Here is a 132,341-nt window from a genome sequence, read left to right as displayed (position 1 = left end):
GTGCCTCCACCAAGATACAGCTTCCACCAAGATACAGCTTCCACCACTCTGGAACCAGGTATTATAGCTGAGAATTGCACCCAAGAACTAGACAACACTAGCTTAGGTGCAAACTGGAAATATTTATTGAAAACTCACCCAGAATATATACTACACAAAATCAGATAAGATCGTAATCACATTATCCTAAACAATGCAAACTTTGAACAGTAATATCACCAGTACATCGCAAGAAAAGCTAACAAACATCCATCAATGGTTCGGTAACTAGGTAAAGTTGACACAATACTAATCACATCTCCAAGAGGATTAGCAGACAGACAGAAACAATAGGTGACTCCATTAACAATAGGAATTCACATCTAGGATGCACACAATGGGGGAATTTAACAATGAGAGAAAGACACCTTAATAAACAGATTTACACTAAGCAGCAGGAGACACCAGCATCAGGTTGTTTGACCTGATTATAAACTTCTGCTGTATGTCAGTCTAGGAGGGAGTTGAAGCAGTCAAGACTGGCTTGGGCTGATGATTTCATACCCCAAAACACAGGGGCTCCAAATGTGTATCCAGGTCCTAGGTTCCCCTAGTCTGTGTGTTTGAGGGAGACATGGACCCTGTCATGGACCTGGCCTTGCAGTGCTAGAATGTTTCTACTTGAAATCCTAATTCGTGTATATCAGAAGATGGGACATTACTGACAGTTCATTGCAGGAGATACTGGACACATTACAAGTGGTATAGTTGTCCTGACTAGGTCAATAGACAATGACCCTTCAATGCTTAGCTCAGACTATTGAAATGCTAAGTGGAACCAGCTTGTGAAATACCTTTTATTGTGTTCTGCAGGTTAAGAGCGGGTGTCGGAGACAGTCCGTCTGGCTAGAATTGTGGATTGAAGGTTAATTGAATCTATTATGTATGTTTGAAGATGTATGTGTTTACGCTAAGGGACTTTGTATTGTTCTAAAGGTCAGAAGCCTCCTGTCAGCTGTATTGAATTAGCATTCTATTGTGTAAAGGAAGGTAACCTCTCAGAGGTAGTAATTAAGTAGACCGGGTTATTGTGTACATTGATTACCCCCTGGGGCTTCTGTCTCAATACCCAAGTCTTTCTATCCAAGCTATTGGACCAATCCCTGTTGACTATTTCAAGTCCTCATTTGCATGGTCAAGGAGGACCTGAGTGAAGACTGCATATACTTTACAATTGACCAATGGGAAAGCGGTTGTTGGGGGTGGGATGTTCCAAATTCTGTATAAAAGTGTGCTGTGTACTTGAAAATAAAGAGTCCTGTTTGAACTTACATACAGCCTGCCTGGTGTTTGTTCTTAATGGGTCCGAATGGCACATAGCTGTAATTCGGATCCCGGAACCTTGGATGACTGGACCATCAGACGTTGCAATCTGCAAGCTGACTCACTGGTAGCAGAGGAGTGTCGGGAGAGCAGAACCGGGCGAGCAAAGGATCTCGTCACAGACCCAAATCCAAAGCAAAACCATTCCAAAGGTCCCCCTGGCACACACCTCCCAAAGAATAGAGCCCCCTCAAAAGAGAGGGCCCATTCTCAGTAGGCAAAAGGCTACCCCGCAGTCCCCTCCAAAAGGCCCTGTCCCAGTTAGGTCTACCACAGTTATAAGTACAATTGTCTTTCAAAGGAAACCTGCTTTGAAATATTGAGGACACCGATCAACCAACCAAAACCTCCACCACATCCCCAAGTCCCGCTACAAATCGAAGGGAGAACGTAGATTTGCAGTTGAAGGACCACGGCTATGGAACGCTCCAACCACGGACATCCGCATGAAAGAAAACCATCGGGCCTTCAGAAAAAAACTTAAGACCCACCTCTTCTGAAGGATTAGGATGTCACTGGATGCAAGCGCCTTGAGGCGATTTAGTTTGCATTTGTAGCGCTATACAAGTTATTCACTCACTTCACTCACTCACTGGTGATCTTATGATAATGCTATCCATTTACCTGTGACGTCAGTGGTTTCTGCATCAATGAATTTGGACAAGTATGCTGAACAAGGTTTATAACAGGGGTCTCCAAACTTTTTACTTCGAGGGCCACATTCTATATTTTACACATATTCGCGGGCCGAAAAAATAATTTATAAATAAATCCACAGTAGAAGAAGAATAGAATTTGACTTACTGCTGACAGCAGGACTGGCTGGTGGCCCTGTATTCTTTGCTGGCACCTTAACGCTGGAGCATCATGCAGCGGGGCTAAACTTGCAGCGTGCACAAGGCTTTACACCCGTGTCCCCATCAGTCTCCCCATCCATCTGTGTCCCCATCCATCTGTGTCCCCATCCATCTGTGTCCCCATCCATCATCCATCAGTCTCCCCATCCATCTGTGTCCCCATCCATCTGTGTCCCCATCCATCTGTGTCCCCATCCATCTGTGTCCCCATCCATAATCCACATTTGTCCCCATCCATAATCCATCTGTGTCCCCATCCATAATCCATCTGTGTCCCCATCAGTCTCCCCATTCATCTGTTTCCCCATCCATCTGTGTCCCCATCCATCTGTGTCCCCATCAGTCTCCCCATTCATCTGTTTCCCCATCCATCTGTGTCCCCATCCATCATCCATCTGTGTCCCCATCCATCATCCATCTGTGTCCCCATCCATCTGTGTCCCCATCCATCTGTGTCCCCATCCATCATCCATCTGTGTCCCCATCCATCTGTGTCCCCATCCATAATCCATCTGTGTCCCCATCCATCTGTTTCCCCATCCATCTGTGTCCCCATCCATAATCCATCTGTGTCCCCATCCATCTGTGTCCCCATCAGTCTCCCCATCCATCTGTGTCCCCATCCATCATCCATCTGTGTCCCCATCCATCTGTGTCCCCATCAGTCTCCCCATTCATCTGTGTCCCCATCCATCTGTGTCCCCATCAGTCTCCCCATCCATCTGTTTCCCCATCCATCTGTGTCCCCATCCATAATCCATCTGTGTCCCCATCCATCTGTGTCCCCATCAGTCTCCCCATCCATCTGTGTCCCCATCCATCATCCATCTGTGTCCCCATCCATCTGTGTCCCCATCAGTCTCCCCATCCATCTGTGTCCCATCCATCTGTGTCCCCATCCATCTGTGTCCCCATCAATAATCCATCTGTGTCCCCATCCATCTGTGTCCCCATCCATAATCCATCTGTGTCCCCCATCCATCTGTGTCCCCATCCATCATCCATCTGTGTCCCCATCCATCTGTGTCCCCATCCATAATCCATCTGTGTCCCCATCCATCTGTTTCCCCATCCATCTGTGTCCCCATCCATAATCCATCTGTGTCCCCATCCATCTGTGTCCCCATCAGTCTCCCCATCCATCTGTGTCCCCATCCATCATCCATCTGTGTCCCCATCCATCTGTGTCCCCATCAGTCTCCCCATTCATCTGTGTCCCCATCCATCTGTGTCCCCATCAGTCTCCCCATCCATCTGTTTCCCCATCCATCTGTGTCCCCATCCATAATCCATCTGTGTCCCCATCCATCTGTGTCCCCATCAGTCTCCCCATCCATCTGTGTCCCCATCCATCATCCATCTGTGTCCCCATCCATCTGTGTCCCCATCAGTCTCCCCATCCATCTGTGTCCCCATCCATCTGTGTCCCCATCCATCTGTGTCCCCATCAATAATCCATCTGTGTCCCCATCCATCTGTGTCCCCATCCATAATCCATCTGTGTCCCCATCCATCTGTGTCCCCATCCATAATCCATCTGTGTCCCCATCCATCTGTGTCCCCATCCATCTGTGTCCCCATCAGTCTCCCCATCCATCTGTGTCCCCATCCATCATCCATCTGTGTCCCCATCAGTCTCCCCATCCATCTCTGTCCCCATCCATCTGTGTCCCCATCCATCATCCATCTGTGTCCCCATCCATCTGTGTCCCCATCCATCATCCATCTGTGTCCCCATCCATCATCCATCTGTGTCCCCATCCATCTGTGTCCCCATCAGTCTCCCCATCCATCTGTGTCCCCATCCATCATCCATCTGTGTCCCCATCCATCTGTGTCCCCATCCATAATCCATCTGTGTCCCCATCCATCTGTGTCCCCATCAATCTCCCCATTCATCTGTATCCCCATCAGTCTCCCCATTCATCTGTGTCCCCATCAGTCTCCCCATTCATCCATGTCCCCATCATCTGTGTCCCCATTCATTTGTGTCCCCATTCATCTGTGTCCCCATTCATCTGTGTCCCCATCCATCTGTGTCCCCATCCATCTGTGTCCCCATCCATCTGTGTCCCCATCCATCTGTGTCCCCATCCATCATCCATCTGTGTCCCCATCCATCTGTGTCCCCATCATCTGTGTCCCCATTCATCTGTCTCCCCATTAGACCCCACAGATATTTTTGTCCCCATCAGTGTCATCACCCCCCCCCCACATTTTTGTCCCCATCAGAGTCATCAGCCCCCCCCCCCCACACACACACACATTTGTGTCCCCATCAGTCTACAACCCCCCTCCCCCCCACGTGTGTCCCCATCAAAGTCATCAGCCCCCACATATTTGTGTCCCCATCAGAGCCATAAGAGTTATTAACCCCCTCACATTTGTGTCCCCATAAGAGTCAGCCCCCCCCCCCCCCCCCCAAATGGGTGTCCCGATGAGAGCCATTCAACCCACCTCCACACAAGTGTATCAGCCCCCCTCCTTGCATGTGTCCAGCGCGTCTCCATCACTGGCTTTGCAGACCTGTTGCACCTCCCGACTCCCGCCCCGCTGGTATTACACACTCGTTACTGGTTAACAGCGAGGCGGGAGGCGGGAGCAGGGAGGCGGCTACGGGTCTGCACTAAACACCTCATTGGCTGCTGGAATGCCGTGGTCCCAGCAGCCAACACAGTGAGACGCCGGAGGGGATTGCGGGACCTGCGCTGCTTATTGCCTGGGGCGAATATGCAGCGCAGGTTCCAGAACCAACAGGGGAGCTAAGAATTCAAGCTGCGGGCCGGAAGAAATGGCCTGGCGGGCCGGATGTGGCCCGCGGGCCGTAGTTTGGAGACCCCTGGTTTATAACTTCACTTGATGTATGTTTACTTTGGGTCAGGGCCTGTAAATCTCCCTTCACTAAACACAATATAAATTAGAGAGCTTACTGATTAAAACCCATCACATTTCACATCCTACCTGTCCAATGAAAAAGAGCAGAGGAACAAAAAACACCATCTATCATATGCCACTTACTGTCTCGATGGATTGACACAGACACACTGTTCTTCACAAAGAAGAGAGAATTGCTATGGATATTGACACTGGACCCATGATGTATCTCAGGCTGCTTGTCCTCCTCCATCATTGGCTCAGGCTCCTGAGACATATCTTCTGCAGGCTTTCTTCTAAAAGACATTAAGACAGGCATGTCCAAAGTCTGGCCCTGGGGCCAATTGAGGCCCCCGTTCCAGTTTAATGTGGCCCCCTGGTAATTTGGCTATATACTGTATTTAGGGACAGGGAGGGGGGGGGGGAAATGAGTGCTGTCAAATTACATACACGAGAATCTCCTGTTTACTCGGCGGCATCTGTAATAGGAAGTCCCGTCTCCTGGGCTGCCGTTGGATGACTCCTCTGTCCATCATAGGAGGCGGGACATTGTATTAAAAAGGCTGCTGTGTAAACAGGAGATTCTCTTGTATGTAATCTGTTGGTGCTCGTCCCGCCCCTCCTCCCCTCCGAGGCTGCAGATGGGCATCGATCAGGCTGCATTCATGGCAATGGAGAGGCTGCTTTCATGGCAATAGAGAGGCTGCATTCATGGCAATGGCGAGGCTGCAGATGGGCACTGATTAGGCTGCATTGATGGGCAATTACCCTTATTTTGCTTCACAGTTTTTTATTTACATTTTTTTCCTGAAACTTCCCTCCTAAAGTGAAGGTGCGTGTTATACGGCGATAAATACTGTATATCCAAATAATACACCCAAGCTCATCTCTTTACCACACACAGCCACAAAGGCAAGAGAATTATTGTTGGTGTTAGTGCTCGGGCAAACACACTTAGACCAAATTTCATTGGTTCAAAGAATGTCAGGCAAAATGGTCGGCCCTTACGCATGTTCACTAGAGATGTACAGAACTGTTCGCCGGCGAATAGTTCGCGGCAATTTTCGCTTGTTCGCCGCCGCGGGCGAACATATGCGATGTTTGATCCGCCTCCTATTAATTAATATTGAGCAAACTTTGACCCTCTACCTCACAGTCAGCAGACACATTCCAGCCAATCAGCAGCATACCCTCCCTCCCTGACCCTCCCACCTCTCGGGCAGCATCCATTTTAGATTAATTCTGAACTTGCATTCTTAGTGAGAGGAGGGAGAGTGTTGCTGCTGCAGATTTCATAGGGAAAGCGCTAGCTAGGGCATTGTACTCCAGTCCTGAAAGACTCATCTGATCTCTGCTGTTAGAATAGCACCCCAAACAGCCCTTGTTAGGGCTAATCAATCAGTCTGCTTTTTTTTCTCTTTAATCTGTGCTGCGTGGTTTACAGAGAGAGACAGAGAAAGTAATTTTTTGGCGTTAGAGCAGGCAGGCTAGTCAGTTAATGTTACAGTGTGTAGAGGATATATATACATCACGAGGAGTTGTACATATATTTATACACTGTATAGTTTAGTTAGATTAGAGGTGCAGGGTGCTGTGTAATATAAAGCAGTCCAGTGGTGCAGGGTGCTGTGTAAAGGGGCCCAGAGCTGTGGGGTTCTGTGTAATGTAAGGGGCCCAGTAGTGCAAGCTGCTGTGTAATATAAAGGGACCCAGTGGTGCAAGCTGCTGTGTAATATAAAGGGGTCCAGTGGTGCTGGGTGCTATGTAGAGGGGCCCAGGGCTGTGGGGTGCTGTGTAATGTAAGGGGACCAGTGGTGCAAGCTGCTGTGTAATATAAAGGGGACCAGTGGTGCTGGGTGCTATGTAGAGGGGCCCAGAGCTGTGGGGTGCTGTGTAATGTAAGGGGCCCAGGCTCACAGGGTAAACTTTGCCCACCTTCCTGCCAATGCCACATCTCATCTATATTGTGTTGGCACAGTTGATAAGATATAAAAACAAAATTCACTGCAATACTAAATAGTAGTCTTTTGTCTGCCAGGGTGTCTTTGCCTCACAGGGTAAACTCTGCCCACCTGCCTGCCAGTGCCACGTCTCATCTATATTGTGTTGGCACAGTTGATAAGATATAAAAACAAAATTCACTGCAATACTAAATAGTAGTCTTTTGTCGGCCAGGGTGTCTTTGCCTCACAGGGTAAACTCTGCCCACCTGCCTGCCAGTGCCACATCTCATCTATATTGTGTTGGCACAGTAGCTTGCACGCATAGTACAACTAAACTAATCTAAAAAAAATGACAGGCAGAGGCAGGCCACCCCGCAGGGGCCGTCGTGGTCGTGGTGCTGTGATTCCCTTTGGCCCTAGAATAATGCCCAGTGTTTAGAGACCACGTACCCTGAACTCGAAAAGTTCTGAGGACATAGTTGACTGGCTAACACAGGACACCCAATTTTCTACAGCTTCCGCTCGAAATCTTGACGCACCATCCTCCTCCCACTCAGCTTCAGGCACCTCTCAAGTTACCACTCGCCCGCCTGCCGCCACCACCAACACTAGCTTTACAGCTGCTTCACTTGATCTGTCAAAGTCGTTTTTTACACATCAGTTGGAAGAAATGAGTGATGCGCAACCATTATTGCCAGAGGATGTAGATAAAAGGGATATGACTTAGTCAGGCAGCATTACACACATGGACTGCTTCCTTTGCTGAGTTGTCAGATACAAGTGAAGCGGTTGATGATGATGATGTGTCCAGGGATGTCACGTGGGTGCCCGCTCAAAGAGAAGAAGAACAGGGGGGAAGTTCAGATGGGGAGACAGAGAGGAGGAGGAGATGAGTTGGAAGCAGGGGGAGGTCGTCGCAAGGAGCTAGTGGCACAGTCAAACAGCATGTATCGGCACCGGGGTCAGCCAGACAGCACGCCAATCAACGCATGCTGTTGCCACCACCAGAATGCCGTCATTGCAAAGCTCAGCAGTGTGGCATTTTTTTGGTGTGTCTGCCTCTGATAACAGTGATGCCATTTGCAACCTGTGCCAAAAGAAACTGAGTCGTGGGAAATCCAACACCCACCTAGGTACAACTGCTTTGCGAAGGCACATGATCGCACATCACAAACGCCTATGGGATCAACACATGATGACGAGTACAAGCAGCACACAAGCTCAAAGCCACCATCCTCCTCCTGGTGCAGCATCTTCAGTCACGTCAACCACTGTTGTCCTCCTTGCCCCCTCTCAACCATCCGCCACTCCTTCTCTCACCTTGAGCAGTTCCTGCTCATCTGCCCACAGTCAGGTGTCTGTCAAGGACATGTTTGAGCATAAGAAGCCAATGTCACAGAGTCACCCCCTTGCCCGGCGTCTGACAGCTGGCTTGTCGGAACTCTTAGCCCGCCAGCTTTTACCATACAAGTGGTGGAGTCTGAGGCCTTCAAAAAATTTGTAGCTATTGGGACACCGCAGTGGAAGGTACCCGGCCGAAATTTCTTTTCACAAAAGGCAATCCCCAACCTGTACTCTATTGTGCAAAAGGAAGTCATGGCATCCCTGGCACACAGTGTTGGGGAAAGGGTCCATCTAACCACTGATACCTGGTCTGCAAAGCACGGTCAGGGCAGGTATATCCCCTACACTGCGCATTGGGTAAACCTGCTGACGGCTGCCAAGCATGTAATGCGTGGCTCTGCAGAGGAGTTGGTGACACCGCCACGACTTGCAGACAGGTCTGCTGCCACCTCCTCTACTCCTCCTACTCCATCCTCTTCGATAACCTCCTCGGCTGAGTCCTCTTCTGCTGCTGCGTCTTGCTCCACATCAACTGCACCCCCCCCAGCTCCCCAGGGGCTATTCCACATCCCGGATACGACAGTGTCACGCCGTCTTGGGGTTGACTTGCCTGAAAGCAGACAGTCACACCGGACCAGCACTCCTGTCCGCCCTGAACGCACAGGTGAATCAGTGGCTGACTCCGCACCAACTGGAGATCGGCAAAGTGGTGTGTGACAACGGAAGCAATTTGTTGGCGGCATTGAATTTGGGCAAGTTGACACATGTCCCGCGCATGGCACATGTGATGAATCTGATTGTTCAACGCTTTGTGCATAAGTACCCAGACTTATAGGACGTCCTCAAGCAAGCCGGGAAGGTGTGTGGCCATTTCAGGCGTTCCTACACGGCCATGGCGCACTTTTCAGATATCCAGCGGCGAAAAAACATGCCAGTGAGGCGCTTGATTTGCGACAACGCGCCACGTTGGAATTCAACACTCCTAATGTTCGACCGCCTGCTCCAACAAGGAAAAGCCGTCAACGAGTATTTGTATGACCGGGGTGCTAGGACAGCCTCTGCGCAGCTGGGAATTTTTTTGCCACGTTACTGGACGCTCATGCGCAATGCCTGTAGGTTCATGCGTCCTTTTGAGGAGGTGACAAACCTAGTCAGTCGCACTGAAGGCAGCATCAGCGACATCATCCCATTTGTTTTCTTCCTGGAACGTGCCCTGCGAAGAGTGCTGGATCAGGCCGTAGATGAGCGTGAAGAGGAATAGTTGTGGTCACCATCACCACCAGAAACAGCCTTTTCAGCATCACTTGCTGGACCTGCAGAAACGCTGGAAGAGGAGTGTGAGGAAGAGGAGTCAGAGGAGGAATGTGGCTTTGAGGAGGAGGAAGACCAACCACAGCAGGCATCCCAGGGTGCTCGTGGTCACCTATCTGGTACCTGTGGTGTTGTACGTGGCTGGGAGGAAGAACAGACCTTCAGTGAGATCAGTGAGGACGAGGAACGGGACATGAGTAGCTCGGCATCCAACCTTGTGCAAATGGGGCCTTTCATGCTGTCGTGCCTGTTGAGGGACCCTCGTATAAAAAGGCTGAAGGAGAACGACCTGTACTGGGTGGCCACGCTATTAGACCCCCGGTATAAGCAGAAAGTGCCTGAAATGTTACCAAATTACCGGAAGTCGGAAAGGATGCAGCAGTTCCAAAATAAATTAAAAAGTATTCTTTACACAGCATACAAGGGTGATGTCACAGCACAACGGGAATCTAACAGTGGAAGAGGTGAAAATAATCCCCCTACCATGACCACGCCGGCAAGGACAGGACGCTTTACAGACGTGTTGTTGATGGAGGACATGCAGAGCTTTTTCAGTCCTACGCATCGCCACAGCCCTTCGGAGTCCACCCTCAGAACGAGTCGACCGACAGGTAGCAGACTACCTCGCCTTAACTGCAGATATCGACACTTTAAAGGAGCGATGAACCCCTTGACTACTGGGTGTGCAGGCTTGACCTGTGGCCTGAGCTATCCCAATTTGCGATAGAACTTCTGGCCTGCCCCGCTTCAAGTGTCCTTTCAGAAAGGACCTTCAGTGCAGCAGGAGGTATTGTCACTGATAAGAGAAGTCGCCTAGGTCAAAAAAGTCTAGATTGCCTCACCTTTATTAAGATGAATGAGGCATGGATCCCGAAGGGACTGATAGTGGGCGATACATTTGACTAAAGGCCTGATGAGATGAGCTTCCTTGGGCTACAAATGGTCCACACGCTGCTGTATTTTATCTCTGCATGCCGGATGACTTGCGTGACTTATCCGCCACCAACTAGGGTTCAAGCCACAATGTTTTAGTGCACTTTCTGCCTGGAAAACACATTTTTCTGGCCGCTGCTACAGTACTGTAGCAGCGGCTGCAACAATACCTACTTTTTCAGGCATGTGTACATGCCTAATTTTTATGGCCTCTGGTGCTGCACTGTGGCTGCAAAAACAAAACCAAAAAATAAGGCACATACATGTGTCAATTTCCCTTCGTGATCGTTACCTTGTTGTGGTGAAGGGGCTTGCGTATCACAATGAAGTGACCACCTCTATGAGTGTGTTGGCAATGGCAAAGTTGGCACACCCCAGATGCTAAGGTCGTTGCTTCATTGTTATAAGACCAAAAGCGATCGGCTGGATAATTTTGCATAGAAAAAAACATTAATTTTCTTTGATCATCTAAGGCAGGGGTCTCCAAACTTTTTACTTCGAGGGCCACATTCTATATTTTACACATATTCGCGGGCCGAAAAAATAATTTATAAATAAATCCACAGTAGAAGAAGAATAGAATTTGACTTACTGCTGACAGCAGGACTGGCTGGTGGCCCTGTATTCTTTGCTGGCACCTTAACGCTGGAGCATCATGCAGCGGGGCTAAACTTGCAGCGTGCACGAGGCTTTACACCCGTGTCCCCATCAGTCTCCCCATCCATCTGTGTCCCCATCCATCTGTGTCCCCATCCATCTGTGTCCCCATCCATCATCCATCAGTCTCCCCATCCATCTGTGTCCCCATCCATCTGTGTCCCCATCCATCTGTGTCCCCATCCATAATCCACATTTGTCCCCATCCATAATCCATCTGTGTCCCCATCCATAATCCATCTGTGTCCCCATCAGTCTCCCCATTCATCTGTTTCCCCATCCATCTGTGTCCCCATCCATCTGTGTCCCCATCAGTCTCCCCATTCATCTGTTTCCCCATCCATCTGTGTCCCCATCCATCATCCATCTGTGTCCCCATCCATCATCCATCTGTGTCCCCATCCATCTGTGTCCCCATCCATCTGTGTCCCCATCCATCATCCATCTGTGTCCCCATCCATCTGTGTCCCCATCCATAATCCATCTGTGTCCCCATCCATCTGTTTCCCCATCCATCTGTGTCCCCATCCATAATCCATCTGTGTCCCCATCAGTCTCCCCATCCATCTGTGTCCCCATCCATCATCCATCTGTGTCCCCATCCATCTGTGTCCCCATCAGTCTCCCCATTCATCTGTGTCCCCATCCATCTGTGTCCCCATCAGTCTCCCCATCCATCTGTTTCCCCATCCATCTGTGTCCCCATCCATAATCCATCTGTGTCCCCATCCATCTGTGTCCCCATCAGTCTCCCCATCCATCTGTGTCCCCATCCATCATCCATCTGTGTCCCCATCCATCTGTGTCCCCATCAGTCTCCCCATCCATCTGTGTCCCCATCCATCTGTGTCCCCATCCATCTGTGTCCCCATCAATAATCCATCTGTGTCCCCATCCATCTGTGTCCCCATCCATAATCCATCTGTGTCCCCATCCATCTGTGTCCCCATCCATCATCCATCTGTGTCCCCATCCATCTGTGTCCCCATCCATAATCCATCTGTGTCCCCATCCATCTGTTTCCCCATCCATCTGTGTCCCCATCCATAATCCATCTGTGTCCCCATCCATCTGTGTCCCCATCAGTCTCCCCATCCATCTGTGTCCCCATCCATCATCCATCTGTGTCCCCATCCATCTGTGTCCCCATCAGTCTCCCCATTCATCTGTGTCCCCATCCATCTGTGTCCCCATCAGTCTCCCCATCCATCTGTTTCCCCATCCATCTGTGTCCCCATCCATAATCCATCTGTGTCCCCATCCATCTGTGTCCCCATCAGTCTCCCCATCCATCTGTGTCCCCATCCATCATCCATCTGTGTCCCCATCCATCTGTGTCCCCATCAGTCTCCCCATCCATCTGTGTCCCCATCCATCTGTGTCCCCATCCATCTGTGTCCCCATCAATAATCCATCTGTGTCCCCATCCATCTGTGTCCCCATCCATAATCCATCTGTGTCCCCATCCATCTGTGTCCCCATCCATAATCCATCTGTGTCCCCATCCATCTGTGTCCCCATCCATCTGTGTCCCCATCAGTCTCCCCATCCATCTGTGTCCCCATCCATCATCCATCTGTGTCCCCATCAGTCTCCCCATCCATCTCTGTCCCCATCCATCTGTGTCCCCATCCATCATCCATCTGTGTCCCCATCCATCTGTGTCCCCATCCATCATCCATCTGTGTCCCCATCCATCATCCATCTGTGTCCCCATCCATCTGTGTCCCCATCAGTCTCCCCATCCATCTGTGTCCCCATCCATCATCCATCTGTGTCCCCATCCATCTGTGTCCCCATCCATAATCCATCTGTGTCCCCATCCATCTGTGTCCCCATCAATCTCCCCATTCATCTGTATCCCCATCAGTCTCCCCATTCATCTGTGTCCCCATCAGTCTCCCCATTCATCCATGTCCCCATCATCTGTGTCCCCATTCATTTGTGTCCCCATTCATCTGTGTCCCCATCCATCTGTGTCCCCATCCATCTGTGTCCCCATCCATCTGTGTCCCCATCCATCTGTGTCCCCATCCATCATCCATCTGTGTCCCCATCCATCTGTGTCCCCATCATCTGTGTCCCCATTCATCTGTCTCCCCATTAGACCCCACAGATATTTTTGTCCCCATCAGTGTCATCACCCCCCCCCACATTTTTGTCCCCATCAGAGTCATCAGCCCCCCCCCCCCCCCCCCCCCACACACACACACATTTGTGTCCCCATCAGTCTACAACCCCCCTCCCCCCCACGTGTGTCCCCATCAAAGTCATCAGCCCCCACATATTTGTGTCCCCATCAGAGCCATAAGAGTTATTAACCCCCTCACATTTGTGTCCCCATAAGAGTCAGCCCCCCCCCCCCCCCAAATGGGTGTCCCGATGAGAGCCATTCAACCCACCTCCACACAAGTGTATCAGCCCCCCTCCTTGCATGTGTCCAGCGCGTCTCCATCACTGGCTTTGCAGACCTGTTGCACCTCCCGACTCCCGCCCCGCTGGTATTACACACTCGTTACTGGTTAACAGCGAGGCGGGAGGCGGGAGCAGGGAGGCGGCTACGGGTCTGCACTAAACACCTCATTGGCTGCTGGAATGCCGTGGTCCCAGCAGCCAACACAGTGAGACGCCGGAGGGGATTGCGGGACCTGCGCTGCTTATTGCCTGGGGCGAATATGCAGCGCAGGTTCCAGAACCAACAGGGGAGCTAAGAATTCAAGCTGCGGGCCGGAAGAAATGGCCTGGCGGGCCGGATGTGGCCCGCGGGCCGTAGTTTGGAGACCCCTGATCTAAGGTGATCATTAAAGCCTACTAGGTCAACAATGGGCCCACACTGCAGAATCATTGTTTTCTGGGTCACTTAACTGTCACTGAACTACCTCAGCACGACCATAGGCTTTGAAAAAACCCCATTGCCTGCAATCTCCAAAACTTTAATTGACGTCAGGGCAAGGAACGGGACATGGCTAGCTTGGTATCCAACCTTGTGTAAAGGGGGAGTTTGCGGTTGTGCAAATGGACTGTTTGCAGGTATTTGCGGTGCGTTAAACGGAAAGTTTGGTCTGTCAGTTTGGTCTGTCACTGTGAACCCTAACCCTATTACAGACAGGGTTAGGGTTACAGATAGGGTTACAGACAGGGTTAGGGTTACAGATAGGGTTAGGGTTACAGTCTGTAACCCTAACCCTGTCTGTAACCCTATCTGTAACCCTAACCCTGTCTGTAACCCTAAACCTAACCCTATCTCTAACCCTAACCCTAACGCTTACACTACCTGATCGATACAACATCATACCTGATGTTTTAAAGCACGTTATTCCAAACAATTTATGAATGTTAGGTGATTTATGCCCTTTATGGATTAAAAACGGACTCTGCGACAACTACGTAATTTTCCATGGGAGTTTTGCCATGGATCCCCCTCCGGCATGCCACAGTCCGGGTGTTAGTCCCCTTGAAACAACTTTTCCATCACTATTGTGGCCAGAAAGAGTCCCTGTGGGTTTTAAAATTCGTCCTGCCCATTGAAGTCTATGCTCGCAACATCACTAATGTTCACTTCATCAAATCTGGCCCTCTTTGAAAAAAGTTTGGACACCCCTGCATTAAGAGCTCCTGATGTGCTGACTCCACCTCCTAAAACAAAAAGTATATTCTAGTGGACTGTCCAGCAAACTGAGGTGCCCTTGTCGACTCTGAACAGAAACTTTAAGAGCCAGTCATTGTTGGGCTTATGCATGAATCTGAATACTATGTATTAAATCATTACAACTGTACAGCTTACTTGTGCATGATGTTTCTTCCTTGATTTATTCTACTTACTTTGCTTATGCTTGAGTCTCAGAGGTCACCTGACAAATGTCCCCTGACTCTGAGATCACATACACAATGCTAAGAAAAATGTGCTTACCATACAATTGCTTGGTAACACAAATTGCTAATCAGCAAATCACATGGCAGCAACTCAATGCATTTAAGCACCTAGACATGGTGAAGACGACTTGCTGAAGTTCAAATCGAGCATCAGAAGGGGTTAGAAAGGGGATTAAAGTGACTTTTGTAGCACAACCCCCGTAGGAGCTGCTGGTTTATATTTGGGCCTTGCATGTTACCTCAATATTCGTTGTCTAGGGGAAGAAAGTCTGTAAAGAACTCCAATGTCCACACGAGCTGTAAAATCCTTAACTGTGAGGTTTTATTTTCCTCATAAATTGCAGGAAAGTAGAAGGATGAAGGAGGAAGGGGAAGGTTCAGGTGTACAGTACAGATCACTGGGGAAAAACGTCTAAATCCCAATTGTCATTCGCCACTTCCTCTCGAGTGGGTATTGCTCACCCGGATAGACCCCTCTCACCTGGCCTAGCAGCCGGAATGATGCACGAACAATGATCAGCAACAGTCTCTGCCACAGAATTTGACACCCGAACTTCCAGCCATACAGTTAAAGAGTCTTTAAGCCGACCCAGCAAAACTGTGGGGTAACTTGAGCTGTAGATCCCCCTTAATAGGGTCACCAGGAAAGGGAGTCACCGCTCCAGGTGGATCTTTAAAAGACGATTGGAGGAACCTCCCAGGGGTCCAAGGTGCTGGCAATGCACTAGGCAAACATGGAAAACATGGAAATCGATGGACAGCCGCACTCCGGATAAACTTGAGGAAGTTGTCTTTATTGGTAAAAGTAAGACATGTACATCCAAAGATAGTCACATAAGGGGACAGCCGACGCGTTTCGCACACGCGTTTCGCACACGCGTTTCGCACACGCGTTTCGGGAGCAATCTTTATCAAACTCTGTATGTAAGATGTACTTAGTAATAATGGTTTGGAGGTTGATGCTGCTATCCTACTACTGAAAAAATAATGAATAATCATATGATCCGAAGCCAATTTCCTAAAGCTGGCCCCACATTTCTCTGTGTGCAGAGAGAATTGTTACATTTGCTGTCATTGTAAGGGAGGACATTTTAGTTTTCCAGAGCTTTAGGCCCCTTTCACACGGACAGCTGTTCTGCTGCAGTTAAAAGCAGTTTATTTTCTGCTGAAATTCAAGACTCCAGGCACAGCGATCAGCTGCATTTGTACAGTGCGATTAGCTGCGGTTGTGTATGGTATGAATCTTGAGGGGGAACTCCACGCCAAATTTCAAATAAAAAAACGGCATGGGTTCCCCTTCCAAGAGCATACCAGGCCCTTGGGTCTGCTATGGATTTTAAGGGGAACGCACGCACACCGAAAAAACAGCATGGGGTCCCCCCAAAATCCATACCAGACCCTTATCCGAGCACACAGCCTGGCCGGTCAGGAAAGGGGGTGGGGACGAGCTAGCTCCCCCCTCCTTAACCGTACCAGGCCACATGCCCTCAACATGGGGTGTAGGTGCTTTGGGGCAGGGGGACGCCCTGCGGCCCCCCACCCCAAAGCAACCTGTCCCCATGTTGAGGACAGGGCCTCTTCCCGACAACCCTGGCCATTGGTTGTCGGGGTCTGCGGGCGGGAGCTTATCGGAATCCTTGAGCCCCCTTTAATAAGGTGGCCCCCAGATACCGGCCCCCCACCCTAGGTGAATGAATATGGGGTACATCATACCCCTACCCATTCACCTGGAGGAGAAAAAAAACACACTACACAGATTTTTAAAGTAATTTATTAGTCAGCTCCAGGGGTCTTCTTCCGACTTCCCCGCTCTTTGGGGAGGTGTTCTGCCGGGGCCCCCGCTTCTTCTTTAAGCTCTTTTACAAGCGGGGTCTTGTTTACTGTCTTCTCTGTTCTCTTCTGCCGGGGGAATTGGGGCCTTCACCGCTATCTTGTTCTGTTCTGCCGGGGGCCCCCGCTTTCCTCTTTAAAGCGGGAGTTCACCCATTTAAAAAAAAAATAAAAATCTCCCCTTAGCTTCCTGCTCGTTCGGTCTAGGGGAATCGGCTATTTATATTAAAATATGAGCTGTACTTACCGTTTTCGAGCTGCATCTTCTTTCGTCGCTTCCGGGTATGGGTCTTCGGGAGCGGGCGTTCCTTCTTGATTGACATTCTTCCGAGAGGCTTCCGACGGTCGCATCCATCGCTTCACTCGTAGCCGAAAGAAGCCAACGTCGGTGCGGCTCTATACTGCGCCTGCGCACCGACGTTCGGCTTCTTTCGGAAAATCGTGACGCGATGGATGCGACCGTCGGAAGCCTCTCGGAAACCTGTCAATCAAGAAGGAACGCCCATTCCCGAAGCCCATACCCGGAAGCGACGGAGAGGATGCGTCTCGTAAACGGGTAAGTACTGCACATATTTTAAAATAAATAGCCGATTCCCCTAGTAATAACGAGCAGGAATCTAAGGGGGAAAAGTGCCCTCTAAGGGTGAACCCCCGCTTTAAGCTCTTTTACAAGTGGGTCCCCGGTCTTCTGTCGTCTTCTCCCCTCTTCTCCTTTTTCCTTCTGCCAGGCTTCTCCGCTGTCTTCTTGCAGCTCTTTTACCAGCGGGGGCCCGGTCTTCTGTCGTCTTCTTCCCTCTTCTCTTCTTTGATGTTAAAACATTGCATCCTCATGCTGTAATGCCGGGTGCGCGGCTCGCACCGATTTATATAGGCCCCTTATGACGTCACAGTCCCATCATGCTCCAGTTGGTGAGGACATAAGAGGGCGGATATCACCTGGTGATAGTGTACTTGGATCTAAGCATGTGCGATTGTAAGGACACTTACTACCAAACCAAAGGACTGGTCAGACTACGTATACAGTAAGGCTCGATAGAGCAGAAGTTTATTTTGATTGTTTGATGGCAAGATGCCCTTTTTTTCTTCTGTTGGAAATATCCTGTGCATTATTCATGGTGTTTTCCTAAAGAGATTGTGAGTTGTCCCTGCCTTGAGTCTGATCCCCCTACGCTGTCCAATAACAGTCCTCCAAACACAGGAGAGGCACAGGACTTTTCCCACATCCAGAAGTGAGACCAAGCTTCCAGTGACAGTTGCAGGGATAAAATGTCAGTGGATCACTTTCGGTGGCCCCGTCGAAAGTCTTAACCGGTATTGAAGCTGAAACCGGTCAGGAGGGCAACAGTGTCGTTGAAAGCAAGCATCCAGCGACTTGGGACTGAAGGAAACAGGGCTGGCCGAAATGGGCACCGGCAGGGCCAAGAAGGGATCCACTAGCTCAGAGGGTGAACAGACCTCCGGATTAGGGCTGGAGGGCTCTGTTGGAGCTGAGTTCAAAAGTTCAGTGTCCCCCCACTCATCAGTCCCAGTGCATCCTGATCCACTGGGCGCAGACCCTTGAGACACTGGTGATTCAGCCAGTGTCAGGGATTCGGGCAGCTGAGAATGAATATGCAGTTGGTCTGCATGCCGTCTGCAAATGGAACCATCTTTCAGGCGGACCTTGTACATCTTGGGTCCCAAAGTCTCTGCAACGATAGCAGGAAGCCAACGAGTGTTAGAAGCCCCATAAGATCGGGCCCATACCTTTTGTTGGGCTGTGAATCGGGGGAGCTCATCGTGTTTGACCATCCTGTCTTGGGACTGGAGTACATGTTCCTGGATGGTTTGAGGGCAGAGCATGTCCAAAACAGTCCATGGAGTTCAGCTGGAGTTTTCCCGGTGGTTGCATGTGGTGTGTTTCTGTAAGCAGAAAGAAAGGGGTCCAGCTGCTGGGGTGACAGGGACTGTTGTTTACTTGCAGCCACTGTAGCTTTGAAATAGCGTTTAAAAGTCTGCACAAACCATTCTGATTGATCATTTGTAGCCGGGTGGTAAGGTGCAGTCAACTTGTGCTTGATGTTGTAAACAGTCAGAAAACGCTGAAACTCCTGACTGGTGAATTGTGCATCTTTGTCCGTGACGATTTCTCTAGGGTATACAAATGTAGCAGCGAGATGTAACAGTATGGAAACCGTTGCCTTAGTCGTTGGCTGAATAACAGGAATGACCTTAGTCCACTTTGAATGGGCATCCACTATGATCAAGAAGATGTGTCCTCTGATCGGGCCTACAAAGTCCAAGTGTAGGCAAAACCAAGGAACCGTGGGCCAATTCCAGGGCTGGAAGGAGGGTCTCTTGCAGTTTGTGCACTTCCAGCACAAGCATTCACATATGTCAGGAGTCTAGGTTTGGCCACCTCACATAGCCTCAGGCCTTTTGTTTCATATGGATGCCCCCGGGATGACCAGTATGTAGCAAGTTCAGAATTTGTCTCCGGAGGGTCTGTGGAATGATCGCAGGTCTCCCCATAAAACACAGTTGCCAGCCACAGTCAATTCCATACGCCTACGGAAATAAGGTTCATAATCCTGTGTGACGGTTGCAGGCCAACTGAACCATACCCAGGAGAGTATTGTTTTCAGAAAGGTATCCTTGGCTGTATGGGCTGCTATCTCCCCAGAAGACAAGAAGGCTAGGCTACTGTAACGACAACTCTTGACCGGTGGAGAAGAGTCCATTGACCTTACTGTCAGTCAGGACATTGTTTCCGCATTAGCATTGGCATCATGACCGCAATACTGGATTTTGTAGCTGTATGCTCCCAAGAATAGGTCATAGCTTTGGAGGCGGGCCGCAGTAGTCTGAGAGATGCCTTTGTCAGGGCTAAAGATCTGAAGGAGTGGTTTATGGTCCATCAGTATGGTGAATTCCCTACCATACAGGTAAAGATGAAACTTTTTAATTGCCCATATCAGCGCAAGAGACTCTTTGTCAATGTGTGAGTAATTGCTTTCTGCTTTTGTCAAAGACCTGGAGGCAAATGCCACTGGCTTTTCTGACCCATTCGATAAGATGTGAGATAGTACAGCCCCAGACCATAGGGTGAGGCATCACAAGCCAAGGTGCAGGCTTCTGAAGGTCATAGTGCACAAGCATGCGTGACGCCAACAGATTCCGCTTAGAAACGTCAAAAGCTCGTTGCCATGCAGCCGACCAGTCCCATCAGGAGTGTTTCTCCAAAAGCTTGTTCAACGGAAACAAGGTGTGTCCCAGATCTGGCAGGAATTTGTTGTAAGAGTTCAGCAAGCCAAGGTATGATCGCAGCTGTTGGACATTGGTTGGGGCTGGAGCTTTGTCAAAAGCATCAACCTTGGCTTCCATGATATGTATACCCTCTGCATCCACAAGGTGGCCACAAAGCTCCAATTTAGGCACCATGAATTGGCATTTTGCTAAGTTCATTTTCAGACCCTGCTCTTGGAGTCTCACCAACACAAACTCCACGTCCCGCTTGTGTTCCTGGTCCGTCTGTCCCATGATGAGCATGTCATCTAGCAGGCACTGCGTGAAAGGAATGTCTGCTAAAATCTCGTAAATTTTTCATTGCCAAATGGCTGGGGTAGAGGCTACCCCAAACACCATCCGATTGTACTCGTACAGTCCCTTGTGGGTGTTGATGGTCAGAAACTTTCGGGAAGAAGGATGGACCTCAAACTGTAAATATGCTTGTTTGAGATCAAGCTTTACCCCCTGCAAGAGAGGCAAACATTTCATCTACTCTAGGTAGGGGATACTGGTCTATTTCCAGTTGGGAGTTCAGTGCTATGCAGAAATCGCCACAAATGCGTTAGTCCCCAATAGCTTTCTTTACTGGTACAACTGTTGATGCCCACTCGCTGTGCTCTACCTTTTGAGATGAGTCAATGACACCTTGTTCCTCCAGCCAAATTAGTTTAGCTTCCACTCCTGCTTGGAGTGCGAAAGGTACTGTCCGAGCTTTGAAGAACTTAGTCAGCTTGATTCTCACACAGTCATGCTTTATTTTCCCCAACTGGTCATCAAAGATCTTTGGGAACCACTGGTTCAGGGACACCACCCATCCCTCATTATCGCCTACTGGAATTGTAACAGTGTTACAGTGATTTATGGCGATATCTGGCATACCAAAGTGAGCAATCCAGTCTCTCCCAAAGAGAGGGGGTCCCCCATTTTCTAGGATATATAATGGCAGTCTCTTTGCCTGACCCTTGTACATTACCTGTACTTTCGCATAACCCACTGGGTTATGATCTGCTTTGAGTATGTCTGCAGTTTGATTGGTGTTGGTTTCTTTCCCTCAACGGTTATCTCTACAGTCATTGCGGAGGGTGCTGAATGCATATAATGTATGTCTAATCTGTGGAGCACTTCCTCATCCTCTGACTCAAATGATATATAACTTCCCACCATATATGTCTTTGTCTTGGGGTTCAGAGGTTGTTTACCTCGCACCTTCTTGCTGCAGCACACTTGTTTAACCACTTGAGATCCGCGCTATAGACGAAATACGTCCGCAGCGCGGCTCTCAAGTGCCAAGTGGCCGTTTAAAAACGGCCTTTATGTGCATTACCCGCGCGCGCCACTGGGTGGCGCGCGGCGGGTAAAAACTGTCCCGACGCATCGCCGAAGACCCGATGCGTGTACCTGGCGGCCGCGATGTCCGCCGGGTACACGCGATCGTCGGTGACACGGCCGGTAACAGCAGGGACGTGGAGCTCTGTGTGTAAACACAGAGCTCCACGTGCTGTCAGAGGAGAGGAGACCGATCTGTGTCTCTTGTACATAGGGACACAGCATCGGTCCCCTCCCCCAGTCACCCCCCTCCCCCCACACAGTTATAACACACCCAGGCTACACAGTTAACCCCTTCCTCACCCCCTAGTGTTAACCCCTTCACTGCCAGTCACATTTATACAGTAATTCGTGCATTTTTATAGCACCGATCGCCGTATAAATGTGAATGGCGCCAAATTTGTGTCAAAAGTGTCCGATACGTCCGCCGCAATATCCCAGTCCCAATAAAAATCGCAGATCGCCGCCATTACTAGTAAAAAAAAAAAATAATAAAAAAAATCATAATTCTGTTCCCCATTTTGTAGGCGCTATAACTTTTGCGCAAACCAGTCGCTTATTGCGATTTTTTTTTTTTTTTTACAAAAATACGTCGAAAAATACGTATCGGCCTTAACTGAGAAAAAAAATAGTTTTTTTAAAAAAAATTGGGATATTTATTATAGCAACAAGTAAAAAAAAAATATATTTTTTTTAAATTGTTGCTCTTTTTTTGTTTATAGCGCAAAAAATAAAAACCGCAGCGGTGATCAAATACCACCAAAAGAAAGCTCTATTTGTGGGGAAAAAAGGACGCCAATTTTGTTTGGGAGCCACGTCGCACGACCGCGCAATTGTCAGTTAAAGCGACGCAGTGCCGGACGCTGAGATTTCGCCTGGGAACGAAGGGGGTTTATGTGCCCAGTAAGCAAGTGGTTAAGATGGCCTGTCTTCCAACAATTATGACAGGTCTGATCCATAAATCAGCAGGCTGTGTGGTCATGGTCTGTATTGCCACAATGGTAGCAAGCTGACTCCCGGCTTGGTGGGGGGGGGGGGGGGGTCTGTATTTCCAGTTTGTGGCAGTTGGTTTGACTGCTGTTCTGAAAACTTTCCGTTTCACCTCTTTTCTTCTGCCAGGGGGGTTTAATTGTTCTGCATTTTTCACAGCCATTTCCATCACTGAAGCTATCTCAATTGCCTTTGTAAGGGTAAGGTCTTTCTCTGTTAACAGTCTCTTTTGGCTAGACTCACAATTCAGTCCCATAACAAACTTATCTCTCAGTGCAGTAGGTAGGCACTCCCCAAAAGAACAGCTAGAGGCTAGTCTGCGAAGGGCAAGCACAGAAGCTTTAATTTCTTCTCCTGGCTGCTGCTGCCTCTGATAGAAACCAAAATCTTTCCGCAATCTCTAGTAGTTTAGGCTGGAAGTGAGTGTCTAACAGTGTCAGGAACAGGGCCGCCAGGGGGGTACAGGCAGTACACCTGTAAGCGGCCTGGAGGTCCCCAGGGGCCCGGATGGCAACCCCCTTAAAAAAACATTTTTATATATTTTTATTTTTATTTTTTAGGGGTCCGGAGTTCCCCAGGGGCCCGGATGGCAACCCCCCTTTTTTTTATTTATTTTTATTTTATTTTTTATTAAAGGGCCAATTTTTTTTTTTTTTTTTAGGGGTCCGGAGGTCCCCAGGGGCCCAGAGACCCCCAGGGCCCCGGATGACAACCCCCTTTTTTTTATAAAGAAAAAAAACTTTTTTATATATATATATATATAAAAGAAATTAAAAAATATATAATTTTTTTTTTTTTTTTTTTTTTTTATATATATATAAAATTAAAGGGCCCAGAGGTCCCCAGGGCCCCAGATGGCAACCCCCCTTTTTAAAAAAAATATATATATATTATTTTATTTCTTTTTTTTTTTTCTTTTTAGTTCTTTTTTTATATATATAATTTTTTTCATTAAAGGGCTCAGAGGTCCACATGGCCCCATGTGGCAAACCCCCTTTTTTTTATAAATGTTTGTTTATTTTTTATTTTTGTTTATATATTTTTTATTTTTTGAAAGGGCCCAGAGGTACCCAGGGCCCTGGATGGAAACTCCCCCTTTTTTTTTATTTTTTATAAATGTTTATTTTTTTTATATATTTGTTTTTATTTTTATTTGTTTTTATTTTCTTTCTATTAAAGGGCCCAGAGTTTTTTTTTTTATTAAAGGTCCCAGAGGTCCCGGATGGCAACCCCCCTTTTTTGTAATTTCTTTTTATAAAAACGAATAATAGAGTGTGTGTGTGTGTGTGTGTGTGTGTGTGTGTGTGTGTGTGTGTGTGGCCCAGAGGTCCCCAGGGCCCCAGATGGCAACCCCCCCTTTTAAAAAAAAAATATATAATATATATATATATATATATATAATTTTTTTTTTTTCTTTTTATTAAAGGGCCCAGAGGTCCCCAAGGCCCGGATGACTACCCCCCTTTTTTTATGTATATCCTTCTTTATTTCTTATTTTTTTTGTAAAGGCCCCCCCTCCCGCTTCTCAATTTCAGGCGGACCGTTTTCATCGGACATGTCTCCTGGGATATTTTGGTCTGATGTGTGTACACACCATCAGACCAAAATCCTGCGGACAGAGAACGCGGTGACGTGGCGGTGACGGTGACGCGGCGACTTGCGCAAACCAGGAAGTTCAATGCTTCCACGCATGCGCCAAATCAATTCGACGCATGCGCGGGATTTCGGTCCGCTGGTTAGACGTACTAACCATCGGACATGTCCGACGGACATGTTTCCAGCGGACAAGTTTCTAAGCGGGCTTAGAAACTTTTGTCCACTGGAAACCTGTCCGCTAGGCCGTACACACGGTCGGACATGTCCGCGGAAACTGGTCTGCGGACCAGTTTCAGCAGACATGTCTCCTCGTGTGTACGGGGCCTTAGAGTATCATATGTCTTAGCACCAACCACTGTCAGAAATACTGCTACTTGCCTGTTGTCTGGGATGGCATTTGCACTGAAATACTGTTCCAGTCTCTCAACCCAGGAACTCCAAGATGTCTGTTCCCCATAAAATTCACTTAAAGCGGAGGTTCACCCTAAAAACATGTATTTAACATTCCATTCAGCATAATTCCAACATTTACACTATGCCGTTTTTTTTTTTTTGCTGTACATACCGTCTAATTGTTATTTTACACCCGGCTTCCGGCTTCTCACTCCCGCGGGAGTAGGCGTTCCTATGCAGAGGCTAGATGATTGATGCCTTGTGAAAAACTTCCCCCGGCGCATAAGGCGCGTTACCAGTTTTCCAGTTTTTTTGTCAGGACAGGTACATCTTATTATGTTTCCTTACATGTGCTCTAAAATGGCTACTATACCCCTTGACCCTCAGCCCACCCACACACCTGTATGCACTCAGCTCCCTCATACCTGTATGCACTCAGCCCCCTTACACCTGTATGCACTCAACCCCCTCATGCTTGTACGCATTCAGCCCACCCACACACCTGTACGCACTGAGCTCCCTTATTCCTGTACACACTCAGTCCCCTCATACCTGTATGCACTCAGCCCCCTCATACCTGTATGCACTCAGCCCCCTCATACCTGTATGCACTCAGCCCCCTCATACCTGTATGCACTCAGCCCCCTCATACCTGTATGCACTCAGCCCCCTCATACCTGTATGCACTCAGCCCCCTCATACCTGTATGCACTCAGCCCCCTCATACCTGTATGCACTCAGCCCCCTCATACCTGTATGCACTCAGCCCCCTCATACCTGTATGCACTCAGCCCCCTCATACCTGTATGCACTCAGCCCCCTCATACCTGTATGCACTCAGCCCCCTCATACCTGTACGCACTCAGCCAATCCACACACCTGTATGTACTCAGCCCCCTCATACCTGTACGTACTCAGCCCCCTCACACCTGTACGTACTCAGCCCCCTCACACCTGTACGTACTCGGCCCCCTCACACTTGTACATACTCAGCCCCCTCACGCCTGTACGCACTCAGCCCACCCACACGCCTGTACGCACTCAGCCCCCTAATGCCTGTACAAACTCAGCCAACCCACACACCTGTACACACTGAGCCCACCCACACACCTGTATGCCCCCTCATACCTGTATGTACTCAGCCTCCTCATGCCTGTACGCACTCAGCCCACCCACAAACCTGTAGCAATTCAGCTTACCCTCATACCTGTACGCACTCAGCCCCCTCATACCTGTACACACTAGCAGAACATTTTCAGCCAACTTTCACCAAATCACATGGTTTTTCAGCTCTTTACCGCCACCCTTTGGGCAACTTCTGCTATTGTTGACTGATGTTTAGCATTGGTTCTGAGCATGCGTGTTTGTACGTTGGACTTTAGGCTGATGGACTTGTGTACACACGATTGTATTATCCTCCATCGGACATTTGTTGTCAAAGTTTGAGAGCATGCACAGCGAACATTTGAAAACGCAACAACAATTGTCCGATGGAGCATACAGAAGGTCAGATTGTCCGATAAAACAGGTCCGTCGGACCGTTGTCGAAAAGTCCAATCATGTGTACGGGCCTTAACTCTAGCACCTACCTAAGGTAATGGGTGCTACATGTGTATACCCAGCTTTAATCTAAAAAATTATAACTAATGCACCACATGTACCTAGTATACTGCAATATATTTTATTTTTGGGGGGCGGAGGGTTAGAAATTATTAGAGCTGTGGAAATGAACTATTAATTCATCGATTAATCTTTCATTTTTTTGATCGATCAAAATTATTTTGATTGGTACTCACCTCTCCGCCGGCTTCCGGGCCTTCAGGGAGTTCCGTCGGAGATCCGGTGATGTCACGGACACCGGCGGGGCTTGCCGTGTCCATCTGAAGGGCTCCTTTGCTGTGCCTTCATATCTGCATGCCGGCGGGACCTCACTATCTGCCACACGCAAGGGCTGTTACACTTCCCTCTATCAACCTGGGCTTGTACAACCATCCACTGGGTGTTGTGATAGTTCCCTTCATGGGACATCTACATGCCAACGGACTGATGATAACCCCTACTCATCAAGATTCAGCAGTGGTATTGTTGTACACATTTTTATACCAGTATCATACTTGGCTACATGTTTTTATGACTGCTTTTGCTACCGTTTGGTATTACTCGCACCATTTTTACAGTTTATGTAGCTACATTGATTTTATCTCCAGTGCAATATTTATTTTGTTACCTACTTGAAGACTATAAAAGTTTTAATGCTATTCCCATCGAGCGCTGCCTTTGTGTGTTTTTTGTATCCTGCTATCCATTTTCCAGTGGTTGGTAGCTGCACTGGGAATCAGCCTGCAAGGAGATCAGCTAAAAGTAGTTGGATCTGTATGTGTGTTATAATTAATCAAAATTAGTCGATTAATGATTTAAAAAAAAAAATTGATTAATCAAACACAACATTTTTTATCAGTAACAGCCCTAGAAATGGTATAAACTCTTTAACCACTTCAGCCCTGAAGATCTGGCTGCCAAATGACCGGGCCCCTTTTTTGCAATTCGGCATTGCATCAACTGCCTATTGCACGGTCGTGTGATGTGGCTCCTAATTTGGCTCCGAAATTGGCGTCCTTTTTTTACCACAAATAGAGCTTTCTTTTGGTGGTAATTGATCACCTCTGCGGTTTTTATGATTGATTTGCACAAAAGTTATAGCGTCTACAAAAGAGGGAATTGTTTTATGGCATTTTTATTAATAATTTTATTTTACTAGTAATGGTGGCGATCAGCAACATTTTAATCATGACTGCAACATTATGGCAGACACATCGGGCACTTTTGACGCTATTTTGGGACCATTAACATTTATACAGCGATCAGTGCTTTAAAAATGCACTGATAACAGTATAAATGTGACTAGCAGGGAAGGGGTTAACCACTAGGGGGCTAGGAAGGGGTTAAGTGTGTTGTAGGGAGTGATTCTAACTGTGTGGGGTTGGGGCTTACTGTGACATGAAACTGATCACTGCTCCCAATGAGGGGGAGCATTCGATCAGTGTCCTGTCACTAGGCAGAACAGGGAGATGCCTTGTTTACAATGGCCTCTCCCCGTTCTGCCGCTCTGTGACACGGGACACCGGCGGACATCAAGTCTGCGGGTCCCGCGGGCACGGTCATGGGGCTTGCGGCAGGGTGCGAAGATCAAATAAATATGTACGTCACTTTGCACAGCCGTGCCATTCTGCCGATGTATATGTACATGGCGTGGCCGGCAAGCGGTTAAAGCAAGCTTTGTCTAATTGTCTTCTATTATGTGTATATTCTCATTAAATACATGTTCGTTATGTTTAGCATAGTGGCGGTAAATGCTATTTTACATCATTGGAATGCTGGAGTATCATCTTGCTTCGGAATCCATAGCGGTTGGGTGGGCTGTTGTCTTGGCAGTTTAATCACTGTATTCAGGTTAAACAGAACACTGGCCCAGATTCAAAGAGCAATTGCACCTGCTTAACCATAGTTACGCAGCGCAATTGCTTACTTGCCCCGGTGTAACGACTTCTCCTGATTCAGAGAGCTTGTTACGCCGACTGCAGCCTAAGATATGCGTGGCATAAGGCTCTTATGCCCTCATATCTTAGGCTGCATTCTTACGCAGGCCGCTAGGTGGCGTTCCCGTTGTGGTCAGCGTATAGTATGCAAATTGCATACTAACGCCGATTCACAACCCTACGCGAGCCCTGCGTACGCAGTTTACGTCGTTTGCGTACGTCGGGTTTCGCTTAAGGCTGCACATGCTAAAAGCAGGGGCAGCCAATGCTAAGGATACCCGTCGTTCCCGCGTCGCGAGGTTTAAATTTTACGTCGTTTGCGTAAGTGAATCGTGAATGGCGCTGGACGCCATTCACGTTCACTTTGAAGCAAATGACGTCCTTGCGACGTCATTTACCGCAATGCACGTCGGGAAAGTTTCCCGACGGAGCATGCGCTCTACGCTCGGTGCGGGAACGCGCCTAATTTAAATGATTCCCGCCCCTACGGGATCATTTACATTAGGCGCCCTTACGCAGGGCATTTTTGAGGAGCGCCCACGCAAATTACGTGGCTACTGCTTCATGAATAAAGTGTAGCGCAAATAATTTGCGTAGGCGCAGGGTAAAAAGGGTACACTGCGCCTCCGTAAGGAGCGCGCAGCTGTACCTGAATCTACCCCACTGTTTAAAGAGGAACTGCAGTCTGCTCACATAATTTGTAATAAAACATCTTTTGCCATTCTGAAGCTTCCCTCCAACCACTTTGCATATTATTTTATATATACTGTGATTCTGTACTTGCCAAATATGCTGCAGAAATCTCCCTCCACTGAGTCCGGATGCAGCCATTTTAAATGTGGGCAGCTGAAGCTGCTGCCTGTTCACAAACTGGATTCACACAGAGGTGCACCTCCAGCTATGTAGAGGTACACCTCCAGCTATGTAGCCCTGCAGCTCTCATTGGCCCTCCTGTGACTCATCCCCCCTCCCTTCCTGGCAAACTCTCACGAGAGTGAGAGAGAGAGAGCTGTGCATGATGTCATAAGCCTAGGCTTTTTACCAGACAGACAGGAAGTGGACTGTTTAAGGTACTTACTGACAGGAAAAAAATGTATTACTATCCAAAGTTAAAACAACAAGGACAGAAGATTTAATAGATGAAAGGTTGAAAAAATGACTGAAGGCCTGCTTTAATATAAACCATATACTGTATCTTTATTACCATTATATACTGTACACTTATTGACATGAGAAAATACATTTAACGGATAACAGCTTTAATGGTTGTTACACAAGATGCAAAGGCTCAGTAGTATGATGAATCTCAACTGATGAGATCTTCTGGTGTTACAAGATAATAGACGACTGTTTAACATTTCTTGCAGCAGTTTTTACCTCTAAAAATGTATCTCTAGGCGAAACCATCTGTTTTGCTTTAGAAAGAGTGCAGAAGGGTTAGACCCTCTGTCAAGTTGTCATTGCCCATTTGGAAGACCCACCCTTTTATTTGTATCAGTGACCACTGTCACTATAGAAGAAAGTGAGGGGACATCCAACATTTTGTGATGGGAAGAGAAGCTTCACTGCATGTATAAATTACATCAAGGGTTATTGAGCTTTTTAAACAACAGTGGGGTAGATTCAGGTAGTGCCGCGCACTTTTTACGGAGGCGCTGCGTTAAGTTTTTATGCTACGCCTCCGTAAATTACTTGCGCTACGCTTGATTCAGGAAGCAGTAGCTCCGTAATTTGCGGAGGCGCTCCATAAAAATGGCCGGCGTAAGCGCGCGTAATTTAAATGATCCCGTAGGGGGCGTGGATCATTTAAATTTGGCGTGTTCCCGCGCCGAACGTAGTGCGCATGCTCCGTCGGGAAACTTTCCCGACGTGCATTGCGGCAAATGACGTCGCAAGGACGTCATTTGCTTCAAAGTGAACGTAAATGGCGTCCAGCGCCATTCACGATTCACTTACGCAAACAAGTAAAATTGAAAATTTGCGACGCGGGAACGACGGGTGTACTTAGCATTGGCTGCCCCTGCTAATAGCAGGAGCAGCCTTACGCAGAACCCGACGAACGCAAATGACGAAAAATGCGTATGCAGGGCTCGCGTAGGGTTGTGAATCGGCGTTGGTATGCCATTTGCATACTATACGCTGACCACTACGGGAATGCCACCTAACGGCCATCGTAAGAATGCAGCCTACGATACGACGGCATAAGAGCCTTATGCCAGTCATATCTTAGGCTGCAGTCGGCGTATCGAGCTCTCTGAATCAGGAGCAGTCGATACGCCGGCGCAACTAAGCAATTGCGCTGCGTAACTATGGTTACGCAGACGCAATTGCTTTCTGAATCTACCCCAGTGTGTTTCATAAAAGCAGAAAAGGAGAGCAGGCACAGCAACATGTAAAGAATTACTTAAAGAGGAGTTCCACCCAAATTTGGAACTTCCTCTTAACCCACTCCTCTCCCCCTTACATGCCACATTTGGCATGTAATTTTTTTGGGGGGGGAGTGGGGGCTTCAGCACGAGTGGGACTTCCTGTCCCACTTCCTCCTTCCTGTAGGCGACTAAGCTTAATCGCCTTCAGGAAGTGGCTGCTGTAGGCGATCGCCTAGGACACGTCACAGGTCCTAGGCGATCTCCTGGCCAATTACACGGCGCGGCGCCGGGGCCGCGCCGCTCGCGCATGCGCAGTGCCGCTTGCGCATGCGCAGTGGGTGCCCGGCCGTGAAGCCGAAAGCTGTCACGGCCGGGTGCCCACACTGAAGATGAAGACGCCGGCCGGGGAGGGGGGGAGAGGAGCGGAGCCCCGGCCGGCGCGTCGCTGGAGCAGCTAAGTGCCTGTTTATTAAAAGCCAGCAGCTACACTTTTTGTTGCTGCTGACTTTTAATAAACATACAAATGGCTGGAACTCCCCTTTAAAGCTCCACCTGCTAGCTGAAAAACATCAAAATATTCACATATTTTATATTTATCTAAATGTAAAAAATGAATTTTTTTGTAAACATTAAAAATAAAATCAATTCCTAAATAAAATAAAAAAGTGTGTGTTAACCCCTTCCTGCCACATGGCCCTTTAAGAACTTCTAAATGCCGGGAGTTGTATGCTGGCATTCGGGTTATGTGACCTCTGTAATTGGCTGCACCAGGAGCTTTCCGGTTCCCTCCGGTAACTGTGCTTGGCTCTCAGCACAGAAATGTTTACATTTGAGGCGCATATAAGCGGCCTCTCGGTGTTAAAGCTCAACGGCCGAGAGGCCACATACATGCGCACGGCTGGCAGGAAGAGGTTTAACCACTATCAATCTCCCACAACTTTTTGCTTTTGTTGTCTATACTTATGTATTATACGTCTTTTCTTCAGAACAGATGTGGCTTTAATTGATGTGTAGTATTAAATTGAACCTGATCTGGAATAAAAATATTTCTAAGATAGATACAGTGCTGAACGGTAGATTTCAGATTGTCCCCTATGTTCCAGTGGAACCTAGGGTGACCACATTTCCAAACTGCCATTCAGGGACCCCCCCCCCCCCCCCATTTTTTTTGCAGATTTTGGGGGCAGGGGCGTATGAAATCAGCGGCCCATGCGCAAGATCAAAAGTGGGCCCTAGGCATCAAGAAGAACAACTGAGTGGTCAGGGGGGGGGCACAGAGTAGTCAGAGGGGCAGTGGGATGGACAGGGGGACCGTGGGATGGACAGGGGGACCGTGGGATGGATAGAGGCATACCTCCCAACTTTCTGAGATGGGAATGAGGGACACCTATTAGCAAAAATATGTAGGAGAATTATAAACAAAAATAAAAATGGTTAAACCCACAGGTGCTTTTTTACCACTACTATTCTTTTATATTGGCTCCTTGAGGGACAAACAAAGAGGAAAGAGGGACAGAGGGACAATGCCCTAAATGAGGGACAGTTCCTTCAAATCAGGAACAGTACAGGAGGGGGGGACTGAAGAACAGCACAGGTGGGACCAGAGAACAGTACAGGAGGGGGGGACTGAAGAACAGCACAGGTGGGACCAGAGGACAGCACAGGAGGGGGGGGGGGGACTGAAGAACAGCACAGGTGGGACCAGAGGACAGCACAGGAGGGGGGGGGCTGAAGAACAGCACAGGTGGGACCAGAGGACAGCACAGGAGGGGGGGGGCTGAAGAACAGCACAGGTGGGACCAGAGGACAGCAGGGGGTTGGAGAATGGGGGGTGAGGTGGGAGAGAGCAGAGAAGTTACTGGGGAAGATCAGCCAGGAGAGTGTTGAGGGACCTGTGGGCAGCAGAAGGAAACTGGATAAGAGGGGTGGCATATAGAGAAACTGATGCCCCCCCCCCATGTTCTTCTTGCAGCCACTGAATGCCCGCTTTTCCTCCTTTACCTCCTGCAGGCATTCAGTGGCTGCAAGAAGAACATGGAGGGCATCAGTTCCTCTATATGCCACCCCTCCTATCCAGGTTTAGAGGGAAGCTGCACGGACCATCCTGGAGTATGAGGCTGGGTTGCAATGGCGCCCCCTGTAGTTACACCGCTGCAGCGGAGTAACTAAAACATTTCTGGCAGTTTGAAGGAGCAATGAATGGAATGCTGGCAGGACTCTGAGGTTGTAATAGTCGCTGATGAGCCACTCCTGAGAGGATTGCTTGGTATACAGAGGGGGGTAACAAGACTAGAAGGTGAAAAGGTGGCAGAACATGAAAGGCTGAGGGTGAAGGAGGAGGGGGGGGCTGCTGCAGGGAGAGGCAAACAAGTAGTGGGAGAGAAGAGACATTGAGCAGCCGGACAGGACTGGGTGTGAGGAGTTATCATGTGTGCAGGAAACATCTTCAGCTCTGAGGAGTTCATGCTGGGACCTGTAGTTCTTCACTTTTGGGGGGGGGGGGGGGGAGTCACATCCCCAAAAGTGAAGGATTACAAGTCCCAGCATGAACCCTGCCCTGATATCTAAGGAAGTTTCCTCCTTCCATCCAGGGTGTCATGTGTCAGTGTCTCTCCTGCCGACCCTTATCTGGAGCAAGCCTCTGAGTGTACTGTGCAGAGTGCAGACACACACTCCAGTGTCTTACTGAACTCTGACTGCTGAGGGAGAGCCGACAGGATTATAACACGGATGGATCTGCTGGTCAGTGCTTTGCAATGTTACTTGCCTTAGTTTGTACCATCTCTCATCTGTACACTGCAGTCTGTCTCACAGTCCGATGTTTCTTCTGACTGCCGGCTGGACTCCAGAACATACACGAGGAGGTGGGTGGAGCTGAACAGAAGGCGCGGAGGAGGAAGTTAAACTCTCCTCCGCTGTGATAGGTCTCTCCCTCTCTCCTGCTCTGACGTCACTGGTTGCTACACGCCAAGCGGGAGGCAGGAGGTAGCAACCAGTTTGGGCACTGAGCCAGCGGTGGAAATAAAGTAAAAAGGGGTCTCACTCTCTGTCAGCTAGGGGTCCACCACAGGCTGAGACAGAGAGGATGTATGCAAAGGCTATTTTAGGGGGCATTAGATCGGCCCAGGCCAATTCCGGGACTCTGTATTGTCCCGTAATGAGTGTGTCCGGGACACGGGACACAAGTATTAATTAAGGGACAGTCCCGGGCAATCCGGGACACGTGGTCACCCTAGTGGAACCCCTCCCTCTCCCAATATTAAGGCCAATCTGATTTTTTTTTACTGTTAAGGATGAACTACGACCTTACCTTCAGCTTTGCATAGTTGTACAGGCACCTCCCCTGAACTGAAATTGCTTATTTGATTTCGCTGCACAGTGTGAGCTTATCACAAGGGGGAGTCTTGCTAGTGACACAAGGATTGACTTTAAAGCTGATCTCCACTATATTTTGTAATGTTTGTCTCAACTATGCCGGTTCAAATAAACTATTACATTCAGTACTAGATTATCCTGCTGTTTGCACTATATAAACTAGGGTTGTCCCGATACCACTTTTTTAGGACCGAGTACAAGTACCGATACTTTTTTTTTATGTACTCGCCGATACCGAATACCGATACTTTTTTTTAAATGTGTCCCCAAATGCAGCCATGTCCCCCCTCAAATGCAGCCATGTCCCCCCACAATTGCAGCCATGTCCCCCCCCCCACATATATGCAGCCATGTCCCCCCACATATATGCAGCCATGTCCCCCATACCTAATGATGATCCCGCCGCCGCGTTAATCTCCGTGCGGCGAACATTACAGGCAGCTTTCATTTGAATAGCTGTTTTCCCTGCCACGCCGTGGGGGAGTGTCTATACACGGCACGGCAGGCAAAACAGCTATTCAAACTAAAGGTGCCTGTAATGTTCGCCGCACAGTGATTAACGCGGCAGCTGCGGATTTGCGATATACGGCGGCGGCGACGGCATGGGGGGGCAAGTATTCTATTTAGGCATCGGGGGTATTTGCGGGAGTACAAGTACTCCCGCAAATACTCGGTATCGGTCCCGATACCGATACTGGTATCGGTATCGGGACAACCCTAATATAAACTGTATGTAGCATCAGCTATACACAGTGCTGTGTGCGGGCAGCTGGATGGGAACCAAAATCGAGTTGGACTGAACATTACTCAGTCATTCATAGGGCGCTTTGTATTAATACAAAGCATCCTCTGAATAGCTGAGTTGGAGATCATGAGGCAATTCGCTCACCTCTCTGCTTCAACCAATCAGAGGAAGCCTTGTAATTATTCATAGAATACAAAGCCACTTGTGAATGAGTGCTGTTCAGTATAACTTGATTTTTTTAAAATGCTGGCAGAACATAGTACTGTATACTGTTTGTAGCTGATGCTACATGCAGTTTTTATAGCACACACAGCAGGCACAAATTGCTTTCTCCAAATGAACTATTTAAACTTCACTAAAACATGAAGATCAGCTTTAACATTGGCCTTTAGCTTCACCATCAACTATGTAGTGGAAGAGCCTTCCTGATTTGATACTAATTAAAGTGGTTGTAAAGTCAGATTTTTTTGTTATCTTAATGCATTCTGTGCATTAAGATAAAACACCTTCTGTGTGTAGCAGCTCCCCTCAGCCCCCCTAATACTTACCTGAGCCCATCTCGATCCAGCGATGTTGAAGGAGAGTGTCAGCTGCCTGGGACTCCCCCTCCTCATTGGCTGAGGCTGCAGCATGGTGCAATTAGCTCTCAGTGAGCCAATGAGGAGAGGGGGCGGGGCCGAACCACAGCAGCCTGAGAAGAGGAGGATCTGGGCTGCTCTGTGCAAACTGACTGCACAGAGCAGGTAAGTTTAACATGCTTGTTATTTTTAAAGAAAAAAACTGACTTAAGTATCACTTTAAATGCATTGCTTAAATTTGTCCTCATATTACATAGTTTTGGTAATTCTAAGGGATCCTTCACACTGTCTGCCATTTTACACTGTTTACTTTGTTCTTTTACTTTATTTGAAGTGCACAAAGTGACACTTCATTCATGTGGTCGCACAGCAGTGTGATGCTTTATGCCGCTGTGTGGGTGACATGTTGTGCCTACCTGTGCACTGCAGTAAAATGCTACATGTCTGCCGGGCTGTGTTGCAGTACAAACAGGGCACCTAGAAAACAATTGTTTTCAACATGCTCTAGCAATGACTTGAATTTATCCAGTGCAGAAACAATGCCAGTCACTGTACTATGTGTGAAGGAGCCATAAAGTCAATGGCAAAGAGATTATACAATCATATTATTTAGTGTATGAGCAGCTAAAAGGGGTTGTAAACCCTTGTTTAAAAATAAATAAATAACAAACCTATCATACCTACCTCCACTGTGCAGTTCGTTTGCACAGACTGGCCCCAATCTTCGTCTTCTGGGGTCCCCCAACGGTGCTTGCGGCTCCTCCCCGCACTGCGAAATCAGAGGAGAAGCGCTCTCTCTGGGGGTTACCGTGGCGCGCTCCCGAGTCCAGCATTTGCATCCATAGACACAGAATGCTGGACTCGGCCCTGCCCCCCGGCGCCCGGGTCATTGAAATTGATTGACAGCAGCGAGAGCCTATGGCTACGCTGCTATCAATCTATCCAATCAAGAGCTGAGACAATGGGCGTTTGAATTACGGGGCTCAGGTAAATAAAACAGGGGGGCTGGCCAGTGACAGGAGTTTTTCACCTTTAATGCATAGGATGCCTTTAAGGTGAAAAAACACAAGGGTTTACAACCCCTTTAAGACATAAAGTGCTACTAACCCAGGACCCCGCATTCACTATATCTGGTCTCCCACAGTACACAGAACGTGGAAATGCAATTATTTTAGTAAAAAATATACTGCTAAATACCTTTTTTCATCGGCAGTATATAACAGTTTTGTGATTTCTATCGGTTTCTGGTGAAGCTTGTAGAAGGAGCTGATTGGCCCTGTGATGATCAAATGCACTCTCCCAAAAAAAAAATCATTCTAGCAATACACACCAAACTAAGCATGTGCAGCCTGACTCCAAAGACTCTGTCTTATCCGGACTTGTCCAAGGGGACAGTGCAGGGAGGGGAGGATCTGCGCATACAGTATCAAACAGCCTTTTAACACAATGCAGAGGATTAACCCCTTTAACCCCTCACCTCCACAGTGAGCATAACAAGCATGCTTTACTGCATATACAGACTGATTAGTAACACTTTAATCCGGGTACACACTAACAGCTATTTTTTGTGCAACCCGCTGACAGCTCCAGTCAAAGACACTGTACTAACCATGCAAGGTTAGCTCAGCGATCTCCGTCTCTGAGCTGTTGTTTTCTGACAGGGGAAGGAACCCCTCCCTGCCAGAACACTCCGATCAGCGCTCTCTGCCATTGGCTGAGAGCGCTGATTGGGATTTGGTCGACTGCTGGTTTTCCAGCATGCATGTTCGACAGAAGCTGGCCAAACAGCTAGCTTCTGTTGAACAGATCAACACACAGGCAGAATGTCAGCAGTTTTTTCTTAAACCGGCAAAAGTCTACAGGGCTTAACACAGGTGCCTGCAAACAACACAAAAGCTTGAATTTCAGCACTTAACTTAAAAAAAACTTTTAAGCTTAGTCATGTTCACTTTAAGTTCTGATCAAGTTGGTTTGTGCAGACAGGGACTTGAATTTGCAAAGATTCAGAATGACCATATGCATGCGTCTGCCCAAGGAATAAGTGCATCCAACACATTAATTGGGAGCAGGGGTTGATGGGAGAATTGGTGCTTTATTATTGATTTATTATGACCATTACAGCTCTGTAGCAGGATCCCAATGCCACATTGTGACAAGCAAATTTAATTATACCTCCATTTTAAATTGGGCCCTGAAAGTCATATAACATCTGGAAACCAAAAGTATATAGTACATTTACACAGTGCTTTACATGTTGTACATTCACATCAGTCCTGGCCCTCAAGGAGCTTACAATCAAAAGGCCCGTACACATGATACGAAAATCAGATGAAAAAATTTGTATGACGAGCTGTTTGGCGATTTTTGGATCGTTAGTACGGTGCTTTCAACAGCCGATTTAGCTTTTTCATCAGACAAAAGCCTGGATGTGCAGACTATAACATTTTTGTCAGATGTGAACTCAGCGTCTGATTTTTGTTTTTATTAGTACGGTTTTCGTACGAAAAAAAACATAAGAGCAAGACTACGCATGCTCAAACGAAAAAATACATACAAAACTATTCAACACATTACATTACTTCTGAAGTTGTATTCTGTCGTGCGAGAATTTTCGTATGGTGAGTAACCTCTTCACTTTTGACATGAGACGAATGCCCTGTACACACGATCGGTTCGTCTAATGAAAATGAACCGATGGATTTTTTCATCAGATATCCGATGAAGCTGACTTTCATCAGTCTTGCCTACACACCATCGGTTAAAAATCCGATCGTGTCCAACGCAGTGACGTAAAACACAATGACGTGCAGAGAAAAATGAAGTTTAATGCTTCCGAGCATGCGTCGACTTGATTCTGAGCATGCATGGATTTTTGAGCGATGGATTTCCCCACAGACGATCGTTTTTCTATCGTTTTTTTAACCATACGAAAATTTTAAAACCGGTTCTATTTTTTTCACCGATGGGAAAAAAACTGATGGGGCCCACACACGATCGGTTCGTCCGATGAAAATGGTCCCGTTCTCATAAGACGAACCGATCGTGTGTACAGGGCATAACATGCCACAAAAAATGGAAATTTGGTCATCTGAAAATCTAAGCGTGTGTACGAGGCTCAGGCTGGGTTCATACTGATGGTACACGACAGTCATACAACTTTCATCCTACTTTGCTCTGCGACATCAGTCCTACATTGGTCCGACATCCATCCGACTTGAATGAACAGGATACTACTTTGATCCAACTTTATGATAGTCTGACTTGTCCTTTGACCAATCAAAACTATCCCGGTGTGAGATAAATTCCTTTAACTGCTGCTGTAATCACATGTCGGATGTCAAAAGTCGGATGGTAAGGCCAAGGATCCTACTTTGATCCGACTTCAATGATATTCAATGGGCTGAAGTAGGACCAAAGTTGGACCAAAGTAGTACAGGGAGCATTTTCAAAGTCGGACCGACTTGTGTCAGACCAGTTAAGACGGATCTCATAGGCAAACATTGATTTTAACACGTCATGCGACATGAGCTCCCAATGTCGGAGTGTTTGTCGTACCAGTATGAACTCAGCCTAGGCCCAATTTAGACAGGAGCCAATTAACCTGCCAGCATGTCTTCGAAGGGAGGAAATCAGAGCACCTTGGGAAAATCCACAAAAGCACAGGCAGAACACGCAAGACAGGATTGATAACCACAAAGCCGCTATGCTGCAGTTGTCTTTGTTCCTAAGGCTGGGTTCACACTGGTACGACAAACAAGATACTGCTTGGATCCAACTTTGTGATAGTCTGACTTGTCCTTTGACCAATCAAAACAATCCCAGTGTGAGATAAATTCCTTTTACTGCTGCTGTAATCACATGTCGGATGTCAAAAGTCGGATTGTAAGGACAAGGCTCCTTCTTTGATCCGACTTCAATGATATTCAATGGGCTGAAGTTGGATCAAAGTCGGAATAAAGTGACAAGATCCTGCATCGAGGAGTGTTGGTCTCAATAGCTCCAGCGCAGAGACTGTCCCACCTGTTCTTATTGCACAGGGTGTACTATACTCCCCAAAAAATGTTCAAATTAGGGTGGAGGCAAAACAATGAATGCCCAAGATGTGGAGCTAAAGGAGATTTCCTACATATGGTTTGGAGGTGCCCAAAGCTCTACAGCTATTGGGTGGAGATAACTGAGAGGATTAATAGGGTTTTCGGGTCTTCCTTCGACCCAGTGGCGTTGACCTGTCTGCTAGGATGCATGGAGGACAATCAAGTTCCACCTGGCAATTTGGAAGCAATATTAAGATGCCTTTTCCAGGCACGCAAGATAATAGCTCAAAATTGGCAAGCACATGTCCCCCCGTCAGTAGAAAATTGGGTAGCGACCATTAATATAACTATCTCCAGCGAGAGAGTGACCTTTACCAGACAAGGGAACCATGGGAAATTTGTGAGACTCTGGGGACCTTGGATGAGGGATGTGGGAGATCCCTCATGAAGGGACATAGCGGCGAAGATGCCCTGGCTCACTGAGACGTCACCTCCTCTGGCAACAAGGGATATCTATAGTTTAACTGCCCAACCGTCTCCATAACGGTGACCCCTGGGGGAGGGGCCTAGATAGAAGGCGCGTTAGCTAGATTTTTTTCGCCAATGGAGGTAATGAGGTTAGCAGACTGACCCGCCCATCTCCTAAGCAAGGAAAAGATGAGGGTGGCACGCTACCTGGGATTGGGGGAGGGAGGGGGAGGAAGACACAAGGGAATAGACACAGGGGGGGAAGAGTAAAAGGAAGTTGGCTCTCTTTTATTTTACTTTCTTTTGTTTTCTTTTTTTTTGCTTTTCTTTTCCTCTTCTTCCTTTTTTTTCTTTTGTGGGTTAACCGCAATTGTATACTCTCTCAGCATGGCACAAGGTCGTTGTTTGATATAACATTGTTACTTTGTAATCATGAACCTGAACCGAACTTGTTAATCACTGAATCAAAAAAAAAATGAATGATAAAAAAAGTCGGAATAAAGTAGTACAGGGAGCATTTTCAAAGTCGGACCGACTTGTGTCGGACCAGTTAAGACGGCTCTCATAGGGAAACATTGATTTTCAAGCGACATGAGCTCCCAATGTCGGAGCGTTTGTCGGACCAGTGTGAACCCAGCCTCAAAGATGGTCAAACCATAATTAAAGTCACATAAAATAAAAATATTGTGACCAGTAAGAGGAAGAGTTTTTGATTTTTTTTTCTCATTTTTTACAATTTTTTTCCTCCTATAGATGCTGCTGTGTATGCACCTCCTCATGATTTGAATTCGAATTTCCCCTCATTTACCAATCTCTGGAGCAACTGTATTTTCACAATCTCTAGAACAAAACACTAAGGTTTATGGCCACAGTGAGCACCATTCCATCAAAGCATAGATTTTATACCCAAGTTAATGTTGCAAATGCTCAATTCTTGCATAGATAACATTTATTTCATAATATTCATTAATGTGCCATGTGCAAATCAACTCTTTAAATTTAAAATGCTGGCTCTGGGTTTTAAAATGTGCAAAATACACCTTGTATAATTCTGCAGTGCACAGAAATCTCCTATGTACTGGTATTTGGTAACATTCCTGGAATGACCTCCAGACATTCCTTAATAAAAGTTATTCACTTAGACCATGAGAATTGGAGGCTTAAAGTGTAACTGTACATTACACTAGGTATTGATCTACTAATGACAAATCAGGCTGTTCCCTTTGCAAGGGAATTTACTTTTAGCTTTGTGAATAAGGTGAAGCTCTGCTGACTTTCATAATCAAATCATATACAAGGTGTGTATATACACAATTATATGTATATTGTACATGATTATTTATCTACATTTTCCTTGCACGTGATTGGTTATTTTTTGCAAATTGAAATTTCACCATAATCATTATGTTAATTATTTTAAATTCATTATAAAGTGAACATTCCTTTTGCCTTTAGCAAATCAAACCCCATATTGTATGGTACATCTTTTTTAGGCTGGGTTCCCATCTATGCGAATTGGATGCGGGTTAACCTCAGCTCACTGCACAGACACGCTGTGCATTTTTGGCTCCGTTTCAGGGCTGAATTCAGGCAAACTGTCCCTGACCCGGAGAATGAAGACGCACAGCGTTCCTTTGCGATCCGCACCCAGTTACAGTGTGAACCGAGCCTTAGTCCTTCCTAAAAAACAGAAATCACACTCAAAAAGCCAACTAGCTGCTTGTCAAAATCCGTATCTGCACATGCACAGTACACTCTCCTTTTAAACTTTTAAAGAGTTTGTATGCCACTGGATGCATCATGTACACACTCTACATAGGACTGAATAGAGAGCACACTACACATGTGAAGGTCTAGGTAAAGAATTCTAACAAACGTTGTGGTTTATCTAGCTGGATTGGGGACAGATGAATATACTTTTATTCTACAAACCCTGTATAGGTTCTCCTGCCCCTGTATTTATTACCCAAAGAAAAACCCTAGATGCAGTGCTTTATACTGACTGATTCCCCATTCATCTTTATAGCGCTTGTAGTTCCAGGAGGAAAAATTAATATCCAGTGATTTTCTGTGTTGCATAAAGTGGGTTTGTACTGCATCTGAAATATGTCTTTTGGTATAACAATTTGGACGGGGTAGGGGCGACCCGTACAGGAGTTTTGGCATTAGAGTACAATTGTATTCAAACTAGCATATAAATATTAAGGGTGAGGTTAGAGAAAATAGACACTGCACTTGGTTTTTCCAATGATAAATACAGTAGAACCTCGGATTATGAGCATAATTTGTTCCAGGAGAATGCTCGTAATCCAAAGTACTCTTATATCAAAGCGAGTTTTCCCATTGAAGTCAATGGAAACAAAAATTATTTGTTCCGCATTGACGTTAATGAGATGCGATACCGCATCCGACCAGAGGTAGGGGGGGGCGCCGGAGAGCCTCAAATGTCCGGAAAAGCCGGAGGACACGTTAGCTGACCTCGGAAATGTTGGAAAGGCGCCACTGTTCGGCTCTGGCGCCCCCGCACATCAGGCCAAATGCAGTACTGCAGGCCCTATTAGGTTGACAAACGCAAACTGAGTCAGAATTTAAAAAAAGTTACTCGCAAATCAAATTGCTCTCAAACCAAGTTACTCTTAAACCGAGGTTCCACTGTAGTGCATTTTGGAAATAATATGTTAAAGGCAACTCTACACTTGAATGCCAACATACTGTTTGCTATTCACCGTTCTTTTTTACGGGTAGAGAACATTCAGATTGTACATTGCAATTTTGTTGCAGTTTAAGTGGTGAGAGGCAGCAGCAGTGGGTTGATCTATGTGTGAAAAGTGTACACAGCAAATTACATGAGACTTCTGTTTAACCACAGGGATTAATACAATTGTGTTGTGTATTGGCAACAAATTATTCCAGGAAGTATGTGCTGAACTTGGATGATAAATGAACAAAGATTGCATAAGCCTTCTGATAAAAAAGGAAAATAAAAAACTTTGATAATAACAATTACTAGACATGTGCGGTTCGTTTAGTTACAAATTGAAATTCAGATGATTTTTTTTTTATTTGGAGACTCGGATGTATGTAAATAACAATAGTAACAAACTTCTACGAATGCAAAATTAAAACAAATTCTTCTAGTTTTGAAAATGTATTTGAAAATGTATTTGAAAATGTATTTGAAATGGAAACATATTGCAATAAATACAGTAATGTATAAAAGTAAAAAAAATGCTTTATAGAATATAATAGAATAGAATAAAACAGAATAGAAAATATAATAAAAAAGAATAGACTATAGAAGGAAAAAATTGAATAAAATGGAATATAATATTTTCTATTCTGTTTTATTCTATTCTTTTCTATTATATTATTTTCTATGCTATTCCTTTATTTTGTATTCTATTCAGTTTTTTTTCTATTATGTTTTATTCTATACCTTTGTTTCCGTCTCTATGCTATTTTATTTTATTTGATTATATTCTGTTGTTCTGTGCTATTCTATTTTATTCTATTCTATTATTTTGTATTATGTTCTGTAAAACAGCCTAAGTAGGAATCATCATCTTATTTTACTTTTATACCTTACTGAATTTGCAATATGTTTCAATTTTCAAATTCAATTTGAAAAGAACGAATATACAAAACAAATTCCGAATACCAATCATTCTAATATAACAAATATGACGAAACTAAATTATTAACTTAATGAACAAATCCAAAACAAAACACATGTTTCTGTTGTGCACATATCTAATAATTACCTGTAAGGAGTTCAGCTACACACTGCTGAATATAACTGCAGTTAAAGCATAACTAAAAGCAAAACTTTTTTTTTTTTACTTTTGGATAGAGTGGAGGTAGATTAGAACACTTGTCCGTTTTTTATTGCTGTTTTTGCCTCCGTTAAGGAAAGTCACCCTCTCTTTTTGTCCTGTTTATCATTATCATTGAAACTGAAAGTAAAAGAAAATCCCAAACATTGAGTTTTCCCCAGAAAAGTAATGGAAAGGAAATCTTCCAACGGGGATACTAGTTTTGGTGACCTGTGGGTCCCCAAGAAATCCCTTCAACGTGCAGGGATTTCCTCTCACTTCCTGTTTGGCTATGGGACAGGAAGTGAAGGGAAATCTCGGCAATGAGACACAGATGGAGAAAAAAAATCTGACAGGGATTATAGGTATCCAAAATGCGCTATCCAAAATGAAAAAAAAGTTTTGCCTATAGTTCTACTTTCAAAGATTAGTCCACCTGAAAGTATTTTAAATACAGGTAAAGTCTGGTGGGCAGAGTGAACCAACAGCTTCGTATATGTCTTGGATTTTCAAACAGAGAGATCTCCCTGCCATAGTTTCTCACTTTGTACATGCCCATCTGAGAGTTTTGGGTGTTCCTAGCTTTGCATGTTTAAGCATTACCCATAATAATAAATAAATAAATAATCCAGCAGGAAGCTTTGAAACCTCTTGTACTGTAATGGGTAAAATAGGTGTGCAGACCTTAGAACTCAGGCTCAAGCCCTGTACACGCATGCCAGAATCTTCCTCAAAAAACGTTGGTTTTCCTGACGAGATTCTTAGCAAGAATCAAAAGAACCACGGTTCTTTTCAATGGCAAGAACGTGGTGACATCATTGCATACGACGAGCATGCTCTCTTCACATTTGATGCCGTTGCTGCCATCTTGCTGCACCCTACCTATGCCTAGGAAGCTACCACTGGTTTCCACGGCGACAGGTAAGTATACACACTCTCGGGTTTCTCGGCAGGAAAACACTGCCGAGAATCACGACGAGAAAATAGAGAGCAGGTTCTCTATTTTTCTCGTTGAGATTTTAGGCAGTTTTCTTGGCGAGAAACCTGAAAACCTCGTACACACGCTTGGTATACTTGGCAAGAAAGCTCTGCCAGCAGTGTTCTTGCCGAGTAAACCGTACACGTGTACAAGGCTAAAGAGATAGAAACTGTCAGGTGGTTTCGCTTTCCAGCATCTGACAAAGGCTCGATTGACCCTTTAAATCACTTAAGGACCACCTAACGCCGATATACGTCGTCAGAATGGCACGGCTGGGCACAGGCACGTACCTGTACATCGCCTTTAAGAGCCCAGCTGTGGGTCACGCGCACACCGCAGGCGGCGCGTTAGCGACCCGGTCCGAAGCACCATGACTGCGCCCACAGCACCCGCGGACCCGACCGCCGCCAGTGTCCCGCGATCGGTCACAGGAGCTGAAAAACGGGGAGAGGTGTGTGTAAACACACCTTCCACGTTGTTCTCTGTGGCAGTGACACTGATCGTCTGTTCCCTGTTATATCAGTGACATCACACCTACAGCCACGCCACCCTACAGTAAGAATCACTCCCTTAGGTCACACTTAACCCCTTAGCGCCCCCTAGTGGTTAACCCCTTCACTGCCATTGACATTTTCACAGTATCAGTGCATTTTTATAGCACTTTTCGCTGTGAAAATGGCAATGGTTCCAAAAATGAGTCAAAAGTGTGCGATGTGTCCGCCATAACATCGCAGTCACGAACAAAATCGCTGATCGCCGCCATTACTAGTAAAAAAATAATTATTAAAACAAAATGCCAAAAAAACATCACCTATTTTGTAAACGCTATAACTTTTGCGCAAACCAATCAAACGCTTATTGCAATTTGTTTTACCAAAAATAAGTAGAAGAATACGTATCGGCCTAAATTGAGAAAAAATAATGTTTTTTTTATATATTTGTTGGGGATATTTATTATAGCAAAAACTTAAAAATATAGAATTTTTTTCAAAATTGTCGCTCTAATTTTGTTTATAGCGCAAAAAATGAAAACTGCAGAGGTGATTAAATACCACCAAAAGAAAGTTCTATTTGTGGGTAAAAAAAAGGACGCCAATTTTGTTTGAGAGCCACGTCGCACGACCGCGCAATTGTCAGTTAAAGCGACGCAGTGCCGAATCGCAAAAAGGGGCAAGGTCCTTAACCTGCATAATGGTCCGGGTCTTAAGTGGTTAATGGTATGGTAGTGTTCATCAACTAATATGGTAAGGTGGGACTTAATCAGTATGGGAGTTGGAGTTTGACACCCTTCCAAAATACAATCACAGGCACAAAGAAACAAGGGCAAAAACGATCTTCCCCATCAACCTACTTTGCAGCATATAATCATTCTGCAGCACTAGAATACTCTTTAAAGTCAGAGGTTGGTATAGGGAATACTAGCTTCATGCGAAGAGTGTAAGCTGGTTGAGGCATTTGTTTCAAAATGGTTCCACTCTTTGAATGCTGCTTCTCACTTACATCCTTGTTCACTTTTGTCAGAATGGACAAAATATCTTCACCTCTGTAAAAAAAAAAAAAAAAGGGTTCGGAGATTATCGTCTAATTGTTAGGACATAAAAATATCAATATTGTTCTATAATAAAGAATGAACTAATTACTAACCCCAACATATACTAATGCAGATCTTACACCAGCCATCCTAGCCGGGGTAAATTTGTCAGACAGGTATGGTGAAAGAAGCTATTTCTGTTTTTTTTTTTTAAGATAATTTGGTTGCATTGATTTACAGGTTTTCTTTATAAAGGCCCGTACACACGATCGGATATTCCGACAACAATTGTGTGATGGAAGAGTTTTGTCAGATATTCCTACCATCTGTATGCTCCATCGAACAATTTTTGGAATTTCCAACAACTAATGTTGGATGGCCATGCTCTCAAATTGTCTGACAACAAATGTGTTCTGTTGGATTATCCGATCGTGTGTACACAAGTCCGTCGGACTAAAATCCAAAAACACGCATGCTCCGAACCAATGCTAACCATTAGACAACATTAGCAGAAGTTGCCCAAAGGGTGGCGCTAAAGAGCTGAACGTTTTTTGTATGTTGGCTAAAAAAGTTCTGCCATCAGTATGCAAAACAAGTTCACGGCCAATGCCCTTCGGACAAAAATCCACAGATTTGTGGAAATCCAGTCGTGTGTATGAGGCTTTAGGTACTGCAGAGTAGCAGTGGTGGGTTAGTGGATGTCGGCAGCATATTTCCTGATACCATCAAATGCCGGGACTAGAACCCATATGATACACAGGTGGAACTCGGAAAATTTGAATATCGTGCAAAAATTCATTTATTTCACTAATGCAACTTAAAAGGTGAAACTAATATATGAGATAAACTTATTATATGCAAAGCAAGATAGTTCAAGCCGTGATTTGTCATAATTGTGATAATTATGATTTACAGCTCATGAAAACCCCAAATCCACAATCTCAGAAAATTTGAATATTACATGCAACCAATAAAACAAGGATTGTACATAGAACAATATCAGACCTCTGAAAAGTAGAAGCATACATATGTACCCAGTACTTGGTTTAGGCCCCTTTTGCAGCAATTACTGCCTCAATGCGGCGTGGCATGGAAGCCATCAGCCTGTGGCACTGCTGAGGTGTTATGGAAGACCAAGATGCTTCAATAGCGCCCTTCAGCTCTTCTGCATTGTTCGGTCTCATGTCTCTCATCTTTCTCTTGGCAATGCCCCATAGATTCTCTATGGGGTTCAGGTCAGGCGAGTTTGCTGGCCAATGAAGCACAGTATTCCCACAGTCATTGAACCAGATTTTGGTGCTTTTGGCAGTGTGGGCAGATGCCAAGTCCTGCTGGAAAATGAAGTCAGCATCCCCATAGAGCTCTTCTGCGGAGGGAAGCATAAGGTGCTCCAAAATCTCCTGGTAGACGGCTGCATTGATCCTGGACTTAATGAAGCACAGTGGACCAACACCAGCAGATGACATGGCTTCCGAAAATCAACACAGACTGTGGAAACTTCACACTGGACTTCAAGCATCTTGCAGTGTGTGCCTCTCCATTCTTCCTCCATACTCCGGCTCCTTGGTTTCCAAATAAGATGCAAAATTTGCTCTCATCAGAAAAGAAGACTTTGGACCGCTGAGCAATAGACCAGGTCTGTTTTCCTTTAGCCCAGGTAAGACGCTTCTGACATTGTTTGTTGTTCAGGAGAGGCTTGACAAGAGGAATACGACATTTGAAGCCCATGTCCAGGATCGGTCTGTGTTGTGTGGTGACTCTTGATGCACTGACTCCAGCCTCAGTCCACTCCTTGTGAAAGTCCCCAACACTTTTGAATGGACTATTCCTGACAATCCTCTCCAGGCTGCGGTCATCCCTGCTGCTTGTGCACCTTTATCTTCCACACTTTTCCCTTCCACATAACTCTCTAATAATGTGCTTTGATACAGCACTTTGAGAACATCCAACTTATTTTGCAATTAACTTTGAGGCTTTCCCTCCTTATGGAGGGCATCAATGATGGTTTTCTGCACAACTGTCAGGTCAGCAGTCTTTCCCATGATTGTGATTCCTACTGAACCAGACTGAGAGACCATTTAAAAGGCCCAGGAACCCTTTGCAGGTGTTATGGCTTAATTAGCTGATTAGAGTGGGACACGTTGAGCCTAGAATATTGCACCTTTTCACAATATTCAAATTTTCTGAGATTGTAGATTTTGGTTTTTCATGATCTGTAAGCCATAATCATCACAATTATTACAAATCACGGCTTTAACTATCTCATATATTAGTTTCACCTTTTAAGTTGCAATAGTGAAATAAATGAACTTTTTCACGATATTCAAATTTTTCGAGTTTCACCTGTATGTCTGTGGGATTGGTGTTTTGTTCTTTTAAAAAAAAAAAAAGTAGTAAAAAATAACAAATGGAACCCTGTGAACAAAAAATGTTTCTTGCTTACAGCTTTTGGGGTGCCATTAACACTGAATGGCACAGCAAAGCATGACAAACAGATTTTATGTGCTTCATGTACGCACACAAAATTGTGTGATTTTGTGCTAGTTGTCTTGTTACACTGGTGTGAATGGAGCCTGATTCTATCTAAACTGAAACAGTTACAATACATTTCTGTATTGTAATAGGCTGGAAAATTAGTCCACATCATTCCTACACAACTGCATGACAATATTGTGTGACATCTGTTTATTCTCAATACAATCTAGAAATCACACCCCTAGTGTAAGATCTGACTGTACGTTGTAACCTTCAGTGTGTAATGTTCACACTATGTGAAATGGAGAGCCTTCAATGCAGTGCGTTTTTACAGGCAATGTTGTGTTCACAAATGCACCAAAGGAAACAATAGGAAGCCACAATTTGAAGACGAAATACTGCAGATACTATTTGCTTTGCTCCACTATGCCCTGCATAATGTTTTTTTTTTTTTCTGAATTCTCTAAAGTTTGGTACAAATGGGCTGAAAATCCTGCTGAACTGGCTGACTTTTGGTCCATGTGTGCAGCTGTCTATTAAACAGAAGCTGGTCTAACAGCTGGCTTCTATTGAAAAAGCATGCTGGAAAACCAACATTGATCAGCCCTCTCAGCCAATTCCTGCAAACAATGCTCAGGGGGCCTGTCCAAAGGGTTGTGATAAATAACATGTACTCGGAATGGTCTAGAGTGGTTGGTGGGGTACCCCAAGGCTCTGTCCTGGGAGCAATTCTGTTTAATTTATTTATTATGTAGAGCAGGTTCTGCAAACTGTGGCCCGGGCCAGATGTGGCCTTTTGCTTGCCTTTAGCCAGCCCTTGGGGCAATTTTACATCCACAATTAGGGCACTATTCCTTCCCCTGACACCAATGATGGAGCACTATTCCTTTCACTGATGCCAATGATGGAGCACTGTTTACTCCCACTGACGCTGGGGAATTCTCTACTCCCAGTGGCCACAGTGCAGTGCGGCCCCCCTGAAGTCTGAAGGACAGTAAACTGGCCCTTTGTTTAGAAAGTTTGGAGACCCCTGATATAAAGGATGGGATAATTGGCTTGATCTCAGTGTTTCATGTCACAAAAATATGCAATAACACATCAGGATATAGAAACTTTACAAGAGGACCTGAATAAATTAAATTACTGGAATGGGCTACTGTATGGCAAATGAAGTTTAACACTTGTAAATGTAAGCTAATGCACTTGGGGCGGGGAAATATAAACGCAATTACTCTAGGACAGGGTTGTTAATTTCAATTTCATTTTGGGCCGCATTAGCATTATGATTGCCCTCAAAAGGGCCAGTTGTATCTTTAAGAATAGATGTCCAGCGCATCCCCTTCCCTTTACATTCGATGTTAAGAGCCACCCCACCATCAGAAGTTGAGTCCTCCACTCTCGCTTACATCACAATGCACCCCCCTTTCCTTATGCTGCTGCTGGGAAGAAGATGGATGCATTGCTTGAAAGCAGAACGTAGGGGTCTGGAGTAGGACCAGTGGAGGGCTGGAGCTCTCCTGCAGCTGCAGGAGACTTGTGAGAGCCACATGAAATGGCCTGGAGGCCATGTCACTGCCGACAGTGACATGTCACATTAAAGATTAAAGTTGAGAAGCGGGGGGAGGGGGTGTTCTGCTTTTCGGAAATGACGTCTTACATTGAAGTGAGAAGCACTCTAGAAGTACCTCTTCTCCCATGCAGCCAGCGAGTTGAGAAGCGGGGTAAGGGGCTGAAAATGACTTCTCACCAGGCGGGGCCTCTAGTAATTTGGGGGGCCCTCTGCAGCTTTGCGGACCCTAAGCGGCTTGCATAGTGAGCCTATAGGGCGGATCGGCCCTGGAAAGGATGTGCTGGAATTTGAGAGGGTCCAGAGAAGGGCAACCAAATTAATATGGGGACTGGAGGATCTCAATTATGAGGAACGACTACAAGCGCTAAATGTGTTTTCCCTGGAGAAGAGACACTTGAAAGGAGATTTAATAGTGATATACAAATATCTCAATGGTGATCCCAGCGCAAGTATAAAATGTTTAAGTCTCAGGGAGTGTAAGAGGACACAGGGCCACAACTTTATGCTGTGTAGGGGGTTTTTCTCTGTCAGGGCGGTGGGATGTGGAATTCTCTTCCACAATCGGTGGTGTCGTCAGGAAGTATGGCTAGTTTTAAAAGATTCTTGGACGTACATCTTATCGAAAACAATATAGAGGGATATGGTAAACATACCTACATGGGTTGAACTGGATGGACTGTTGTCTTTATTCAACCTTACCAACTATGTAACTATGTATTCTGGAGGGAGTGGGAGGAGGGAAGTCCCCCTAAATACAATGTCTCAGCAGGAGAGATTCTTGCATAAACATCATTTTTGTTGGTCAGTTTTTTTTGTTTAACCTGGTGGTACCCAGTTTAACAGGAATTAGTGAATCCAGCAAATAAAAAGATAAAACAGTGCAGCTGAATTAAATGTTTTACAGCATGTTTTGAATAATTCAACATAAAGAAGAAGTGTGGTCAGCACTGATGTGTTTATATTCATTGCTATTTATATTAAAGACACTTACTTTGGAACCATTTTGATCAGGTTTGAACACAAGGCTTGGATGTACCATGTCCCCGTTTCAATGTGACGGTATGAAAAGCAGCCGTCAACAGTTGACATTCCAATCAAGACATCTGCATCATTCGGGATGGTTTTAATGGATGAAACAGCATCTTCTTCAATTAAATGTGCACCTTGTGTATTTTTGCCTTGGCACGCTTGTATGAAAAATAACTTTGGTTTTTCAGCTAAGGTTTTACAGTTTTGGGGGGAAAATTTAGATACTATGACGTTTATTTTTACAACTTCATTGTCAGTGCCAAGGATGGCTTGTGATTGCCCATGGGTCAAGATACAGCAAACAAAGCAATCTCGGTGAGTGTGGTCCTTAATCTGAACGTTGTTCATGATTTTAACGATATCTTGCGCTTTTTGATTATTGTGCACCTCCACCTCAAATCCAAGCCAGGAGAATACACGATTCAAATACTCTAGAGGATTGGAAACATTTTAAAAACTTTGTTAAATACAAGAAAAATTAAAAAGTATGCTTATAAAATGGCCATAGACTATAATTTAACTTAACTACAGTATATGTCAGTTGAATGGCTCATTCCCAAGGGTTCACTTACTTTTCCCTCCAGCCATAGGCATGCGCACAGGGTGTGCCAGGTGTGCCTGGGCACACCCTAATCACCCCTTGTGGTGCTGATTCCCCCTGCAGTGCTGCCAGTTTCCCTCCTCTCCTCTTAGGATCAGGGGGAAGGGGCTGGTAAATATTTAACCACTTGAAGACTAAGGCCCTGATTCACGTAGATCGGCGTATCTTTATGCCGGCGTAGCGCATCTCATATGCGCTACACCGACGTAACTGTGAGAGACAAGTGCAGTATTCACAAAGCACTCGCTCCCAAAGTAGGAAGGTAGTGGGCGTGTTGCATTTAAATTAACCGTGACCCCATGTAAATGAAGGGCCGAACGAACGGCGCATGCGCACGCATGCTCAGAATCATGTCGCATATACGCCCTAAGATACGATGGCTCAATGACTTCGACGTGAACGTAACCTACGCCCAGCCCCATTCACGAACGACTTACGCAAACGACGTAAAATCCGACGGCTGTTCCCTGGTCCATACCCTAACATGACTTACCCCTGCTTTATGAGGCTTAACTTTATGCCGGACGTACGCCTTATGTAAACGGCGTAGATTACAGCGACGGGCGCAAGTACGTTCGTGAATCGGCATATCTCGGTCATTTGCATATTCGACGCGTAAATCAATGGAAGCGCCCCTTGCGGCCAGAGTAAATATGCGCCCAAGATACCACGGCGTAGGAGACTTACGTCGGTCGTATCAAGCCAAAATTCAGGCGTATCTTGTTTCCTGAATAAGGCGCATAGATACGACGGCGCATCCGTGGACTTGCGCGCGTATCAGAAGATACATCGGCGTAAGTCCTTTCTGAATCCGGGCCTAAGCCTTTTTCTGACACTTGTTGCTTACAGGTTAAAATCAGTATTTTTTGCTAGAAAATTACTTGCAACCCCCAAACATTATATAATATATATATATATATATATATATATATATATATATATATATATATATATATATATATATATATATATGAAAAAAGGTGTATAATAAGGCCTGCAATACACCTACTCAGCGCCAAATCAATCCTACAGCTCTCTTAGCAATGTACACCAGGGCGCCCTCTGTTGAAGTCGGAAGTGACGAAACGCACCAGTGCGTGACCCACACGACATCCCAGAAGTGACATTTGCGCTCTACAATCTACCGTTCGTGACTGCAGTGTCTGCAAGGAGACACACTCTTCCTCCTGGATGGCTGATCGCGGTGATAGCGTCCTCTTTCAAGCTTGTTGATATATGTTTTATGTACGTAGCTAGTATTAAGGGGTCTTCTGATGTATGGAGAATTTGGTCATAATAAACAGGATTGTGCAACCATTCTTGTATTTTATGACTTGTGTTGGAGCCCCTGTACCAGTGGATCTTTATTGATGGTGAGGACCCAGGGCAAATTGGCTGATAAACACCTAAGTTAAAGGCTTCTCTCACTAGAGGCTCTGGTGAGTTTGACCCCCTGGGGGAGTGTGCATCACGAGGTGGAATAGGGATATTGTTCTCTGGTGGAAGGTGCACGCTAGGACAACCGATAACTGACACTTATGACGCTTTTTGAACTGCTCCACACTATCATCTACTACTCATAAGACTTTTAACTGTGGTGCTGCCCATGTGTTTATCTTTTAATTTTCAGAACTGTTTTAGTATCTTAATGATCCAGGGATTGGACTGTTTTATTCATATACTACTGTGTGTATATATATATATATATATATATATATATATATATTTAGCAGAGACCCTAGAGAAAAAAATGGCAGTTGTTGCAGTATTTTATGTCACACTGAAATTTCCGCAGCGGTCTTTCAAATGCAATTCTTTTGCAAAAAATACAATTGAAAAAAATTAAAAAGTAAATTTTTGCACAATTTTTTTGTATAATGTGAAAGATGATGTTATGCAGAGTAAATAGATACCTAACATGTCATGCTTTAAAATTGCACACACAAATGGCGACAAACTAGGGTACTTAAAAATCTCCATAGGCGACGCTTTAAAAATGTTTAGCGGTTACCAGTTTAGAGTTACAGAGAAGGTCTAGTGCTAGAATTATTGCTCTCTCTGTAATGATTGCGGGGATACCTCACATGTGTGGTTTGAACACTGTTTAAATTTGTGGGCGCAACTTATGTATGCGTTCGCTTCTGCGCGCGAGCATGGAGGGATGGGGCGCTTTAATTTTCTTCTTCTTTTTTTACACTATCTTTTAAAAGAATGTATTGCAGGCATCCCCCTGGTACAACCACTTGGCGCAAAATCATGTACAGGTACGTGATTTTGCGCCAAGTGGTTAATTAACCTGCCCCTGTCTTTTCTGAATGAACACAGCGAGTGATCTGTACCGATCGCTCCTGTCTTAACGCACAGATGTCTCTCAAATCGCCAGCGAAGTCAGACTGAAATTCCGGATTGAAATTGTGAGAGTTTAGCTGAACTTGCATGATTTCAAACCCGCATTCAGTGTGAACCTAGGCTTAAACCTGGAAGCGGATTGGTTTTTATGCACAGTTGTACCAGATTCTTCTGTGTGCACCGGTTTTAGTTCATCCCCCCCAAAGAGTTATATGATTACTCTATGTTGACTTTGCAGATTATATCTGCAAGCTCATAAGACACCCCAAATCATGTCAAATATATAAAACTGTAGATTCTTGCTTTTCATTGGCCAACACAATACAACTTTGTAATAACATATTTTAATTGTGGGCTTCTAAAATAAAAATCTTACCAGCATCTTTTTCAGTTCCTATCCTTGGGTCACTCTTAAGGAAGTCTGAATTATTTATTATCACACAATAGCCTCTGCATTTCTGATTCATTGGATATACCTTTAAGATAAAATCCCATTAGAGTTGTAAAAGGGTTCATAGAAAGCATGTATATACACCTCTTCATGTAGCATAAACAAATGTGACAACAGTTACTTAGGACATTGGAACTAGTGTAACCCACTTTTGTTTGTTCATTAGCCCATAGACTTTTCTATGGTATTATTTTAACACTTTCTGTAGATTTTGCCACTTTTTCACAGTCATGCCACAGGTGACATAGCAAAATAAGCAATTTTATCTAACAATTTTTTTTAACCACTTCCAGACCGACCGCCTTTGTTATACGTTGGTAATTTGAAGAGGAATACCGTTGTTATAGAAGCAGCTAGCTACCATAACCCCGGAATCCTCTTCTTCAGCAGGCGGTCCACTTTCACATAAAAGTGGTCTCTGCGGCGGATTCGCCGCAAGATCACTTTTATCGGCGGTGGGAGACAGGCCCCCCTCACGCCATGCTCCGGTGTCCTCCTCCGCTTACCGGAGCCGTCGGTATCGGCAGAGGCGATCGGGTCATCTCCCTGGCTAAGTATGGAGGGGGGTGAGGGGAAGATGGCCCCCACTCGTCTCCATACCATTGCAGGGCGGAAGCACTTAAAGAGACTTTTTTCTTTCAAATGACATTTACTGTATTTTTTGCCGTATAACACTCACTTTTGTACACTGAAAATAGAGGGTAAACTGTGGCTGCGTGTTATACGCAGGGGGCTGTGGAAAGATTTTTTCCTGAAACTTCCCTCTTAAAGCTTAAAGCTTCAGTGCTTAGTCATAGCTAGTACTAGCTATGACTAAGCACTGAAGCTACAGTGCGAAACGTTAGCTTTTGTTCCAATTTTTTTGCTGTGGCATGTTTATTTTGTGATTGATTTTAATTAAAAGAACATTTTTGGAGTGCAGCTGTCCAAGTTTCCTTCGTATTTTTGCATCGCTATTGCATTGCCGGCACCCATGGTTTGGTTTCAGTGAGGAGGTTCTTTGAAGACTACTGAGCGGTTATTTACTCTCTCTACATTGATCTCCATAGGTGACGTTAAAACATGCAACATGTAGAATTTTTTGGAGTTACAGAGGAGGTCTAGGGCTAGAATTTTTGCTCTCACACTTGCAGCAAAACCTCACATGTGTGGTTTGAACAACGTTTTCATATGCAGGGCGCTGCTCACGTATGCATTCGCTTCTGCATGAGCTCGGCTTAGCTTTTGTTCCAATTTTTTTGCTGTGGCATGTTTATTTTGTGATTGATTTTAATTAAAAGTACATTTTTGGAGTGCGGCTGTCCAAGTTTCCTTCGTATTTTTGTATGGAGATCAAGGGTAAACGTTTGTCGCCATTCCACTAACGGCGCAATTTTGAAGTGTGACATGTTGGGTATCAATTTACTCGGCGTAACATTATCTTTCACAGTATAAAAAAAATTGGGCCAGCTTTACTGTTGTCTTATTTTTTTAATTAAAAAAAGTGTGCTTGTTAGACCGCTACACAAATACAGTGTGACAGATGTGTGTGTGTGTGTGTGTATGTATATGTATACAGTGCCTTGCAAAAGTATTCGCCCCCTTGAACTTTGCAACCTTTTGCCACATTTCAGGCTTCAAACATAAAGATATAAAACTGTAATTTTTTTTGAAGAATCAACAAGTGGGACACAATCATGAAGTGGAACGAAATTTATTGGATATTTCAAACTTTAAAAAACTGAAAAATTGGGCGTGCAAAATTATTCAGCCCCTTTACTTTCAGTGCAGCAAACTCTCTCCAGAAGTTCAGTGAGGATCTCTGAATGATCCAATGTTGACCTAAATGACTAATGATGATAAATATAGAATCCACCTGTGTTTAATCAAGTCTCTGTATAAATGCACCTGCACTGTGATAGTCTCAGAGGTCCGTTTAAAGCGCAGAGAGCATCATGAAGAACAAGGAACACACCAGGCAGGTCCGAGATACTGTTGTGGAGAAGTTTAAAGCCGGATTTGGTTACAAAAAGATTTCCCAAGCTTTAAACATCCCAAGGAGCACTGTGCAAGCGATAATATTGAAATGGAAGGAGTATCAGACCACTGCAAATCTATGAAGACCTGGCCGTCCCTCTAAACTTTCATCTCATACAAGGAGAAGACTGATCAGAGATGCATCCAAGAGGCCCATGATCACTCTGGATGAACTGCAGAGATCTACAGCTGAGGTGGGAGACTCTGTCCATAGGACAACAATCAGTCGTATACTGCACAAATCTGGCCTTTATGAAAGAGTGGCAAGAAGAAAGCCATTTCTTAAAGATATCCATAAAAAGTGTCGTTTAAAGTTTGCCACAAGCCACCTGGGAGACACACCAAACATGTGGAAGAAGGTGCTCTGAAATCAAAATCAAACTTTTTGGCAACAATGCAAAACTTTATGTTTGGCGTAAAAGCAACACAGCTCATCACCCTGAACACACCATCCCCACTGTGAAACATGGTGGTGGCAGCATCATGGTTTGGGCCTTCTTTTCTTCAGCAGGGACAGGGAAGATGGTTAAAATTGATGGGAAGATGGATGGAGCCAAATACAGGAAGAAAACCTTATGGAGTCTGCAAAAGACCTGAGACTGGGACGGAGATTTGTCTTCCAACAAGGCAATGATCCAAAACATAAAGCAAAATCTACAATGGAATGGTTCACAAATAAACATATCCAGGTGTTAGAATGGCCAAGTCAAAGTCCAGACCTGAATCCAATCGAGAATCTGTGGAAAGAACTGAAAACTGCTGTTCACAAACGCTCTCCATCCAACCTCACTGAGCTCGAGCTGTTTTGAAAGGAGGAATGGGCAAAAATGTCAGTCTCTCGATGTGCAAACCTGATAGAGACATACCCCAAGCGACTTACAGCTGTAATCGCAGCAAAAGGTGGCGCTAAAAAGTATTAACTTAAGGGGGCTGAATAGTTTTGCACGCCCAATTTTTCAGTTTTTTATTTGTTAAAAAAGTTTGAAATATCCAATAAATTTCGTTCAACTTCATGATTGTGTCCCACTTGTTGATTCTTCAAAAAAATTACAGTTTTATATCTTTATGTTTGAAGCCTGAAATGTGGCAAAAGGTCGCAAAGGTCAAGGGGGCCGAATACTTTCGCAAGGCACTGTGTGTGTATATATATATTTTTTTATTGTTAGTCTTTTTTTTTTTGTATATGGCGCAAAAAATAAAAAACCCCAAAGGTGATCAAATACCACCAAAAGAAAGCTCTATTTGTGGAGAAAAAAGGACATACATTTTATTTGGGTTTAGCAGCATTGCACGATTACGCAGTTGTCAGTTAAAGTAACGCAGTGCCGTATTACCGTATGACTGTGACAAAGCCCTGGATAGGGCGAAACGCGTAGTCTGGGACTGTTTTAAAACCCCTCGTTTATTTTGGAAGACCTAAGTCAGTAATATCAAGAAAAGATTTTCATTTATAATCGCCATTTACAACTTAATTTTTTTCCTCAATGCAATTCGCACTTTGTCCACTGGAGGGCGCCTAACATTCGGCTGAACTTTTCTCTGCTGCTTGTCAGCACGTTCCAACAGGAAGAACGTCTCTCCGTGGCTGTCATCTCTGTGCTGCGCTCCTAGCAGCTGCAAACACTGAGGCTGGAGCACGTTTGGACACATACAGGAGAGTGTCCAGGAGCCCAGATGCCAGATATTAACTAGGAAGTGACATCAAACGCCATAGTGACGTCCTGGGTAATGTACTCCAATCACAATCAGCACGGTTGTTTTCTATGAATGCAGCTGGAAACAAAATTGCAAAATTTTAACCCTTAAAGCCCTGAAAGATTGTGTGTGTTTTCATGCAGGCACTGGGAACATTTTTTTGCGTTTTGTGCTGTATACATTTGTTTATCTTTTCTACATAAAGAACTGGTTCTTCCGAACAAACTGAGATCTACTGAATGTTATTCCTCACAAACATTATGTGGAATTAGAGTGGTAAACCTTTATGAGCGCAGAATTCCTTTTTGTTGTAACTGTATTACAAAAGGTGGCCTGGTCATGAAGGGGGGATAATCTTCCAGAGGGCAAGTGGTTAAAGGCTGCTTTAAAAATCAACATGTGAAAGAGTATGAAAGAGCCCTTCGTGTAAATGAAATCAAGCAAAATATTATACCAAGTCCTGGAGGTGCAGCAAGCAGGGCAGATACAAAACAGCCCATCATTTTGGTGAGAATTTGTTGCCAGCCTTGGATTTCACAGGTCCTCAAGGGAAATAGGATGCCATTTTGGAGGGTGGCAAACCTCAAAACTTCAGTAAGATGATTTTGCTATTGAAGAACCAGTGAGAAGTCAGCAATAAACCAACCCATCAGATAACATTAATTGAATATCAATTTTGTGTGGGCTGACACCTTACAACTTGATACTGTAATAGCAAGTATTGTCTTTAACTAACCTCAGATTTTGTTTGGCCTTGAAGACTTAGAGCAGCAATGTCATTTTCAGTTTCAACATCTGCAAGATAAACAGGTATTAAAGTGGTTGCAAACAAAAAAATCCCTGCAATACAAAGGCATTCACCCCCTTCCTGCCCAGACCAATTTTTAGTTTTCAGCGCTGTTGCACTTTGAATGACAATTGTGTGGTCATGCAACACTGTACCCAAACTAAATCTTTGGGTTTTTTCCCCCCCACAAATAGAGCTTTCGTTTGATGGTATTTGATCATCTCTGCGGTTTTTATTTTTTGCGCTATAAACAAAAGAGCGATTTAAAAAAAAACAGTTTTTTACTTTTTTATTTAATAAATATCACATTTTTTCCCCTCAGTTTAGGCCGATACGTATTCTTCTACATATTTTTGGTAAAAAAAAAAATCGCAATAATCGTATATTGATTGGTTTGCGCAAAAGTTACAGCGTCTACAAAATAGGTGATAGATTTATGGCATTTTTATTTTATTATTTTTTTTACTAGTAAGTGCGATTTTTTTATTATGACCGTGACATTGCGGCGAACACATCGGACACTTTTGACAAGTTTTTGGGACCATTCACATTTATACAGTGATTAGTGCTATAAATATGCACTGATTACTGTGTAAATGTGACTGGCAGGGAAGGTGTTAACCACTAGGGGGCGCTGAAGGGGTTAAAATGTTCCCTATAGTGTGTTCTAACTGTAGAGGGGAGGGGACTCACAAGGGGAGGAGACCGATGTGTGTTCCTCTGTACTGGGAACACAGCATTGGTCTCCTCACCTCTGACAGGAGGTGGATCTGTGTGTTTACACACACAGATCCACACTCCTGCCGTGATCACTGGCAATTGCGGGTGCCCGGCGGCAATCACGGCCGCCGGGCACGCGCGCCGGGCCACGAGCGTGGCCGCGGGCGCGCACGCCCTAGAACGCCTGGAATATATGACGTCCACCCGGATCGAGGGAGGGTTCCTGCCGACGTCATATGACATATTGTCATATGACAATGCGTCGGTAGGGAAGAGGTTGAGCAACGGCACATACGTGACATGCAGGGGACAGCTACAGATAAGCCTTATTATAGGCTTACCTGTAGCATAAAGTGGTTGTAAAGGGTTTACAACCACTTTAATACGATCTTATAACCATCATTTCCAACCAGCTTATTTTTGAGGGCACTTTGGTCATAGCTTCCAACTCACCCAACTATCCCTGATTACTGCTTCAAACGTACAGTAACACACAGAACTATATAGCATTAAACTTGCAGTAACGCAATAAAATATACGGCGTTAAACTTGCAGTAACGCAATTAAATATATGATGCTACACTTGCAGTAATGCACAGAACTAAATGGTGTTAAACTTGCAGTAACGCAATTAAATATATGGCGTTAAACATACAGAACTATATGGCATTAAACTTGAAGTAATGCAATAAAATATACAGAGCTAAACTTTCAGTAAAGCACAGAACTATATGGCGTTAAACTTACAGTACTGCACTTAACGGCACGCAATGCACTGAAATATATACAGCGTTAAACTTGCAGTAATGAACTGAACTTTATGGCGTTAATCTTGCAGTAATGCAACTGAAATATACTGCGTTAAGCGTGCACTAGAAATTCACTGCGTTAAATGGCATGTAACACACTAAAATATACAGCGTTAAACTTGCAGAAACGCAATAAAATATACTAAATATACTATACTAAAGTGTTAAATGGTCACTATACTAACACTGACTGAACTATCCCTACATTCACATTATGTAAAGATAAATGGTGGTCGCACTACACTCACAGTGACTGAACTATCCCTACATTCACACTATTGTAAAGATAAGTGGTGGTCGCAGTAACCTCATACTGAACTGAACACTCCACGCCGCTATAACACTACAATTGGCCACAATGGAAAGATAACTTTTATAGTGTGGGGCAGGATTTAGAGGGATGAGCCATGGTTGGATACCGTTATCATGACAGTTATCATGGCTCTGATAGTGCTCTGGGCTTTCATTGCTTCAGCCAATCAGGGCTTTCAATGCACTGTGCGGCGGCACAGTGCATTGTGGTCGTCCGGCGGGCCGAACAAAGGTCGAACGACCCAATAATTTGGTTGTTCGGCGAACGACCGAACAGTTAAAGTTCAGCCAAAACTCATGCTCGGCCCAAACCATTTGTCCATCTCTATTAAACAGTAATACATGATCATATTAATTAAATATTTTATTAAATGTTACCTTTTTCACTGGGAAATTCTTGTACTTCCTCAAAATGTTCTATAGTGCTATCCAGGTCTGCATTAAAAAATATATAAGAGGTCGGCATGTGCATATTACATAACTTCAGCCACGCAGCATAACTAATGTTTCAAAAGCTTCAGCTGCTATTGTCACAAATTTACCTTCACAATCTCTACTTCCTGCCTAAATTATTATGCCAATGATATTTTTCTCATTTACCTAAATAATTGATGTAAACAACAGTCAGCATAATTCTCATGTTATCAACTATTAAGAGTACAATTTTTATTTTATTGAACAAACCTCCTAATGATAACCGTTTTTTTTTTTCAAAATAAAAAACGTACAATGCACTGTTCCAAATTATTACGCACAGTAAGTTTCAAAACACTTCATAGGTTGTAAAGAACTGAAAATTGTCATTTGTTGTGTTTGCAGCAAATTTACTGAAATCAAAAGCTATTTCAATCAAACTTTGAACAACATTTTAACTTTTTAAACATTTTAACAGGTCACGTTACATTTGAACATAGGACCACCTTATTTTATAGCAGCTTCAGTTCCATTGAACTTGTGAGTTTTTGGACAGTTTCTGCTTGATGTCAGAATAAATAAATAAATAGTGCAGCGCAAATAAATCTAAAATATATGAATAATCAAAAAACATAATCAAAAAAATAAAGTCCATAAAGTGCAAAGTGATAAAGGTGCTCCAAAAATACAATGGTGATAAAAAGTGCAGAAATCTTCATCAGATCTGTGACCCATAGGACAGGATAATCCTCCACCAAGGCTAATGGATGGCCTCTCACCTCAGCAATTCGACCTGTGGCTAGGTCAAAAAGCAATAATCATATCCTCCAAAGTGGCAAGCAGCTTTCAGGGCTCAACTCCAAAAACGTCCACCAGATGGAACCAGCAAGCAGTATACAAATACTGTTTTTTTCCGGGGGTTCCACTTTAAAATGGCTTCATATGGTGCCACGCGCGGGGTTCCCTTGCTGAGGTCTTGTGTGCTGATGAATCTGTAGGACAAATAGCCTCCCAGAGCTGCTGTTTGGATGTAAACTACCTCCCATTCTCATAGATCTTTTGCCTGAGGATGCTCCAAAGGTTCTCAATAGGATTGAGGTCAGGGGAGGATGGAGGCCACACCATGACTTTCTCTTGTTTTATCCCCATAGCAACCATTGATGCAGAGGTTCTTTGCAGCATGAGATGGTGCATTGTCATGCATGAAGATGATTTTATTACAGAAAGCATAGTTCTTCCTTCTGTACCAGGGAAAGGAAGTGGTCAGTCAGGAACTCCACATACTTTGCAGAGGTCATCTTTACACCTTCAGGGACCCTAAAGGGGCCGACCAGCTCTCTTCCCATGATTCCGTCCCAAAACATGACAACACCACCGCCTTGCTGACGTCGCAGCCTTGTTGGAACAGGGTAGCCGTCCACCAACCATCCACTACTCCATCCATCTGGACCATCCAGGGTTGCACGGCACTCATCAGTAAACAGGACTGTTTGAAAATTAGTCTTCATGTATTTTTCTGCCCAATGCAGCCGTTTCTGCTTGTGAGCATTGGTTAGTGGTGGCCGGATGGAAGGTTTATGCACAGTTGCAAGACTCTGGAGGACTCTACACCTTGATGTCTGTGGGACTCCAGAGGCACCAGCAGCTTCAAATATCTGTTTGCTGCTATGTAATGGTGTTTTAGCAGCTGTTCTCTTGATCCGATGCATTGATCTGGCAGAAATCTTCCTCAGTGTTCCTTTATCTGCACGAAACCCATCTGTGCTCTGAATCAGCCACAAATCTCTTAATAGTGCGATGATCACGCTTAAAGCGGGGGTTCACCCAAAAAAAAACATTTAACATTACATTCAGGCGAGTTATGATAATGACATTACGCTGTTTTTTTTAAATCCTTGCCGTACATACCGTTTTATATTTGTATGTATATATATATATATATATATATATATATATGTTCACCGCGGCTTCCGGGTATAATCTGCGGGACTGGGCATTCCTAATTGATTGACATGCTTCCGACCGGCGCATACAGCACGTCACGAGTTGCCGAAAGAAGCCAGACTGCGAGTCGGCTCTATACGTCGCCTGTGCACCGACGTTCGGCTTCTTTCGGCAACTCGTGACGCGCTGTATGCGGCGGTCGGAAGCATGTCAATCAATTAGGAACGCCCAGTTCCGCAGATTATACCCGGAAGCTGCGGTGAACATATGTATATAAAACGGTATGTACGGCAAGGATTTAAAAAAAAAAACAGCCTAATGTCATTATCATAACTCGCCTGAATGTAATGTTAAACATTTTTTTTTTTCGGTGAACCCCCGCTTTCAGTTTTTGTGAAATACCTAATGTTTTCATACCTCGTCCAAGGCATTGAAGTATTTCACTCTTTTCGGCAGCAGAGAGATCCTTTTTCTTCCCCATATTGCTTGAAAATTGTGCTCTGCTTTATAATGTGGAACACCCTCCTTTAAACCCCTTTCACATTGAGGAGTTTTTCAGGCGGTACAGCGCTAAAAATAGCGCTGCTATTCCGCCTGAAAAACTCCTTCACTGCAGACTCAATGTGAAAGCCGGAGGGCTTTTACACTAAGGCGATGCGCTGGCGGGAGACAAAAAAATCTCCTGTCAGCAGCATCTTTGGAGCGGTGAGAGGAGCGGCGTGTATACCGCTCCTTCACTGCTTCTTCCCATTGAAAACAATGGGAAACCGTGGCAATACCGCCTGTAATGCGCCTCTATAGAGGCGCATTGCGGGCGGTATTAACCCATTATCGGCTGCTAGCGGGGGTTAATAATGCACCGCTAGCGGCCGATTCCCGCGGCAATCCCGGCCCAGTCTGAAAGGGGCCTTAGTAGTTTTTCCTTTAATTGGGCTCACCTGGCAATCTAATTATCACAGGTGTCCGAGATTGTTTTCAGTGATCAAAAGAGCCCTTAGGCCGGTGTTCTGCCGAGCTGGTTCCTCCTATCGATATGGTTCCCTCTTGACTGTGCAGGTGCAATCCAAGCCAACGGAAATCTCAGAGCGAGAACAGCTGTTCATCAGTTGTAGACGCGCTCGTTTCCGATGCCTGATTATACGCGCCGCTCTATACAGCAAGGGGCAGATGTGATATTGAGCAGTCCTTTTTTGGAGGATGGTTTTCTCAATAAAATACACGTCTCACATCCGCCCCTTGCTGTATAGAGCGGCGTGTATTATCAATCAAAAAAGCACTGCTCAATATCACCACAGCCCTTTGCTGTATAGAGCGCCGTGTATTACCAAGTGTGTATAATCAGACATCGGGAGCGAGCTCGCCTACAGCTGACAATCAGCTGTTGAGGCTCGGAGATTTCCGTGGCCTCCTACTACGCATGCAGCGCGGTCGAGGCAGGAACCTATCCGATAGAGGGACGCGCTCGACAAGACACCGGGTTCACACTGGTACGACAAACGCTCCGACATTGGGAGCTCATGGAGCATGATGTGTGAAAATCAATATTCCCTACACAAGTCAGTCCGACTTTAAAAATGCTCCCTGTACTACTTTGGTCTGATTTTGATCCTACTTCGGTCCTTTGAATATCATTGAAGTCGCATCAAAGTAGCATCCTTGTCCTTACCATCCGACTTTTGACATCCGACATGGTGATTACAGCAGCAGTAAAAGGAATTTATCTCACACTGGGATTGTCTTGATTGGTCAAAAGACAAGTAATTTTCCGAAGGGAGGGGAACATGCTCTACTTCAGTATGTCACAGTACATGTTGGCATTCATGGTTCCCTCAATGAACTGTAGCTCCCCAGTGCCGGCAGCATTCATGCAGCCCCAGACCATGACACTCCCACCACCATGCTTCACTGTAGGCAAGACACCCTTGTCTTTGTAGTCCTCACCTGGTTGCCGCCACACATGCTTGTGTCAGGGAACCAACCGTGGAAGAGCTGTCAGACGTGCTCTTCACGGACCAGCAAGCGCAGTGCGCACGCGCGCGCAAATGCGCGCAACGCGCATGCGCGCGCAAACGGGCAACAACTCTGCAAATCCTGTATTCTTCACTGCGCATGCGTGTGCGCCAGTACGCACGCAATGCGGGCGGGACTCCTGGCGTCAGTGCCCTATTTAAAGACTTGCTGCAGCAGTTACCAACTGCTGCATGATCGTTAGCCTGTGTGTGTTCCTGAGCCCTTGTTCCTGTGTTCCTGTTTACCCGTTGACGACCCGGCTTGCCTGACCTGACTTCTCCAGTGTATGACCCCGGCTTGTCTTTCGGATTACCCTTATCCTGTTCCTGCCTGATTGTTCCAGTATATGACCTCGGCTTGCCTTCTGACCAACTCCAACTACATCCTGCTTCCTGTGCATGACTTCCGGCTTGGCTCCTGACTCCGCCCCTGGGTTTCCCTGCGTACCTACCTCATCTGGTGCTTCCGTGGTACCCCTGCCTAACTACGTATCCTGGTGGATAGCTGAGCTCCTACACCTTCTCAGCAAGTCGCAGCTGGCAACCCCTGCATCTCCGGGCACAGCACCCCCTGTCTCACCTCCAGGGGGCGTTCTGCACTCAGTCGCAAGGGAAGCCCTCTCAGCACTTCGGCCTCTGGTAAGGTACGTGACAGTATCATGCAGCCAGAAGTTTCAGAGGCCGACGGAGGTGCTTCCCCGCTTGGGACTTTGTGCCAGCAGGTCGCAGCCCTTACGCAAACAGTGACGTGCCTTCAGGACCGCTACTCCCAGCTTGAAAGCGACCCCCCGAATCAAACGATGTTCCCTCCTCCGGAGCCCCGTGTACCCACTCCTGAACATTTCTCAGGAGACCGAAAGAAATTCCGAGCGTTCAAAGTCTCCTGCATCCTGTACCTGACCCTGCAGCCAAGAACTTTTGCCTTAGAAACTGTTAAAGTGGGGTTCGTTATCACTCTGCTGTCTGGGGGACCCCAATCCTGGGCCCATCAGTTATTGGAACGAAAAGACCCCGCCATCAACACTTTGGACTCCTTCTTTAAAGCTATGGCCACCTTATACGATGATCCTCTACGTCCGGCCACCGCGGAGGCAGCTCTCCATGCTCTACGACAAGGACAGCGCCCTGTAGAGGACTATACAGTGGACTTCCGTAACTGGGCTGCAGACACGGGATGGAACGAGGTCGCCCTCAGGCATCAATTCCGCCTGGGCTTGTCTGAACTTATTAAGGACGAACTGGCACGAGTAGAGGCTCCTGCCACCCTGGAGGGGCTCATTCAACTCGCCATTCAACTTGACAGGCGCCTGCGGGAGCGTCTGTCTGAACGTGCCTGCCGGCCCTCTCACTGTCAGCCTACGGCTCCAGACGCTCACGCGCCCTCCTCTTCGGCCACGTTCAATAGGAGGCCTATACAGGTTGGCATGGTTCGCCCTGCCCTGACCCCCAATGAAAGACTTCATCGCCGGCAGGTGAACCTTTGTTTTTACTGCGGAGAGGCCGGACATCTTCGTTCCAACTGTCCAATCCGACCCTGTAGATCTTCTCCCCGCAACCTGCTGCATCTCCGAATTCCGAACCCCTCCTCAACTCACCTGGTTCTCCATGTCGCATTACAGTTGGCAAGTGGGGAGGTCAGATTCCCAGCAATCATCGATTCCGGGGCTTGTAGTTGCTTTTTGGACATTTCCATTGCTAAAGACTACCAAATTCCTCTGCGGAACAAGACACATAAACTTGAGATTCATTTAGCTGATGGATCTCCACCTTGTTCAGGGCCTGTTACCCAAGAGACTTACCCTATATTCACCTCAACTGATTCTGGTCATCAAGAGTTCCTCTGTCTTGATGTTATCTGTTCACCGATGTTTCCTGTGATCCTGGGACTCCCTTGGCTACGGGCACATAGCCCACAGATAGACTGGAGCAAAGGGAGTATCTCCTTCAAATCAAGTTACTGCCGCCAGCACTGCATGAGGCCCGAGCTTATAGTTCATCCCAGTTGTCTCACTGTCCAGCCAGTCTCCACTTCTAACCCAGATGTTCCGTCAGTCTATCATGATTTTCTAGATGTCTTTGACAAAAAGAAGGCCGATACGTTACCACCCCATCGTCCTTACGACTGCCCTATTGAGTTGTTGCCTGGTGCAGAAATCCCCTTTGGGCGAATATTCCCACTTTCAGAGACTGAGCTCGAGACCTTGCGTCAATATATTGACGAAAACCTAGAAAAGAAGTTCATCCGCCCATCTTCCTCTCCAGCCGGTGCCGGGATATTCTTCGTGGAGAAAAAAGATCACACCCTCAGGCCCTGTGTGGATTACCGGGAACTCAATAAAATCACCATCAAGAATCGCTACCCCCTACCTCTCATCCCCGAACTTTTTCAAAGATTCCGTACTGCACGAGTCTTTACGAAACTCGATCTTCGAGGTGCCTACAACCTTGTGCGCATCCGGGAAGGGGACGAATGGAAGACTGCCTTTAGAACCCGTTTTGGACACTTCGAATATCTCGTTATGCCTTTCGGCCTATGTAATGCCCCGGCGACGTTTCAACATTTCGTGAACAACATCTTTAGAGAGTTCCTAGATTACTTTGTTATTGTTTACTTAGATGACATTCTTATTTTTTCTGCTACCTTGGAATTACACAGAACCCATGTCCGGAAGGTACTAGCCACATTAAGGTTGCACGGGCTCTACGCAAAAGCGGAAAAGTGCGAATTTGAAAAATCTTCCATACAGTTCCTGGGTCTAATCATTTCCACGTCCGGAGTCTCCATGGATCCTCAGAAAGTGTCCGCTATTTTGGAATGGTCAGCCCCTACTGATAAGAAGGGCATCCAAAGGTTCATCGGGTTTGCAAACTTCTATAGGAGGTTTATTAAAGACTTTTCTGGCATCATTGCCCCCATTACCCAGCAGACCCGCCAGCATACCCGTTTTCAGTGGACCCAGGAGGCCCAGGAGGCCTTTAGTAAACTAAAGACTCTGTTCACCTCAGCTCCCATCTTACGACACCCGGATCCAACGCTACCTTATGTCCTCGAGGTCGACGCATCAGAAGTTGCCGTAGGGGCCGTCCTGTCTCAACGACAGGGCCCTAAAGCTTTGTTACACCCAATAGCCTTTTTCTCCCGAAAATTGAGCCAGCCGGAAAAGAACTATGACGTGGGGGACCGGGAGTTACTGGCAATAAAAACTGCTTTAGAGGAGTGGCGGTATCTCCTGGAAGGTGCTGCTCATCCCGTCATGGTATTCACAGACCATAAGAATCTCGAGTACCTCAGATCTGCCAAGAGATTAAGACCACGGCAAGCCAGATGGGCTTTATTCTTTTCAAGATTTAATTTTCATCTTACCTATCGCCCGGGGTCCAAGAATGGTAAAGCAGATGCCCTTTCACGCATGTTCCCAGAAACTCCAGAGACTGTCGTTCCTAGCACCATCCTGTCCCCCCAGAATTTTTTGTTGATTCAGCCCGACCTAAAGTCAGCTCTGAAACAAGCTTCTGCTCAATGTCCTAAATCCGAGAGTTCTGCATTCAGAAAACAAGAAGGGCTCCTGTGGCACGGAAATAAGATTTTTGTACCTGAGGGAGCCAGACTTCAGCTTCTCAAGACCCTTCATGAACACCAGCTTGCGGGTCATTTTGGGGTCCATAAGACTTCTGAGTTGATTCAGCGATCCTATTGGTGGCCGGACCTGAGGAAGGATTGCAAGGACTTTGTAAGTTCCTGTACAGTTTGTGCCAGAAGTAAAGGAAGCCGCACGCAAGCCTGGGGTCTGTTAAGACCGCTACCTGTCCCTGACCATCCATGGAAAGCGATATCTATGGATTTCATAGTGGAATTACCCCCCTCTGAAGGGTTTACCACGATCCTGGTGGTGGTCGACCGGCTAACGAAGATGGCCCATTTTTTGCCGTTATTAGGGACCCCCTCGGCCATGGACACGGCACATACATTTATCAAGGAGATTGTGAGATTGCATGGCCTGCCCAGTAGTATTGTATCCGACAGAGGGGTGCAATTTACCTCAAGATTTTGGAAGGCTCTCTGTAAAGCCTTGAACATCGAAATCTGCTTGTCATCCGCTTATCATCCACAAAGTAATGGCCAAACTGAGAGAACCAATCAAACACTAGAGCAATATCTCCGCTGTTTTTCCACCGCCTCTCAGGACAATTGGGTAGCCCTACTTCCATGTGCCGAATTTGCATACAATAATTCGGTACACTCCACCACTAACCAGTCTCCATTTTGGGCAAATTACGGCTTTCATCCGTCCTTTTTGCCCAATACCGTTCCTGAAGCAACGGTGCCTGCCGTACAAGACAGATTAACCTTTCTCCAAGACAATTTACAGATTCTTCAAGAAACTATGCAAAGATCCCAGGAGGACTATAAAAAATACTATGACAGAAAGAGGAAGGAGAGTCCGACTTTGGAAGTAGGAGACAAGGTTTGGCTCTCCACTTTGAACCTTAAACTGTCCTGCCCATCCCGGAAACTGGGTCCTAGGTTCATTGGTCCTTTCGAAATTAAGAAAAAAATTAATCCTGTGGCCTTCGAATTATCCCTGCCAAATACCTACAAGATTCATCCAGTCTTTCACGTCTCACTTCTCAAACCAACCATTACCGGTTCCTTTCCTGGAAGAGAAGATCCACCTCCGCCTCCAGTTACAGTGGGTGAGGACACAGAATTCGAAGTGGAAGCCATTTTGGATAGTCGAAAGAGAGGTAGACAAATTCAATATTTAGTAAAATGGAAGGGCTATTCTCTCGAGGAAAGCTCTTGGGAACCTGCAAAGGATGTTCATGCCCCTAAACTGTTGGCTGAATTCTTCAGGAAATATCCAGAGAAGCAAGTACGTCTGGGCATCCGGAGGCTGCCCCTGAGGGGGGGGGCACTGTCAGGGAACCAACCGTGGAAGAGCTGTCAGACGTGCTCTTCACGGACCAGCAAGCGCAGTGCGCATGCGCGCGCAAATGCGCGCAACGCGCATGCGCGCGCAAACGGGCAACAACTCTGCAAATCCTGTATTCTTCACTGCGCATGCGTGTGCGCCAGTACGCACGCAATGCGGGCGGGACTCCTGGCGTCAGTGCCCTATTTAAAGACTTGCTGCAGCAGTTACCAACTGCTGCATGATCGTTAGCCTGTGTGTGTTCCTGAGCCCTTGTTCCTGTGTTCCTGTTTACCCGTTGACGACCCGGCTTGCCTGACCTGACTTCTCCAGTGTATGACCCCGGCTTGTCTTTCGGATTACCCTTATCCTGTTCCTGCCTGATTGTTCCAGTATATGACCTCGGCTTGCCTTCTGACCAACTCCAACTACATCCTGCTTCCTGTGCATGACTTCCGGCTTGGCTCCTGACTCCGCCCCTGGGTTTCCCTGCGTACCTACCTCATCTGGTGCTTCCGTGGTACCCCTGCCTAACTACGTATCCTGGTGGATAGCTGAGCTCCTACACCTTCTCAGCAAGTCGCAGCTGGCAACCCCTGCATCTCCGGGCACAGCACCCCCTGTCTCACCTCCAGGGGGCGTTCTGCACTCAGTCGCAAGGGAAGCCCTCTCAGCACTTCGGCCTCTGGTAAGGTACGTGACAGCTTGACACCATCTGAACCAAATAAGTTTATCTTGGTCTCATCAGACCACAGGACATGGTTCCAGTAATCTATGTCCTTAGTCTGCTTGTCTTCAGCAAGCTGTTTGCGGGCTTTCTTGTGCATCATCTTTAGAAGAGGCTTTCTTCTAGAATGATATCAATGCAGACCAATTTGATGCAGTGTGCAGTGTATGGTCGGAGCACTGACAGGCTGACCATTCACCCCTTCAACCTCTGCAGCAATGCTGTCAGCACTCATACGTCTATTTTCCAAAGCCAACCTCTAGATATGACGCTGAGCACGTGCACTCAACTTCTTTGGTTGACCATGGCAAGGCCTATTCTGAGCAGAACCTGTCCTGTTAAACTGCTGTATGAGCTTGGCCACCGTGCTGCATCTCAGTTTCAGGGTCTTGGCAATCTTCTTATAGCCTAGGCCATCTTTATGTAGAGAAACAATTCTTTTTTTCAGAGTTCTTTGCCATGGGGTGCCATGTTGAACTTCCAGCGACCAGTATTAGAGAGTAAGAGCAAAATCACCAAATTTAACACACCAGCTCCCCATTCACACCTGAGACCTTGTAACATTAACGAGTCACATGGCACCGGGAAACGAGAATGGCTAATTGGGCCCAATTTTGGACATTTTCTATAGACATAGATCTATATTCAGACAAAAAAAGTTTTCAAGAAAAAAAATTGACTACTCTGTCTTTTTCTACCATCACTTATCTATGTTTCAATACTTTTACTGAAAGGGTAGTTGATGTTTGGAATAAACTTCCAGCAGAGGTAGTGAGACAGTCAATAGTAAATGTCTTCAAACATGCTTGTGACAAGCATAGATCTATACTCCGACAAAGAAGTTTTTGAGAAAAAATAAAAAAATGGGTAGACTTTTCCTAACGTCACTTTTCTAGGTTTCAATACATTCTGAGAACTAAGCAAGCCTGCAAATCAGGCAGGACAGTGACTAAAAAAGAAGTACTAAAGCTATTAGATTAGCATGACAGCCAGCGAACTAGTATTTTTTGGAGGGAGAGTCAATAGCAGTTTTCCTGCTTCTCAGTAGATGCTTCCTGTATGCCTCCATAACCAAAAATGACTGCTATAATAATAGCCTGCCCTTTGCAAAGGTAAATACAATGCTAAGTAATACAAATGTATCAGAATGGGGAATATATTTGTACATATAATATTTGTGAATATTAGTAGTTAGTTTACTTCAGCAGTAATTCGTCTTCTGGTTTTCTTGGAACCAAATTTAGCATTTTCAAGCATTGGCATAAAATAGATCAAATGGGAAAAAGACTTACCGTCATTTTGAGATTCCATGTGTATGGAAGAAACATCCTGTATAGAACAAAATATACTGTAAACACAATGCATATTTCAGTACTAAATAAACAGAAGCATAATAGCTATTGTACAGGAAACATATTTTTGTTTTTTACTAGGGTTAGAGTTAAGGGCTAGGAGTAGGGTTAAATGTTGGGGTTAGCGGTAATTGTTAGGGTTAAGCCTAACAATTACCACTAACCATAACCCAAACAATTAGTTCTAACCCTATCTCTAACCCATTTAACCCTAAAATTTAATCCTAGCCCTTAACCCTAACCCTAACATGTATCACTAACCCTAACATTTAACCCTAACCCTAGTTCTTAAAGGGGTTGTAAAGGTTTGTTTTTTATTTTCTAAATGAGTTCCTTTAACCTGCCTGGCGGTGTTCCCGAGTCTGACTCGGGGTTAGATTTTCCTGCTGCGAGCGGTAACCCCGAGTCAGACTCGGGCTTGCCTCGCTAGATCCACAGGCAAAGTTACTTACCTTGTCCCTGGATCCAGCGATGCCACCGCGCTGTGTGAGCGAGCAGGACCTCGCTCGATTCACACAGTGCCTCTGTGTGACGCCGATCTCCGTTCCCTGCGACGTTACGACGCACGGGGACGGAGAACGGCGCCAAATTCAAAAAAGTAAACAAACACTATACATACAGTATACTGTAATCTTATAGATTACAGTACTGTATGTAAAAAAAACACACCCCCCTTGTCCCTAGTGGTCAGCCCAGTGTCCTGCATGTCATTTTATATAATAAAAACGTTTCTTTCTCCCTGCAAACTGTAGATTGTCCATAGCAACCAAAAGTGTCCCTTTATGTCAAAAATGGTTTTAGATCAGCTAAAAAACAGCGATAATAAATTATAATCACTTGCAGAATTGTGCGATAGCGATTTGTGGGGAAATTCGTCATAAAAAAAAAAAAATAATGACAGCAACAATTCTGCAACTTAGCAAATTTCAGTGATTTTGATTTGATTACATTATTGAATAATTTTTATTATAATTATATTATTATTTGTTATAATTATTTATAATTATTTATTATATTATAATTTATAATTTTGTTTTTAAAAAAATGTCATACCCGGGATGCCTATTAGAAGCTTGTTTGGTCAGATTTAAGTGAGTTATTTCTAAAAATGACAGACCTACAATATAAAACGCCAAATTTCCTTGCAAATAATGGTACCGCTTTCAGCATGTTTTTTCTGAAAGAATCATACCGCCAGGGAGGTTAAGCTAGTGCATTGTTGGTTCACTTACCTTTTCCTTCGATTTCCCTTCTAAATGTTTTTTTTCTTTGTTTTCTTTGTCTAAATTTCTCACTTCCTGTTCCTCCACAATAAGTTCTGGCTGACTAACCACCGCTCGGATGATGGGGGAAAGCTTACTGAGGAGAAACAGGAAGTGAGAAATTTAGACAAAGGAAAAAAACATTTAGAAGGGAAAAGGTAAGTGAACTTAAAGGAGCTTAAAGGAACCTATTTAGAAAATAAATGTAACCTTTACAACCCCTTTAACCTTAATATGTAACCCTAATCCTAGCCCTTAAGGCTAATCCTAACACCTTGTCCTACTTTTCTATTAGCAAAATTGTAAATCGCATCAAAAACGCAACACTTGGATTTTTGGTGCGGGTCCATTAAAGTCTTTTACAGGCAAAACGCATTCTGAAAAAGTCCCTGACCCTTTCTAGAAAACGTACTACTGGCTCATACCGCACAGATGTGAACTAGATCCATAGATTTTGCAAAACGCACTAAAAAATGTATAGGTGTGAACCAAGGTTACAGGTGTGAGAAGGGGGCAAAGACCTGTAAGTGTTACTTAACCACTTAAGGACCGGAAGAATTTCCCCTTAATAACCGGGCCATTTTTTGCGATACGGCATATGCGTTGCTTAAACTGACAATTGCGCAGTCGTGCGACGCTGTACCCAAACAAAATTGACGTCCTTTTTTTCCCACAAATAGAGCTTTCTTTTGGTGGTATTTGATTACCTCTGCGTTTTTTTTTTTGTTTTTTTTTGTGCGTTATAAACAAAAAAGAGCAACAATTAAAAAAAAAAAAGCAATAATTTTTACTTTTTGCTATAATAAATACCCCCCCCCCCCCCCAAAAAAAAAATATATATATAAAAAAACACATTTCTTCCTCAATTTAGGCCGATATATTTTCTTATACATATTTTTGGTAAAAAAAAAACGCAATAAGCGTATATTGATTGGTTTGCGCAAAAGTTAAATTTTTTTTTTTACAAATAAATATTTGAAAAATGTGGTGTGCATTTGTATTCAGCCCCCCTGAGTCAATACCTTTTGAATCACCTTTCGCTGCAATTACAGCTGCAAGTCTTTTTTGTTTGCCTCAGCTTTGCATATATAGAGAGTGACAATTTGACCTGTCAGATTGGATGAAGAGCATCTGAGAACAGCAATTTCCAAGCCTTGCCACAGATACTCAATTGGATTTAGGTTTGACCTTTTATTGGGCCATCCTAACACATGAATATGCTTTGGCTCTGGCTGTATGTTTAGGGTTGTTGCCCTGCTGGAAGGTGAACCTCTGCCTCAGTCTCAAGTCTTTTTCAGACTCGAATTACTTGTACACACGATCGGATTTTCCGTTGGGATAAACTCTGACTGATTTTTCCAACGGAATTCCGTTCAAGCTGTCTTGCATACACGCTGTCACACCAAATTCCGACCGGCAAGAACGCGATGATGTACAACACTAGGACGAGCTGATAAAAATTAAGTTCAGTGCTTCCAATCATGCATCGACTTGATTCTGAGCATGCGTGTTTTTTTTCTCCGTCTGAGTTCCACACAGACAAACTGAATTTCTGATAGGAATTTTTTACATCCGAAAAAAAGAGAACATGTTCTCTTTCTAAATTCCGACGGAAAAAGTCAGATGAGGCACACACACGGTTGGAATATCCGATGAAAAAATTCCGTCTGACTTTTTCCATCGGAAATCCGATCGTGTGTACAAGGCATAACAGGTTGTCTTCTAGGATTGCCCTGTATTTGACTACATCCATCTTCCCATCAACTCTAACCAGCTTCCCTGTCGAAGAAAAGCATCTCCAAAACATGATGCTGCCACCACCATGTTTCACGGTAGGGATGGTGTGTTCAGGTTGATGTGCAGTGTTAGTATTCCGCCATACATTGGGGTTGATTTACTAAAGGCAAATATACTGTGCACTTTGCAAAGAGGAGCTCACACTCATTTACTAAGCTCTGGAGCAACTATTCTTGCAGAGTGCAACTGCACTTTGCAAAGTGCACAGTTAATTTGCCTTTAGTAAATCAACCCCATAGTATTTGACTTTTAGGCCAAAAAGTGCAGTTTTTGTCTCATCTGACCAGAGCACATGGTTTCTCACAAACTGCAAATGGGACTTCTTATGGCTTTTTTTCAACAATGGCTTTCTTCTTGCCACTCTCCTATAAAGGCCAGATTTGTGGAGTGCATGACTACAGTTGTCCTGTATACAGATTCACCCACCTAAGCTGTGGATCCCTGCAGCTCCCATAGAGTTATCATTGGCCTCTTCTCTGATTAATGCTCTCCTTGCCCGGCCTGTCAGTTTAGGTGGACGGCCATGTCTTAGTAGGTTTGAAGCTGTGTCATACTCTTTCCATTTTCTGATGATGGATTGAACAGTGCTCTATGAGATGTTCAAAGCTTGGGATATTTTTTTAATAACCTAAGGCTTCTTTAAACGTCTCCACAACTTTATCCCCGGCCTGTCTGGTGTGTTCCTTGGCCTTCATGATGCTGTTTGTTCACTAAGGTTCTATATCAAACCTCTGAGGACTAAAAATTACATGATTTTTTTTTGAGGCAGAATTGCACATTTACGTCGGCAGAATGGCACGGACAGGCACATTGGCGTACCTGTACGTCCCTACCTAGACATGGGTCGGGGTCCGATCGGGACCCCCCCCCCCCCGGAACATGAGGTGGTTCCCGTGGCTGTCCGAGCGATCCGGGATGAGGGGGCGGCTGTTTGTTTTTGTCCGCCCCCTCCGGATCGCTCTCAGCCAATCCGAGCGCTCCCCCTGCGTGTCACTTCCTCCTCCTGTGTAAACACAGGAAGAGGGAAGTGATGTGATCTCTCCTCTCGGCGGTATTTTCAACCGCCGCTGAGGAGAGATCACATCACACAGTGAGTCTGCACAACACTACACTGACACCAGTACACGCAGGCACATTTAACCCCTTGCGATCACCCCCCTGTCACAGTGTCACTGAATGCAGTGATCATATATGTACTGATCACTGCATTTAGTGTCAGTGTGACAGGCAGTTAGTGTTAGGTCCAGGGTAGCCCCCGTACCCCCCCTAATAACGTTTTAACCCCTTGATCACCACCCTAGTTAACCCTTTCACTCCCTATTGCCAGTGTCACTAAGCGATCATTTTTCTGATCGCTGTATTAGTGTCGCTGTTCCCGCTAGGTAGCTATTTTTTTTTTATTGCGATTTTTTTTTACTAAAGACATGTGGCTGAATAAATTTTGGCCTAAATGTTTGACTAAAATTTAGTTTATTTGATTTTTCTCATAACAAAAAGTAAAAAATATTGATTTTTTTTCAAAAATGTCGCTCTATCTTTGTATATAGCGCTAAAAATAAAAATCGCAGAGGCGATCAAATACCACCAAAAGAAAGCTCTATTTGTGGGAAGAAAAGGACGCAAATTTTGTTTGGGAGCCACGTCGCACGACCGCACAATTGTCTGTTAAAGCGACGCAGTGCCGAATTGTAAAAACCCCTTGGGTCATTTAGCAGCATATTGGTCCGGTCCTTAAGTGGTTAATGGGTGCGCCTGAAAAATAATTTTTTGTCCCTCTTTCTCCTAGTAACTAGCTTTCCAAGATACTCAGGCCTGAAAATCTTTTATACAAATGTGCATGAATCACTCTTCAAAAATACTTGAAGCTCAAACTCCAGAGAACCTAGCCTTGGACCTTGCTGGATTGGCTAGCAAAGCAGCAATGCTACAGAACCAGGAAACTTACCAATCATGATACTGGTGAGTGTCAGGATTGCTATTGTGACATGACCCTGACACCGATCTCAATTCTGATTTTCATGTCCATGTGGATACTATGTATTGTTTTACAAATTACCTGAATAGAAAACGGTGTCTCTGACAACGAGGTATTTTCTGTGGGTGCAGATGGAAGAATCCTATTCGGCGATTCTTTAATGACAAAAACAATTGAATTATCACTGACATTTCTAATTTTATTTTACATTTTTTTTATTTATAATGTTTTTCATATTACATTTTCAGTACTCACACCACCTGAAATTTGAAAGAAGAGGTCTACAGTGGGAGAGTAATGTGCCAAGTCCACAAAAAGATAGCTCATAGCGCATACAATTTTTTCTTTCCCCCCAACCACATGTGCCTTAGAGCACTATTCATCCCACTGATATGATGCACTATTCCTCCTAATGACACCAACAATGATGTACTACTCCTTACACTGACACCAACGGTGAGGCACTATTCCTGCCACTGACACCATTGATGGTTGTCCGCCCCCCCCCCCCCCCAAAGTCTTAAGGACAGTAAACCGTTTGGAGACCCCTGCCTTAAGCGCCATGCACACTATTAGATTTTCTGCAGATTTTTTTCTTCAAATTTACCAAAACCATATAATATGAGGTCAAACCTTAAATGCTTAAGGACCCGGTCCTCAGCTCCATGACCGTCCCCGCGGGATAGGTGGACCCGATCGCCGCCGGTGTCCCGTGATCGGGTCACAGAGAGTAAGAATGGGGAGAGGTAAGTGTAAACAAACCTCTCCCCGTACTTCCTAGTGTGTCTGTCACTGATCATCTGTTCCCTGTCATAAGGAACGACGATCAGTGACACCACACGCACAGCCACGCCCCCCCCACAGTAAGAATCACTCCCTTAGGGCACACTTAACCCCTACAGCACCCCCTCCTGGTTAAACCCTTCACTGCCCTTGTCATTTTTACAGTAACCAGTGCATTTTTATAGCACTGTTCGCTGTAAAAATTACAATGGCCCCAAAATAGTGTCAAAAGTGTCCGATGTGTCCGCCATAATGTCGCAGTCATGATAAAAATCGCTGATCGCCGCCATTACTAGAAAAAAAAATATTAATAAAAATGCAATAAAACTATCCCCTATTTGGTAGACGCTATAAATTTTGCGCAAACCAATCCATAAACACTTATTGCGATTTTTTTTTTTACCAAAAATATGTAGAACAATACGTATCGGCCTAAACTGAGGGAAAACATGTTTTTTATATCTTTTTTGGGGATATTTATTATAGCAAAAAGTCAAAAATATTGAATTTTTTTCAAAATTGTCCCTCTATTTTTGTTTATAGCGCAAAAATAAAAAACCACAGAGGTTACCAAATATCACCAAAAGAAAGCTCTATTTGTGGGGAAAAAAAGGATGCCAATTTTGTTTGGGAGCCACGTCGCACGACCGCGCAATTGTCAGTTAAAGCAACGCAGTGGCGAATCGCAAAAAGGGGCCAGGTCTTTTAGCTGCATAATGGTCCGGGTCTTAAGTGGTTAAAGCCTCGTACACATGGTGCGAAAAACAGAAGGGAAAAGTCGTAAAACAAGCTGTCTGTGGATTTTTGGATCATTAGTATGGTGCATTCAACAAACGATTTGACTTTTACATGAGACAAAAGCTGGATGTGCAGGCTATAACATTTTTGTTGGATGTGAACTCAACATCTGATTTTTGGATGGTCAGTCCAAAAATCGTCACACAAAAGTCGAAAGCACAAACACGCATTATCGAAATCAATCCTGCAAATGCGCTTTTGACAAAGATCAGACGCTCAGTCATCCAACAATCAAACCGTGTGTACGAGGCTTGAGAGTTTAAATTTGTATGCAATCAGGCAGGCCCTTGCACTACATGGTTTTGGTAAATCTGAAGACAAAAATCTGCAGAAAATCGAATAGTATGTATGGGCTTTAAAGCCTGGTACACGCAGTTTGATTGTTTGACAACCGAGCACCAGATTTTTGTCAAAAGGACGTGTGCGAGGATCTTGTCTTGCATACTAACGTTACACAAACTGTCGGCCAACAAACACGAATGTAGTGATGTACTACGTGGAATTTCAGCTCTTGAGCGCCACCCTTTGGGCCCCTTCTGCTAATTTTCTGTTGCGTTGATTCCGAGCAATGCGTGTTTGTACTTTTCTACTTTTGTGTCACAGATTTGTGTACTGACCATCCGAAAATCTGACGTGAAGCTATAGTACAAAAATGTACTAGCCTGCCATCCAACATTTTGTTGTCGGAAAATTGGACAACAATTGTCAAAAGAATTTCGGACAACAGCCTGTGAACAGACAATCCCCTTCTGAAAATCTAACCGTGTGTATGAGGCTTAAGGCCTCGTACACACGGTTTGATTGTTGGACGACCGAGCGTCTGATTTTTGTCAAAAGCGCATGTGCAGGATTTTGTCTAGCATACTAACTATCCGCAAATTGTCATTTGACAAACACGAACGAGAAATTACTGTAACTTATTCTTTATACTACTATTGGTGACTTACTATGAGAGTATAAAGAGGAAGTACATTTTTCAAGCGCCATCCTTTGGTCCCCTTCTGCTAATTTTGTTTAGTAGAAGTCTGGTGAGCGTTGATTTGCGATTTTCACATTTGTACAAAACAAAGGCCTTTTAAAATACGTTTGGCATAACTACATCAGTATGACCAGCAAAGCAGCTTCATTATTATCCTATTAAAGAAGATGAGAATTTTGACGTTTCATCAATTGCCGCATCACGAGTGTTAATTTTAGATTAGGAACAGTAGTTTACAAGACCAAACTCTTCCCAGTCGTTCCTTCATTCTGAGCATGCGTGTTTGTACTTTCGACTTTTGTGTGGCGATTTCTGTACTGACCATCCGAAAATCAGACGTCGAGTTCACATCCGACAAATTTTTTTAGCCTGCACATCCAGCTTTTGTCTGACGAAAAAGTCAAATCGGCTGTCAAAAGCACCGTACTAACGATCCAAAAATCCGCAGACAGCTTGTTTTACGAATTTTCCCTTCAGATGTTCGTACCGTGTGTACGAGGCCTAAAAGGGTGGCGCTCAAGAGCTGAAATTCCTTGTAGTACATCACTACGTTCGTGATTGTTGCCTGGCAATTGTGTACCTTTAGTATGTAAGACAAGATCCTGGCACACACAGACAAAAATCAGACACTCGGTTGGCCAACAATCAGATTGTGTGTACGAGGCTTAAAGGAGTTGTAAATTAAATTTTTTTTCCACCTTAATGCAATCTATGCATTAAGGTGAAAAAACATCACATAACGCCGGCCCCGAGCCCCCGTTATACTTACCTGACCCCTCGAAAGTCCCGCGCGGTCCTGAGATCCTCTTTGCCGCTCAGCCTGGCCGCTGATTGGCTAGAGCGGATGGGATTAAGAGGAGTGCAGCCCTTGGCTGGCGCTGCTGTCAATCACATCCAGTGACAAGGCCCGCCGAGGGGCGAGGCCAGTGAGCAGCTATGGCCCCTCGCTGTATCACGGGAGCGCGCCCGCAATTAGTGACCACCATGCGAGCTCTCGCATGACTGTGGTTACTAATTGCCGGGAGGACCAGTGACAGCCCCAGAGGGACCCCAGAAGACATGGATCGGGGGCACTCTGTGCAAAACGAACTGCACAGTGAAGGTAAGTATAACATGTTTGTTATTTAAAAAAAAAAAAAAATTCCTTTAGAGACACTTTAACCACTTAAGCCCCGGACCAAAATGCTGCCTAAAGACCCAAGGGGTTTTTACAGTTCGGGACTGCGTCGCTTTAACAGACAATTGCGCGGTCGTGCGCCGTGGCTCCCAAACAAAATTGGCGTCTTTTTTTCCCCACAAATAGAGCTTTCTTTTGGTGGTATTTGATCACCTCTGCGGTTTTTATTTTTTGCGCTATAAACAAAAATAGAGCGACAATTTTGAAAAAAATGCAATATTTTTTACTTTTTGCTATAATAAATATCCCCCAGAAACATATATAACATTTTTTTTTCCCTCAGTTTAGGCCGATACGTATTCTTCTACCTATTTTTGGTAAAAAAAATCGCAATAATCGTTTATCGGTTGGTTTGCGCAAAATTTATAGGGCCAGATTCAAGAAGCTATTGCGCCCGCGCAACCATAGGTTGCGCGGCGCAATAGCTGTTTTGCTCCCGCGTAGCGAATGCCCCTGATTCAGGAACATCGCTACGCGGACTGCAGCCTAGGATATGACAGGCATAAGCCTTCTTATGCCTTCATATCTCAGGCTGCATTCTTGCGTTGTCTGCTAGGGGGCGCGGCCATTGTGATCGGCGTATAGTATGCAAATTGCATACTACCACCGATTCACAAAAGTTGCGCGGGCCCTGCGCACGCAAGGTACGGAGTTTCCGTACGGCGACTTTAGCGCAAGGTTGCTCCTGCTATAGCAGGGGCAGCCAATGCTAAAGTATAGCCGCCCTTCCCGCTCGTGAAATTTAAGTTTCACGTCGTTTACGTAAGTGATTCGTGAATGGCGCTGGACGCCATTCACGTTCACTTAGAAGCAAATGACGTCCTTGCGACGTCATTTGCCGCAATGCACGTCGGGAAAGTTTCCCGACGGAGCATGCGCTGTTCGCTCGGCGCGGGAGCGCGCCTAATTTAAATGATTCCCGCCCCCGGCGGGATCATTTACATTAGGCGCCCTTACGCCGGGCTATTTAGCATAGCGCCCGCGCAATTTACGGAGCTACTGCTCCATGAATCGCGGGCATATCAAAATATTTGCGTGGGCGCAGAGCAAAAATCTTTGCCCTTTGCCCACGCAAATATTGCGCGGATCTACCTGAATCTGGCCCATAGTGTTTACGAAATAGGGGATAGTTTTTTTGCATTTTTATTTATTTATTTATTTTTACTACTAATGGCGGCGATCAGCGATTTTTTTCGTGACTGCGACATTATGGCGGACACTTCGGACAATTTTGACACATTTTTGGGACAATTGTCATTTTCACAGCAAAAAATGCAAAAATGTTTACACACGGCTCTCCCCGTTCTTCAGCTCCGGGGAGCGATCGCGACGGAGCGGCTATAAACGAATAGCCGCGCCGTCGTCCCGGATCGCTCCTGAAGCCACGGGGACCGCCGCATGTACCGGGGGGGGTCCCGATCGGACCCCCGACCCACGTCAAGCAGGGCACGTATATATACGTTGATGTGTCTGCCTGTGCCATTCTGCTGACGTATATGTACATGAGGCGGTCCTTAAAGCGGTTGTAAACCGCATAAACTTTTTTTTTTTTCCCCCAAACCTGCAATGCAAAAGGCATAATAGGCTAGTATGCACCGCATACTAGCCTATTATGAAATACTTACCTCGGAACGAGGTGTGTACCACTTACCTGGTCCACGCCGAGCAGGATGTCATCTTGCTCCGGCGTGTCTTCCGGGTATCGCCGCTCCAGCGCTGTGATTGGCTGGAGCGGCGATGACGTCACTCCCGCGCGTGCGCGCGGGAGTTTTAAAAGCGGCAGGGTCCGGCGGATGCCGGTTCTTCAGCCGTGGATTCCCCCCTGCGCATGCGCCGCCCGCATTGCGGGGGGAATATCTCCTAAACCGTGCAGGTTTAGGAGATATTCTCCTTACCTACAGGTAAGCCTTATTATAGGCTTACCTGTAGGTAAAAGTCCAAATAGTGGGTTTACAACCACTTTAAGTGGTTAAGAGTGCTAAACTTTTTTTCAGTACAATCAGCACACTTTTCCTAGTCTGGTTACTGCTTCATAAAAACAGAAAACACATAGGTAATGCGATCTGCAAAATGCAAATGCTCCTATTTCACAATGTCATGAATGGCTACTTTATCAACAGCAACATGTATTTCAATTCGATTTTTTATTTGTACATTGGAAAATAATATGCCAAGTCACCCTACCTCTGGATTCCTTATACTGGTTTATTCTTTTTAGAAGCTCCTGTGAAACATTGCGGAACACCTTCTCCAGAACTTCTAAATTATCCTCTGATATTACTTCAGTCTTATCCAGGTAACATAAAATATCCAAAAAATTCTGAAAGATACCATGATTATTAAAAACAATCCAATAATTTTTGTACCAAAGCAAGGCATCACAAGAACATAAACACTATCAGCTAGCTACTTTTCAATAAAGTACTGCAAAGAGGTAATCCTATGCACCCTTAGTGTAAAATCATGCAAATTATTTTTATTTTTTTTCATGTTTACCTACCTGATTTGGGTAACTGGGGCCCGCAGTGCATTCAGACATAAAGTATACCTAAAGGCAAAACTTTTTTTTTGGATAGAGTAAAGCCTCGTACACACGATCAGATTTTCGGATGACCATTCATCCGTTTTTTTGTGGCATGCTAGTCTCATGTCGAAATTGAAGAGATTACTCACCATCCGAAAATTTTCATACGACAGAATACAACTTCAGAAGTGATGTAATTAATTAAATAATTTTGTATGTATTCTTTCGTTTCTGAGCATGTGTAGTCTTGTTCTTACGTTTTTTTTTCCGGATGAAAATCGTACTAATTAAACAAAAGGAGGGGAAGAGAGCCGAGACAGCGAGGGCAGCTGTGAGGGATGAGCAGAGGAGCACAGGGAGTGAGGAGACAGACAATTGCCACCAGAATCTGTCAAATGTTGAAGATAAAGAAATCCTAAAAATGTTGGTCTCTGACAAACTGAGAACAGCCTGGAAGTGGATTCTACCTTTGATGTGAAGAGGCAGTGAGTGCCAGAGGAAAAAACATTCATTAAGGAATAAAAGTTTTTTAAATTCCTCCATTTAAAACCTCTTATGGGATACTGCTTATCTGAATCTAAATCTAAATCCCTGCAAGATTTTACCATCTACAAATCTGCCCTTCTCAAATACAACTCCTGCCTCCACACTGCTAAACAAACTTATTACAACACTCTCATCAAAACCCTCTCATCCAAACCTTGTCAACTCTTTTCTACCATTATTTCCTTACTTCACCCCCAAATGCCCCCACCCACCAACTTGCTTACCACTTAACAGATTGCCAACCATTTCAAAAGCAAAATCAACACAATTTGCAAGGAGATATCCAGCATTCAAATTCCTCCCATACCCAACACATCGGGTCCAACGCCAAACTCAATACTCTCCTCCTTTTGCCCAGTTACAACAGATGAAGTTGATAAACTCCTCTCCATGGCCCACCTTACTACCTGTCCCCTGGACCCTGACCCCTCTCAGTTACTGCAACCACCTTTCAGCTCTATCCTTAACTCACTAACCCACATCTTCAACCTCTCCCTCTCCTCCGGCACCTTTCCTCCCCCGCTCAAACATGCACTGGTTACCCCCATACGTAAAAAACCCTCACTAGATCCCACCTGTTTGAATAACTTAAGACCAGGGGCGGACTGACCATTGAGTCACTCGGGCACTGCCCGAGGGCCCCATGCCACTAGGGGGCCCCACCAGGGTTGCCAGGCTCAGTAAAACCAGGGACAGTATGTCAAAATGTATGTTTTTTTAGATCTGTCCCTGATATGTCTGAAACCGACATGCTTTTGATGTGAAAATCCCGAGATTTTAGCTGCCCCGCCTCTGCACTGCCTCCTGGCGTGGTGGCCATCTGTAAGCCCAGGGGCCCCATAATCTTCTATTGCCCGGGGGCCCCATGAGTTGTCAGTCCGCCCCTGCTTAAGACCCATCTCCCTGCTCCCATTTGCCTCCAAGCTCATTGAACGCCTTGTCCATGAGTCGCTACCTCACAGATAACAACCTTCTCGACCCATGGCCTCTACTCCATACTCATAGACCTCTCTGCTGCCTTTGACACAGTTGACCACCTGCTCCTCCTCAGCAAATTACACTCCCTTGGCCTCTGTGTTTCTGCTTTATCCTGGTTCTCCTCCTAGCGATCTCAGCGCACTTTCAGTGTTACTTACAACTCCATCTCCTCCGCTCCTCTTCCTCTTTCTGTACCTCAAGGCTCCGTCCTTGGGCCTCTCCTATTCTCACTCTATACCTCTTCCCTGGGCCAGTTGACAACCTCCCACGGCTTCCAATACCACCTCTATGCCGACAACACCAAGAACTATCTCTCCACTCCTCAACTCACCCCCCCTCGATCTCCTCACGGATCTCAAACTTACTGAATGATATATCGGTATGGATGTCACACCACTTCCTCAAACTCAATCTTTCTAAAACTGAGCTTGTTATATTTCCTCCTTCACGGTCCCCCCTGTGTTATTTTACAATTAATTTAAACAACACAACCATTGGTCCCTCCACACATGCCAAGGCAAAACAAGATCCTGGCATGCACCCTATTTGACAAAAATCAGGCGCTCGGTTGGCCAACAATCGGATCGTGTGTACGAGGCTTACCACTAAAAATTTAGCTCAGGTGCATCCTGTTTCCACTGATCATACTTGAGATGTTTCTACAACATAATTGAAGTCCACCTGTGGTAAATTTAGTTGATTGGACAGGCACACCCCTGTCTATATAAGGTCCCACAGTTAACAGTGCATGTCAGAGCACAAACCAAGCCATGAAGTCCAAGGAAATATCTGTAGACCTCTGAGACAGGATTGTATCGAGGCACAGATTTCTGCAGCATTGAAGGTCCCTATCAGTACAGTGGCCTCCACCATTTGTAAATGGAAGAAGAAGTTTGGAACCACCAGGACTCTTCCTAGAGCGGGCCTTCGCTTAGTCAGGGAGGTGACAAAGAACCCGATGGTCACCCTGACAGAGCTCCAGCGTTTCTCTGAGGGGAAACTTCCAGAAGAACAACCATCTCTGCAGAACTCCACCAATCAGGCTTGTATGGTAGAATAATGGTCTTATAGCAGCACCATCTTAGATGTATAGCATTTTAGAGTGTGCCCCCCAAGTATGTTTTTGTATTTTGTATAGACTTTGACCAGGTCTCTTGGGCTGGAGCACCCCTCCCCCTCTTCATTACCTCACATTAGTGGCCACCAGTGTATAGGAAGAATCCCTTCAGTTCTCCCACATAGAGGAGTTTATCTCCCATGGTTGAGACACAGGTTCTTTCATTCTATTACTAGGGTAGGACCCACTAATTCGGGGTACTTTGTCGCAGTAAGTGGGCTTAGCACTATATGACCATATAGTGTGACCAAACCCCCGTATTTTTCAATATGTTCAGGTGTTTTTAATTAGCCTTGCTGGTTAAATGTCATTTTTGCATGTGTGCGCTATAATCTGTTTTGTACTGTCTTTGGTCTTATAGCAGCACCATCTTAGATGTATAGCATTTTAGAGTGTGCCCCCAAGTATGTTTTTGTATTTTGTATGGTAGAATGGCCAGACAGAAGCCACTCCTCAGTAAAAGACAAATGACAGCCCACCTGGAGTTTGCCAAAAGGCACCTGAAGGACTCTTAGACCATGAAAAATGAAATTCTTTGGTCTAATGAAACACAGATTGAACTCTTTGGCCTGAATGGCAAGAGTAATGTCTGGATAAAATCAGACACCGCTCATCACCTGGCCAATACCATCCCTACAGTGAAGCATGGTGGTGACAGGCTGACAGCATCATGCTGTTGGGATGTTTTTCAGTGGCAGGAATTGGGAGACTAGTCAGAAAGATGAATGCAACAATGTGCAGAGACATCCTTAATGGTAACCTGCTCCAGAGCACTCAGGACCTCAGACTAGGGTGAAGGTTCATCTTCCAACAGGACAACGATCCTAAGCACACAGCCAAGATAACAAGGGTGTGGCTATGAAACACCTCTGTGAATATCCTTGAATGGCCCAGCCACAGCCTAAACTTGAACCCAATTGAACATCTCTGGAGAGATCTGAAAATAGCTGTGCAACGACGCTCCCCATCCAATCTGATGGAGCCTGAGAGGTCCTGCAAAGAAGAATGGGGGTAACTACCCAAAAAATAGGTGTACCCAGCCTGTAGAATTGCTCTCAAAAAGACCTAAGGCTGTACTTGATGCCAAAAGTGCTACAACAAAGTATTGAGCAAAGGATGTGAATACATACGGTATGTATTTTTTTTTTCATTTGTAATTTTTTATAAATTTTCAAAGATTTCAAACAAACTTCTTTCACATTCTTTCATTCATTCTTTCACATTGTCATGTATTGTTTGTAGAATTTTGAGGAAAACAATGAATTTAATCCATTTTGTAAAAAGCCTATAACATAACAAAATGTGGAAAAAGTACTGTGAATACTTTCCAGATGCACTAAATATACAGTATCTCACAAAAGTGAGTACACCCCTCACATTTTTGTAAATATTTTATTATATCTTTTCATGTGACAACACTGAAGAAATTACACTTTGCTTTCACATAAGTTGGGACTTGTGGACTTGTGTCTTTTTTCAACTTCACCTGCTATGTAACAATGTACAAGGTAAAGTAGTGAGTGTACAGCTTGTACAACAGTGTAAATTTGTTTTCCCCTCAAAATAACTCAACACACAGCCATTAATGTCTAAACCACTGGCAACCAAAGTGAGTACACCAATAAGTGAAAAAAAGTCCAAATTGGGCTCAGCTGGCCATTTTCCCTTCCCGGTGTCATGTGACTTGTTAGTGTTACAAGGTCTCAGGTGTGAATGGGGTGAAAGTGTTAAATTTGGTGTTATCGCTCTCACTCTCTCATACTGGTCACTGGAATTTCAACATGGCCCATCATGATAAAGAACTCTCTGAGGATCTGAAAAAAAGAATTGTTGTTCTACATAAAGATGATCTAGGCTATAAGAAGATTGCCTAGACCCTGAAACTGAGCTGCAGCACGGTTGGTGCTCAGGAAAAGTGACAAGGAGTTGTGCCATGTGCCAATTGTGCCATGTTCTTTCCATTTTCGGATGATGGATTGAACAGTGCTCCATGAGATGTTCAAAGCTTGGAATATTTTTTTAGAACCTAACCCTGCTTTAAACTTCTCCACAACTTTATCCCTGACCTGTCTGGTGTGTTCATTGGCCCTTATGATGCTGTTTGTTCACCAAAATTCTCCAACAAACATCTCCTCTGTTCACAGAACAGCTGTATTTATAATGAGAATAAATTACACACAGGTGGACTATATTTACCTAATAGGTGACTTCTTAAGGCAATTGGTTCCACAGATTTTTAACTAGGGCTATCGGAGTAAAGGGAGCTGAATACAAATGCACTCCACACTTTTCAGATATTTATGTGTAAAACATTTTGAAAACCATTTATCATTTTCCTTCCACGTCACAATTATGTGTCACTTTGTGTTGGTCTATTACATCAAATCCCAATAAAATACATTTACGTTTTTGGTTGTAACATGACAAAATGTGGAAAATTTTAAGGGGTATGAATACTTTTTCAAGGCACTGTACATCAGGGCAGAGCCATCAGTGGGCAGTATGTCAGTGCAGGGCAGTCAGCCATCCCCATGAGATACAGACCCCCATGCAGCCATCCGCATAAGATTCAGACCCTATTACAGCAACTGCCACCGCCACAAGGAAAAAAAAACACAGAGAGGCCCATAAGCCCTCCAGACTTGTAGAGACCCCAAAAGCATCACTAACATACCCCATCCACCCACACATCACAGTGCAGCACCAGAAGGAGGGATGGAGTGATCCACTCTAAGGCTGGCCACAACCCCTACAGAGTCCCACCCAATCACGACTAAGGCCTTGTACACACGACCGAGGAACTCGTCGGGCGAGACATCGGTTTCCTCGACGAGTTCCTTGTTAGGCGTGTCGAGGAACTCGACAAGCTTGCTTTGCGTACACATGGTCATGACAAAATCTCCTCGTTCTCAAACGCGGTGACGTACAACAAATACAACGGCAGGGGAAGTTTGATTCCACTTGCACAACTCTTGGGGCTGCTTTTGCTATCTCATGTGTTTGCGTGTTAAGTAAAAGTTTGGTAAGAGACGATTTGCACTTTACAGTCAGTTACAGCTTGAAAAATGTGTTATCTCCAGTACAAATGCTACTTTTACTCCCGTCTCATACTTTATTCTGAGCAAGCGTGGGTTTCTTAGCATACACACGCTCGAGTTTCTCATTGAAAACCAGCTCGACGAGGAACATGACGAGGAAGTTGAGACTCCGAGCCTTGCATCAGCCAGTAGGAGTCCCTAATATGGAATAAAGCCATTCGATCAGCTCAGCTGCTGGATAAGAAGGTAGAGGGAATAATACGTTTCTGCACGGGTGGCGCATGTTTTTTGTGAACACGCCTGGCAGCACAGATAGGTTGCCCCAATCGTCAAAATTTAGCTGTCCGTGACTGACCTTGACTTAGCCTGTTTAAATTCAGTAAGTGTCCCGGACTAATCGGGACTGTTTCATCTTTCATTCATAATTAACAAAAAAGATGTGAAAAATAGAAAATAGAGGGCGCTAAGCCCATACAAATACTATGTACAGTGCCGTGAACCAATCCAATATGATTGGCAATTAATTAACACTCCCTGGTGAATAATTAGATAAAAAATAAATAAAATAAAGTCCCATATATTGCAGACAGCGCTGCACATTCAGAATAAAACACAGCGTGAAAAGTTCCAATGTGATCAATGTGAATATATGAATCCCACACAATAAGGGAAATTGTTGCAGTCCACTATGTTGATTGTGATTTTCTTAAGAGGAGAGAAAGTGCCACCACCGCTCTAAATAACTTCAATTCCACCCAAGGTGCTTGATATTAAATTGCTCTTACCAGAGCTAGTTGACCAGTTTAATGAAAAAGTGGTCAAACCAGCTATTGCAGGATTGTGCCTGCGCACATGAGGATATGGACAACCAAAAGACAGATCACCCCTGATCACATGTGGATCTGATCACGTTACATACGTGATCGAATGTCCATGTAATTTACAGTACGTGGGAAGAACTACACGTCAATTAAAGATCCGTATTAATGAACATTTAAAGAATATAAAAAACAGTTTTCCTAACCACAGTGTGTCAAAACATTTTGCCAGCCACCATGCTAGTGATCCTAGTCTCTGCACCTTTTATGGTATAGATAAAATCGATAGAAATTGGCGAGGCACACACATGCTGAGGAGTGTTTCTCAAAACGAAATGAAATGGGTACATAAGTTACGTACCATGCAACCATCAGGATTAAACGTTGAACTTGATCTCAATTGTTTTTTGACTGATGACTAACCCAATTCTCTGCCAATTTTACTCTGAGAGTTTTTCAGAACAAAATTCTCTTTTTTATTACTCTTTATATAGTATACAATTGTGTTTTATAATGTTTAAATTCAATTTTTTTTCACTTTTTTTATCTATATATATTTACCAGGAAATGTGATCTCACATTATCACATTTTCTAGTTTGGAATTATATTTATTATTAATATATTTTTTTGGTTTGATTTGGATTTATGGTTGGATGTTGGATAAAAGATGCACTTCCAGAGGGAGTCAGGGGAACTCTCTTTGCTTGGGTTTTTCCCTTTTCTTATATTTTCTTTTATTATCTTCTATTATTGGTTATGTCCATATCTATGGTCTAGTATAATTATATATATTATCTTTGGTCCTATATAGGCCATGTTATATATATTTAATTAATGTATTGAGAGCCACTTTATATTGCATCTGAATCATATTTCAATGACTGTGCACGTCTGGAGGGATGCGAGAGTAGCGGTCTAGTTTAAACCTTGCTCTTTCTGTGCCGTTTTTTGGGTTTAAACTGCGGGGTATAAGATTCACTTTTATAGGCCCTTATGTAAAATATACCTTTGTCTATAGATTCCAAGATGTAGAACCTGTCTATATGTGTGCTGTATACCTGTGAGTGTTATCGCGGCACCGAGGCTGAATCTAAAAGTGATTTTTCATTTGACCAATGACCGGCCCGCACTTACTACATATACCATGATGCTTCAGTGACCAGGTACGCCCCCCTGATGACGTTAGCATAACGAAACGTACGTCGGAGGCAGACCTGGTCACGTGACGTCCCCCCTGCGCTGTGGAGTGTCGGCAAGGATTCATCGGCGGTGAGACAGCGGCGGCTTCCACCCCCTTTTTCCGAATCCCACATTTGAAACCGCAGACTGGCGGTGACAAGTCCGCAGCCTCAGTGCCGGGTGGGCACCCTGGAAAGTAAGAGGCCATTTGGCTGTTTTTAAGTGTTTTTAATAAACGTTATTACGCTATTGGTCTTCCTGGCTTTCTTCTCTTGCATAACGTATCCCATGTGGAGTCCCTGGATCTGTCTTTTGGTTGTCCATATCCTCATGTGCGCAGGCACAATCCTGCAATAGCTGGTTTGACCACTTTTTCATTAAACTGGTCAACTAGCTCTGGTAAGAGCAATTTAATATCAAGCACCTTGGGTGGAATTGAAGTTATTTAGAGCGGTGGTGGCACTTTCTCTCCTCTTAAGAAAATCACAATCAACATAGTGGACTGCAACAATTTCCCTTATTGTGTGGGATTCATATATTCACATTGATCACATTGGAACTTTTCACGCTGTGTTTTATTCTGAATGTGCAGCGCTGTCTGCAATATATGGGACTTTATTTTATTTATTTTTTCATTTTTTATCTAATTATTCACCAGGGAGTGTTAATTAATTGCCAATCATATTGGATTGGTTCACGGCACTGTACACAGTATTTGTATGGGCTTAGCGCCCTCTATTTTCTATTTTTCACATATGTACAATTTTTATTGTTTGTGAGGAGCAGCTTATATTATTGTTTATTAATTATTTTGTGAGTTAGGCGCGGAATTTTTACCTTAAACAAAAAAGATGTGACCAGATGTTTTTTGCAGTAAATGTATTTCTGCACCAGTTTCTCTGCTCCATCTTTCACATATCAAACTATTAGGGCCCGTTTATAGTAAGTGCAGTTACCTGTGTTTTTCCTTATGGATAAACACAGGTAACTGCAATGACACACAGAAAACTACTATTGTTGTTAGTGTGTCATATTCACACCAGAACACTGTTTCAATATTTTAGTGTAGCACCCTCTAGTGTGCTAGATGTACATAGTTTGTAGTGTAGGAAAATGTGGCTTGTCTGAGAGCCTGGCCTGGGTTGAATCTGAGTGACTAAGAGGTTGGATGATTAGCAAGCAGCATTTCTGGTGACTCCCTCTGCTTTCTGGATCCTTTGAGAAGCTTTCAGAAGTAGTGGATAGAGTCTAGGAGGAGTTGTTTGGAGTATTAATAATGGCTAGATCCAATCCCCAGCAAAATGGGCTGGTAGGGGGCAGGCCACCTCATATATATATACTCATGGGTCATGCCAGGGACAGTTGAGTGCAAGATGTGGAGGAGGAGGAGGAGGAGTGCTGATAAGGCTGTCGGAGGCCCTCAAGGGTGCCCCCCCCAGTCTGGGGAGGGTGACCTCGGGCCTAGGCTTGGGGGTTGGAGGGACCCTATACAACAAGGAATCCTTCCTGGAGACATGGGAGCAAGGAAAGGACAGCGGGAGCAGGTCAGGCCATCCAGGTGGTCTCCTGAAAAGACAGCTGAGTGGGCTGGTGAGTGATCAGTCTGGGAGGACTGAGGAGAGAGAGAGTGTCAGTCTGGGAGGACTGTGTAAAAGTAGCCAGGAGGGCTAGTGAAAGGGGCATCTGCAGCCAGGCGGCCTGGCAGTGCCTGAAGAGGTGGCACTGGGATCAGTAGCCACAGGACTGATCAAGCTGGCAACTGCAATTTAGCTACATACTTAAAGGGGACTTCTCTCCAAATCTGTGCTTTGTCAGATCTACAACCGAGTGTAAACTGGAATTCTGCAAGCAAGTGTGCTGGAGGAAGTGAGGAGTGTATACAGACTGCAACTTCTCTATAGGAGAAGTTGTCCCTGAAGTTCTTTGAAGGCAAGTGGGCATCTCATAATTTTCCCAACCCCTATCCAAGTTCTATCCCCTCAATAAAACAATAAAAATAGTACCAGACTGTTCTCTGACTCTGGAGAGACGGTGAAAATTGAATGTGTCTGGCTGTGCAGGGTGGGGTGATCCCATTCTTCTTGTGGCTCTTTAGGGGGTTTGCTACATTTGCATAATATCGCACTGCTCTAGAGGACCCTGCATGTCACCATGAATGAAATGTCCCAATGTACTTCTCATATAAAGTTGAAACAAAAAAGCCAGCTGAGCGATGTGATAAAACCGCATCACACCACCCCCGGCCGCACCTCTCCGTAGTCTAAAATGGACAGCTGCCCACATGCTAAATCTCTCCAGTTCAGTCTGCGGACGAGTATGAACTGGACTGGATTCTCTTCTTTCAGTGCACATTGTCATGAATTTTTACATGCATTATAAACAATCATTCATTTTTATGCACCGCTATCACCAGGCCCTAAAACATGCTTTGATGCATCAGATCAGTGAATAAATGAACTAGAAAACCCGTCTGCAACCACAGCAGACAGACTTGTAGTTATCAATGCAACATAGTAATCAGCACACTCCTAGTCCATTTGCACTTTGTTCAGCTTATTACCTAAAAGTATGGGCAGAGAGCCTTGAGAGTCTGCAGGCGCATGACATCCAGTGATCACGGGTAGAATGCTTTGCAGGCCACCATGAAAAAATAAATAAAATGCACATCATTTGTCCTGCAAAAATATGTGCATTTATTATATTTTTCATAAAGGTGAACTTAGTCCTCAAAGCTGAACTCTAGCCAAAAACTATATTTGGACATGTGTAAAAATACATTAGCACTAATAAAGTGTGTGCCATGTTTGTAGAATGCAGCATTATGTAAGACTTTTACCACCCTATACAGTATAGTAAGATCCAAATAAATACACTATTGGTATAATAAATCCACAAACTATTGAAACATAAATCAGTCTTTCACCTTGTTTTCCTTGAATTTGCTTGGAATGTCCAGAAGAAATATTATACTCCTTAGGTCTTCTTTGGTGATGCTTTCTGAAAGCTCAAAGAGCATTCGTCTGTAGTCATAAGAGAACAGGCAAACATAAAATAGTTAGGCATTGATTAGTACTTATATATTTTCAATATCGCAAAGAAAAAAATGTTTTAACCTAATTTTCACATTTTTCAGTAATTTTTTTGCGTCCTGGAATTTTGATTATTTGATGCCTTCACTGACACAGTGTAAGTGTGTTTTTAGCTATTTATTAATTTGGGCACTCAGCAGGACAGGGGGGCCAGGAGCACCGGTGAGGGGATCTGAGAAAAGGAGGATCCGGGCTGCTCTGTGTAAAACCCCTGCGCAGAGCAGGTAAGTATAACATGTTTTTTTTTTTGTTTTTGTTTTTAAAACAAGCCTTTAATATTACTTTCAATCAAAGCTTTAAATATAAATCTTAAATAAATAAAAAGAAAGAATTGCACTTGACGCGTACACACGGTCGTTTTTCGGCATGAAAAAAAATGACATTTTTAAAAACGTAATTTAAAATCATTGGGGCAGATCCACAGAGCGAGTACGCCAGCGTATCTACTGATACGCCGGCGTACTTTCAAATTACCCGCGTCGTATCTTTAGTTTGAATCCTCAAACCAAGATACAACGGCATCTGGGTTAGATCCGACAGGCGTACGGCTTCGTACACCTTCGGATCTTAGATGCAATACTTTGGCGTCCGCTGGGTGGAGTTTGCGTCGTTTTCCGCGTCGAATATGCAAATTAGCTATTTCCGACGATCCACGAACGTACACGCGGCCGTCGCATTCTTTTACGTCGTCTCTAGTCTGCTTTTTCCGGCGTATAGTTAAAGCTGGTGTTTTGCGGCGTATAGTTATGCTGGCCATACACTCCACGAAAAATCGTCCGAAAGAACTTTCGAAAAACAAAAGTTCTTTCGTGAGTGCAAACGATAGTGCCATCATGTAATGGGCGATAAATAGTTCAGTGGACATAGAAAAAAAAAAAAAAAGGTTCTTTTTTTTTTACATATACCTAGTGCAGAAAATTCGGACAGGAAACACATTAACCTTCCGATTTATCGTTCGTTCGGCAGAAAATTTCGAAACTTGTCCTTCGTTTTTTCGGCTCAAAAACGTCCAAACGATTTTCGATTTTGTGCCCATTAACTGCCCGAAAAACGAAAGAATTTTCTTTACGACCGATTTTCGTATATTGTGTATGGCCAGCATTAGACTTGCCATGGCCGTCGTTCCCGCGTTTAATTTGAATTTTTATTTATTTTTTGCGTAAGTCGTCCGTGAATCGGGATGGACGTAATTCATGTCTATGTTAAAAAAAATTACGTCCTAGCGACGTCATTTAGCGCAATGCACGGCGGGAAATTTCGGGACGGCGCATGTGCAGTTCATTCGGCGTGGGGACGCGCTTCATTTAAATGAAACACGCCCCTAATCGCCGATTTGAATTCCGATTTTAATGATGAAGTTGGAAAAACATCGTTTTTTTTTCATGCCGAAAAACGACCGTGTGTACGCGGCATCAGTCTTATACTCTGCTGATTTATCCTAATGTGTAAGTATCTGTCTCTATTTTAAATGAAGGCTGGTTTAGTGTGGCCATTGCTCCCTTTCCCATTATGAATGATGATGCTATCTGGTCTGGTACATTAACTCAGGGAGCCATCTAAGATTCAATGGTTGGTGGTCTGATGGCGGTCTGATGTGGACTATCATTGAGCGCCTGGAATACTCTGTTTGCAACATGCTGTATTGATCTCTGTTACAAGGGATCAATACAATTTGGTAAGAGGTTTGTATTTCCGTTGGAGGGTACAAGGTGCTTATATTCATTTATTCCAAGAATTGTTCACTTCATCGATGGATGGTTGGAATTCTTCATATAAATATTTGCTTGATGGACTCACTGTTGTGCAACGTTTGATTTAAGATTTTATTATTTCGATTTTGGACACTTTTTAAATTTAGTTTTCATCACATTAATGCGTTATTTGTGATTTGTTTGAATGCGCACTTATTATTAGCATATGTTAAAAATAAATCTGCCAGGCAGTATAATATACCAGCTCAAAAACAATTTTCCCTTCTCATAGCATACCGAAGCCCTTTCCTATTGATACGCCGGCGTAATTTAAAATTTCCCGCGTCGTATCTTTGTTTTGTATCCACAAAACAAGATACGACGACATCTTGGATCGATTCGACAGGCGTACGTCTTAGTATGCCGTCGGATCTAAGCTTCCATTTTTTCGGCGGCCGCTAGGTGGCGTTTCCGTCAAAATCTGCGTCGAGTATGCAAATTAGCTAGTTACGGCAATCCACTAACGTACGTCTGCCCGGCGCATTTTTTTACATTGTTTGCGTTCGGCTTTTTCCGGCGTATAGTTAAAGCTGCTGTTATAAGGGGTACTCAATGTTGTATGGCCGTCCTTCCCGCGTAGAAATTTGAAATTTTTACGTCGTTTGCGTAAGTCATTTGCGAATAGGGATTTGCGTAGAATGACGTCACCGTCGGAAGCATTGGCTTGTTGCGGGTAAATTTCGAGCATGCGCACTGGGATACCCCCACGGACGGCGCATGCGCAGTTCAAAAAACGTTGTTTACGTCGGGTCACGACATATTTACATAAAACACGCCCCCATCACAGCCATTTGAATTCCGCGCCATTACGCCGCCAAAGATACACTACGCCGCCGTAACTTACGGCGCGGATTCTTTGTGGATTAAAAAAAAAAAAGTTGCGGCGGCGTAGTGTATCTTAGATACGCTGCACCCGGCGTATTAATGTGCCGAGGTACGTGAATCTACCCCAAAATGTTCAGTTCAAGAAGATGCTATTACATTTAGGCCCCGTATACACGTCCGAGGAACTCGACGGGCAAAAATCATCGTTTTGCTCGTCGAGTTCTGTGTGAAGCCGCCGAGGATCTCGGCGAGCCAACTTTCCTCATTGAACAACGAGGAAATAGAGAACATGTTCTCTATTTGGCTCGACGAGGAACTCGTCGGCTTCCTCGGCCGAAAGTGTACACACGGCCGGGTTTCTTGGCAGAATTCAGCTCCGATCGAGTTTCTGGCTGAATTCTGCCGAGAAACTCGGTCGTGTGTACGGGGCCTTAAAGTTGTAACCAGCAATCGCCTGGAGGAAGCATTATAGGTTGCAGAAGCTCAAGGGTCAACAGAAAAGGAAGAACATAACAACATATTAGAGGAGAAAAAGTGGTAAAAGGAAGAGAGCTCTCCCCCAACCAAAAAACAGCCCCTGCCCTCCTCCCTGTGATCGCCAAGGTAAGAGGGACCTTCTCCCTTTAAACACCAATAGAAGAAGCAACACTAGACTTTCCAATGCAGCAGACTGTGTGTGAGCAGAGCCCTTCCCCATTTTATGTATAGCACAGGGAGAGAGGCAGAGAGGGGCAGGAAGTGGGGGAACTGCATTAACATTTTTCTCCAAACTTGGGCAGCCAGCAGACTCACTATGCAGAATTTCAACCTGCTCACATACTACTGAGTTCTATAGTCGCACAGAGGTTGGAGGAAAGTACCACTGCACATCAGGGACTAGTGGTTCTTGTGCAAGAAACTGGTATTTAGATTTTTTTTTAATTTGACAGGTTCTCATGAAAGTAAACATGTAATATGCTTACTCATGGCAAAGCAACAGGTTTTTTTTTTTTTTTTTAACAGAAGGAATATTTATTGAAGAGAATCAGATGGTTACATGCTTATACAGGCCAAACAGTACACACAGGGCCGCAAGACTCTAAACAATTGTTACAGACAGTGCAAGGATAGCCATCTTCAGTATGAAACATCATGTTAGCTTGTCCGGATGAGAGAGGGAAAACAAAAAAAAATAAAGGGAAGGAGGAAGAAAAAAAGGAAAAAGGGGAAGGGGGGGGGATGAAAAGGAAAGAAGGAAGAAAAGAAAGGAAGGGGGGAGGGGGGAGAGGGGGGGAGAGAAAAAGGAGGGGGGGGAGAGAAGGAAAGGGGAGGGGGTCACATCCCATCCAGCAGGCCAAACGTGATAGCCAAGTAATCACAGCATACATTACAACGTATAGTCACAGCGAGTCCTGAACATTGAATGATTACCAGAACCGAAGCGCGAGGGCTCCATCAACCCGTTCACCAGACCCAGGGCGAGTAGGGGAACACCATGGCCACCCCGGAGGGGAAAGGGGGCATACAACTAGACCCAAATACCTCAGACCGTCAGTCTCCTGGCCGCCACCCAATCCCCCCAGATCTTGTCAAACTTCTTGGGGCAGTTACGTCCCATGTACGTTAGCTTGTACAAGGGGAGGATGTCATTCACCAACTTCCGCCAGGTTGACAAACCAGGCGGGTCAGCTGCCTTCCAGTGGAGTAGGATTGCCTTACGTGCATAAAATGCCGCAAAGAAGATAAAAAGCTTCTTATGTTTGGAGGTAGGGAGGTTATCCGTGATACCGAGCAATAGGATCAAGGGATTCAGCCCAACAGCCATGCCACCAATCGACTCAATCTCTGCCGCCACCCGTTGCCAGAATTCTTGCACCCTCGGGCAGAGCCAGACCATGTGAATAAAATTCCCCACCTCTCGGCCACATCTGGGACACTTATCCTCAGAAGTGTGGTAAATAACCGCCAGCCTCTGAGGCGTATAATAGACTCTATGGATAAATTTCAGCTGAATGAAACGCTCCTTCGCCGATATCATGAGGGGAATGTACTGCTGCAGTCCCTCCGACCAGTCCTCCGATGTGAGGGTCGGCAAGTCCCGCTGCCAGGCAGAGAAGGCCCGTGAGGCCCCCGCCCCCCCCCCCGGCACAGGTCAACCTAAAGTAGATAGAGGAAAGCACCCTGTCCATCACGCGGGAAGTAAGGAGCCTCTCCACCGAGTGGGGTTCCACTTTAACAGGGTCTGGAAACTGCGCTCGGATCGCATGTCTAAGTTGAAGAAACCTGAAGAACATCCAGGGGGGAAGTCCAAACTTAGTTTTTAAGACGCCAAAAGAGAGCAATCGACCCTCCGGCATGACATCTCTCAGGGTTTTTACGTTATGCCGTGCCCACAGCTGTGGATCTGGCACGGTCCCCAGCTGTGGCAGGGACGGGTTGCCCCACAGAGGGACGTGGGGGGAGACCGATCCGGGCTCGACCAGAAGCCTCGAGACCTGTCCCCACACCACAACCGTGGCCCTCATTGGTGCGGTAATCTCAGCGCTAGCCCTAACCCCCCGATATACCAGATTGCTCAGTCCAGCATAGGACCCTAATATAGCTGCTTCAAGGGTAACTGACGGGTTAGTACGATCCTGCGTAAACCACCACCTAACTGACACCAGCACAGCCGCCCAGTAGTATTTCCTAAAGTTTGGAAGGGCTAGACCGCCCTCCGACAAGGGGAGCTGGAGTATGGGCCTACCCACCCTCGGGACCGAGGCCTGCCACACAAACATACCCACCGCCTGATCCAGTCTGTCGAAAAATGACTTAGGGATAATCACTGGCGTATGCCTAAAGACATACAGAAACTTGGGGAGGAAGGACATTTTAACCAAGTTAACCCTGCCCACCGGCGTGAGAGGCAAGGTCTTCCATGCCGAGCACCGATGAAGAAACTTCTGGAGAACAGGGTTCACATTGGCCTCGATGTACTCAGACAGGTTTCTGCGAACCATGATGCCCAGATACTTAAAGCTGTCAACCCACTGCAGCGGGGCCGGCAGATCATCGGGAGGGGGGGACCGAGTCAGAGGAAAAAGGACCGATTTGTCCCAATTAATCCGAATGCCCGAAAATCTGCCAAACCTATTGATTATTGAAAGGGCAGCAGACAGGGAGCTGCGTGAGTCATTAAGATAAAGTAAAGTGTCGTCTGCGTACATGGACACCCTTTCGACAACAGAGCAGACCGTAATACCAGCGACCTCGGAGGCAGATCGAAGCATAATGGCCAGTGGTTCGATGGCTAGGGCGAACAGGGTTGGGGAGAGGGGGCACCCCTGCCTTGTACCCCGGTGGAGTGGGAAGGATGCAGAGAGGGAGCCATTCGTCCGCACCCTTGCAGTCGGGTTTGCATATAACATCCTGAGCCAGGAGATGAACTGCGGTCCAAGGCCAAATCTCTTTAAAACCTCCCACAGGTATTCCCACTCCACCGAGTCAAAGGCCTTCTCTGCGTCAAGGGAAGCAATAACCTCTTCACCCCCCCTCCCAGCCACCCGGTCAATAACCGTGAACAACCTCCGTAAATTTATGTCCGTCCCTTTGCCCGGCATAAAACCAGTCTGATCCCCGTTAATCAAAGATAGTATCACTGCACTGAGCCGATTCGCCAATACTTTAGTGAATATCTTCGCATCGACATTTAGTAACGATATCGGTCTATATGACGAGCAGAGTGCCGGGTCCTTCCCGGGTTTGGGAATCACCACGACAACCGCCCGCTGCATGGAGGGGGGCAGCGAGTGTCCCCGAAGGGAGGTCAACAGGGCTCCCCGATATCGCCCTCCCAGGGAGGCACCGTGCGTCTTGAAGAATTCGGCCGGCAGGCCGTCATCTCCAGGAGTCTTCCCTGCCTGCAAAGAGGCAATCGCCCCCTGCACCTCCTTCAGGGTGATCGGAGCGTCCAGTGACGTGCGAGCCCCCTCCGAAAGAGCAGGAAAGACCAGGCCATTTAAGAAGGAGTGTAGCTCCTCAGGGGAATAGTCAACTCTGGACGAGTACAGCCCTTCATAGTAGGCCGCAAAGCAGGCGTTTATCCCACTTGGATCCGAGACTAGTTCCCCTGACACATTCCGGACATTGGCAATAGGAACAGAGTTGGTCGGGTCCCTAGAAATCCACGCTAGCAGCCGCCCCGTCCTTTCCCCCTGTTCAAACACCCTCTGAGACTGATACAAGAGTTGCTTCTTAGCAGCCGTCAGTCTAAGGAGTTGAACCTCCCTCACCGCCACTTGGAGTTCCACCCTCCGCTGCTCCCCGCCAGCCTCCGCATACTGTGTTTCCAGCGACTGAGCTCTGTCCTCCGCCTGGGCCAATGCGGCCCGGGATGAAGCACGAACAGACTGTATGAGGGACTGGTATTTATTCCTAACCAGAAGTTTGAACCCCTCCCAGCGCTCCGGAGATTCAGTTCCCGGGGCATCAGAAGACCAATAGTCGGCTATGCAGGATTCCATTTCGGGTTCTATCCTATCATCGGATACCCAATACCTCGAGAGGCGCCATAGGCCCCCACTCGGGGCCAGACCCGTGCGCAGCCGGAGTAGAATGGGGGCATGATCCGAGATCCCCCTAGGGAGCACAGAAATCTCCTGTACGTTAGTTAGGATAGGGCTGCTGGCATACATGAGGTCAATCCGCGACATGGCTGCATGAGTGGCCGAGCTACACGTGAAGCTTTTAATCCCTGGATTCCTCCACCTCCAAACATCCGTTAGGCCAACGGCATCCGCCCACCTCGAGAGCGGAGAGTCATCTGCAGAGTCAGAGGACATCCTGTCTAAGTTAGGGCAGGGCACCATGTTGAAATCCCCGGCTAAGAGGACTGCAGCGGATGAATAGGACGCCACTAACTGAACAATCTTATTGAGGAGACCAATAGCAGCAGGGGGCGGATTATACAAACCCACCAGAACCAGCGGCATGCCGGCTACCACGGCGTGTACCACCACGTAATTACCCTCTGGGTCCAGATGCAGGTCAAGCAGCGTAAACTGTAGGGATTTGCGGATAAGGATGCTAACCCCCCTGGCCCTACTGGAGTGAGTGGCGTGGTAGTAGTGCCCTACCCACGGTTTACGCAGGCTGAGAATCCTGCCACCCACTAGATGTGTCTCCTGCAGAATACAAATGTCCGGGGAGTAACGTTGAAGAAATTTAAAAACCAACGCCCGCTTAATTTTGGAGTTGAGCCCCCGGACATTCCAAGAGATCACTGATAGGGAGGCCATGGTAAAACTAGAAAAAATAAAAATAAAAATAAAAATACAAAGCAAAACAGGACAGGGAGGCAGCAGGGACCCGCATCTGGAGCCCCGGGCACAGTCACCCCGACAGGCAGCATCATTGAACCACCACTCCCACCCCCCAAATGCACAAGCACATATCTGAACGTAAGCATATCTATTCCTTCAAACATTAGCAAAACAAAGAAAATCAAAAGAAAACTTACAAAGTTAACATCCCCAACTCCCCCCCACCCTGTACATTCATCAGAACCAGAATGCACCTGGATCCCCCCAACAAAAGTGGTTATACACCACATAGGGTCGTGAACATCAAACAAGCAGGCAAGTGCAGTCCGAGCACAAGGTGCACAGGTTAGTAGCAGAGATGCCGCCAACGGAGCGGAACTCAAAAGAATTAAGCGATCTCCTGGCTGGGCCAGGGGCACAGTTCTTAAATGGATTCTTGCAGCACGTGGTCAGGATCCGTAACAGTCACATGCTGATAGGCAGCACAAGGGCAGAGCCCACCCCGGCGGTCCCACCGGGCGATCAAGAGTATCTTAGTTCCCTGGCTATATCCCGGCCTGATCCATAAAAGCAGAGAAACACCCATCAGCCCCTCATGTCCCTACAGGACCACGCAGCCGGTCACCCCCCCCCCCCCCCGCTCCACCAGAGCGAGCCCGGGGCCCACACCACCCCAATGCATGGAGGAAGCGCCAAAAACATATGTCCGGTGTGATCCGCGCCTAGGGGGAAGGGGGCGACACCCAGGCCCCATCAAAGGCAAAGTCCCCCCCCAGGTCAGGGACAGCAGAGTTCAAGCAGGTGATTCAGAACATGGGGGGAACAGGCCAGGCCATTCCTCAACAGGAGGTACCCACCAGTGTCAAGGCCCCCGCAGGGGGACACGAGAGCGTCAGGACAGAAAGTTCCCAGCATAAAAAGCATAGTCAGCAGCAAACAGGGAAGAAAAAAAAAAAAGGGAAAGGAGGGAAAAAAGCCAGCCAGGGTATTACTCACAGGGCCATCAGATCTTCTTCGGCTCAGCCACGGGGCAGGGTGTCAATCCATCTGGCAGCCTCCTCGGGTACAGTGAAGAACCGAACGGTCTCGCCATCCACCACCCGCAGGCGGGCCGGGAACATCATACTGTATTTCATGTTCCTAGCACGGAGGGACTGCTTCACCGTATCGAAGGATTTCCTCCTCTTCTGCGTATCCACCGCAAAGTCCGGGAAAAACATGATCTTGGTGGCTTCAAACCGGACAGCCTCAATCTTTCGTGCCTCCCGCAAAACCAAGTCCCGGTCTCTAAAGTTTAGTAATTTAAAGATGAAAGTGCGCGGGGGGGCACCAGGGGGACCGCGGGCAGCCGGCATCCTGTGAGCTCTCTCCACAACGAAATGCGCGGAGAACGCGGCCTGAGGGAACAGCCCGCGGAGGAGCCGCTCGGTGAAGGCAGGCGCGTCCGGTCCCTCAGACCCCTCCGGGAGGCCGACAATACGCAAATTATTGCGCCGGTTCCGATTCTCGGCGTCTTCAGACTTGGCTTCCAGATGTTTAAGTCTGACCTGCACCGTGTGAAGTGTGGCAGCATGGTCCCGTAGCTCATCCTCGGCGTCCCCCACACGGCGCTCCGTCTCCGCCACACGGCCTCGGATCTTGTCCTGGTCCCGCCGCATCAATCCCATCTCCGCCTGAAGGGAATCGATTTTGGCTGTGAGTGCAGCTTGGCAGCCGTTGATGGCTTGCATCAGGGCCGAGAAGTTTGCGTCCGCTGTGAGAGCCGGGCCAGCCTCAGCAGTCTGCGTCGCCATATTGGAGGTCTTCTCCACGTGCGCCGAAGGGGGAAGAGACGACCGGCTGTTTGCGGCCGCCCGGGACCCGGTCCTGTGCTTTTTCCGGGTCTGTACCATCGGCCAACACCAGCAGGCAGGATAAGGTGTGCCCCCGCCAGAGCAGAATGGGCAATCAGGATAGTGTCCCCTCCGTTTCAGCAGAGCTCCGCTCCTACACGTCCAGCTCAGTTGCCATCTTGGCCACGCCCAAAGCAACAGGTTTACTTTGCTTTCCCTCCCTCTCCAGCACATACTTGACTTCCTTTCAATCCAGCGCCAATTCATTTACTGCTTGGATCTGAAGGAAATATCTGGGCATGGAGGATCATGAGACTCACCCCATGTGACAGTACTGGCCCAATCAGTGTCAGCCGGCACATACCAAACAACACATTCGTCGGGACACGAAAAAGGTGGTGACGTCAGCACGTCTTTTGGGCGGAGCGATGTGCTGACGTCACCACCTTTTTCGTGTCCCGTCAGACGGGTTGTTTGGTACGCCAAAATTCAGCCTTTTTATTGCTCTGAGCTAGAACTTATATTTAATAAACCTAAGGATTTTACACTATCTGGTTTCTTTCCAGTGTCTAATTCCCATCAAATCCCTTGCGTACCATCGGGAGAAGTGGAGTGACCCTGCGATGTGGAGAAAGGCCCCGGCTGGGTTTTAAGCCCTAGGCGTTCATTGACCCCCTGTCATAAGTGGTCAACTGGAGCTGGTAATCAGATTCTACAGCTGCTGGTGGATTCATTGTGATACTATTGGTGATGGACACTATCATGGAATTATTCACTTTAAGTGTGGACATTCTTTGAATTAACTCATTTGGTCACATATACAGACTTTTATACGATTAGCGCAATTTTATTATTTTTCCAATCTTAGAAGAAAGCCTGTTAGGGTCTGCAAAAGACTTGAGACTAGGGTGGAGGTTCACTTTCCAGCAGCACAATGATTTCAAACATACAGCCAGAGCTACAATGGAATGGTTTCAATCAAATAATATTCATGTGTTAGAATGGCTCAGTCAAAGTCCAGACCTAAATCCAATTGAGAGTCTGTGGCAAGACTTGACGCTCTCCATCCAATCTGACAGAGCTTGAGCTATTTTGCAAAGAAGAATGGGCAAAAATGACACTTTTTAGATGTGCAAATCTGGTAGAGACATCCCCAAAAAGACTTGTTGCTGTAACTGCAGTGAAAGAAGGTTCTACAAAGTATTGACTTTGGTAATACAAATGCACGCCTCACTTTTCACATATTTATTTGTAAGAAATTTTGAAAACCATTTATCATTTTTCTTCCACTTCACAATTATGTGCTAATTTGTTTTGGTCTATCATGAAATCCCAATAAAATACAGTTACGTTTTTGGCCGTAACATGACAAAATGTGCAATAATTGCTACTGTGAAGGTTCAGGTTTGAGAAAAATGCACATATAATGTAATGTGCTAATTAGGATTAATTTCTTTCTAACTGCAAAAAGAAATCAGATAAACCAAATAACATAAACAAAAAAAACTGTACCTATACATTGATATGTATCGTTCCTCTATTAAGGCATTGTTCATAGCACTCTTGTTGGTGTTTAGCTTCTTTAAAAGGCTGTGCTGTCCTATTAGGTAGAGTAATTCTGGCAGAATGAACATATCCTCTTCACTTATTTCACCAGATTTCTGAAGCTCTTCAAAGATGTCTAGGCTTGATCTCATTTTCTCCAGTTTTTTATTTGGAATTATACCCACACAGAGAAATTTTAAAGATTCAAAGTCTTCTTGACCAAGATTGTTGTCAATATAATAAAGCAGCTGGTTAAGATCCATCTTCACAAACACAGAGGGCAGTTAACATGCCAATTTACCTGAGACAGACAGAAAGAAAGTTTAATAAATACACATAAGTCTGTAATAAGTAAAGGCCAATCAACCTAAACCATTATTTTCCACTTTGGATGAATAATTGAGAGGTAAATTCTGTTTCTGCTTATTACATCCATCATAGAGATCTTCAGTACTTCAGTCTCTGCCCTCAGCCATAGCAATTAAGAAGCTACAATTGGTTATCTCATTCTCCCTACTGCATTCTAGGGCAGCCCTCAAAATTTCCACTCGCCTACTAGCATTTGGCGAGTGAATTTAAGCTGGGGGCGAGTGATGACAGGGCTGCATGACCAATCTCCCTCCAATCTGTGCCTACACTTAGAGTCCAGATAAGATTGGCGGCCGAAGAGGAAAGGTGCATGCTCGGGAAAAGTAGTCTGGTGAGCCGCGCACAGGCAGAGCAGTACACAGGTGCTCTCCTTACAATTCTCATTAAGCCATGGGACCTAACAGTATGACCTCTCTGAGCCTGCTCCCCTCCCCCGGGCCCCAACCAATGTAGCTGGAGAGCAGAAAGTAATGAGTGAGGTGGAGGATTGGAAAAATTACCACTCCGGTGCAGCGCTCACTGAAAGTTGCCCTGACATGAGAGCGGCAGCCTTCTAGTTTGTGCAGTTTTCTTCTCCTTGTGCTCTAGCCTGAGCACTTTGAACAGACTGGTCTCAATGTGTGCTGTGCGCTGTCAGTGTGCGCTGTGCTATGGTGTCAATGGCTGTGCAGTTGTGTGGATCTCAGCGCTGGATTGTACTCCCTCCCGCTGTGCTGCAGCTCCTCTCCTCTCTGCCAGCCTGAATAAAAGGTCTGGTCTGCCCCCAGTGCCCTGTCCCTCTGGTCTGCCCCCAGTGCCCTGTCCCATTTTGTTGAAGTTGTTGTTGGTAATATTTAATTTTGTAACTTGATTCTGCATAAAACATTGTCATTCCATGAGATAATCTACAAGGGCGTGTTTACGGGTGCAATTAGGCGCAGGGCAGTGTATGAATTAGGTGGGGCAACTGCTGGCGAGTAACTCTTGAGGCCTGGCTAGTAGCTCAGGACTTGAATTTTTGAGCCCTGTTCTAGGGCATATAAAATAAATGAATCGTGAATGAAAAAAATTAATGCAGAATCCAAGAGCAAGACAGCAGAATATCCGTCCAACCAGACAGGTAGAGCTGGGTACTTTTCTTTGAAGTCCTTGGAAAATATAGGAATCCATATAAAGATTTAACCTTCCAGCAGGTACGTGCAGTGAGGGGAGGCAGGTGAGGCCATGAACATTAAAAAAACAGCTTCGAGGGTTGTAGCTCGGTGGTAGCATAATTCCTACCTCACCACTGGTAAAAATGTAGGGGTCCTACAACCTATAGTTCCAGAGATATGGGGCTCCTTGCACAGCCTGCCAGAAGCGAAATACAGAGCGACCAACTTTAAATACAAGCTGACACACTCTGTTTGCAGCAGGTTGAGAGGTTGAGCTCACAGTGCCTCTCACTTCTTGTCAGAGGCACTGAGCTCAATGAACAGCTTGGAGACTTGGACCAATGGTAAAGTACCATTGGTCCCAGCTGTCCAATAAAAATGCTGTAGTGGAGGCACGCCTCTCACTGTAGTGTCATAGAAGGGGCATGTGTCTAAAAGACAAATGCTCCCTTCCAGCCCAGCCCACTTATCTACAAGGAAAAAACATGTGTTTATGTGTATAAGCTTTTCTCACACAGTTAGGGAGAAACTGATTCTGCTGAAAAGGTACCGTTAGATTCAAGCTAAATCATATATTTATATGCTATAACTTACTAATGTATTAATTATTTATTTACTGTAAAATTACTGGTTGGAAGTTATAACTTTAAACTTAACAGTAATTTGTCCGTTAAGCCACCTGCTTGTGTACAGATTTAGAAAATATAGTAAATTACTTTAAATTACTTTAAAAACAATATATAATAATTATTTGAATTTTACTCATGGTAATTAAACTCCTTGCCACCCAGACCAATTCTGACACTTCTCTCCTACACGTAAAAATCATATTTTTTTGCTAGAAAATTACACAGAACCCCCAAACATTATATATACAGGCATACCCCCCTTTAAGTACAGCAGTGTGTACAGCAGTGTATACACCGCTCCTACAGCGCTCCTGCCCATTGGCATCAATGGGCAGCGCCGCCAGCAAAGTGCCGCTGCAGAGGCGCTTTGCAGGTGGTTTTAACCCTTTTTTGGCTGATAGCGGGGGTTAAAAGTGCCCTGCTAGCGGCCGAATAGCGATGCAAAAACAACAGTAAAGTGCCGCTAAAAATAGCAGTGCTTTACCGCTGATGCCATGCTGAAATCAATGTAAACTCGTTAAACAGACCACATTCATTGAAAGTTCATTAATATACAGATCATGATTTTGCAATAAAGTGATCCATGCTGCAAACTCATTAAACAGTCTCCACCTTCAGTGAAAGTTCATGTACTGCAAAGTTTGCAAACATGAAAGTTCGCTGAAGGGAGACTGTTGAGTTTGCAGCATGGATCACTTTATTGCAAAATCATGATCTGTATATCATGATAAGAGTATTTTATTAAATTGTACCTGCTGTCCTTAGCAGGGGGTTCCCTTTGTGCTCCTCTCTCTCCTCCTCCTCCTCCTGTCATCAGACAGCCCCCCCCCTTAAGAGAGGACCCAGTGAACAGCCGCATGGAGGGGGTGGGCAGTATTAACATTCGTGAGGATAGTAGGAGGGGGCGGCAATGTAGAGGGCTGGAGAGGCGGAGTTCCGATCAGAGCCGAAAGCTAGGGGGAACCGATTCCGACGGGGGGACTATTCTCGGCACAACACCTGCCGCCGCACTGCACAGACTAAAAAAAAAAAAGTAAAACAGGTTAAGGCAGCACCGCGGCCATTTTATCAAAAAGGTAGGTGGCCTGGGGGGAAATCTCCACCCCCCTCCCCCGGCCCAGTCCGCCCCTGCTGGAAAGTGCAAAATCAGGCTCACTTCTGCATAGAAACCAATGAGCTTTCCAGCTTTAGTAAATTAACCCCATTACGTAGTTAAAAGTGGGGAATGCCTGTATTGTTTTAGCAGACATCCTAGGTAATAAAATGGTGGTCGTTGCAACATTTTATGTCACATGGTATTTGCACAGCGATTTTTATTCACAAATAAAAAAAAACACTAAAGTTAGTCTGATTTTTGTTATAATGTGAAAGATGATGTTACGCCGAGTAAATAAATTCCCAACATGTCACACTTTAAAATTTTGTCCACACTTGTGGAATGGCGCCAAACTTCAGTACTTATAAATCTCCATAGGTGACACTTAATTTTTTTTTTTTTACAGGTTACAGAGTTAGGCCCCATTCACACCTAGGCGTTTTTACGCCTGAAGCGCACTGCTCACAAACGCCAGAGGGGAGACTTAACATTATTCCCTATGGTGACTGTTCACACCTGAACGCCCAAACGCCTGTCGCGCGAAGCTCAAACAAGTCCCGGACCTTTTTTTGTCGCGCGAATCGCGCGACAGCGGCGTTTGAGCGTTTTTTTTTCCCCATAGAAAGTAATGGGAAACGCGCGTATTGAGCGTATCGCGCGACAACGGGCGTTTGCTATGGGCGTTTCGTCGCTTTAATCAATAGAACTTGTCGCCCATGCAGAAGATTAAAAAAAATCTACCAACATAGCAACAAGTGATGAAAAGATGATAATTTTTCCTATTGGCTAAAATAAAAAACGCTGAAGTACAAAAACGTTGCACGACGCTGTATGCAAACGCGCAAATAAGCATGAATACGCGCGAAAAAAAACGCCCGAAAAAACGACCGAACGCCCTACGCTCAGGTGTGAATGCAGCCTTAGGCCTCATACACACAACCGAGAAACTCGTCATAAAAGAAACCTCGTTTTCCTCGACGAGTTCCTTGTCAGGCTTGTTGAGAATCTTGGCTTTCTTTGCGTACACACTGTCAAGACAAAATCTTGTCGTTCTTAAACGCGGTGACGTACAACACGTACGACGGCACTATAAAGGTGGAAGTTTGATTCCACTGGCACAACCCTTGGGGCTGCTTTTGCTAATCTTATGTTACTGCGTGTTAAGTAAAAGTTTGGTAAGAGACAATTCGCGCTTTTCAGTCTGTTACAGCGTGCCGAATGTGCTATCTCCAATACGAACGCTACTTTTACCGAAGGCACGCTACCGACTCATACTTTATTCTGAGCATGCGCGGGTTTCTAAGCATACACACAAACGTGTTTCTCGTTGTAAACCAGCCCGACGAGAAACGCGATGAGGAAATTGAGACTCCCGGCGAGAAAAAAGAGAACTTGTTCTCTTTTTTTCTCGTCGAGAACCTCGGCAGTTTTCTCAACGAAAAACATACACACGACCGCTTTCCTCTGCAAAAAAGCTCTGCCACCAAGTTTCTTGATGGATTTTGACGAGGAAAACGGTCGTGTGTACGTGGCCTCACAGAGGAGGTCTAGAGCTAGAATTATTGCTCTCGCTCCTACGATCGTGGCGTATGTAACCTGTGTGTATCTGGCTCTGATACTAGCCAGTGCCTCACCAGCCACTGACCTCACCGCATGTCCCTGCCTTCCAGTATCACCCTATATTGGCATGTTTATGTTGGGATCATGCCAATAAATTAAATAGACACATTGGGGTTGATTTACTAAAACTGGAGAGTGCAAAATCTGGTGCAGCTGTGCATAACACATAAGCTTGTTAACCACTAGATGTCCACGCTATAGCCGAATGACGGCCACAGCGCGGACCTTAATTCCTGGGAGGCAGTCAATAGATGTCCTCCCCTTCGCGCGCGGCGTGCGATGTGATCACCCAAGTCAGTGAGACTCGGGTGATCACAGATTTGAGTAAGGGGCCAATCCTGGCCCCTTACCACGTGATCAGATGTGAGCCAATGACAGCTGATTACGTGATGTAAACAAAAGCTCGGTAACCTTTTATTTTTTTCTCCTCACGCTAACAGCGTGAGGAGAAAAAAAAGCACCGTAAACCGTGCAATCTGTACCCCCTGCCAGTGCCACCTGCCATTGTCCACAGTGCCACCTATCAATGCCCATGAGTGCCACCTATCAATGCCCACAAGTGCCACCTATCAATGCCCACCATTGGTGCCAATCAGTGCCTCATCAGTGCCACCTAGCAGTGCTGCCTATCAGTGTAACCTACCAGTGCCGATCAGTGGCCATTATTGCCACCCATCAGTGCCTATCACTGCCACCCATCAGTGCCCATCACTGCCACCTATCAGTGCCCATCACTGCCACCTATCAATGCCACCTATTAGTGTCACTTCTCAGTGCCCACCAGTGCCACCTATCAATGCCCTTTAGTGCCACCCATCAGTGCCACCTCTCAGTGCCCACCAATGCCGCCTATCAGTGCCTACAAGTGCCGCCTTATCGGTGTCCATCAGTGCAGCCTATTGGTGCCTATCAGAGCAGCCTCATCAGCGTACATCAATGAAGGAAAAAAATTACCTGTTTGCAAAATTTTATAACAAAATATAAAAACATATATTTTCTTTTTTTTTTTAAACTGTCTTTTTAATTTTTTTTAACAAAAAATAAAAACCGCAGATGTAATCAAATACCAACAAAAGAAAGCTCTATTTGTGGGGAAAAATGATAAAAAATCTCATTTTGGTACAGTGTAGTCTGACTGCGCAATTGTCCTTCAAAGTGCATCGACGCTAAAAGCTGAAAATTGGTCTGGGCAGGAGGGGGTTTAAGTACCCAGTAAGCAAGTGGTTAAATTAATCTTCATCAAAAAAAAACTGGAAGTTGATTGGTTTCTCTGCAGTGCTGCACCACATTTTACACTTTCCAGTTTTAGTAAATCAACCCCATGGTGTCTTACTTATTAAATATACAGTACATCTTGTAATTCGAAAAATAGGCTGCCATAGCTGACTTACCTCTTAAACGCCAGCTTTTGGCTACTATCCTTTAAATCCCTAACCCACCACAAGTATGATGGGTGTGAACATATAAGTTACGTCAGAGCTTTTCATTTGCATTTTTATTCTAGGTTAGTAACATTTAAAGCAATCAATCAGCTGGCTCGACATCCAGGAAATTTGCATTTTCAGCAGTGCAACCTCTATATTTTTATCCTTTATATTAATCTCCTTTAACTTTTGCAGGATAATTGGACATTTTTTGGCAACTCAAACACCAGGTTGCCCAACATAAAAATGGTATATTATAGTTAAAGTGGAGGTTCACCCTATAAAAAATTTCTAACATTATATCCAGCCCAGTTCTGCAAATAAAATGACACTGACCTTTTTTTTTTTCCCCTGTAGATATCATTTAGCCATAGAATTCACCGCGGCTTCCGGGTAGGGAATCCCGCGGGAGTGGGCGTTCCTATTGACATGCCAATCAATTGGCATGCTAAACGACGGCGCACACAGCGCGTCACGACTTCCCGAAAGAAGCTCGGGTCGGCTCGGCTCTATTCGGCGCCGGTGCGCAGGCGCCGAATAGAGCCGAGCCGACCCGAGCTCGGGAAATCGTGACGCGCTGTGTGCGCCGTCGTTTAGCATGCCAATTGATTGGCATGTCAATAGGAACGCCCACTCCCGCGGGATTCCCTACCCGGAAGCCGTGGTGAATTCTATATCTACAGGGGGAAAAAAAAGGTCAGTGTCATTTTATTTGCAGAACTGGGCTGGATATAATGTTAGAAATGTTTTATAGGGTGAACCTCCACTTTAAGGTTTCATGAACACTTGAACTACTTTGCCCGCCAGCTACGAGAAAAGGCAAAATGTATCAAAATCGTGACCGCCGATGGTCAAAACGTTCCTATCCAGAACCTGATTCTTCCACGTTTAGGAGAGGGAGATTAAGTGAAGATGAACCTCCCCTAACCGCAGCCTCCCCTAAACGATCCTAAAAGCCTATGGGGGTTATTTACTAAAGGCAAATCCACTTTGCACTACACTGAACGTGCACTTGGAAGTGAAGTCGCTGTAATCCTGAGGGGTATATCTGAAATGAGGGGGAGCTCTGCTGATTTTATTATCCAATCATGTGCAAGCTAAAATGCTGATTTTTATTTTCCTTGCATGTCCCCCTTGGATCTACAGTGACTGCACTTCCAAGTGCACTTTCAGTGCAATTTCAAGTGCAGTTTGCACTTGTAGTGCAAAGTGTATTTGACTTTAGTAAATAACCCCCATTGGCTTTTTTGGAGTTGAGTTTAGGAGCTGTGGCAAAAAAATGCCAAAAACTCCTAAACTCAAGTTTAGGAGCTGCTAGTGTACATGGAGCCTAAACGTTAGAGAAGGTTGTTTATAGGCTATCATCCCCAAAGCAGAAGATGCAAAACTTATCAGCCTCAGCTCTAGGATACTAAATAGGGAGTGGAAGTCACTGATAAGGAGCCTAGAGTGTGACCCATGTCCCTGGTTTTCTTGTGATTCTAATCCCAGCAACACCCATTTGATGTGGCAAAACATTTTTACTGTTCCTGATGGATTTTTCAATAATGTTACCTTGTGAAGACTACAGCACAATTTCCATGCATAGCTCCCTACCAGATTTGGAGGGACTGTCCCTCTTTTGAAAATAAGTCCCTCTGTCCTTCTTTAGTTGTCCCTCTTTTTAGTCCAATGTGTAGACCTCTATAAAAAATGTAATGCCGCGTACACACCATCACTTTATGTGATGAAAAAAAATGACGTTTTTAAAAACGTCACTTTAATTGACTGTGTGTGGGGGAAAACGTCGTTTTATGTCTTGTAAAAAACGACCAAAAAAAATTGAAGCATGCTTCAATTTTATGTGTCGTTTTTCAAAAGTGCACTTTTTACTTCACAGAAATTGACCGTGTGTAGCAAAAAACGTTGTTTTCTAAGACGTTTTTTCATCCACGCATGCCCAGAACCTACTTATGAATGAGCTTCAATGGAAAAACGTGGTGAACGTAACCTCACTTTGCAAGATCATTGTGAGAAAAACGATGGTGTGTAGGCAACTTCGTCTTTGAAAATTGAAGTTTCAAAAACGTCATTTTTTACTTCACAGAAAGTGTAGTTTTTTTTCATCACATAAAGTGATGGTGTGTATGCGGCATAATATTTAACTATCAAAAATGATTGAATTTCTTACTTTCAAAAGCCAGTATGAAGGGAAAGTATTGGTAAAAAATAAATAAATAAATAAGAGGGTTGTCGACATACTGTACTTTTTGCTAATAGGTGTCCTCCTTTCCCATCTCAGAAAGTTGAGAGGTATGCTTATCTCATAAAGGGAAAATTACTTCACCTATATAAGAGTCTGACAGCCAGCATCTCTAATAGGGAGATCTCAACACTGGATTCCCTCCAAAATATGAGAGGGTAGTGGGTATATAATACTAACAGCATCTACCATATGCAAGATATCAGTTTTTGTAAACTGACACTCACTCTAAATTCTGCTATTATATTGTGAAGGGAGGTACCGTTCATTTATGCTAAATGCCTGTCCAGTACACATACAGTTAGGGTTGCCACCTCATCTCTTTAAGGCTGGGTTCACACTACTACACTACTTTCATCCTACTTTGCTCTGCTACATCGGTCCTACATTTATCCTACTTTGGTCCTACATCCATCCTACTTTCATGAACAGGATACTACTTTGGTCCGACTTCAATGATATTCAATGGGCCTGAAGTAGGATCAATGTAGGACCAAAAGTAGTACAGGGAGCATTTTCAAAGTCGGACCGACTTGTGTAGGACACTACAAGACGCTCTCATAGGGAAACATTGAACACAGAGCAAAGTAGGATCAAAGTAGTGTAGTAGTGTGAACCCAGCCTAAAACCGAACACATATTAATTACACATGTTCTGTGGCTGATTAATGTGGTAATTAAACTCACTTGTTGCCTTATCTGCATTCAATTAGCTTCAGAACCTGTGTAATTCATATGTGTTCGGGTTTAAAGGGATGAGGTGGCAACTCTACATACAGTAGATTATCATTAGACAACCTTTTTTTATGTAGCACCCTATACATTAGGTAGGTAGGTGCTAGTGTAGGTTTTTTGTGTAAGCTGCCAGCGCAGGTAAATTTAAGCAGGCCTGGGGGTGAAGAGGTGCTTCTGAGGAGCTCCTGGTCTCCCCCTGCCTACCGTGACCATCCAACTGACTTACACCCATGTATATGCGGCATGCTATCGCATAAAAGGTACAGGACCAGATCGGCAACCTGTGGGAACCCACCCCTTACTCCCCAGGGTGGGATTCAGAGATACTTCCGTGACCACCAGCGCACTTTCCCGGGCTCCATTGTAGCTGCTCCACATGGATCCCGCATGGAGGACTGCGCCTCTACAGCCCTGCCTGTGTCTCTCACTCCTTCTCCGGGACCAGCTCTTGGGGACGCCGGCTGCCTTCCACACAGACATGGCTGTACCCTCACAGGGTCCGAGCCGCCTGGAAGAGGACCACCGCGCCATGCTGCAGGTCCTCCCCACGAGGTCAGACATTGAAGCCCTAATCCTCCGCATAGAAGAGGCCCATAGCAGGGACATGCAGGAAGTGAAAGTGGAGATGCACTCCCTTTCCGATCGCATGGACTCGGGCGAAGCCTCTGTATCCTCCCTGGAGTACAGAATGTCAGCCCTGGAGGACCTGGCGACGACGGTCACAGCTATTTTCCACAAGCTAATGGAGGTGCCTCTGCCTTCCCTGGAGATGGACCAGTGTTACGGAACCATGAACCAGACGTACAACAAGAGATAAGTGAAAATAAGAAGGCTTTATTGAAAATCAAGCTGTAAAGCAAAAGTCCAACGGATGGTGAAACCAGAGGTCAGGAACCAGAAGGGTAGTCAGACGAAGCCAGGATCAGGAACCAGCAGGGAAGTCAGACGAAGCCAGGATCAGGAACCAGCAGGGAAGTCAGACGAGGCCAGGATCAGGAACCAGCAGAGAAGTCAGACGAAGCCAGGATCAGAACCAGAAGCAGCAGCAGTCTTAGAAGCATGTGCACACAGGAGGACCAAGCAAGGAACTGAAGTCACAGACCTCCTATATATGTGAGCCAGGTATCCAGCTCCTCCCAGGGGGAAGGAGGAGCCGCAGGGTGGGAGGCTACAAGAGACCTAGAAACCAAGATGGCCACCAGCACATGTCAAACGAAGGAGACAGGAGAGAGGTAAGACCATGACAGTACCTCCCCCTCAAGGGCCCCTCCTCCGCGGTGCAAAAAACGGTTTCTGAGGGAAGCGTGCGTGGAAGGCTCGGAGCAAGGCAGGAGCATGGACATCTGCGGAGGGAACCCAGGAACGCTCCTCAGGACCATAACCACGCCAGTGGACCAAAAACTGCACCCGACCGCGGACCAGGCGTGAGTCCAGGATATTGCTCACCTCATACTCCTCGTGATTGCCCACTTGGACCGGACGAGGCCGAGGAACCGAGGAAGTGAAGCGATTGCACACCGGTGGCTTCAACAGGGAGACATGAAACACGTTGGAGATCCGCATGCCAGGTGGAAGCGCAAGGGCATAGGCTACCGGGTTTACCCTGCGAAGCACTCGGAAGGGACCAACAAAGCGAGGAGCCAGCTTGGGAGTGGGCACTCGAAGGTTGAGGTTGCGGGTGGACAACCATACACGGTCTCCGACCTGGTAGGAAGGAGCAGGCGCTCGTCTGCGATCAGCCTGGAGTTTCTGGCGCTGCGCAGAGACCTCAAGGGACCTCTGGATCTGTACCCAAGAAGCACGTAGAGCAGAAAGGTGATCCTCCACAGCCGGAATATCCTGGGGAGAGAATGCCTCCGGTAACACGGCAGGTTGGAACCCATAATTGGCCATGAAGGGAGACGTCCCAGAGGAAGAGTTCACAGCCGTGTTCCTGGCAAACTCAGCCCAAGGCAGGAGGTCAACCCAATTGTCCTGGTGATCGGAGACATAGCAACGAAGGAATTGCTCCAAGGCCTGATTGGATCGTTCTGCGGCCCCATTGGACTGAGGGTGGTAGGCCGAGGAGAAGGAGAGATGAATCCCCAACTGGGAGCAAAAGGCGCGCCAGAACCTGGACACAAACTGACTCCCCCGATCCGACACTATCTCCTTGGGCAAACCGTGCAACCGGAAGACCTCCCGGGCAAAAATCGTGGCCAACTCCTGTGCAGAGGGTAACTTCTTGAGAGGAACACAGTGGCACATTTTGGAAAACCGATCCACAATCATGAGAATGACCGTATGGCCTCGGGATGCAGGGAGGTCCACAATGAAATCCATCCCCAGGTGTGACCATGGGCGCTCCCCGGTGGCTATGGGTTGCAGCAGACCCAACGGAAGGTGCCGAGGGGACTTACTTTGGGCACAAACGGAGCATGCCGCTACATATGCGGCGATGTCGGAACGTAGGGAAGGCCACCAGAACAGACGTGAAACAGCCCAGGACAGCTGATTCTTACCAGGATGCCCCGCGGTCTTGGAGTTATGGTAGGTTCGCAACAACCGAGTGCGCAACTCCTCAGGCACAAAACATCTGCCGTTGGGTGTCCCAGACGGAGCACCAGACTGAGCCGCCAAAATCTGCACACCAAGGGGAGAGGTCAGGCTGGTGCGAATGGCGGCCAGGATCTGATTCGGAGGTATGACCGAAGTCGGTATAGATTCCTCCCTGGACAGCTCGGAGTACTGCCGTGATAAGGCATCCGCCCTGATGTTCTTGGAACCAGGTAGGTAGGAGACCACGTAATTAAAACGTGACAAGAACAGAGCCCATCTGGCCTGACGTGGTGTCAATCTCTTGGCCTCAGAAAGGTAGGTCAGATTCTTGTGGTCCGTCAGGATGAGAACCGGAACCACCGAGCCCTCGAGCAAGTGCCTCCACTCTTTGAGAGCCTGCACTATGGCCAATAACTCCCTGTCACCAATCTGATAGTTGCACTCCGCGGGTGACAGTTTCCGGGAGTAAAACCCACAAGGAAGCAGCGGACCCTCTGGTGTCCTACGCTGAGACAGAAGGGCGCCTACTCCCGTCTCGGACGCGTCCACCTCGAGGACAAAGGGCAACCCAGGGTTGGGATGAGACAGAATCGGAGCCGACACAAAGGCGGATTTTAGGGCCTCAAAAGCCCGGATGGCCTCGAGCGGCCAGACCTGGGAATTACTGCCCTTCCTGGTCAGATCCGTGAGAGGCTTGGCCAGCATGGAGAAGTCCCTGATGAACTTCCGATAATAATTGGCGAAGCCCAAAAAACGCTGCAAGGAACGAAGACCACTGGGCTGAGGCCACTGTAAGACAGCCGAAACCTTCTCAGGATCCATGGAGAACCCCTCAGCGGAAATGATGTAACCTAGGAAGGTTACCTGGGATCGGTGAAATTCGCATTTCTCAAGCTTACCGAACAGCTTGTTCTCTCGTAACCGTTGCAACACTCGTTTGACATCCAGAATGTGGGCCTCCCTGGATTCAGAATATACCAAGATGTCATCCAAATAGACCACCACACACTGCTGCAACAGGTCACGGAAAACATCGTTGATGAATTCCTGAAAGACTGCGGGCGCATTGCACAACCCAAAGGGCATAACCAAGGATTCATAATGACCGGTCCTGGTGTTAAAGGCGGTCTTCCACTCATCGCCCGCCTTGATCCTTACCAGGTTATATGCCGCCCTCAGGTCGAGTTTGGTAAAGACCGTGGCCCCTTTAAGGCGGTCGAACAGCTCGGAAATCAAGGGTATCGGGTAAGCGTTCTTGATCGTGATGCGATTGAGACCCCTGTAATCGATACAAGGCCTCAACTCACCGCCCTTCTTTTTCACAAAGAAAAATCCAGCCCCTGCCGGGGACGAGGATTTGCGAATGTGACCACGGGACAGCGCCTCCATCACGTACTCCTCCATGGCCTCATTCTCCGCAACCGACAGTGGATAGACCTTGCCGCGAGGAGGAACGGCACCAGGTTGTAACTCAATGGCACAATCATATGGGCGGTGCGGAGGTAGGGCAACTGCGCGTACCTTATCGAATACATCCCGGTACTCCTCGTATTCAGGAGGCAACAGAGAGTCCGAGGAAGTACACAGCAACTTGACAGACCCATGAATGCACTTAGCCCCACACTGTGGTGACCATGAGAGGATCTCGGCCGATCTCCAGTCAAAAGTCGGATTATGCTTCTGGAGCCAGGGGTACCCCAAGACCACCGAGTAGTGTGGAGACGAAATAACTTGGAAGCAGACCGACTCTCTGTGAGCGGCACCAATGGCTACCCCCACTGGAAGGGTTTCATGAGTCACGTGTGACGGTTGGAGGGGTCTGCCGTCTATCGCCTCTAGAGCCAGCGGGGAACCTCGAGCCTGTAGAGGAATGGAATTGGCGGCAGCGAACTCACTATCAATGAAAAAACCACCAGCACCAGAGTCCACCAACGCCTGGGTCGTCACCGAGCCCCCGACCCAGGAGAGGACAACAGTGATCAGTGGTTTATCAACACGGGAAACCGGGGACGAGGAGACTCCACCCAAGATCTGCCCCCGACAGGATCTCAGGTGCGAGCGTTTCCCGGACGGTTCGGACATGCCAACCGAAAATGCCCATCGAGACCACAGTACATGCATCGGCCCTCGCGTCTCCGGAGTACCCTCTCCCCCTCGGACAAGCGAGCAAACCCCAGCTGCGAGGGTTCACCCCCAGACAAGTCAACACCAGGAGGCGTGGGAGGAGAGGGAGGCACGGGTGGGACAGCAAACGTAGGCGCCAAACTGTTAGGAGGCCTCCGCAGGCTCACCTTAAAGGAAGGTCTCTCCCTGAGTCTGGTGTCAATCAAAATCAGGAAAGAAATAAGAGCCTCGAGCTCCACTGGTAGATCCTTAGCTGCAACCTCATCCTTCAAGGCATCCGAGAGACCATGAGAGAAAGCAGCGACCAGGGCCTCATTATTCCAACCTACCTCTGCTGCCAGGGTACGAAACTCAATGGCGTATTCGGCTACGGATCGTGAACCCTGTCTGACGGACATAAGGAGCTTCGCAGCAGAGGCGGCGCGAGCCGGCACATCGAATACCTTCCGAAGAGAAGCAACAAAACCGGAAAACTCGGCAACCACCGGATTGTTGTTCTCCCATAAAGGACTGGCCCAGGCCAAGGCCTTGTCCGAGAGCAGCGAGATCAAGAACCCCACCTTTGATCTCTCAGTGGGAAAGGCATGTGGCAGCAACTCGAAATAAATGCCCACTTGGTTAAGGAAACCTCGGCACTGAGTTGGCTCTCCCCCAAATCGCTGTGGAAGGGGGGCAGAACCGGACATACCCCGAAACACCGCAGGCGCAACAACAGGTGTCGAGGTAGACTCTGGCGCAACAGTCGGATCGGCCGTAGGAGCGGGCCCAGGAGCGACGACCGACCCATCGGCAACGGGAGCGAAATGAGCCGTGCGTTCAAGCAGGGTCTGCAACGCCACGGCGAACTGACTCATCAGGGACTCCAGCTGAACAAGTCTGGCAACCAGCGTGGGTAGCGAGGATGGCTCTGTACCGTCAAAATTCATGGCTTGGTCCTAATGTTACGGAACCATGAACCAGACGTACAACAAGAGATAAGTGAAAATAAGAAGGCTTTATTGAAAATCAAGCTGTAAAGCAAAAGTCCAACGGATGGTGAAACCAGAGGTCAGGAACCAGAAGGGTAGTCAGACGAAGCCAGGATCAGGAACCAGCAGGGAAGTCAGACGAAGCCAGGATCAGGAACCAGCAGGGAAGTCAGACGAGGCCAGGATCAGGAACCAGCAGAGAAGTCAGACGAAGCCAGGATCAGAACCAGAAGCAGCAGCAGTCTTAGAAGCATGTGCACACAGGAGGACCAAGCAAGGAACTGAAGTCACAGACCTCCTATATATGTGAGCCAGGTATCCAGCTCCTCCCAGGGGGAAGGAGGAGCCGCAGGGTGGGAGGCTACAAGAGACCTAGAAACCAAGATGGCCACCAGCACATGTCAAACGAAGGAGACAGGAGAGAGGTAAGACCATGACAACCAGGTGGCCAGAACACTTGGGCCTAAATCATTTAACCCTGACAGCCCCTGCGATGTTCTATGCAGGCTGCATCACTACTCACAGAAGGATCTTATCCTCTGCAGGGCCTGGGAGCATGGAGAGATAGAGTTTGACGGTGCTACAGTGGGAATCCTTCCAGAGCAACATTGCAGAGGAGGGCCCTGCTGCGACCGGTCATGGATTTGGCCTGGCAGCCTGATTGCACCTACAGATAGGGATATCCTCTGGCCGCAAAGCCCGTCATCCTTCACCCTGCACTCCCCAGCAGATCTTCCTCCTCTCTTTACCTTCCTGGATTCAGACCCTGGGCAGGTACAGGACTGGCTCCAGATCATCCCTCAAAAGTCAGGTAGATTGGGTCTCTCCGTGAACCGGAACAACCAGCCTGCCCGCTTGCAGAGATCCAGATGGAGGTCCAAGTCCCCACTTTAGCTATGACTAAACACTGAACCCTAGTGCGAAACGCGTCAGCTATACACCCCACTGCTTGCTGTGTTTTGTAGTGTTTTTTTCCTTTTACCATTAAAGGCTACCTTTTCAAGTTTTTTTTGGTGTGCGGCTGTCCATATCTCCTCTTTAAGTTTTCCAGGTCCCCATCCATGGAATGAAATATTGATTGGTTTGCGCAAGTTATCGTGTCTCCAAACTACGGGATTGCTTTGGGGAATTTTATTGATTTTTTATTGTTTTTATTGTTTTTACTGGTAATGGCCGGAGGAGGAGCCGAGGCCGTAAAAAGACGCCCTTCACGACCTGTAGAGCCACCTTGTGGCCGTCATTTGACAATGGCCCGGGCTCCAAGAAGTTAAACCAGAGTTTTGGGTCACTTTAATTCTATTTTAAGGTAAAAGGGACAATTGAGGAAATGTAAAAAAATGACCCAGCCTATCTCCTTATATATATTAGACAGAGACACCCCCCCACCACTCTCGCAGGTGTTTACTTTGATGGCAACGCACGTCTCATCGCACATTTTCTACAGCCTGGCTGGTAAAAACCAAGTGCCAGGCTGCCCATGCCTGTGCTCTAACGCCCCATTGACTTGAAAGCCACATCAGTGAGTCAGCATATTTAAACCCCTTTCACAATGAGGCAGTTTTCAGGCATTTTAGCGCTAGAAATAGCACCTGTAAAGCGGCTAAAACCTGCCTACCATGCTGCCCGAATGTGAAAGCCCGAGGGCTTTCACACTGGGGCAGTGCTCTTAGAAAAAGTCCTGCAAGCAGCATCAGTGGGGCAGTTTGGGAGCACTCTCAAAACGCCCCAAAGATGCTGGAAGCGCTGCAACACGGTAATTTTTAACCCCTTCTTCGGCCCCGCTAGTGACCAAAAAGCTTTACAGTTTATCAACTTATTTTTTAAAGCAGAACTGCAGTCTGCTCACGTAATTTGTAATAAAAACATCTTTGCCATTCTGAAACTTCCCTCCAACCACTTTGCATATTATTTTAAATATACTGTGATTCTGTAGTTGCCGAATATGCTGAAGAAATCTCCCTCTACTGAGTCTGACTGCAACCATTTTAACTGTGGGCAGCTGAAGCTGCTGCCTGCCCACTTTCTGGATTTACACAGACACACCTCCAGCTCTGCAGCTCTCATTGGCCCTCTTATGAATCATCCCCCTTTCTTCCTGGCAAACTCTCACGAGAGTGAGAGAGGGAAAGCTGTGCATGATGTCATACGTCTAGGCCTTTTTACCAGACAAGAAAGAGGAAGTGGGATGTATAAGGTATTTGCTGGCAGAAAAAAAATGCTTTAAGCCCCTTCCACACTGGGGCGGGAAGCACGGTGGCGGTATAGCGCCGCTAAAAATAGCGGCGCTATACCGTCGGAATTGCCGCAGGATTCGGCCGCTAGCAGTGCAGTATTAACCCCCGCTAGCGTCCGATAAAGGGTTAATACCGCGGTTTCCCATTGTTTTAAATGGGAAGGATCGGTGAAGGAGCGGTATACATACATACCTCTGGCTTTCACATTGAGAAGGCTGGGCAGGAGTTTTTCAGGCGGTATTTAGGTGCTATTTTTAGCGCTGTACCGCCTGAAAAACTCCTCAGTGTGAAAGGGGTCTAATTATGCAAAGTTTAAAAAAACAAGGGAAGAAGATTTGATAGATGGAAAGATGAAAAAATTACCGAAGCTCCGCTTTAAAGTGATTGTAAACCCTCATCTTGTAAAACAGCACACTCAGTTTAAAATAGAAATGAAAGGTAAAACAATTATATAAAAAAAACTTTACAAATACCTTTATTTTTTATAAGTGATCACATTCCCTCTGTTTTCAGCTGTATAAGAGCTGGGGGGGGGGGTAGGAGAAACAGCAGCACACTTGTTTTCCCAGTGATAGGCTGTACGGGGGGGGGGGGGGGGGTTTGGACAAGTCTGATCATTGGAGGAGAGCGGGGTCCCAGCACAGCTAGGAAACTGATCACAGTGTGTTCTCCTGCTTAGTGCGGTCAGTTTTTATGAGTAAAGCAGAGGGACTGGCAGGAACACCAGGGATTTCACACAAAGGAAGCAATAAAAAGAGAAGGGGATATCATTTTATACAAGTACAGCAGGCACATATTAGGAATATGAAGTGTTGGGTTTACATATTCTTTAACTATAAACTGATAAGTTGTAAAGATGTTTAATGCCTTGTCTATTTATCAATCTAGGTATCGTAATCTTCTGCTATTTTACAGGCACACACAATTTTGAAGCTAGATTTGACACTGTTTCCTTTTTTATATATAAAACCCAAAACCAGAACTGTAATATATTGCAGCTTACCAATAATTAGATATGATGGCTGCATTCATTTTCTTTTTTTTAAGCTTTTTCCTCTCTGTTTCCACCTAGTGATCTGGCCAGTAACACACCTCTTGTATTACAAGTGTCCCTATTCTGGATGAAGGAGAACAGGGGGCACATTTGGACAGCAACCTTGTCAGTCTGGGAGGAGGGGAGTGTTAGATGTACTTGCAGATTTAAAGCAGAGCTCCACCCAAAAGAGAAGTTACGCTTCCACCACTTCCGGACCGCCTTCCCTCGTTTTACGTCGATACTTAGAAGAGGAATACAGTTGTTATGGCAGCAGCTCATAACTCCAGTATCCTCTTCAAGAGCGGGTGGTCCACTTTCCGATAAAACAATAAAAAGATCACTTGTTATGCCTCGTACACACGATCTGTTTTTCCGACAGGAAAACTATGTTTTTTTTTCAGCAGGAAAACGGCTGAAACTTGTCTTGCATACACACTAATCTTGTTTAAATTTACGAACGTTAAGAACGCGATGACGTACAAGACGTACGACGAGCCGAGATCAATGAAGTTCAAAAGGCAGTTCGGCTCTTCTGCTTGATTCTGAGCATGCTCTTTTTTTTGCATACAGATGACCGTGATATGAATTTTTCCTGTCACAAAAATTGAGATCCTGCTCTCAATCTTTTCTTGGCGGGAAAACTGACAGAAAAAGTGTGATGGAGCATACACACAGTCGGAATTCCTGACAAAAACCTCACAACGCATTTTTCTTGTCAGGAAAACTGATCGTGTGTACGAGGCATAATGGAAGTCAATGCAAGTTGCCTGAAGTCTCCCCTGGAGTGACTTGTCTCTCCTTTCTGGGCAGCCTGCCAAGTCTGAGAAAAGAAGCAAAGATATACAATGTTTCTACTTATCAAAGGACTGAACTCTGTGAGAAGGAGATCTTAGTTTAAAGTGATTGTAAGGCTTCATTTCCACTGGCGTTTTTACAGCCACTTTTCTGAGCGTTTTTTACAGCTTAAAAACGCCTGTCCATGTTATTCTATGGCATCATGCCCACATAGACGTTTTTGAGCTGCAAATGGCATAGGCGTTTTTGAGCTGTAAAAAAAACGCAGGACCAGGGCGTTCTGAAGCTCCAGAGTAGAGCTGTAAAAACGCCAGACATTAAAAAACACGCAAAAATGCTCAAAAACGCGACCGTGGCATTTTTAAAGCTGCAGCTCACAAAAAAATTATTATTTTTTTTTTTTTTTTACAAAATAAACATGGACAGGCGTTTTTAAGCTGTAAAAAAGCCTAACAGCAGTGGCTGTAAAATCGCCAGTGGCAATGAAGCCTAAAGGTTTATTTTTTTAAATAACAAACATGTCATACTTAATTTTCTGTATCACTTCTTATTACTTAAAGGGTAAGTAAAATAATATTTTTTTTCCTTTAAAATAACAAACATGTTATACTTACCTCCACTGTGCAGTTCGTTTTGCACAGAGTGGCCCCGATCCACGTCTTCTGGGGTCCCTCGGCAGCTGTCTCTGGTCCTCCCCGCAAGTACTGACCACAGTCATGCGAGAGAGCTTGCATGGTGGTGATTAATTGCGGGCGCGCTCCCGTGATCACTGTATCACTCGGCCCCGCTCCTCTGCCCCCCCCCGGCGTCACTGGATGTGATTGACAGCAGCGCCAGCCAATGGCTGCGCTGCTCTCAATCCATCCGCTCTAGCCAATCAGCGGCCAGGCTGAGTGGCGAAGAGGATCTCGGGACCGAGCGCAGGACTTTCAAGGGGTCAGAAAAGTATAACAGGGGCTTAGGGGGGGGCCGGCAGCATCAGATGTTTTTTCACCTTAATGCATAGATTGCCTTTTTACTTTACACCTCCTTTAAGGCTGCTTTCACACTGGAGCGGTTGGGTGTTGATGGTAACAAAAACGTTTTAGCATCGCTTTACCGTCATTTTAGCGTTATTCGGCCAGTAGCAGGGTGCTTTTAACCCAGCTATCGGCTGATGATGGTGTTAAATGTGCCCATGTAACAGGCAGGAGTGGTGGAGGAGCGCTCCAAAGATGCTTTCACACTGAGACGGCAGGGGAGCCGTTTTTTTCAGGCGCTTTACAGGCGCTATTTTTAGCAACAAAAAAAATGAAAAACGCCCCAGTGTGAAAGGGGTGTAACTGTTAGATTTAATGAGATGAAGGGAAAAAGGGAAAAAAATCGGCCTAACATATCAGCCTTAAAAAAAATCGGCATCATATCGGCCATCAGCCGCCGCGATTTCTAAATATCGGCCTCGGCCAGAGAAAAACCCATATCAATCGACCTCTAATTAGGAATAAAAGTGACAATTTATTTTAAAAGAACAGTTTAAAAAAATAAAATAAAAGGTAAAAGAAAAAAGAAATAAAAAATTTAAACGCGCCACGTCCCACGAGCTCACGTGCAGAAGCGAACGCATATGTGAGTAGCGCCCGCATTTGAAAATGTGTTCAAACCACACATGTGAGGTATTGTGATCGGTAGAGCGAGAGCAATGGGCCAGATTCACAAACATTTGCACTTGCGGCCCGTATCATTGATACACTACGCCGCCGTATCTTACCTGGCGGAATTTCGAATCCACAGCGAAATCGCGCCGTAAGTTACGGCGGTGTATTTTAAATTGGGCGGGTTGGGGGCATGATTCATTTAAATGAAGCGCGTCCCGCGCCGAATGAACTGCGCATGCTCCGTTATGAAATTTTCCTGCAGTGCTTTTCGCGAAATGACATCGCACCGACGTCATTTTTTGAACTTAGACGTGAGTTGCGTCATTTCCTATTCATGGACGACTTACGCAAAAAAAATTAAAATTCGACGCGGGAACGACAGCCAAACTTTAACATGGCAAGTCTATCTATACGCCACAAAATACCAGCTTTAACTATACGCTGGGAAAAGCCGACTAGCGACGACGTAAGAGAATGCGACGGCCGCGTGTACGTTCGTGGATCGACGGAAAAAGCTAATTAGCATACCCGACGCGGAAAACGACGCAAACTCCACCCAGCGGGCGCCGAAGTATTGCACCTACGATCCAAAGGCGTACGAAGCCGTACGCCTGTCGGATCGAAGCCTGAAGCCGTCGTATCTTGGTTTGAGGATTCAAACTAAAGATACGACGAGGCAAATTTGAAAGTACACCGGCGTATCAGTAGATACGCCGGCGTACTTGCTTTGGGAATCTGCCCCTCCAGACCTCCTCTGTAACTGAAAACATGCAACCTGTAGAATTTTTTAAACGTTGCCTATGGAGATTTTTAAGCGTGACATGTTGTCGCCATTCCATGAGCCGCCACAATTTTGAAGCGTGACATGTTGGGTATGAATTTACTGGGCGTAACATTATCTTTCACAATATGAAATAAAACTGGGCTAACTTTAGTGGTGTCTTATTTTTTTAATTAAAAAAAGTGTATTTTTTCCAAAAAAAGTGCGCTTGTAAGACCGCTGCGCAAATACGGTGTGACAGGTTTCTAAGTAATTTTCTAGCAAAACTGTTTTTAACTTGTAAACAACAAATCTCAGAAAGAGACTCGGTCCTTAAGTGGTTAAGCACTCCTCCCCCCTCCCCTACCACGTTTGGCATGTCATTATTTTCGGGGGGAGCAGGTACCTAGGTTCCCACTTCCACTCAGATCGCCCAGGCGATCCGAAGCGGAAGTTCTCCTCTCCCCCCTCCCTCCCTGCAGTCTTCTGGGACATGTCACAGGTCCCAGATCGCAGCCCAACTCGCACATTCAAAGTGCGCACCCAGCTGTAAAGCCGCAAGTTGTTACAGCTGGGCGCCCACAGTTGAAATGCCGAGGGAGAGAAGCAACAGTTCTGGTGAGCACATCGCTGAATCCTGGAACAGGTAAGTGTCTGTTTATTAAAAGTCAGCAGCTACACTTTTTGACACAAAAACGTCCGGAGCTCCGTTTTATAGTGGTTGTAAAGCCTTAAAGCGGAGTTCTGCCATTTTTTTTTAAAGTCAGCAGCTACAAATACTGCAGCTGCTGACTTTTAAAATAAGGATACTTACCTGTCCAGGGCACGCGCAATGTCGACACCCAAAGCCGATTTATCTCTCGGGTGCTGCCGCTGCCATCTTCGGCAAGGCAATCAGGAAGTGAAGCCTTGCGGCTTAATTTCCTGGTTCTCTACTGCGCATGTGTGACTCGCGCTGCGCAATCGCACTGGTCCCTGCTGTCTTCTGGAACCTGTGTGCCTCCCAGAAGACAGAAAGGCGGGTAGAGAAGGCGCGGGAAGTGGCGTAGATACCCGCAGGTGGCTCGTGATCTTAGTACTAAGGCCACCCTTTACACTTATTCCCATTATCTTGGTGAATCCTAATTGGACTTACTCTCCTCTCTAGTTACCCACACACTACCTGTAATAACCACTGGCTGCGATGTGGAGATGTTTGGCTTTTTCTACGGGGATGATGCCGATATGTGTTCACGCTGTGCTGGATTCCTCGCCCCCCCCCCAGCTCCTGGGAGAGACACACACCCCCGGTCCCTTTTCCCATACTATACCCTGGTGTGGTATGCATTGTAAGTACCTGAATTAACATACTGTCTTTTCTGGTGCACTTAGTCAATACTTTGACGCAATCATACTCTAATATTTCAGATGTCCCTAACATCCGCCCCTGAGGAAGTGGAGGGGTGGATAAATCCGAAAAGCGGAAGTTCCATTTTTGGGTGGAACTCCGCTTTAAGGTTTTTCACCTCTTTGCATTGTATGCATTTGTGTGAATAACCTTCTGTGTTGCGGAGGCGGAGATGAGGGGGGAGGAGCCTAGCCCCGTTGTCTGTGTTTATGGATGCAGCAGTTGGACTCGGTAGCGGGGCCGCACCGGTCCCCCTATGGAAAGCAGCTTTCCGTGGGGGCACCCCATGTAGAGGAGAAGCCTGGAGCGTCAGCGGGGGACCCCAGAAAAAGAGGAATGGGGCTGCTCTGTGCAAAAGCATTGCTCAGAGCAGGTAAGTATAACAAGTTTTTTATACAAAGAAAAAAAAACTACTTTAAATATACTAACAAATTGAAACTGAACTTTATACTTTATTTATTTATTTATTTATTAAAATGCTTATAAAACAACAGCGCAGTCTTACACACGTGCCTCGATGCGCTGGCGGGATAAAAACAGAACAGAAAAGGGGCAAAAACTACATCGACCAAACAAGTGACAATAAAACAATAACAATCAGCGAATAAGAAAATATAAAACATACAAAGTTAAATATATAACATTTTTGAGCTATTAGAATACTTAATATTTAAGTCACCCCGAAAGCCTGGATATATAGCCATGTTTTTAACAATCTCCTAAACTTTAGGAGATAATTTTCCAGTCTTATATGAAGGGGCAAGGAGTTCCAGAACTGAGCTCCTTGAACTTCCAGGGTCCTCCCACCACATTTGTTTTTAGCAAATTTGGGGATGTTCAACAAAGCCAAATTATCAGACCGCAGCGATCTAGTAGGCACATGTCTGATGAATTTTTCTCTGAGATAGCCCGGTCCAAAACCATGGATGGCCTTATGCACAAGACACCCCGTCTTGAACTGAGCCCATTGTGCCACGGGCAGCCAGTGTAAGGCTTGTAGGGATGGAGTGATGTGATCGTACCGGCCCACGCCCGTGAGTAGCCTGGCAGCTGCATTCTGCACCAGCTGAAGCTTGTGCAAGATGTTCTTAGACACACCCATATACAGGGCATTGCAATAATCAAGTCGACTACCAACCATTGCATTGACCATAGAGATTTTGTCAGAGTCCTCGATAAAGCGAAACGTAGATCTCAGGAGTCTCAAGTGGAAGTGGCATACACTTACCACTTGATTCACCTGGCTACGCAATGCCAACTTAGAATCAAGGATAACCCCCAGGTCCCTGACCTTAGAGACTGGTACCGGACTCGGTTTAAAGGAGTCTGGCCAGTCGGGCATCTTACTAGGGCAATCATGGTTACTGAAGATCATAGTTTCAGTTTTGGAGCCATTAAGCTTGAGGTAATTGGCTCCCATCCAGGTTCTAATCTCCTCCAAACAAGAGGCAATATCAACTTGCCTCTCGTTGGTCCTGGGAAGGCGGAAGTATATCTGGGTGTCGTCTGCGTAGACGTGGAAGAGAAGGTTATGGCGGCGTATGATGTACAACAATGGTCTCATGTAGATATTAAACAGGATGGGCGATAATGCCGAACCCTGAGGGACCCCACAGGAGAGAGAACTATCAGCAGAGTAATACGGTCCCAATCTTACCCGCTGAACTCTCTCCTGCAGAAAAGAGGCCTTCCATGCCAAAGCAGTACCATCAGTGCCAGCCACAGTCCCTAGTCTTTCCAACAGTCTGGTATGATCAATGGTGTCGAAGGCTGCAGACAGATCCAGAAGTACTAAGGCCGAGATGTCCGAGGTTTATAATCATTTACAGCAAACATTGTATTTTCCTTTTGGGATAAAGGTTTTACATAAATAAATACAAGTTGATCATTGTACCCCTGATAGTGTTGAATGGTTATGGTTTGTCTCAACCCTGTAACTGACTGTAACTGCAAGAGAATATGGGCCAGATTCACAGAAGAAGTACGCCAGAGTATCCACTGATACTCCGGCGTACTTTCAAATTTGCAGCGTCGTATCTTTAGTTTGAATCCTCAAACCAAGATACAACGGCTTCTGGCTTCGATCCGACAAGCGTACGGCTTTGTACGCCTTCGGATCGTAGGTGCAATACTTCGGCGCCCGCTGGGTGGAGTATGCGTCGTTTTCCGCGTCGGGTATGCTAATTAGCTTTTTCCGGCGATCCACGAAGGTACGCGCGGCCGTCGCATTCTCTTACGTCGTCGCTAGTCGGCTTTTCCCGGCGTATAGTTAAAGCTGCTATTTCGTGGCGTATAGATAGACGTGCCATGTTAAAGTATGGCCGTCGTTCCCGCGTCGAATTTAGAATTTTTTTTTTGCGTAAGTCGTCCGTGAATAGGAAAGGACGTAACTCACGGTGCGACGTCATTTCGCGCAAAGCGGAGCATGCGCATGCGCAGCACGCCCCCAACACGCCCAATTTCAAATACGCCGCCAGAAAAACACTACGCCGCCGTAACTTACGGCGCGATTTTGCTGTGGATTCAAAATTCCCCCATGTAAAATACGGCGGCGTAGCGTATCAATGATACGCGGCACAAGTGCAAATGTATCTGAATCTGGCCCTTTGTTCTTTTGAAAAAACAACAGACTTACTGGCCAGGTCACCAGATTGAAATAGAAGAAAAAAAGAAAACTAATGCAGCCACCATATCTAAAGCCTCGTACACACGCTTAGATTTTCTGATGACCGAACGTCCGTTTTTTGTGGCATGCTAAAGTAAAGAGGATATTCGCAATACGAAATTTTTCGTACAACAGAATACAACCTCAGAAGTGACGTAATGTGTTAAATAGTTTTGTATGTATTCTTTCGTTTCTGAGCATGCTCTTACGTTTTTTTTGTACGAAAACCATACTAATGAAACGAAAATCGGACTTTGAGTTCACATCCGACAAAAATTATATAGTCTGCACATCCAGCTTTTGTCTGATTAAAAAGCAAAATCGTCTGTCAAAAGCACCGTACTAACGATCCGAATTTCGTATCGTGTGTAGTAAATTTTTGCTTTTGGGTTTAATACCATTTCAAAATATCTGTATAAATACATTCTTGTCGTGTCAAAACATAAAGTAGCAGTTTAGTAAAATAATAACATTTGGAGGTTATAAAGTGTTCATGTATTTTTTTTTTTTAACAGAAAATATTAATTTCATAAACATTTGCACAAATATCACGCATTCTAACAGTACAATGAATAGCGTTGTTTTATTCTACAGGTCCTTTGCTTTCAGAAAAAAAATATACATAGCTTTTGGTATTTTAGTAAAATTTTCAAGTCAATAAAGTACATTTTAAACAAGTGCTTAATAAAAAAAAAATTACAAAGAAACTGCGTTAGCAAAAGGGTTTAAACGCATTTCATTAGTCATCCAAATATACGAGATACGTATACGTAGCTACGTATACGAGATAAAATAAGTTTGAGAAGAACATATGGAATAAATGAAGATATGTGTATCACTAGATAAATGTTGAAGCTTTCAGTTTTCTTTCTTGGGGTATAGATCAATGTACAGACATGTCTACACATGGAGAACTTCCTCATAGTCAGCGAATAACATGACATACTTACGAAAGCTCTCGACGACGCGTCCCAGAACTTCGATAGTTTCTCCAAGTAAAGTTTACGGAAGTCAGCCCCATAAAGCTGGGGGATTTAGTATGTGCGACCCCCGATCATGTCTACAGCAAGTAACTTGTGACAAGTCCAGCTCCTCCTCGCTCACTAACACATATTTACTCAGCACAGAGCATGTCACTTCCTAGAGGGCTACAGGAAAGTCACGACAAGCACGCCCAGCCTCAGCTCTGTACAGAGCCTCTTATGAAATGTAGGAAGTGAAGGAGTTATAGAAGGGAGGAAGTAGAACCTTTGTAAATGTAGTTGACGCGGGTTTTCAAAGTTATTAACCCTTTCGCTGCCAGAGCCCTTTTTTTTATCTTTTTTCATTTTTCGCATATACACTAAAAAGCACATAAACCAATATTTTTTTTTTTGCAAGTACAAGGACAAGATAAAACTGTCACAATCGCATGATATATGCACAAAGTTTTATGAATTCTGGGCCAGATTCAGGTACAATTACGTTACGCTGCGGCAGCGTAACGTATCCCATTTACGTT

The 132,341-nt window shown here is 45.6% G+C and overlaps 1 protein-coding gene across 2 annotated transcripts; it reads right to left on the bottom strand.

The window, feature by feature from the left end:
- Window positions 1-45,595: 45,595 nt before the first annotated feature.
- Window positions 45,596-132,059, bottom strand: CASP10 (caspase 10). Of its 2 annotated transcripts, none has more exons than XM_040357212.1 (11): window positions 131,787-132,059; window positions 105,420-105,753; window positions 94,052-94,148; window positions 83,112-83,247; window positions 77,272-77,345; window positions 72,097-72,133; window positions 61,176-61,232; window positions 58,906-58,964; window positions 54,384-54,483; window positions 51,020-51,488; window positions 45,596-45,995 (listed from the first exon to the last, which is right to left on the bottom strand). In XM_040357212.1, the coding sequence occupies exons 2-11, from the start codon at window positions 105,713-105,715 to the stop codon at window positions 45,818-45,820; spliced, it is 1,503 nt and encodes a 500-aa protein (XP_040213146.1). In that variant the 5' UTR covers window positions 105,716-105,753; window positions 131,787-132,059; the 3' UTR covers window positions 45,596-45,817. The 2 variants fall into 2 exon arrangements, with proteins under 2 accessions (XP_040213146.1, XP_040213145.1); XM_040357211.1 differs by having other exon boundaries at window positions 131,791-132,059.
- Window positions 132,060-132,341: the final 282 nt, after the last annotated feature.

Source organism: Rana temporaria, chromosome 6, assembly GCF_905171775.1.
Source record: "Rana temporaria chromosome 6, aRanTem1.1, whole genome shotgun sequence".
Classification (NCBI taxonomy): domain Eukaryota; kingdom Metazoa; phylum Chordata; class Amphibia; order Anura; family Ranidae; genus Rana; species Rana temporaria.
Note: the sequence above shows the minus strand (reverse complement) of the source record. Positions and strands in the feature narration are given on the sequence as shown.

What these genes read in the sequence shown, in the direction of transcription:
- CASP10 (XM_040357212.1), bottom strand. Translation starts at nt 105,715, where the DNA reads ATGGATCTTAACCAGCTGCTTTATTATATTGACAACAATCTTGGTCAA. An exon ending in CGATACATATCAATGTATAG is followed by an intron (nt 94,149 to 105,419) that starts GTACAGTTTTTT and finishes TTATGACTACAG; the next exon opens with ACGAATGCTCTTTGAGCTTT. An exon ending in GCAAATTCAAGGAAAACAAG is followed by an intron (nt 83,248 to 94,051) that starts GTGAAAGACTGA and finishes GGTATCTTTCAG; the next exon opens with AATTTTTTGGATATTTTATG.